The following is a 124,291-nucleotide window of genomic DNA, read 5'->3' as shown; positions in this document are numbered from 1 at the left end:
TTGCAGATTTTGAAGAACAACCAGAAGCTCATGTCGTTTTAACAGAGAGGGGACTTTGGAGTAGATGGGTCCCCTGGAAAGGCAGGGATAGGCCTCTGGTAGGAAGCTTTGGAGTCGTTAGGGCAATGGGACCATTTGTTCACACAAACATCCCTGAGTCTCTAATGTGTTTCTGAGTTTCCTAGCAGAAACCCAGGCTGGATGGATGGTGAGGCAGCAGATGGTGCAGTCAGCCTCAAAGATCTTAATGAGACTCCCACTTCCACCGCACACTGACGTGAGACCACCTGGGCAAGTAGCTGGGACTGACGTGGGGTCTCAAGAAACTTATTCAATTGTTGCAGAGAACTAATTTGCTCATCTGTAAAATGGGCATGAGACAAAGCTATTTTCTAGACTCTACGGTCATTATGAGGACTGAGAGAGAGAGCATAATGGTTTACAATGAAGGCGCATTTATATAAGATAAAAAATAGGATGCAGGTACTGCTACAGTATGACTAAAGTGATTTGTTGTCATTTCCTCTGCTTAAAGCACTTGATACATAACTATCTCTGTCTAACTCCATTCCACAGTAAGAGACGCTTGGTTTCATTTTTCCTTGAGGCCAGACCTGTAATACCAGCACTTTAGGAGGGCAAGCTGAGAGGATCACTTGAGGACAGGAGTTCATGGCCAGCCTGGGCAACATAGCAAGACCTTTTTCTAAAAAGAAAAAGGCAACCGGGCGCAGTGGCCACGCCTGTAATCCCAGCACTTTGGGAGGCTGAGGTGGGTGGATCATGAGGTCAGGAGATTGAGACCATCCTGGCTAACACAGTGAAAACCCGTCTGTACTACAAATACAAAAAATTAGCCAGGCGTGCTGGTGGGCACCTGTAGTCCCAGCTACTTGGGAGGTTGAGGTGGGAGAATGGCGTGAACCTGGGGGGCGGAGCTTGCAGTGAGCCGAGACCGCGCCACTGCACTCCAGTCTGGGCAACAGAGCAAGACTCTGTCTCAAAAATAAATAAGTAAATAAATAAATAAAAACAAGAAAAAAAAAAGAAAAAGGCAGAACTAATCCAGTAGCAATAGAAGTTAAGATAGTGGTTACCTTGGGGACTGGGTGGGGAGCGAAAAGCTGCTGGTGCTGACAGTGTTCTATTTGTTTTTTTCTTTTTTTGAGACGGAGTCTTGCTCTGTCGCCCAGGCTGGAGTGCAGTGGCCGGATCTCAGCTCACTGCAAGCTCCGCCTCCCGGGTTTACGCCATTCTCCTGCCTCAGCCTCCCGAGTAGCTGGGACGACAGGCGCCCGCCACCTCGCCCGGCTAGTTTTTTGTATTTTTTAGTAGAGACGGAGTTTCACCGTGTTAGCCAGGATGGTCTCCATCTCCTGACCTCGTGATCCGCCCCTCTCGGCTTCCCAAAGTGCTGGGATTACAGGCTTGAGCTACCGCGCCCGGCCGACAGTGTTCTATTTCTTGTTCTGGTTGGTGGGTTGGGTGAGTGTGGATTGAGTGAGTTGAGTGAGAGTGCTTACAGTTTGAAGATTCACTGGCTCTGCACTCATGGTTTACACATTTTTCGATGTCTATGTTCTACTTCAATAAAAAAGTTTTAAAAAATGAGGGTGTTACAGCCAGATTTCCTTGGTTCAAATTCCAGCTTACTAGCTATGTGACCTTAATCAAACAATCTAACTTGTCCTGCTGTTAGGAAGGTCAGATGGGTTAAATCCTTAGAATAGTGTGTGGAATAACATAGTGACTAGGATTAGCTATTAATTCGATGATGTTGGTGGTGGTGGTGGTGGTGGTGGTGGTGGTGGTGGTGATGCAAGATTCTGAAATACAGAAGGTCCACTCCTGTTGATAATTATTATTATTATTATTATTATTACAACGTCATCATGGGTTATCTGAAATCAAGATAAAAATGCCTGTGAGGGTGTGTGTGAGGCTTATAGTTTAGAGAACAGGCAAGGGCATGAGGCAAACCTGTGACCTCAACCTGGGCAGCTCTTTCTCATCTCTTTTATTTACTTATTTATTTATTCATTTATTTATTTAGAGACAGAGTCTCGCTCTGTCGCCCAGGCTGGAATGCAGTGGCACGATCTCGGTTCACTGCAACCTCTGCCTTCCAGGTTCAAGTGATTCTCCTGCCTCAACTTCCTGAGTAACTGGGACTACAGGCGCGTGCCACCACACCCAGCTAATTTTTTGTATTTTTAGTAGAGATAGGGTTTCACTGTGTTAGCCAGGATGGTCTCGATCTCCTGAGCTCTTTCTCATCTCTCAGCCACACTTTCCACATCCGTGAAAAGGGTAATCATACTGAGCTCACCCGGGGATGGGGTGAAATACTACAGATAGTGCTTTTCTCACAAGGACAAGCACATAGGCACATAGTAAGCGTTCTTGGAGGGCCTACTACTGGGAACATCACTTTTATAAACCATTAATTCCCACCTTGACACTGGAGGAGTCAACTCTTTGCCAGGGGACATCCTAAGAGAACCATCATTTGCATACTTGCTAATTGGTCTTCCCTGTCACAAACATAAGCCAGGGATATAACGGCATTAGAACGGAAATCCCAGGCCTGGGCTAATGAGGCCTGGAACTCTTTAACATGGGAAAGGGGGCTGGGCATGATGGCTCACGCCCATAATCCCAGCACTTTGGGAGGCCAAGGCAGGAGGATTGCTTGAGCTCAGGAGTTTGAGGCCACCCTGGGAAACATAGCAAGGCCCCATGTCTACTAAAAAAATAAAAACAGCCGGGCATGGTGGCTCACGCCTGTAATCCTACCACTTTGGGAGGCCAAGGTGGGCAGATCACGATGTCAGGAGATTGAGACGATCCTGGCTAACATGGTGAAACCCGGTCTCTACTAAAAATACAAAAAATTAGCCGGGCATGATGGCAGGCACCTGTAGTCCCAGCTACTTGGGAGGCTGAGGCAGGAGAATGGCGTGAACCCGGGAGGCAGAGCTTGCAGTGAGCCAAGATAGCGCCACTGCACTCCAGCCTGGGCAACAGAGCGAGACTCCTTCTGAAATAAATAAATAAATACATACATAAAATAAAATAAAAATAAAGAAATTAGCCAGGCATGGTGGTGTACACCTGTGGTTCCAGCTACTTAGGAGGCTAGGGTGGGAGGATTGCCTGGGAGGTTGAGGCTGCAGTGAGCAATGATTGTGCCACCGCACTCCAGTCTGGGCAACAGAGCAAGACCATGCCAAAAAAAAAAAAAAAAAAAAATTGGGAAAGATGGGGAGGAGTAAGATTACATCTTGATTTTTCCCTAACCTTTCATTGAATTAAGCATTTCCTTCCGTGGTGAATGTTGCTGGGAACAAACCTCATTAGCAGCACCTGTTACTTTGTTACCAACGGAAATAACAGATATTTTCATATTACACTACAGCTGTTGCAGATATCTTGAGATATTGTTTTTGCTCATCATTACCTCAGAATTACAGTAATTAGACCCAACTCTGGATCTTGTTATTTAATGTGCCAATAAAACATATCATGTAATATCACAAATATTTTCATAAACCCTATTTTGATATAATTTATTTCCATTGCTCTCTGTATTTTATTTTGTGCACTTAAAAAAATCTATTCTGAGAAGTCCATAGGCTTCATCAGATACCAAAGAGGTCCATGGCACAAAAAGGCTAAGGATGCTGGGGTCTAACCCAGAGTCGGTTAGCTGCCAAAAGTGAGGTCCTGTAAATATTCAAATACAAAGAAATGTGTTTCTACAATTTTCCATGATGCAATCTCTCCCCACCTTCCTTTCAGGCTGGATACTTTTATGGGCAGAACCTGGTCATTTTCCTAAGAAGACAAAGGCTTTGTGTATAAAAGACGGCAGAGCCCAGTATGGCTATGGGCCAGAGGTCAGATTCCAAAGTCAGGCAAATAAGGTGGGTCTCTATACTCAGTGGAAATGTGGGGATGGGGAGGGGCGAGGCCCAGGTGAGCTCCATGAAGAAGGGTTGGGGTAGGAAAAGGTAGGTTGTCCTTGACAGTGCTCTTCGTGTCGTTGTTCATTTCAATACGTGTGGTCACCTACTGGGTGCTGAGGCCTGGGCATATAAAGGACACTACAGTAGTCTAGCTCTCCTTCTCCACCTGGGGCCCAGAGATGCAGGGAGAGGGAGAAGAAGGCTTCAGGCTCTGGAGTCAGACTTACTGGCTTAGAATCCTAGCTCCCAGCTGGGCACAGTGGCTCACGCCTGTAATCCCAGCACTTTGGGAGGCTGAGGCGGGCAGATCACGAGGTCAAGAGATCGAGACCATTCTGGCCAACATGGTGAAACCCCGTCTCCACTATAAAGTACAAAAATTAGCTGGGCATGGTGGAGCTCGCCTGTAGTCCCAGCTACTCGGGAGGCTGAGGCAGGAGAATTGCTTGAACCCAGGAGGCAGAGGTTGCAGTGAGCCGAGATCGTGCCACTGCACTCCAGCCTGGTGACAGAGCGAGACTCCGTCTCAAATAAATAAATAAATAAATAAAAAGAATCCCAGCTCCCTTACTTGTTGGCTCTGTGAGTTCACTTGTTTGTTTCTTCATCCATAAAAATAGAAGGGAGAAAAAGTACCTACCTGGTAGGTTTTAGGACTTCTCAGAGCTAATCTATGCAGTGAAGTGGCCGGGAGGCTCAGTGCACATGCAGTAGACATCAGTGGCCATCATGATTCACCCACAGCTGCAAGTCATCCCCGGGACTGGGAAGTCCCCAGAATTCAAAGTCCCTGTGCCTAGCAAAACTTCCCTGTCCTAAGTTCTCCTCTCTCAAAAGGTTGCTTTTCCTATAGTGCATAGATGGTAATGGATTATCCCACAAATGACTATCTACTGAAGGTATTCAGCCTGGCTTGCCCTTTCAGGAAGCAAGTTGAGGTTTCTCCAGAAAGCCGCTCAGAGGTAGTGTCTCTCTAAGCATTTCGACGAAGGCCCAGTGAATGTGCCCCATCCAAGCACTGACTCTCTCACTTCTCTTTTTGAGCCTGTGCAGAAGCCATGTTCATTGCCAACTGCTGCTGGTAGAGACTGGTGATCGAATACCAAAGTGGACTTTTCCGTAAATGCTTGTCATGTGCCTGTGTTAGACTATGCACACTACATTTTCATAGCCCTAAGTTGTTTCATTAATAGGCCTGAATTAGTTCTATAATATTGGGGAATGAAGAATGAATGATCCTATTTCTTTTTTCTCAATTTGTCTATCTCATTTTCCACTGTATCCCTTAGCTAGAATGGTGCTTGGCACAAGTAGATGCTCCGTAGGTTTATTTTAATTTATGTTATTATTTGATTTGATTTGATTTGATTTTTGAGACAGAGTCTCACTCTGTTGCCCAGGATGGAGTGCAGTGGACACGATCTTGACTCATTGCAACCTCCAGTTCCCAGGTGAAAGTGATTCTCCTGCCTCAGCCCCCTGAGTAGGTGGGACTACAGGCATGCACCACCACACCTGGCTAATTTTTGTATTTTTAATAGAGATGGGGTTTTGTCACATTGGCCAGGCTGGTCTCAAACTCCTGACCCCAAGTGATCCACCTGCCTTGGCCTCTCAAAGTGCTGGGATTATAGGCGTGAACCATCATACCTGGCCTTCAGTAACTACATTTTAATTCATTATTCAAATAGATGATAAATCAACATAATTTTAAAAAGACAAATATAAAAAGATATCAGTAAAAATATTCTCTCTCCAGGCATTTAACCCCATCCACCCAGTTACTAACCGCATTTCATTCCCATAATAACCACTGTTAGTTGTTCCTTGAATATCCTTCCTGGGTTTCTTTATGTACATCCAAATAAGTATGTATTTCTTTTTCCCCCTCCCCTCCCCTCCCCTTCCCTTCCCTTTCTTTCTTCTCTTTCCTTTCCTTTCCTTTTCTGACAGAGCCTTGCTCTGTTGGCCAGGCTGGAGTGCAGTGGTGCAACCACAGTTCACTGCACCCTCAACTTCCTGGGCTCAAGCAATCCTCCCACACCTCAGCCTCTTGAGTATCTGATACTAAAGGTATTGGGATTATAGGCATGAGCTACTGTGCCCAGCCAAGTATGTATATTCTTATTTTCCTCACCTTCTTACATAAAAGGTAGAGTACTATACAGTATTCTGCACCTTGCCTTGTAAAAAAATTCAACAGTATATCTTGGCACTCCTTCCATAAGACTAAAGAGAGGGGTGCCATTCTTATTTTCACAGCTGCATATTATTCCATTGTATGAATACATCATAATTTTTGTAAGCAGTCCTCTATTGATGATCATTTGAGTTGTTTCCATTTTTTTTAATTCCTGAAAATGCAGCAATGGATAACCTTATATGGATTTGATTAAGTGTAAGAATAAATACATCCATGAAACACATTCTCAAAAGTGGAATCGCTGAATCAAAGGGTATTTGCAGTTGTCATTTTAACAGATGATGCCAAATTGCTTTCTTTAAGGGTTGTATTGACGTATGGCTCAGTAAATATTGAATACATGGATGAATAATATTTTCAAGTTCAGTCATTTTGAGGCCCCCAGCATGCAAGAAAAACCAGGGGAGAGGGCTATTGCTGGTCCAGAAAAGTCACCAATGTTATTGTGATGCTTTTGGCCCCTCAAAGCCACTGAGTGACTTCGTCTTGCCATCTTTCCAACATGGCTGCTGGTTGGGGAGGGCAGTGTCCAGAGAGGTCCCCCTCAGCCCTTCTCCCACCCAACACAGGCTGTTCTATTTTATCCATAGGACAATGTCCAGGTACTGGGAACTTTCCAAGGGCCTATAAAAAGATCTAAGATCTGGAAGAAACAAACAAACAACCAGTATTGGCTCCAAAATTCAAAAGGAGAAAAATGCAAAATCACAATGAATAAATGGATAAGTAAATGTCTATACTATGTAATATTGCATCAGCTTCATTTAGCATTCATAAAGGTTTCATCACATCTGAAAATGGTTTGGAGGCCAGATTATCTTAGCTCACAAAAATCCCCAAGTATGCAAGAAAACTGCCAAGAAATCATTACCAATTGTAAATGAAATGAATTCCTCAAGGCCAAATCATTTCAGAAGCAAATTCATAAGAATTATCCTTTCCAAAAAGCTTAAAGCAAAAGACATATTTTTTTTTTTTTTTGTAAAATGTGGCCACGCCATTTAAAAATTATATATATTTGATAGTAGTGAGATGGGGACTCCAAAGGTGAGAGTGCCCTGGACCTACCATGGCCTTAAAAACATTGCCAGCCTCATCTGAGCCATAAAGCACCCATCTGGGGTGCTCTGGGCCTCTAGTCTCTGCTCCTGACAGCCCAGAGCGGAAAACCACCCCTTAGATCAAAGAGGCTGCTTTGTCAGTGTACCTCTCAGTTTCAGCAGCAAGAACAAGACACAAGTTAATTTCGCTATAGATAATCCGGCCTCACTAGTGAGTATTTCTGAGTCCCATGTAAAAATGAAATTCTTCAGAGTTGCTTACTGTTTGCTCATGACAGCTGGAGAAGGGACAAGTTTTGGGATCAGTTTAGGGACCATAGGGAAGACAAGGGACTAAGGACCACGATTTTGAGAACTCTCGTTCTACAGCCTTTTGGAGGCCAGATGGCCACTGTGGGGCCCAGTTGCAGAGACCTGGTACACCTAGCTGCTTGGGCAGCTGGGGCCCCTGGGCTTGTCTCTTAATTAACCCTGTCTCCCTTCCCCTCTCTTTACAGCTGGGAAAACGGAGGTCCTCTGTAGATTCCTAATGATTTTGAGCCCTTACCATGTGCCAAGTACTTCACATACACACATATATGATTTCCTTTCATCTTTATAGCAGGTATACAAGGTAGTATTACTGTCCCCATTTTTTCCCGTTATAAAGACAGGGACACTGAAACTCAAGAATGGAAATGGTCTGTCCAAGACAAGGAGTAAGTCCATGGCAGGGCCAAGACGAGAACCTGGTACCCCATCCTCCTCCCCCATACATGCTGCATCCTCCGCCCATGTCATTGCTCCAGCCATTTTCCCTGCTACCCAAACTCTTTAAATACTTTAAAAATGCATTAATTCAAAATCAATAGTCAATGTATTTAAACTTCCAAATAAGAAACACATTTAAAAACATTCCTCCCACTCCAGTATCTATTTCTTCTGGGTCTTTTCTGTGCCTGTCATCATCATGTATCCTGACTGCCTTCTTCCTGCTTCCCTATTCATTGCTTTGCTCACATAAGTACACTCTAAACTCCTTTCGTAGACCCCTTTGCCCAACCAGAAGGATGCCTGAACTTCCACCATAAGAACAGCATCTCTTTAGGCTTTCAGTTAAAATGCTTGATCTCAAAGTGGGTTTTAGTCCCTGTTGCTTGTGTGGGAAGGGTGGAAGTGTCCAAGATCAGATTTGGCTGAGTGATGGGGGCACTGGGAAGGGGAGAGCCTGAGGGCCTCTAGGAAGCAGGAAGGTGAAGGTAGAGGGGACTATGCTGTGCTGGGCTGGGTGCCAGGCCCTGGGAACAGGGCGGTAACAGGAAGGACACAGGGCCTCTGCAGCTGCAGCTCATTGCCTCCTCAGGGTCCAGTGCTCCCCTGCTCCTGGGGCAGTGTGACTCTCCCTAACTCCCATGCTGGCTTTGACTGCCTAGCACCGAGCCCCTGCCAACCCTCTATCCTCTATCAGCTCCCAGAGACACCCAGGCCTCTATCAGTCCGAGCCTCAGTACCCTGGCCCCAGGGCTGGGAGACTGGCCAGCACCTCAGATTTGTTCCCTCTCAGAAAAAGAGCCAGGAGGTATGCAGATTTGCTTGACAATTTGGTAGGGAAATGAGGCCTACTGGAAGCCAGAGTCCACGGTTCAGGAGGGTCTGAGAGCCTTGGGCTCCTTTGCTGGGGCTGTTCTCTCTGAGGCTCTCCCACTTGACAAAACTGAGAGTTTCCTGCAGTGGGGGCCAGGCCTAGTCCTGTGGTGAGTTCTCAGCACCACCCATCACCAGCCAGAGGCAAAGAGCAGGGGCCAGGGTTGTTTGTTAAATGAATTAGTTACCAAACTGAGACTTGTTGTACATCAGGGACTGTATCGAGTGTTTTGCATTTACTGGCTCATTTAAGTCCCTAGCAGCTCTGGGGGTAGATGTTATTATGCCCCATTGTACATTTGAGGAAGCTGAGGCACAGAGAGGCTGGGAGATTGGCCCAAGCTCCCACCGCTCCTTATTTATTTATTTATTTATTTACTTATTTATTTAGAGACAGGGTCTCACTTTGTCACCCATGCTGGAGTGCAGTGGTGCAATCTCAGCTTGCTGCAGCCTTGACTTCCTGGGCTCAAGCAATCTTCCTGCCTCAGACCCCCAAGTAGCTGGGACTATAGGCATATACCACTATGCCCAGCTAATTTTTTGGTAGAGATGGGGTTTTGCCATGTTGCCCAGGCTGGTCTCGCACTCCTGAGCTCAAGTGATCCACCTGCTTCAGCCTCCCAAAGTACTAGGATTACAGGTGTAAGCCATCAGGCCCAGCCCCCTTCTTTATTTCAAAACCACTCCCCTGCTACTCTACCACTGCCCCAGTCCCCCCAACAACTTCCCACCAGTGCAGTAGGCTTGGTGCAGGGTGCCCCCTTTCAGAGCTTTGCGGATATACCTGGAAAGCCCACTCGCTGGTCTGGGGTCTCCCTGTGGCAGCTGTGTGCTCTGGTCAAAGCATCATCTGCTCTGAGGTTGGCCTTGCTCTTCTCTGGCCTGCCCCTAGCCCTCCAATGCTCGGCCCATTCACAGCTCCAGTCCCCCAACCTTCTTCACCCACCCCACCCACTCCTCATCAGGCCAACTTCCTTCACAAGGCCCTACCAGGATAGCATTGTCCAACCCCCAAGGAACAGAGCCATCTCTGCTTCTACCTCAGGGACACAGGCCTCCATTTGTGCCCTGGATGGGGGTGGTGATTAGGACTGCTTCTCCATCAGGGCCCAGGGTCATATGATGCAAAAGTGTCACCTCAAAGGGGTCATGCTTGCACCAACTGCAGTGGGCAGCCAAGCCTGTAGATGGAGTGGAGCCCTGAGGGGAGGGGGCAGCTTGGTTGTGATGGCTGCAACAATCCAGAGGGCTTTGAGCATGGGGACTGAAAAGAGCACAGCCTCCACCGGCCTGCAGAGTTGTGGGAAGAATGACTGCAGGCCCTCACAGCTGTGTCTCACGCCACTGTTGCGTTTCAGAGCAGGCAGGGGCAGGCCTTTGGAGATCACTTAGCCATCCATCTCCTTGCTGTGCAGGTGGAAAACTGCAGCCCAGAGAGGGCGGGGACATGCCCGGGGGCACACAGCATACAGGTGATAAGGCTGTTTTCCTCTCTGGGCCTCCTGCAGATCTGTGCACTCCTCCAACGGGAGGTCAGCATCTCGGCCAGCTCCGTCTCCCTGGGGTCTGGCAGTTACAAAGGCAGTGTGCAGTGAGTGCTTCTTCAGAGGCCTCTGGGCACATGCTATCAACTCTGGGGAGACTGACCTAGAATGAGTCTCTGGCTCTGTATTCCCCTAGGGTTTTCCCAGAGGCTGGCCATGTAGGAGCAAGTTTACTGCCCAAATTTCCCCTTTTCAATAAACACCGGCTACTTCCTCCTGGGTGGCTGCTTCCTTCTGGTCACTGGGTTCCTGGAAGGCTCAAGGAAGCAGGGGCTTACATGGGCATGCAGGGCAGACCCTTCAACACCTCTCATGCCTGTACTAGATGCAGGGGAGGTACACAGGCTGTACAAAGCTGGCCCTGACCACAGGACATTGCTGTTTAATATAAGAGACCTCAGGAACTGCGAAAGTCAACAAATCATTTACAAAGGTTCTAGGGAACTAGGAACCACCAGAGACAACCCCAACATTTCCATGGAGGCGGCCCTTGGGAAGAACTGAAGCTATATTTATTTACATAAACTATAAACATTGTCCAAATTGAAAATGGAGGTACTAAGAGAGATGAGATAAAGCCCCATTGCCTAGTTCTCCTCAGCTCATGGCCCTAGGAATGAGGGGAGAAGGGTTTGTTCATGAAATAAAAAGCATTCCAGCAGGGCCTTGAGAGAGTCAGTGGGGAAGAGGGGCCTGGGGGAGGTCTAGAGAGTCAAGAGGGTTTTCGGATTGATTCTGGAGGCTCTAGGGATCCTTGGAAGGCTTGGGCCACTTCCCAAGCCTGGCCGGGTAGACAGAGACTCAGGGCCCTCCAGGGGACCCTCCTGAGACATTGCTGTTGGCCTTGAGGCTTCCACACTTTACAATTCTCACTGGGGACTCAGGCCTGTGTCTGTGCAGGCTCCTCAGAGGGCCATATTCTGAACCTGGTGAGACCGAGGCAGGGGCCAGGCCCCTAGTATACTAAAAGGCTCAGTGCCTGGGCCTGGCAGCTTGAGGGGCCTGTGAAATGTTTGTGGCCTAAGAAAAATGTATCGGCTCTAAAACCCAAGAAAAACAGCAAAATTAGAATTAATGAACATCTAATTAAATATCTACACACGTAACATGTCACCTTTATAGCCATCATAAAAATGTCATAACAGAGCTGGGCACCATGGGCTCATGCCTTAATCCCAGCACTCTGGGAGGCCAAGGTGGGAGGATCACTTGAGACCAGGAGTTTGAGACCAGCCTGGGCAACATGGCAAAGACCTATCTCTACAAAAAATACAAAAATTAGCTGACCATGGTGCTGCGCTGTGGTTCCAGCTACTTAGGAGGCTGAAGTGGGAGGATAGCTTGAGCCCAGGAGGGGGAGGTTACAGTGAGCCGAGGTAGCGTCACCGCACTCCAGCCTGTGTGACACAATGAGACCCATCTCAAAAAAAAAAAAAAAAAAAAAGGGTCATTACATTTGAGAATAATTTCTAGGTTAGGTTTCTCTCACTTGGCCAAAATTCCCACATAGACGTGATGATTGCCCAGAAATCAGCCAATTAAAAATAAAAATGAAAACTCATAATTAGATAATATCAAGAGCACAATTATGGATATTCCTGAAAACATTTTTATAGCAAAAATTATGTGTATGTTTACTACGGGATGTAGGGTATTTTAATATATTTGATATGATGTAAGGTGTGGCCTCCGGAAGGAAGAGAGCAGTGGCCTACAAGCATTTTATTTATTTTATTTATTTATTTATTTTGAGACAGAGCCTCCCTCTGTTGCCAGGCTGGAGTGCAGGGGCACGATCTTGGTTCACTGCAACCTCCTCCTCCCAGACTCAAGCGATTCTCCTGCCTCGGCCTCCCGAGTAGCCGGGATTACAGGTGCCTGCCACCGCACCTAGCTAATTTTCCTATTTTTAGTAGAGATTGGGTTTCAACATGTTGGCCAGGCTGGTCTCAAACTCCTGACCTTGTGATCTGCCCTCCTTGGCCTCCCAAAGTACTGGGATTACAGGCGTGAGCCACCACGCCCAGCCCTGCAAGCACTTTAAAATGGCCCCAGCTCGTCTGTGCTGGGTGACCAGGGAAGGACTAGGGGCTCAGGTGTAGGGGATCCAGGCTGAAGTCTAGCTTGCCCATTGAGGGGCACAGACAGCAGGTACGGTTCTGTATGCCAGGCCCTGGCGGATACAGCATTGAATAAACCAATTATTCTCCTGCCCTCGTGGAGATTATACTCTAGTAAGGCAGGGAGGTGACACACAAGAAAGCAGATAAAAGTAATGCGTGCTATGTTGTATAAATGCCGTGATGACATGTAAATGATTACCACTTAAAACAGCACCCTTGTCCCGTTCCATCTGCCTAGCCCTGGCCAGCCAGCCCAGAATCTCAGTACAGGAGCGGGGCTCGTGCCTCCTTTCTTGGGCCTAGCAAACATTGGTCCCCATAAGACACCTCACGGATCTTGGTACTGTCCTCTGGGACCACAGGTCATGTCACCCCCACTTCCTCATAACTTACTGATAGAGCTAGAAGAGATGGGCTACACCCTCCCCTGTCCCGTTGCCTCCCCATACTACAGCAATACAGACCTGGTTCTCCCAGCTCTTCCCTTTCCCACAGTATTTCAAGATCAGACCCCACCATGACTGCCTACCCCACAAGCCAACTAGTCACAGCCCCTTTTACATACATGGTGAAGCCCAAATTGAACTTGGACCCCTCACTCCTGAGAGCAGCCCACTCCATTCCTGCAGCACCGCAGTCTCTGGCCTTCCTTGTCTGGGCCCCGTCTGACTGTTGGATTCCTCCTCTCCGAATCTGCTGACTAATGAGGAAGACATTGGTGTTAACTGTATGATGATAATAATAACAGCTGATACGTGCTGAGTGCTTACTATGTGTGAGGCACCATGCTAAGCACTTTCATATGCATTTCTCACATAACCCTTCCAATAACAACAGCATGAGATAGCTACTTGTATTTATCAACCCCATTTTATAAATGAAGAGACTGAGGCCCAGAGAGGTTAAATCACTTGCCCAAGGTCATGCCTCTGGTAAGTGGCAGAGTTATGAGACACATCCGGTCAGTGGGAAGTCAGAGTCCAGTCCTTAACACTGTGCTGACCGTGCTCAAAGACAGGTGGAGAGGGCTAAGGTGGGAGCACCCTTGCTGTGGCCACCCCAGCCAGACCTCTGACGGGCCCCAGGAAAGGAACACTTGTGTGGTGCCACTGTAGGGCCTGCAGAGAGTCGGTGGGCTGGGTAAGGACCCAGAGCCTGCCCTTCCTACCTGGGTGGCTCTAAACAGGCAGTATAATTTGTGTCCCTGTCTAGCTCAGAAAGGTCAGTTTTCCTCCCGGGTCTTTCAGTGTGTCTGTATAAAACACGCAAATCTATAAGGGTGAGATATTTGGTTTGGACCTTCGCAAATATAGCTATACACTTCCTTTTTCCTTTGAATAAAGTGAGCTCTTGTATTCACTATTCTCTCTCCCTGGAATGCTTCACCCATATTTCTGGTTGCCCCTGTCCCTCCCATCATCTAGGTCTGTGCTCCGCGTCACAGGATCAGACCAGCCTCCTTGCCTGTCCTGGGGGAGCAGCCTGCTACCTGCCCCCTCACCTCATCCTCTCACTTTGCTTTTTATTTATTTTATTTTTTATTCTTGTGGGAATAGGTGTTTATATTTATGGATTACATGAGATGTTTTAACACAGGCATGCAAGGCATAATAATCATATCAGGGTAAGTAAGGTATCCATCACCTCAAGCATTTATCCTTTGTGTTACAAACAATCCAATTATACTTTTTTTTCTTTTTAGACAGAGTTTTGCTCTTGTTGCCCAGGCTGGAGTGCAATGGTATGATATTGGCTCACTGCAACCTCCGCCTCCTGGATTCAAGAGATTCTCCTGCCTCAGCCTCCCAAGTAGCTGGGATTACAGGCATGGGCCACCATGCCCAGCTAATTTTGTATTTTTAGTAGGGACGGGGTTTCTTCATGTTGGTCAGGCTGGTCTTGAACTCCCAACCTCAGGTGATCCGCCCACCTCGGCCTCCCAAACTGCTGGGATTACAGGCATGAACCACGGTGCCTGTATTATATACTCTTTTGGTTATTTTTAAACGTACAATTATATTATTTTTGACTATAGTCACCCTGTTTTGCTAGCAAATACTTAGTCTTATTCATTCTTTCTCTTTGCTTTATTACAAAGCAATAGATTTGCCTTCTCAGGTTGTGAGTGTTCAAATAAGTTAATCTATAAAGCACTGATAAATACTAGGTGCTATTTTAAGTGATAATATTTACATGTCATCACGGCATTTATACAACGTAGCACACATTACTTTTATCTGCTTTCTTGTGTATCACCTCCTTGCCTTACTAGAATATAATCTTCAGGAGGGCAGGAGAATGATTGGTTTGTTCACTGCTATATCCGCCAGGGCCTGGCATACAGAACTGTACCTGGCATTCAGAAGGCGCTCAATAAATATATGTTGAATTCAATGAACGAACTGAGGTCTGGAGAGGCAGGAAACGCTTTGGCTTTCATGAATTCTGCAAATATTTACTGAGCACCCACTCAGCACCAGGCAATAGGCTGTCTCATTTTTACAATATTAGCTTGAGACTCTGGCAGGAGGGAGATTTAAAAATCAAGTTTTTAGAAAAAGGTACAGAGTGTGAAATGCAGTTTTAAGTGGACACTCCGTTGGGTTTTGAGAGATGCACACTCCCATGTACTTACACTGCCGTAAAGAAATAGACCATTGCTTCACCCCGCAGGGCGAGGACTTGGAGCACAGGTAGCACGAAGGCAACCGACTCGCAGGGATGCTGGACGCAGGACCCTGTTTCCGGGGGCTGCGGAGGCAAAGGCTGGCGGGCGGGCGGGGGCGGGACTACAAGTCCCAGGCTGCTTTGCGCACCCGCGGGCCTTGCGGAGCGATGGGGCGGCGCGGAGGGGTAGGGGGCGCAGCGGCGGTGGCGCCAAGGCGCGGGGCGCGGGCGCGGGCTCCTACTGTTGGCGCGCTGTAGCTATGCCGGGGGCTGGATCCCGGGCAGAGGAGGGCGGCGGCGGCGAGGGCGCGGCTCAGGGGGCGGCAGCTGAGCCCGGGGCGGGTCCCGCGCGGGAGCCAGCGCGGCTGTGCGGCTATCTGCAGAAGCTGTCGGGCAAAGGCCCGCTGCGCGGCTACCGCAGCCGCTGGTTCGTGTTCGACGCGCGTCCGCTGCTACCTCTACTATTTCAAGAGTCCGCAGGACGCGCTGCCCCTCGGCCACCTGGACATCGCGGACGCCTGCTTCAGCTACCAGGGCCCCGACGAGGCGGCGGAGCCGGGCGCGGAGCCGCCCGCGCACTTCCAGGTGCACAGCGCAGGAGCCGTCACGGTGCTCAAGGTGGGACCGCGCGCCCCAAAGCCGCCCTCGCGCTTCCGCAGGCGCCCCCTGCCTCGACCACGGGCCTGCGCCATCCACCCTCCTTCCTCCAAGGCCTCCTCGCCCCTGTCCACGTCGGCCTGCCTTTCCCTGCTTCTCCACATCCCGCCCTCGTTCCTATCTTCACCCCTCTACCTGGGCTTCGGCCAGTCTGGCTGGGGCTACCCAGCCCCACCTCCTTCCTCAGACACCTTAACCCATTATCCCCTCTGCGCCTAACCTCGGGCCCCTCTCTGGTGTCTCCCGACCCCCACCATCCCGTGGATGTCCCGTGCAGCCTTCCCAGGCCTGTAAGCGTAGGCTTCTACCCTCGGGGCCTCCTTTAGAACTCTGCCGGCGGGGCGCTGTGGCTCACGTCTGTAATCCCAGCACTTTGGGAGGCCGAGGCGGGTGGATCACGAGGTCAGGAGATCGAGACCATCCTGGCTAACACGGTGAAACCCCCGTCTCTACTAAAAATACAAAAAATTAGCCGGGCGTGGTGGCGGCCGCCTGTAGTCCCAGCTACTTGGGCGACTGAGGCGGGAGAATGGCGTGAACCCGGGAGGCGGAGCTTGCAGTGAGCCGAGATGCGCCACTGCACTCCAGCCTGGGGGACAGAGCGACTCTGGCTCAAATGAAAAAAGAAAGAACTCTGCCTATAACCTTGGTACCTCAGTGAACCGCTCTGTGCTGCAGCGGCCTCCTCTGTAAAATGGGGTAGCAGTAGTATCTACCTCATGGGGTGTTGGGATTAAATGAATTATACTCTAAACTGCTTAGTAAATGTTAGTGCTTTTATTTATTTGTTTATTCTTTTTGAGACAGGATCTCGTTCTGTTGTCCAGGCTAGAGTGCAGGGGTGCGATCTCGGCTCACTGCAGCCTCTATGCCTGGGCTCAAGCGATCCTCCCACCTCAGCCTCCCAAGTAGCAGGGACCACAGGCGCAGGCCCCCACGCCTGGCTAATTAATTTTTTTTTTTTTTTTTTTTTTTTTAAGAAACGCGGTCTTACTATGTTGCCCGGGCTAGTATCGAACTCCTGGGCTGAAACCATCCTCCCCATCCAGCTTCCCAAAGTGCTGGGATGCCAGGCGTGAGCCAGAGTGCATTCAGCACTGTAGACAGAAAGAGTCAGAGATGGCAGGGCCCTTAGAGACAGTCCACTACATTTCCCTCCAGAGTGGACAGGAATGCTTCAGCTAAGGTGACACAACAAGTAGGTGGCAGAGCCTGTTTTCTTGCTCCTTGCTTTGTCCAGGAGAGGTGGGAGGGGGTCGCTTCAGCCAGTTATGACTTGCTCCTTTGAGGCTCCTTTAATTCTCCAGTGGACAGACACAATGAGAGATACAGTGTAGAAGCAGGAGAGTAGAGTCAGGAGTCCTGGTGCTGAAAGGCCTCCCCTGTCCTTGGGAGTCCTGGGGGACTAGACTCTCACCTCCTAGGAGCCTACCTGCTTTGAGCACCTGGAGGGATCTGGGCCCAGGCCTGGAGCTGGGTATCCTTTCTCCAGGCTTTGCTGCCTGCCTAGTTCCTATGAGTCTCCACCCTCACTCTCACTCTTACCTATTCCCAAGTTGGGCTTTCTCCAGGACAACAGGGTTGGGCTGGGATGTATGAAAGCGCTCTCAGAGTTGGCCGCGTGGAGAACAGAGTAGGCAAGCGCCTGGCCTTATAAGCTGAGGACTGTTCCTCAGACCCCAGAGCTGCTAACAGCTGGAGCTGCTCCCTGGAGATGTTCTTAGAGCTTTGTTGATTCAGCTTTTACCAGTTCAAGTAGGATCTGATTCCCATGTTCTCTTGGGCTCCCCTGTCCTGTCTGTAAGTGTGTGCAGACAGCCTGTTCCCCAAAGAAAACCAACTCGGGTTGCAGTCCTACTCAGGATTACTTAGAGAGTGCCTGTATAATCTTGGGAATGACCCTAGTGGGAGACCTTTGCCAAAGGCAGAGGCTCTTCCTCAGTGTGCATACGGGCTGTCCCTGTGTCGAATTAATTTCCTGTGGAATGTTTGTTAAAGAAACTAGAGCATCATGTTTCACATTTTTCCCAGATGACTGTAGAGCCCTCTATCAGTTTTTTTTTCATTAAAATAATCTGAATCTCCTGTAATCCCAGCACTTTGGGAGGCCAAGGTGGGTGGATCACAAGGTCAGGAGATTGAGACCTGGCTAACATGGTGACACCCCATCTCTATTAAATATACAAAAAATTAGCCGGGTGTGGTGGCGGGCACCTGTAGTCACAGCTACTCGAGAGGCTGAGGCAAGAGAATGGCGTGAACCCGTGAGGCGGAGCTTGCAGTGAGCAGAGATCGCACCACTGCACTCCAGACTGGGTGACAGAGCAGACTCCGTCTCAAAAGTAAATAAATAAATAAAAAATAATCTGAATCTACATAAGCAGGGTTACAAGGTGCATGCATTGTCAGAAGTGTGGCTTTAAATTTGGATGGACTTGAACTTGAAGCAGGAGTCTGCTGCTCACACATATTGGACAAATTACACCACTTCTCTGCTCCAGTTTCCTCTTTGGTCTAGTGGGAATCATACCTTCCTCATTAGGTGGCTATGAGGATTCTGGAGAATGTTATGGAAAGTGGCTGGCACATTTTCCGTAGTGGTATGGAAAATAGTAGGCACTACATGGCATATGAAATATCAAGCTGTGTCTTTGGCCAAATATGTAGTGTATTCATGTAATGGAATATTATGCAGTAGTAAACAAAGGAACTAGAGCTATAGGTGTCAACGTGGATTACTCTCACAAACAATAAAATTGAACAAGAAGTAAGTTACAGACTGATTGTGTTCAGAATGATACCACTTATAGAAAGGTTAGGAAGATCATGTGAAACAGTACTACAGATCATAAGGATGTATGCTCTTTTGCGAGGAGAATAGCTTCATGGGGCTGATGAGCCCTGGTTTCCAGGTGGTGGTTGCCTCTGATGGGAAGAGGGAGGATGTGATTGGGAATGGGTGCCTCAGGGCTTCTCCTGTTGTTTTGCAGTGTTTTATTTCTTGGACTGGGTCATTGTTTGTCATGTTATGCTATCCATCTTTTTGTAGGTTCAGAATATTTCTTTTTTTAAAGAAAGGAAATACGTTTTCCTTTGGGTTACTTACAATGGAGGAGTATTTTGACATGTAAAATTAAATTGGTCACAGAGTAAGATAGTACCAAGTGTTAGCTATATACAACAATGGGAATGGAAACCAGGCAAGGCTTTCTGGAAGAAGGGAGGAGAAGGCCGGGCGCGGTGGCTCATGCCTGTAATCCCAGCACTTTGGGAGGCCGAGGCGAGTGGATCACTTGAGGTCAGGAGTTCGAGACCAGCCTGGCCAATATGGTGAAACCCTGTCTCTACTAAAAATACAAAAATTGGCTGGGCATAGTGGCACACGTCTATAGTCCCAGCCGTTCGCGAGGCTGAGGCAGGAGAATCGCATGAACCCGGGAGGTGGAAGTTGCAGTGAGCCGAGATCACACCACTGCACTCCAGCCTGAGCGACAGAGTGAGACTCCATCTCAGAAAACAAACAAACAAACACTCCTACTCTAAAACCCTGCCCCCACCCCCTTTTTTTTAGACGGAGTCTTACTTTGTCGTCCAGGCTGGAGTGCAGTGGTACAGTCTGCTAACTGCAACCTCTGGCTCCGGATTCAAGCAGTTCTCCTGCCTCAGCCTCCCGAGCAGCTGGAACTATAGGCGTGCGCCACCACGCCCAGCTAATTTTTGTATTTTTGGTAGAGATGGGGTTTCACCATATTGACCAGACTGGTCTTAAACTTCTGACCTTGTGATCCACCTGCCTCTGCTTCTCAAAGTGCAGGGGTTACAGATGTGAGCCACTGTGCCCGGCCAGGGGTGTGTTTTAAGAAAGTTAAATTTCATTGTACAGTTATTTCTTTTGAGCTGTAAGGAGTAAAAGCTTTATGGTGTTGAGTATGGAAATTACCAATTTATCTTCCTTTTTGTCTTTCAGATGCAAAAACTGATCCCCTTAAGCCTTAATGTTTCACTTCAGGGCTGCCCAGCTATAGAGGAGACCCTGATTTCTAAGGATTTTAAGTTAGGATTTAGTGCTGCTCAGACTTCAGCTAGTTGTGTATAATTTTACAAATACCATTTCTTATCACAGAGGGTTAAAAAGTAAAGAAAAATCAGCAATTTTCTTATTCTATTATCATATGTTTTTTTTATTTAAAAGCATCTTTCAGCCTTCTCTGGAGAAGCTGTGGTTTTGTTGGGCTTTTTCAAAATGTTTTTCTATGTAAGTCTTAATGAAAGCTGATTTAGGAATTTCTTGGTAAACTCCTCTATTCCCAAACTTAGGGATTTGATCTAGTGCTTTATGAGGTAATAGAGGCTAGAGAGGGGATGTGATTTTGCCAACATCATGAAGCTAGACTCAGTCCCTCTCTGAAAGTAGAGGCTCCAGGAACAGTGAATGTCTAAAATGTGGAGTATCTAATTGTATTGTCTGTTCTGACAAGTCTACTTTTTTTTGACTTTGTTGTGGATCAGATAAGGTGTAGCAGTAGTCTTTCCTTTTATTGCATTAGATATCTGTCGTTTTTGGATAGTGAGTATCACAAGGGAACATTTTACTGCCCAGTTCTTTACCAGGATACCTAGTACCTTTTACTGGACATGTCTGGAAACTGCTGCAAGGGTCTAGCAGAAGCTGATGCTTCCTGTGTGCGTCTCTCTGTGTGTAGGGGTGCTGGAGTCTTCTCATGGAGCTTTACTGGAATCTGAGGCACTTAGGGGAAGGAGAGCATGTGACTGACCAAGGGTGAAGCTTAAACAGCCTTGATCTTCCAGATCTCTGCAGTCTTTGGAGCAAGAGAGCGTCATCAGACCGTCAGCAAATGAATTCCTCCCTCTGTAGGTGCTTGGTGCTAAATGGGCATGTGTATTGGTTTCTGAGCCACACGTAACTGAATAGCTGTGTACCCCTATTCTTAACCCACTTTTGTGGGAACGCACATTCCCTGGTGTTGAAATTTCTCTTAATGACAAACATTTGTTGGCTTGGGTAATCATAGTGTGTTCAGTACAAAATAGATGTGGTGAACCAGCCTTCTTTGCTGTATGGTTCTTCTAAGCTGTTCTGCCCTAGGGCATCTGCTCAGTCTTGAAGCATTATTTAACTCTTTAAGTTATGGGGATTTAACTTTTCATGGCTTTCGAATTAGTAAGTTCCTTCAAGGCAAGTCCATTATTGTGCTTGTGATATCACAGTGGCATTCCATCTCCCACTGCCTCTCACACAGTCCTCGTTGCAGGGGAGTCTCCATCCTATTTCCTGCTGACCAGAGGGTAAGCTCCCTAAGGACTGTGTGTATCCTCAACTCCCGCAACAGTATCTGGCACAAAGGAGACATGCTATACACGAGTGTTTGTGCTCCTGAAAAATTCATATGTTGAAGTGCCAACTCCCAATGTGCTAATATTTAGAGGTGGGGCCTTTGGAAGGTAATTAAGTCATGAGGGTGGAGCCTTCATGAATGGGATTAGTGCCTTTATAAAAAGAGACCCTGGAGAGATGATCTCCCTCTCCACCTATGAGGATACAGCAAAAAGGCATTCCTTTGCCTGGCGGAAGAGGGCCCCCGCCAGGAACTGAATTGACCAGCACCTTGATTTTGGAAATTTCTGCTGTTTAAGCCACTTAGTCTGTGGTGTTTTTGTTATAACAGCCTGAACTGACTAAGGTAAGGTGCCCAGGTAGACATCTGTTGAATGAATGAAAAGAACATAATCATCCAGTAAGCACTGGTTTTCGTGTGAGCCCTGACCCTTTAGAAGTGATCAGCCAGAACTCATGTCGTGGAGGTGGCAACCATTCAGTGAATGCCCACTGAGTCTAACAGACATCAGGAATCCAAAAGGGGGTTATGACTCACCCTTCCCCAGAGGAGAGAGCTTACAGTCAGTTCCGTATTTTCGGGTCTCATGTGTTTCATGCCCATGGTCAGGACTCTGAGGACACTGTTATAGCAGAGGCAAACCTTTTATGTAAAGGGCCACATACTATTTTAGGTTTTGCGCATTCTGCCATATCTGTCACTATGCTGTTGTAGTACAGAAACAACCATAGAAGTATAGCTGTGTTTTAACTTTTAGTTATGGACTCTGAAATTTGGATTTCATATAATTTTCACGTTTCGCAAATGATCTTTTGATTTTTTTCAACCATTTAAAAATGTTAGCTGGGCACAGTGGCTCACTCCTGTAATCCTAGCACTTTGGGAGGCCGAGATGGGAGTATCACTTGAGCCCAATAGTCCAAGACCAGCCTGGGCAACAAAGTGAGACCCTATCTCTACAGAAATTTAAAAACCAGCCAGGTATGGCTGAACGCGGTGGCTCACGCCTGTAATCCCAGCACTTTTGGGAGGCCGAGGCGGGTGGATCACTTGAGGTCAGGAGTTCAAGACCAGCCTGACCAGCATGGTGAAACCCTGTCTCTACTAAAAATACAAAATTAGCTGGGTATGGTGGTGGTTGCCTGTAATACCAGCTGCTTGGGAGGCTGAGGCAGGAGAATTGCTTGAACCCAGGAGACGGAGGTTGCAGTGAGCTGAGGTGGCGCCATTGCTCTGCAGCCTGGGCAACAAGAGCGAAACTCTGTCTCAAAACAAAAAACAAATAGCCAGGCATGATGGCACATGTCTTTAGTCCCAGCTACTTGGGAGGCTGAGGCAGGAGGACTGCTTGATCCCAGGAGGTAGAGATTGCACTGAGTTGTGTTTGCTCCACTGTACCCCAGCCTGGGTGACAGAGGGAGACCCTGTTTCAAAAAAATAAAATAGCAAAATAAAAATGTTAAAACTGTTCTTGCCTTGTAGATTGTACAGAAATAGGCAGAGGCTGGAAATGACCCCAGGCTGTAGTTGACTGACTTGTGTTCTAGGAAGGCCTCAGAAGCTTCCCACTCATTCACTCACTGTGTGTGCTTAGGCACTGGGGATACGACTGGACAAGACAAACAGTCCCTGGCCTCCTGGAGCTTTCAGTAGGTGGCGGGGGTGGGGGGGGGGGGGAGGGACAGACGTTAATAAAATATAACAAACACCAACCAGTGCTAGGAAGTTTGAAAGGAATATATGCAATGCATGTATAGTTCAGGATCTTGATCTGGTTTATGGGTGGGGCAGGGCTAGGAAAGACTTTCCTGAAGAAGCAACATTTGAACTGAGACACAAAGGATGAGTTGGTGTTGACTGGAGGTGGGGTGGGGAGTGGAGAGGAAATGGCATAAGCTGATGCCCTTAGGTGGGGGTGCTGGTTGCATGTGGGACTCAAGGAGTGCCCGGTGGCAGCTAGGAGTGGAGGGGACATAGCCTTTGGAAGAGGCAGGCCTTGGGCCAGGGCACGATTTTGTCTTCGTCTTAAGAGCTAGAGTCAGTGAAGAGTTTTAAGCAGGGTTTGACAAATAGGTTTTTTTTTTTTTTTCTTTCTTCTGCTCCCAGAAAGATTGTTTTAGGCCATTTGTGCTGCTGTGAAAAAATGCCATAGACAGGGTAGCTTATAAACAATAGAAATTTATTTCTGATAGTTCTGGAGGCTGGGAAGCACCAGCAGATATGGTGTCTGGTGAGGGCTCACTCTGCTTTAGAGGTAGTGCCTTCTAGTGGTGTCCTCATAGCAGAAGGGGACAGGCAGGTTCCCGCTGGGGACTCCATCTATGTGTGTTTGTATATATGTATGTATGAATGTATCTTTCTAAATGTATTTTTCTCCTTAAATTCCTTTTACCACTCTGGCCTCTTTCATAAGGACCCTGATCTCATTCCAGAGGGCTCTGCCCTCATGACTTAAATGACTTCCCACAAGGCTTCCTTCTTAAAGATACTATCATCTTGGGGACTGGGTCTCAACACATGAATTTGGCGGGGACACAGACATTCGGACTGTGGCACTGATGGTTTGGTCATGCCTAGTATTTTTATGTAACTAAGAGGATTATCATGTTTGGGTACGAAGGGTTGATGTATTTAACCCATCGAAGGTTGTAGCAGCCCATCGAAGGTTGATGCAAACAGATTTAAAAGTAGATAAATGCAAAGCTGAACCTATCTTGAGCAGTTGCTTCTTAATTGTTTCTGAGCGGTGGGTGTTGTGATGGGTGAAGCTTGCTTTGGCAGGCGTGTGTGTGGCTAGGGCCGGCCCACCCTGGTGGACTTCCTTTCCTGAAGCATTCCTAATGGCCCCTGGCATTGACTTCTGTCCTGCTGCACTTGCTTTGCTCATATGCACATTACCAGTTTCCTTAATCTGTGGAAATGACGATTTCTTGAGAAATGGAAGGAGGGTTCAGATGTGTTTGGGGTAGAGGTGTACCAGCTCCCACCTCACGTCTGAGGGGGGTGAACCAGTCTCCTTGCTCAGTTGCTTTTACCTTTGATCCACTGAGGTGCAGACTTCCCACCTCTAGTCAGAACAAAATACAAACAGTAACACCCCCTTCCTCTAAAGAAAGAAAAAGACCCTGCCGTTGTAGAAGTGACTGTCAGATTGGGAGAGGGAGAGGCATTTTCATTAGCAATTTTCGGTTCTGGTATTTATGTAGTGGGGTCTTAATGACACTCGATCAGGTGTACCCATAACCTGTCAGGCCAGCCCTCAGCTGAGTATTGTTTGCTTTCACAGAGTGAATGCAATGTGGAAATGGTAAACTGGATAGTGGTGACTAGTTAGTGGCTTCTGACTAGTATTCTGTGAAATACTCTGCCTGGAGTGCTCAGTTCAGTAAACATCTTAAGCACTCAGATATGTGAGGGCTTGTGAGTGGCAAGACGCTGAGAGGATCCCTGGGGATACTGCGGCTTTGGGGATTGTCCAGCAGGCAGTAGCTTACCAGCCAGCACAGGAGGCCCTCAGTCGGCTAGAGATTCAGGATGGTTTTGCTCCCTGATCTAGACTCTGAGTGTCTGCTGTTGTGTCCTACTAATGCATCACCTCCTGGGAGATTTTGTCAGTGCATTTCACTACTGTGCCTTTCATGCTTAGAGGATGCCAACACCTGTTAGATGCTTGTTGGCTAAATGCATGCTTTAAGCCCTCATATCATCTGTGTGTGTGTGTGTGTGTGTGTGTGTGTGTGTGTGTAGTGTGCTTTCATTCCATAGTCAAACGGACTTTTGCAGTGTCCATTTACTCAGCAAATATTTTTGAGCATCTGTCATATTCTAAGCACTATGCTTCTTGCTGCAAATACAGCAGTGAAAATTTTCTGTTGATTTAAGAAACTGTAGTGTTAACTTTAAAAATAGCTTAGCATCTGATGTAATCAAAGAATTGTAAGAGTTTTGAAAAAAACATTGAAGAGGACCATGTTTGTCTGTAGTATTCAGCACTGGGAGATTAATATCACATGTCTGCAAGTTTTTTGATTCTGAGAGGTCTGGCACTTCTCCATAGGAAATGAAGGGGAGGGGGCATCCATATGTAAAATACTAATCTGGATATGGCCCAGGGCCAGAAATCTGTGATTTGTGTAACAATTTTGGTGAACATTGCAGAATTGGAGAGTTCTGTATAACTGATTATCAAGAAAAACTCCCTGAAGAAGGTGGGAAAGGGAGTTAGTAAATGTTGGTGTGATTGTGTAGCTGCTCAAAGACTTAATTCCTCTTTGATCAGCAACATGTGTTCCCAGTAAGCTGGGAATCACCATCTTCTAATGAGTTTGCATGCTTGGCCATTTTCTTAGCCTTTGCAGAGACTGCCTGGGAGAACTGGAATCCAGTGTGAGAAGTGGGGATTTGGTAGCTGAGATCCTGTGTGCTTCTTCTTTCTGCCCCTTTCCTAGGCCAGTGCTACTGTACTAGCAGACTTTCCTTGAGCAGACTGCCTCTGGGCTGGGACTTGTGTCGCTGACTGTCAGATGGCAGGCTTGGCCGTGGCCTGGAGGTGGGCAGGCCAATGTTATCAGAGATGTTGATCTTGGATTACAGGAATTATTTCTAGGCAGCAAGCCCAGTATTCATTTTCCTCTCCAGCTCTCTGGTGTTCAGGAGAGGCTGTGCTTGCAGAGAAGGTGGCCAACTTTCTAAATGGATGCAGCCAACTGGCCATTCACCAAACAGACTTTGTTGAGCAGGAGTCAAGCTTTGCCTCTGGCCTCAGGGAGCTTTTGTGTCTATTTTGGGTGTGGTTAGGGCATTGTCAATAGGTGGCTCTGTGAGCTGGAGGAAGGCATCCATTGTTTTTGCTCAAGAGTCATTATCCCAAAGTTAGAACTGGAGAGACCCTCAGAGATCAGCCCCCTTCCCATGCATGATACAGAGAGGAAACTTGAGTCCCACAGCTAGCTACCCTACCACTGAAACCTTCTCCAAACACATGAACAGTATTTTACCATTTAAACCCAGCAGTTTGATGATACTGGCTTTATATATCTATCTTAATCCATTAGTGGAAAATTGGGCTTATTCTTTTTTTAGTAGTTGTATACGGAGACTCAAATTGTACCTTTAACCATTTTGTGTTGGGGCACAGATTTAGGAAGTTTAGTCACATGGAGGTTGGAAATTAACAGCACAGGTTATAAACTCCCAGTGGGGGTTGACTTGATAGGAGGCATCAGTGATGTTTTCCTGGCAGAGACTGAGGCCTGGTGCATCCCTTTTCAGAGGGCTTCTCTTTGGAGGCGGCTTTAGTTTTCTCTTTGGTTTGTCAAAGGAAAACAGGCAGTTGGCAGATGGCTGTATCTTTTCATTCTGCTCTGTAAGGCATACCCTCTGGCCTTAGAAGTGAACCACTTTTTATACTGTTTACACAACTCTCTTGTGTATATTGTCCTAGAGGTAACATGCTGATAAGACTTTTTTTTGTTTCTGTCTTTTAAAGGCAAATAGCTCCCTCAGAACTGCAGTTCTCAAGTTTTGTATGGAAAAGACTCCTCCTCCTTTCTGTTAAAATGCAGATTCTGGGGTTCCTCCCCTTTGGTTGGCAGGCCACAGTGGGCCTCAGGAATCTGCATTTCTCTCCAGCATCCCAGCCCTTCTGCTGCAGATCTCTGTGGCTTCCCTGTGAAACACTGCTGCCCTCTCGATGATAAATGTCCTCTTTGGCTGTGAAGAAAAGACTGACCCTGTATGATGGTGGCTTTCTAAGTGAACTAGAAATAACTAAACTGCGTGGGTGGAGACCAGTGAAGTGTGAGCCCTCCATCCTCAGGTTGAGTCTCTGTGGTTTATAACTGCATATCTTCTTTGCATTCTGAGTTTCTATGCTCCAGAGGAATGACTTTTGGCCCAATTCTCCATTAGCCCTAAGGTTTCTGTCTTCTGTGCTGATCGTAGTGGCTGGCAGACCCTGCATGCTAGGGTTCCTCCCTGAGCATTCAGAGGGAGGCTCCTGGAGGGAACTTGGCATCTTTGGGTATTTCTGGGAGGGTGAATTGCAATGATTACCACCACCAAAGAACTGGTAATTACTTTCAGATCCTCTAGCTTTTCACCAGAGAGAAGTGGATAACAATGATGTAGGACGACCATCTGATACTCCTAAGACACCAGCTCCACCTTAAAACACTGTTAGAAATCACTGTGGTTCCCAAACATGCCTGTAAATTCACTGAAAGACTAGGCGGGTTCCTGGTACTGGGCTCTCCTGCCTCCCAAATGTCTGAAGGGTGGAGCCTGGGAACCTATCCTATCTCCATTTCCTAAAACTTCTTGTTAAGTCAGTCATTCTTTTGCCCTAGTTTTAGTTGAAAAACATCAAGCAGAATAATGTGGTATTGCATCGTGTGTGGAAGCCACTGTGGGCGGAGGTGGAGCAAGACTATCCAATAGGCCACAGGCTGTGGCTGCAGGAGTTGTTATTTATCGTGAGCTCATCCCTGGCTCTCTCACATTGTGCAATGGCAGAGCTGAGAGAGAACCATAGGAATGTAGCCCTGTGGTCACTTGGAGGCCTCGTGTTCCCTTTCTCTCTGAAACAGAAAGCATTTTGACAGGCTTCTACATTTCCTGTAGAGACGAGCATGTCCGGAGAGTGGCCTTGTCCTTGCCCTTGTCTTGATGAAATCTGTGGCTCAGCCCAGCCGGGTGGCCTGGGCTGTGAGAGGCTTTGATGTGGCCAAATCCCTCACAAGCCCAGTTGTTTTCATTGCCCACTTTCCTGTGAACTCACATTTGCTCTTCTTTGTTCTAGTTGTAGGCCCTCTTCTTCTAGTCCATTACCCTTAGTTGCTAATTTCTGTTAAATGGTATTTGCTTAAAAAGGTACTTGCTGAATATGGGTTTAAGAAATGGCTTTTCTCTCAAGGTGTTTGCTTTTTAAAAGGGGTGCTTGAGTGTTAGAGATGGCAGAACTCCTCAGACCAACACCTGCCAGAATGGATGAGGAATGTGGCATCTTCCCAGGGAATGGCTGCCTACCTCAACACAGACTATTCAAGGAAATTGATTATGGGTTCTAGGTGTGTGCTCAGCCTTTGAAAGGAGTTAGATTAGAACTATTTTAATAAGATACGATTATTTTTTAAGACATATGGATGCTAATTTTAAGATAGCAATTTTAAAAGATACATAAGGTTTATTATGTTCACTAGAGGAATGGAGGTTTGTGACCTTGCATTCCGTTTTCCAAGGAGCCAGGAGATCCAGTATTTGCCTTCTCAGTCTCTGTTGCTGGGCTGAAACAGAAGATTTCAAAACCTTCCTGGGGGAAAAATACATTTTTTTTCCCCATTGGTGCTGGTCCAGATCCCTTGAGATTGTTTCCAGGCTCATGATTTTGAAACACTCAGGAAAAAATTTGGAACCTGAAGTTATTTATCAGATTCAGGGTTATAGTCTGTTTTCTATTTGAATTTTGTTTTGTATTATCAGGCTGCTTACAATATTCTTGTGCTTTTTATTGCTTATGGAAGAAATTACTTTAGACATTTCTTAGAGATCCAGATATCCTTCCTTGGATTTAAGAAACAAAAATTCCTTCATTATGAGCAGCCATTGCATTCTTTTGAGAAATGGATACTCAAAACTATCCATGTAATTTAAATTGCTTTCTATAAGGTATGCAGACTTGACTCATTCTGTATATATATTTTCCTTCCTTGGCTCCTTCGTGGTTGTTGGTTATGTTGTTCTTTTGGCTTATAAACATGGTGGGACCTGATCCATTGGGAAGGAACCCAGAGTTCATAACCCTAAGTGGGTGATTGAGGTGGTGTGCATCATAGAGAGCATGCTGGAGTTATGATCATTTGGTTGTATAAGGGATATTGGCTGGCCTTGTAGATGAGATGTTTGAGCTGGGTCTTGAGAGTAGAAATTTGTTAGGGAGGTGTTAGTGCAGTAGGAGCAGAGATTGTGAAGGCTTTTGTGGGCCTTTTGTGTGGGAGAAAGGTTATAGTTCTATGTGTGGGGCAGTGCGTGCCAGATTTCTTGACACTTGGAAGCCATGAGAGAGTTTTAAGCATGCAACATATATGACTTCATTGGCTAGGTGTCAGAAGAGTGTTTGGAGAGGGGAGACTGAGACAGCAAGTCCAGTTAGGAAGCTGTTGCGGAGGCCCAGGGGTAGATGAATCTGGAGACCCAGGGGTCCCGGGGTACATGATGCTGAGACTGTCAGGACGCATGAATCTGAGAGACTGACAAGGGAGTCCTTAGGAGTAGGAGACCTGGCGATTCTATTATATCAGGATGGAGAAGTTTCTGTCCTCTCCATATTTGCTTGTGTGTGGTCTTGTTATTGCTCACAGCAGTCTAGTTTTGAGAAATGCTGTTAGAGCAGAATTGTGATTAAGAGTGGAAGCATGTTGGCCATTGTAGACTGATGGTCATGCCCTCTCCCAGTGACACTATGCCTAGCCCTCTAGATTGGATGTCCAGAGGACCTTCTCTACTGATGTGGGGACCAGCATCTGATATAGTTTTATTTGTCCCTGAAGCCAACCCAGAGGTTTTTATTTGAACTTTGCTATTGATTGAGGCCATCAGCATTTCAATATTTGAGAAAAACCGTAGAGGAACTTGTGATTCCTGCTGAAATGCTGAGAGGATTGATTTTGTCTTGGACATGCTCTCTCATCCTTCCCCTTGATAGCAAGTAATGCAGACTAGGTTTAAATTTTGACTGTGCCAAGTGACTGTGAGATTTTGGGTAAACATGATAATACAGATAGTTGATACACAATGGTACTTTGTGTCAAATACTCTTCTGAGCTTAACACATGTTAGGTGGGTTATCGTGGGTAAACATGATAATATAGATAATTGATACCTAATGAGTACTTGGTGTCAAACACCCTTTTGAGCTTAACACATGTTAACTCGTTCATCTTCAATACTGTGAAGTAGGTTCCTGTTATTATTATTTCAGTTTTACCAGCAAGGAATCTGAGGCCTAGACAATTTGTGTAACTTACCTAACATAGCTAGCCAGTAGCAGAGCTGGGATTTGAACCTTGGCAGTTAGGTTCCAGGGTCCATGGGCAAGCAGATGATACTGTTTGGGGAGAGATAGTTACGAGGGTTAAATGACAGTGTGTATAAAGCGAAAACATAGTGTCTGGCACACAGTAATTGTTTTATGGATGGTGTCTAATATAATATACAAATATAGATTATGGAAGAGTCTATATAATTTTAATATAGTTTTATAAAGAAAATTGATTTTCTACCAATTGGCTAGAAAATTGGTATAAAATATATGGGTAGAGAATTTTCTATACATTTATGGGTAGAAAAATGTTTGGAAATACCAAAGTATTGATGGTGGTTATTTCTGGTGATGCAACTATGTTCATTTTATTTTCTTCTTTGCTTTCCTGTATTTTCCAAATTCTCCTCAGCAGATGTAGATTGTTATTATTTGAAATAGAAGTCTAAAATATGTTTTTTTTTTTTTAAACTAAAGATTAATAGGAACTCACCAGACAAACAGGACTTCCCACAATCCAGGAAGAGTGAAGAGCCCTGCAAAGTTATGGTGGTGTGAAACTCTACACCACGCTTAGTGACTTTGAAGTTGTTTGGTCTTTTTTCAGTTCGTCTTTGTCTATTAATTTATTTGTAGTGTTTTAGACACATATTTGCTTTGCTTTGCTTTCTTTGTGGGTTTAGAAAGCCCTTTACCTTCCAAGAAAATAGAAATGTTAGGACAGCAGTTTCTTGTGCTGCTGGGGAGAATCATCAGCCCTCTTATAGTCAGTGACTCCCTGCTGCCTGGAGCTGGCTTCCAGGGTTGCCCATGGGAGAAGCAGCTCCCGGGCTTACGGTTTGAAGTGTCTGTCCTTCTAGCTTTCAGTTTTGGGCTCGGTCTTGAAAGAGTGTTTTGTTTTCCTCGTCTACTGCATCATGGTGCACATGGCATTCATTTTCTGTGTAGAGTCTTGTGGCTGCTGTTTATATTTCAGTTTTAGCTAAACCTTCCCATGTGAATTTCTGCTATGCCGCATTGCTTGATTTAAGTCCTATCTTCCCTTCCATACTTTATAATTGGTGGAAATCTATACAATTGTTGTAAGAGGTAGAGGGCTGTTGTAAGAGGGCTGTTGTAAGAGGTAGAAAGAGATAGAAACTTAATTTTAATTATACAGGCTTTTTCTTCTACTGATCTAATGATTTTTATTAAATTTACTTCTTAAATTCATTCATTTAATGGTTTTTATTAAATACATTAGTTTGTTAAATCTTGAATTAAATTTGAAATTATTTTCTCTGATGATAGGTTTCTTACCCAGGGCATCACTTATTTTTTTCCAGATATTTGGCCAGTTGTCCTAATGCCATTATATATATTATATATATAAATTATATATATATATTTGGAGACAGGGTCTCACTCTGTCGCCCGGCCTGTAGTACAGTGGTACAGTTATGGCTCACTGCAGCTTCAACCTCCTGGGCTCAAGAAATTCTCCTACCTCAGCCTTCTGAGTAGCTGGGACTGCAGGCATGCACCACCACACCTGGCTAATTTTTGTACTTTTTGTAGAGAGGGGATTTCACCATGTTGGCCAGGCTGGTCTCAAACTCCTGGGTTCAAATGATCTGCCTGCCTCTGCCTCCCAAAGTGCTGGGATTACAGGTGTCAGCCACTGTGCCTGGCCTATTATTATTATATTTTTAAGAGACAGGGTCTTGTTTTTGAGATGGAGTTTCGCTCTTCTTGCCCAGGTTAGAGTGCAGTGCCACGATCTTAGCTCCCTGCAATCTCTGCCTCCCAGGTTTAAATGATTCTCCTGCCTCAGCCTCCCAAGTAGCTGGGATTATAGGAGTGTGCCACCACACCTGGTAAATTTATATTTTTAATAGAGGTGAGGTTTTACCATATTGCCCAGGCTGATCTCGAACTCCTGGGCTCAAGCAATCTGCCTACCTCTGCCTCCCAAAGTGCTGGGATTACAGGCATGAGCCACTGTGCCTGGCCTATTATTATTATATTTTAAAGAGACAGGGTCTTCTGTTTTCATTTTTGAGACAGAATTTCACTCTTGTTGCCCAGGCTGGAGTGCAGTGGCACGATCTCGACTCACTGCAACCTCTGCTTCCTGGGTTTAAACGATTCTTCTGCCTTGGCCTCCCGAGTAGCTGCAATTACAGGAGTGCGCCACCACACCTGGCTAATTTTGGTATTTTTAATAGAGATGAGGTTTCGCCATGTTGGCCAGGCTGGTCCCGAACTCCAGACTTAAGGTGATCTGCCTGCCTCAGCCTCCCAAAATGCTGGGATTACAGGAGTGAGCCACGGTGCCTGGTTAACCAAGAGATTGGTCTTGCTCTGTCGCCCAGGCTGGGTACAGATCTTGGTTCACTGCAAACTCTGTATCCTGGGCTCAAGGGATCCTCTAACCTTAGCCTCTTGAGTAGCTGGTGCTCACAAGCACATGCCACTGTGCCTGGCTAATTTTTTTTTTTGAGAGATGTGGTTTCACCATGTTGCTCAGGCTGGTCTCAAACTCCTGAGCCCAGGCGATTCACCCACCTGGGCCTCCCAAAGGGCTAGGATTACTGGCATGAGCCACTGCGCCTGGCCTCTAGATTTCTTAATTGAATACCTAGGCATTTTATGTTGATTATAATTATGAACTTGTTTCCCACTGTTTATTGTTGGCATAAAGGAAAATGTTTGCTTGCGGTGAATATCTCAGAGGTAGGAATTAACCAGATCTCATCCAGTTCTGTATTCTTAGTGCTAACTACTGGACTTGGCCCAAGTTAGGCTCTTAATAAACATTTGTCAAGCAAATGAACACTTTATGTACATGGTGTTGTCCCTTTTTCCTCTTTTGAACTACTTTAGCTACATTTCTAGGAATGGAATTGTGGGTCGAAGAATGTGAATATTATTATAGCTTCTAAAATGTGGTAAATTTTGATAGGTGGACATTGTTTACCAAAGGGAATAAAAGCTTGGATAAACTTGTTTAGTGGAGATAATGAGGCCCGACTCCCTGTAGATGCTGCTGGATTGCTACTCCAGCCCCTCTCCTCACAATCATGCACTTCCCACTGGGAGTGGACCCTTAATATTTGTGTATTGAAATCAGTTAACTTGTAATCAAACAACTTTATTGTGGGACTTGTCTAAGCATCAAATTGAGAGCCGGTGGGAGGCTGAGGGGAGTCTCTGGGGCCCAAGAGAAGAAACAGGTGGCCAGGGCCTGTCTCACACATGAGTGGGTTTCTGGGTTTTGTGCTATGAGAGACCTGGGGACAGCAGGTTGTGGGAGCAGCTGGGGCATCACATGGTACTTCTCAGCCAGCTGTCAAGGACTGCATTCCCACCTCAAGCAGAACGCAGATGGCTTGCTTTTATTCTCCTAGCTGGTGCCTCATGTCTTGGCACCCAAAGGCAGCAGATGGCTGCCATGTAGAATTGTGACCACCCAATCCTTGTCTGCCCCTCTTCCTGAGTGGAAGAAACCCAGGATGTTCATGCAGCCATGTAGGAGACAACTACAATGGCTTTCCAAGATGTTCGGCTTTGTCTCATATTGGGATTGGTGCCATATTTGACCTGGGATTTCAGCAGTGTTGAGAGGAAGTAGCAACAATTGAACATGAGCGGATGAGTCAGATATTTGAGTGTTTATATTCAGGACACTGTGCAAGGCATCTTGGATCATATTGAGACCAGCAGGTCTGGCCTCTGCCTTTAAGGAACTTAGGTTAGTGAGGAACATGCAGGGAGTGCCCTCATCTCCATGGGAGGGTTACCTGGGCTACAAGATTCTCCAGCCTCCCCATTCAGAGAATGGAGACAGAATGTACCCCCAAATCAGGGAAACCTGCTCTGAAGAGGTGGCCTTTGCATTGGACCTTGAAGGGTGAGTAGGAAGGAGCTGAGGAGACTGGTGTTAGGGGAGACAAAATGCACACCCAGGTCAGGGAAACCTGCTCTGAAGAGGTGGCCTTTGCATTGGACCTTGAAGGGTGAGTAGGAAGGATCTGGAGAGATTGGTGTTAGGGGAGACTCGGGAGCTGGCCTGGGTGAGGCATCAGACAGCACACGCTAGCACCTGGCTTCTTGCTGGGTGCTTGCCTAGAATCAGCTCTGGAGCTCTGCTTTGTCACTGTTTCTTCTAGCATGAGTGGAATGCCTGTCTGACTCTCCAGAACTTGGGACCACAGCATTTTAAATGGTCATTCTGAGGGGTGGGGGACAGATGGTGATCCTTCCTGGTCCTCACTCTTCTGGTGGGCATGTCTTTGGTGAATGCTGTGTGGTCCTGGTGGTAAGCTTCTGCGCTAACTGGCTCATTGTTACCAGCTGAGCTGAGGCTCAGCGGAGGGAACTCCTGGTGATAGACCCAGCAAGGCGTTGGCTGTGCAGCCAGATCACTCGAAGGTCCTACTCGCCCCACTTTGGGAGCACTGAATAAAGGCACTAAAGCTGTGAGCCAGACCAGCATATGCCTTGGGTTCCTAAAGAATGTTGGCCTCTCCTTGGACATTAATGGACCATGGAGTGGTTGGAGATATGGAGGTGCCTGTTTAAAGAGAGAAGTTATCTTGAGTCATAAAGTGCTGTAGAAGAGCAATGGTGTTGGCTGCCCCAAGCCCCCATGGGGACCCCATGCCCTTGGCTTACGTTATAATCCTGAGGTGCTGTTTCTTGCCAAGCCAGATCTCCCACCAACTTTGGCTCTCAAAATGGAATATATTTGCCATTGTGGTGTAGACCAGCTCTGTTGAGTAAAGATAAGATGTGAGCCACATACATACTTTTAAATTTTCAAGTAGTCACATTAAACCGGTAAAATTAATTTTAATACTATTGTATTTAATTCAGTGCATCCAAAAGATTTTATCATGTGGCGCTGGCCTCCTCTCATGTGCTCAGTAGTCACTGTCTGGCTAGTGGCTATTGTGTTGGACAGGGCAGATCTGAACCAATTTATTGGGACTGGGGCGATAAAGAGGCTGGTTTGTGATTATACATTTAATTAGGCCTGAGCCGAATCTCCATTTAGTCCTTCGCTGAAAGATATCAGATGGAAAACCCAGAGGCTTTTTGGATTTCTGCTGATTTTGCTGTATTGTACTTTTAGTGGTGCTCAGTCTTAGAACCCGTGTTTCTGTCTTTGGGTTTCGGCTCTCTTCAGAAAAGGCCCTTTGGGGCTTTTATGTCAAAGCACATGCCCCAGAGACATTTCAGACAGCCTGGCCCCCAGCCTTTTACTAGCTAATTGGGGATTGAAGTAAAAAGTCTTCTAGTGATCTCTAGATTTTTTTTTTTGAGACAGAGTCTCACTGTCGCCCAGGTTGGAGTGCAGTGGCACCGTGTCAGCTCACTGCAGCCTCCATCTCGGGTTCAAGCAGTTCTCCTGCCTCAGCTTCCCAAGTATTACAGGTGCCCACAACCACGCCTGGCTAATTTAAAAAAAATATTTTTAGTAGAGACAGGGTTTTCACCATGTTGGCTAGGCTGGTCTCAAACTCCTGACCTCAGGTTATCTGCCTGCCTCGGCCTCCCGAAGTGCTGGGATTACAGGTGTGAGCCACCACACCTGCCTGTCTAGATTTTTTTTTTTTGAAAGGAAACAAACCCAGTTAATCAGTATCTAGATTAACTGCCTTATTGACCAGATTTTGCCCACCTTATTGACCGAATTTCTACAGTATGATAAAATAGCAGTCGTTGAAAGCATGTGATCTCAAAGTTTTGCCCCGGAAATTTAGTGAGAGATGACTCAGAGGTTACTAATTGTTTCCCAGTTAGATTTAATACTCAGAGATTTAAAGGGAAAAGGATTTCTTGTAAAAAGCAGATTTTTCATGGTGCCTGCATTGTCAGAGGCAGCTGGAGAGGTTGGTTCAGATCTGTCCTAGTGAGTGTGTGCCAGCTTCTCTGAGCAGCCTGTGGCTCCTGAGCATAAATAGAAACACAGCTGTGTGTGCAGGCTGAACAAGAGGAAGTAGAGCAAGTGTCTGGACGCCTCCCTGGCTGGAGCAGAAGGCTCCCAGGGTGCTTAGCTCATCCGTGGCATGGGGATGGAAGGGCCAGGTAGTCAGGGAGCTGGTGGGAGGACCAGACACATACATTCCCCCCACCCAAACACACAGTTGCCTCTAAGGGTGGGGGGTTTGGCAGACTGGGCTCACAGTATTGACTCCGTGTATGACCTAGACAAGTCACTTCCCTTTCTGGGCCTCTATCCACTCATCTGCAAAAAAAAAGGGGAGGACTGGGTGGGCTTTGGGCTCTGAATTTGGCTGTGGTTGTGTGTCTCAGTTCCTGACTTGCCTGGTGACTCTCCTCTCCCCTCCTGTGGAAATGCTTGTGCGCTCTTTGCTCTGCCCCAGGGCCAGGCTGAGCTCCTGTGTCTACCCTGCAACCAGCCTGCCGCCAAAACTCCAGGCTGCAATTCATGGATCTCTCAAGTGGGCTCATGGCCTCTGGCCTGAGCTAATCTCCTCCTTTATGCAAACTGTGCACCTGCCTTTCCCTCACCACCATTTTCACCAGCAGTACCTTTGTCTAATAATCTGATATGTGTCCTTCCCCAGTGCCCTGCTAAATTCCCCATTCCATCTCTTTAGGAAGGCACACAAGTCCCTTCAGGGCCAGGTCCTTGCCGCTCACTGACCTCACCTCACTCCTGCTCTCTGACCTTTTCACTTTTGTAGACACTCCTCTCTCTTCCTGGAATCTATTTTCCTCTGGCCACTGCCTGCTTCCCATTTAAGACCAAGCTCTCCTGTATCATTTTCTGATTATTCATTCATTCACTATTCCTACATATATGTATTCAGTAAATACTGACCTACTGTGTGCCTGGCATTGAGCTAGATGCTAGAGAAATGGAGACAACTTGGAGTTTGTTTCTTGGAGAAGATAGACATTAAACCAATACTTTGAAGCTTTTAAACCTGCATGTGGCAGGTGTCCTGAACTTTGAGTACCTTGTCCTTTGCTGCACCTCCCTCCTTGGCTCTTTGTCCTTCCCCAGTGCTCTCCAGTCACGCCAGCCCTGCCTCACCTGCTCTGCTTTCTGTCATAGCACTTAATGCAGCATGGAAATTACTGGGTGTTTTTTCCTGTCTTTCTCACTAGGCCAAGCCCCAGGTCTGGGTATCTGATAGGTGCTTGGCAAATGTTGGTTAAATGAATGGATGAAATGGCAACTTGGCTGATAGTTGGAAGAACTTTCTGTAAAATACCCAAATATCCTGTAATGAAGGCTTTTCTTTATCTGAGGCCAGGTATGCAAGTATCACTAAAAAGACTCAAGTTGTAGCCACAGCACCCAGAGGTTATCCTTTGTATCCTTTGCTTATAAGTAGTAGTAGTTTGTTTTAGGCCTGTCTCTTGCTGTCATGCCTGCAGAGCCATTTTCTTCACTGCCTCTGATCTTGGGAACCACTGTGTCTGATGTCTGCACATGTCACTGGATGCCAGTGTTGATGAAGTTCCCATAATTGTGTCATGGCAGCCTTCCTTTTTCTTGGGACTCCTTTGCAGGGGGCAGCCTGGAGACCTTAATCCATACCTGCAGTCTAGTTTGTTTATAGTTAGGTTCATTTTTCTGGGTCCTCTCCCCCATCTTGGTTGATTTTTTTAAATAATATTCACTCTTTGTGTATATAATTCTATGATTTTGGACAAATGCATAGAATCATGACTTTACCACCAGAACCATGATACAGAACAGTTCTGTCACCCACAAATTCTTGTGCTGCCCCTTTGTAGTCAGCTGCTCCCCTCCCTGCCAAGCCCTGGCAACCACCGATTTGTTTTCTGTTCTGACAATTTTGCCTTTTCAGGGTGTTACATAAATGACATCATGTAGTATATAGCCGTTTGGATCAGGCTTCTTTCGCTTAGCAATATGCATTTAATATTTATCCATGTTGTAGGAATCAATAGTGTGCTCCTTTTTATTGCTAAATAGTATTTTATTGTATGGATGTGTACCACAGTTTTTTTTTTAATCCTTTCACCAGGTGAAGTTCTCATTTTTTGGCAATTATGAATAAAACATCTGTACATACTTACATACAGGTCTTTGTGTGAATATGTTTTCATTCCTTTTGGGTGAATATGTAGGGATGGGCTTGCCAGGTCACTTGGTAAGTGTATGTTTAACTTTATAAGGAATTGCCAAACTGTTTTCTAAAGTAGCTGCACCAAGTTGCATTCTACCAGCAGCTTGTGAAAGTTCTAGCTGCTCTTCACCCTTGTCAGCACTTGGCATTGTCAACGTTTTGAAATATTAGCCATTCTGATAGGAGTGCCAGCTAGTTTTTAATCTGCAGTTTTCTTTGTATACTCTCAGATGCTGATGGAGTTTAAATATCGTTATTTGATGTGATTTGGCAAGGCCGTCATTCATGCCTATGTAAGATTTTATTTCTGAAGATGGAATTTATAGTTGCTCAGAGCAAAAGAGCAGCAGTATTATCACACCTTCCTAAACAGTTTTGAGGAAAATGTTATGCTGCATTATTCTTTAATTTTAGAATTTAAAAAGACTTCTTATTAACTGGGTTCAATTCTTCATGTCACAATTGCTGTTTGCTTGACCAACTCATCATGAGCAAAAGCTACTAATCTTGTAGCTGAAGTTTCCTTGATCCGTTCATCTTAACTCTCATGGCAAGCTGAACAGTCTGTACTCATGAGACATAATATTTTTTAAGCTCTTCATATTATTGGTGGCCATAACATGTTTTTCCCCTCCCTCTTTCTAGGCTCCCAATCGTCAACTCATGACTTACTGGTTACAGGAGCTTCAGCAGAAGAGATGGGAATATTGTAACAGTCTCGACATGGTCAAGTGGGACAGCAGGACCTCTCCAACTCCCGGGGATTTTCCTAAGGGTCTTGTAGCCAGAGATAACACCGGTAAGGCAAAAATAAAGGGGAGCTGGGTCAGTTATTTGTGTGAGCCATTCGATACCACATATGAACTTAGCAGCGAATGAAAATGATTTTAGAAAGAAAATAATAGTGATGCTACCTTATGAGTGGACAGCGTTCCACAGTTACCCAGCGCCTCCATGTACGAAGCTTATGCAAGCCCAGTGATGGCTTTGGAATCAGGCAAGGCCAGTGCCAAGCATATGGAAGAGATGATACGACTAAGGTCAGCATGTAGTAAGTTGTGGTGCTGTAAGTCTAGTTCTGACTGCAGGGCCAGCCTTTCTAGCACACCTGATGATGGAGCACTCGTGCCTAAATAGTCATGCTTGGGCAGACTTGCCAAGATTAACAGGTGTTTGTATACACTAGGAAGGTATTCGCAAAACATTCCACTTATAATTCTCTAGTGTTTCTTAGGAAGACTTTAACCTTCAAACATCGATTTAATTCTGTCCTGGATTCATGGCATTTCTATAACTCAGGGTAATCCCTGGCCATTTGCAGCATGGAGATAACCTCTAGAAAGAACAGGACAACAATTATTTGCTGCCCATCCTACCCCGCCTGCAAAGACTATGGAGATGGTACTATTTTTGGCCCCCGCTCTCCATACAGGGCAAAGAACACATCCAGAAAAACAAACAAATAAACACAAAAGCCTCCTAAGCTCAGAAGTAAGGTCTAAAAAGCCCAGGCCATCGTACTAGTATTTTTGGAAGACACATGGAGCATACATTAAAAGAAGTAGACAACAGTGAGGACTAGTTCTAACAGTTTCATAAAGAGATGTTGTCTGCACTTAATAAAACCCATGGGACCCTTTGCTCAGCAGAACACAGGGCTGCATCCGAGTTGCCTGTCCCACCAAGGATGGTGTTGGCACATGTGTGGCTGATTTACTCCAGAAACAAATGCGTTCTTAGACAAATTTTTCATCTCCAAATTTGCCAGTCTTGTTTTTACTTGTCCCAGTATTTTTCATTAGGTTAATCCTCTTATCAGTGAGAAATTACTATATATGCTTTGTACCTGTTGATATATTTTCTGTGAGAGTTTTTGAGTCACTTTCCCGACTGACTTAGCACTCTGACTATTCCAAGTTCTGAGGTCATGCCTTTATTTTCAACTTTTTGCCCCCTTATGTTTAGTTCAGGGTCAAGTCACTGGTAACTGAGTTGTTTTGAAAGCCACTCTTATAGTGCTTCTCATCAAAAGGAGCTCCTAACTGAGTGTCTGAGTCACTTGGAACATTTGGAAATCCTATGGGAACAGGCTGAGCATAGCCACTGCCTTTGGCACAGGAGGTGCTTGATTTGCCTCAGTTCCTTTGTTCCGAGGACACCAAGTGCTTCTTTCTAGCAAAGACTCAGGGATATTAAACCAAAAGGAGGATAAAGAAGTAATGCTTATCCCTCTAGTCTCTTTATAACAGCTGTCCTTCCTCCTTCTAAGCCAAAATGCTGTGATTGGAGAGCTAGAGAAAACATCTGAAGCCCATATTTGTTTCTCCTCCTTTGATTTGGGGACTCCAGGTATCGAATTTAGCATTTGAGTAAATGCCCTCTGACATTTACTCATTCATTCAGCAGAGTTGGCACTCAAGATGAACTTTGTCCATCTCCTCACAGAATTTCTAGTCAAGCAGGGTGGTTGTGCAGATAAAAAATGAGAGAAATGTGAAATGTGAGGGAAGGGTGCATGCTGGTACCATGGGCTGTAAGTGGGCTGTGCATAGCTTCTGGCAGTTAGGGCCTCTCTGAGGAAGTGCATCTAAGCCAAGGCCTGGAGGATGGCTAGGAATTAGCTAGGTAGAGAAGCGGGGAGGCAGATGACAGGGCTGGACTGCGGTGCCTTCCCAGAGCTGCAGTCAGGATGGCTATCGGCTGGAAGCAGTTGTGGGGTGGAAGTTGAACCTGGGGGCACACCCAGGACCCAGAGCCAGAGCTGGGGGAGAGCCTAGACTGCTGGCCTTGGGATTTTGGACTTTATCCTAAGAGCAATGGAGTGCCTTTGAAGATTTTATTGATATAAATGACTGTAACTTTAGACTTCTATTAATTTTTAGATAGCTTCTGAGAACAAGGAATGAAACTTTGGGCCCCAGAGCAGTATGTGAGACTATAATAGTTCAGGAAGTCAAAAAATCTAAAGCAGGAAGTCAAAAAGAAAAGCTTGTATTTTAGACCCTTTTGTTTCATCATCAGAGATCAAATCCGGTTCAAAGATAAATTGTGTTGTGTTATATGGCAGTGCTCTGTGAAGTTTCTAAAGCCATGCTTGTAGTTATCTGCTCAGCTTAGCCTACTCTAGCAAGAATTAAAGAAGAGTGTTTTTATAACTGATTTGCATTAAAAATAAAATTTTTCCTAGTATTGTCTCGTGGTCACCCAGTTGTTTGGAACATTTTGGTTTGTAGTCTAATGGGCTTCACCCATCAGGACCCTCCTAGCACCTAAAGTCAATATGGGGAAAAATATAGGGGATTAACATTTTCCACTGATAGCTAGTTGTGTATCTTAGAAGGCAGCTCTACCTCGTGGAAGAAGCCCTGTGGGCCTGTGAGTCTTGGAGATATTTACTAGTTGTCAGACTCTAAGTAAGTCATTTATCCTGTAGTACAGGGGTAGGAAACTGTGGCTCTGGGAATTGAAGTTTGTTCACCCTCCTTTGTAGTTGTTATAAGGATCAAATGGGAAACTGCATTGTTAAGTGTAAAGAGCCATATGTATGTGTATATACACATATATTATATATTGTATACATATGTATGAGATGATATCATTTTGAAAGGGTTAGCATTATGTTCAGCTGTAATTAACAAGAAACCTTCCTAATAAGGACTTACACATAGGGAGTAATTTGTCTCACATGATAAGCAGTTTATGGCTGGCATAGCTACTCACTAGTGCCGCTGAGGGGCCCAAGCTGTCTCTGACTCTGTTTTCCATTGCTAGAGTGTATTAGCTTTCCTGCTTATGCTAGCTGCCCCTGGGGGTGGCACTTACATCAAAAAGCAGAATGCTTTCCCAGAAACCTGTGGCTTATGCATCGTTAGCTGGAACTGTCACATGGCCATTCCTAGCTGGAAGGAGTCTGGGAAGCCAAGTATTTTAGCTGAGCACATGGCCACGATCAAAACCAAGGTTTATAAGTAAGGAAAAGCTGGATTGAATATTCATTAAGGAGCCAGCACTGTCACATAGTTGCTTACATTAATTTTTTTTCTAGAATCTGTGTTGAGTAAGAGACTTTCCTGTGTGTGATTGGAACTTGCAGCTTTATTATTAGTCAATATCTGTTCTGTCTGCCTTCTATTTTGTAGCGTGTCCTCTGAAGGCATGCCGTGCCTCAAATACCATTCCACATTGTCTTCTGTGTTTGGATAGATAAAAGACCTAGTTTCAACACAAAAGAATAATTTGCATAAAGATACAATCGGGTCCACAAACCTTTATAGCTGTTGAGAATGAGGTAACTAGAACCCAAAGGAGGTGCCCATAAATGACTAATAGCCTCATTACAGGATGTATGTCTAGCACATTCTGTTTACTTCATTCCCCACATAAACTAATAAGAATACAAGCCGGGGTAACAAGATCCTGCTTTTTTAAAAAAACTTCTTGAAAGTTCATGAGTACTAAAGCATTCATGGTCATAGCAGGCTCAAATGCCCAAGTGCCTGTTTGAATATGGATGGTATTTCTTGCAGAACATTGTATTGTGAAGACAGTTTGAAGGATGACCACACATTTCCTCCCCTGAAGCAGCTGCGTCAGGTAGTTGAACTGTTACACTATTTTTTTTTTTTTTTTGCTTGCTCTGCCGCCCAGGCTGGAATGCAGTAGCCGGATCTCAGCTCACTGCAAGCTCCGCCTCCCAGGTTTACACCATTCTCCTGCCTCAGCCTCCCGAGTAGCTGGGACTACAGGCGCCCGCCTCGTCGCCCGGCTATTTTTTTTTTTTTTTGTATTTTTTAGTAGAGACGGGGTTTCACCATATTAGCCAGGATGGTCTCGATCTCCTGACCTCGTGATCCGCCCGTCTCGGCCTCCCAAAGTGCTGGGATTACAGGCTTGAGCCACCGCCCCCGGCCTGAACTGTTACACTCTTAACAGCTTGTGTGCAAGGGGATGGCGTGGGAGGAGTAGCTGTAACTTTCAGTCCTCAAGCAGCCTGAGCAGTGCTCTCGGTGCAGGGTGCAGGGTGTAGAGGGCTGCCAGAAGGAAAGCTATTAGGTGGAATGCAGGCCCTGCGTTGGCAGTGCCACAGGAATTACACATCAACCTTTAATGTCATGATTCCATACAGAGATCAAGGAAGCTGTGCTTTCGTGTAATCCTGTTATGCCCAGACCGTTTATTCCCCAAAGAAGACCACCAGAGTCCAGAGTCAAAGCCAAGCGGCAAGGATCTTTACTGCAAGTTCGAACTTGGTCCCTCCGTTCCATAACATACAAGAGGGCCCCGAACAATGCATGTGCCCGCTTTTTATAGCCCGATGTATACAGGATATGTAAGGTTACAGAGGAACAAAGGAATTCTTTTGGTCGCAGCATCGCAATTGGTTAATATTTTAAGTTATACATTTAACAGTTTTTTATTTGTTCCCGCGCATTTAGTAAAACTACAAACGGTTGTGACCTTATCGGGGGCTCTCTAGGTGGTGTTTCTGAGATATATGGGGGGATGTGTTTGTGTTGGGCTCAGGAAGTTGGGACAAATAGAGGAATGTGTTTGTACTGGGCCCAGGACTGAGATATATGGCAGACACCGGTAATTAGAACAGAACAGAGCAGGACAGGGACTTTCACAACGCTTGTCCTTACAACGTCTGGAATCTATAGATAACCTAATCGGTTAGGTCCGGGGTCGATCTTTAACTAGGCTCAGGGCGCCGCCCGGGCTGTTTGCCTGTGGACTTCATTTCTGCCTTTTAGGCTTTTCATTTGATCTCTTTCAATCCTTGTAAAATGCAAAATGCCATCCGTTCTTGTGAAGTATCGGTAGTTATCAGCATTGTATCTGAGAGACAGCATGGAGAGAGCTTATGGGACCTTGAGCACATCATGATTTCCCCATCTGTGAAGCAAGATGCTCTCTGAACCAGGTTCCTTCTGGTTTGAAGGTTCTGTGAAAGTCAAGTTGTGAAAGAATGTGACTGTGGGAGGGAGGATGTGAGGGAGATGCTGAGTGGGGTTAGATTGCAGTTCTGTCTGGGAGGAGCCTGCTGGATAGGGTCGGAAAGGAGACTATCTGGAACAAGCTTGGAGTTTGGTGTCAGCAGGGACATCTTCAGCCTAGATTTGGTGGGACTTAATGCAGGTGAATACAGGGGTTGATGTGGCTGTGAATGGGGGCAGGGGCGGTGGCTGAGTCAGGTTGCAGGAAAACAGGGAGGAATGGGAAAGGAAAAGAGGGAAACCCCCACCCCAATTCAGGGAATCTGTCAGAGGCAAGGTGGCAGGAGAAAGGAAAGTCAGGAAGGATGATGAGTATAAATCCATTCAAGAACTGCAGAAGCCTTTGCTGCCTTCTGCCCGATTGTTTAAACCCACAGAAGGCGTTTTCTCCCATGCCATGTTAGCAAGTTCCTGTCTCTTATGGATTAATTTGGTCATTTAACCAATATTTATTCAGTCACTCCTCTATGCTAGGTGTTGGATATGCAGCTGTTCGCAAATCAGATAGAGGTTCACTTCTCACAGAGTTGTGTCCTTGATGGGGGTAGGAGACAGGCAGATGAATAATTAACCAGACACATGGACTGGCCTATGCTGGGGCCTGTCAGGACCCAGTGGTTTGCCGCCTCTTTTTTTTGGTGCTTAGATGCACGCTGTGTTCTCATTTGGAAGATATTTCTGTTCCTCCTGACTGGTCCTTCACAATCTGTATTAAAACTCACATTGGTAAATAAAAAAAAAATTTTCAGGTTAAGCCCACCCTGTCTTTTGACTTTTCATTAAGATGCATATGGGGACAACCCTTTCCCAGTGTTCTTTTCTCCTTTCTTGGATGCAGCTACAGGCCTGGGTTGAGTTTTATGAGAATTCTCCCGCTGTACACAGTTCTGTGCTCTGCAGAAGTTGCTGGCGGAGCACCTAGGCCTAACTGAGACAGCAGGAGAGGAGAGGGAATACTCACTGAGGCAGTCCAGATGTAGGCAGGAGCCGCCCCTGTGCAGGGAGTCCCATTAGGAGGAGACGTTGAGCATCATGTTTTAGAATGCAGCAAGTGGGAAGGGCTTTTGGAGACCAGGGAGGCTGGAGACCAGGGAGGAGAAGCCAGCAGCTCCAGGGAGGCTGAGACTGCCCGGGGTCACACTGGATTTAGAGGCGGTGCTAGAATCAGAACCTAGGAAATGGGAACAATGCAGTCGGAAACTCCCTCAGAGTTTTCATTTAGGCATTTGAAAATGTTTAAAAAGGACAGAAGTCTAAACACCAAAAACCGTCAGGCACAGACTTTCTTTCCCCACTGAAGCTGTAAGACAAAAGACATGTTCATGAACACCAGTCCAGCCTCTTAAAATCTTCGAGGAAATGTTGCCATGTCCTAGTTTGTGTTTTCCCTTAATGTCCTCCTTGAGATGGTTCCCTGCATGCTAATGTTAGGACATGTATTGAGGAGAAGCCAGCAGCTCTGCTTTCATTAAGTACATCTCACATGGTCTCTTAAAAACCAAAAACCAGACAAAAATAACAGTTACAGCAAAAATGTATTAAGCTGGAAAAGAGCTGCTTTTTCAAGTCAGATAATTACTTTTAGAAATTGTCCTCCAACATGTTCCTCCCTGGTCTCTCGTCCCTTTTCTCCACCCCTCCCTGGGGCCTCTGAGTTCCTCAGGAAGTATTTCCAGTATGGGCTGTGGGTTGCTGCAAGGCCTGGGGTTTTCTTGGTAATAGGCACTTTGCCACATAAGCATTTGACAGTCCAATCTCTCAGAGAGGCCGTTCATCACCTTGCTACTAACCCACACAGGAAGAAGAGGCCAGACTCAGCCTGTAGTAGAAATCCATACAGTTTGTTGTGTTTATTTCCTGATTTGGCTTAGAATTGTGGTGATTGTTGTAAGACCAGCCTTTGAAGTAAAGGAGTTTGTGCTGCGCCCATACTCCATGTACCTGTAAACTGACACACGCGCTCACCAACATTGAGTACCCCCCACCCCCCCACTCCAGGTACTGTGCCCTCCTCTGGTAGGTACACTCATCTCTACCTGCCTTGCGATATTTGTATACTGCAGGGGCAGGTGTCCAGGTTCTGGCTCTGGCTCTGGGCTCTAGTGTCCTGATGGAGAAAGTAGGTAAGGAGACTAGACTGGATTAGTGGGGTTTGAACTTTTTTTTTCTTTTGTTTGCTGGAACCTCTTTTCCAAATGAAATCTTGAAGGGAACCCCAGTATATAAAAGGTGAAGAGAGGAACTGCTGAGGATGAAACTGAGCATGGGGCCCCCATCCTCTTCTCCCTCTGGAAGTCCCCCAGGCATCTCCTGGAACCCTAAGACTCAGAGGAAGGGTCTGGATCCCAAGGACTCAATGTATTTATTCTGTGGTGACTTGGAGCTTGACATGTTACTGTTTTACTTTTGTCTGTCTCCTGGACGTGTTCTCCTTTATGGGGAAAGCTCTGTCTCATCGGTTGTTGTGCCCTCGGTGCCTAGTGGTTAATACATGATAGTAAAACCAAGAACTGGCAATCTGTGGTTATTTGTAACTTCTTGCCTCTTGACTCAAGAGGCTGCAGTGAGCCGCGATCACACCACTGCACTCCAGGCCTCAGTGACAGAGTGAGATCCAGTCTCAAAAAAGTAAAAAAAAAAAAATAAAGTGTGGACTCTATTACCAAGCCTGTAATTCTTCTGTTCCCAGCACACCGTCTTGCTTTTCCTAGTCAGAACCCTACTGTAAGCCATGCATTGACTCTTCTGGCCAGAGCCAAATTACCCTGATAGATACACAGCAGTTGTTTACTCATGCCACGCCCAAGATACTTTCCCAGTGTGTTTTTGAAGCCCTTCCCACACTGACTGGTCAAGTCAGAACCTGCCTACACAGTGCAGGCTCATCATGCGACATTCAGTACGTTGCTCTCCAAGCCCGAGTAGCCCAGGAACGCCTGCTCTCTGTTTCGTTTACCAGTGCTCAGTGACCTTTAGCAGAGACCTGTTCTTGCTGACTCTGGTTTTGTGCTCCTCTGATTAGAAACGAATTTTTCTTGGCTGGGTACAGTGGCTTACACCTGTAATCCCAGCACTTTGGGACGCCAAGGTGGAAGAATTGCTTGAACCCAGGCATTCAAGACTAGCCTGGGCAACATGGCAAACCCTGTCTCTACAAAAAAACAAACAAACAAAAAAACCCCAAAAATTAGCTGGACATGGTGCGTGCCTGTAGTCCCAGCTACTTGGGAGGCTGAGGCAAGAGGATCTCACAAGCCTGGGAGGTTGAGGCTGCAGTGAGTCGTGTTCACTGAGATCCTATCTCAAAAGAGAAAAGAATTTTTCTTGAATATTGGTGGTCAGCAGTCAATTCTGATTTCACAGAAAGAGATGGTTGATTTTGTTGATACAGAGATACTTTAAAAAGAAGTGTAGATCAAATTGATTAAAGTAATATTGAATTCTGTTTACAAGCATGTCCTATTCTCAGAGAGATTATGCCATTTGGCATGGGAGAATTCTACCACTGAAACACCAGTGCAGATTATGTCATTTGGAAGAATACAAAGTATTTGTAGTTAGAAATGTTTTTATCAGCACAGTGGCTCGTGTCTATAATCCCAGCACTTTGGGAGGCGGAAGCAGGTAGGTCACCTGAGGTCAGGAGTTCGTGACCAGCCTGGCCAACGTGATGAAACCTCGTCTCTACTAAAAATACAAAAATTAGCTGGGCGTGGTGCCGGGTGCCTGTAATCCCAGCTACCTGGGAGACTGAGGCAGGAGAATCACTTGAACCCGTGAGGAGGAGGTTGCAGTGAGCCAAGACTGCGCCATTGGATTCCATCCTGGGCAACAAGAGCGAAACACTCCATCCTGGGCAACAAGAGCCAAACTCCGTCTTGGGAGAAAAAAAAAGAAAATTTTTTATCAAAAAAAATTTTTTTAAGTAACTTTTTATTATGGGAAATTTTAAACATATACAAAGAATAACATAATATTACCTCCAGGTTTATTAGGTAGTTGCAGCAATAATTACCCCTTTTGTTTCATTGATATCCTGCTTTGTTATTTTGAAGCAAATAACATGTTACCTGAAGCAAATATTACTATGTATTTGTTAAGTAACAAAATACTGCTATTTTGAAGTAAATCCTGACCACCATATGATTTCCACCTTAACTATTTCAAAAGTTTACATTTTAAAGATGTGTTGTGAAGTTTCATCATGGCTTAGCATCAGTGTGTTTGCTTGTGAATTTACTGAACTGCTATTCTGTGATGTGCAAACTTTATTTTTTCATTATCATTCTTTGCAAGTATTAGCAAATACGTTTATATTTGTATTTCTCCCACTTTCTTAGAGAAAAGATACCCTTGTATAATCTTTTTTTGGGGGGGGGTTTGTTTGTTTTTCTTTGTTTTGTTTTTCTTTTTTTTTTCTCTTTTTTTTGTTTTTTTCTCTTTATTTCTATTTTTCTTTTTTTCTTTTTATTTATTTTTTCTTTTTTTTGTCTTTTTTGTATTTTTTTGTTTTTTGTTTTTTTATTTTATTTTTTTCTTTATTTTTATTTTATTTTTTTTCCTTTTTTTGTTTTTTTTCAATTTTTTTAGTTTTTTTGTTTTGTTTTGTTTTTCTTTTCTTTTGTTTTTTTTTTGTTTTTTTTTTTATTTCATTCTTTTTTTTTTTTAGTTTTTTATTTTTTTTTTGTTTCCCTTGTATAATCTGATCTGCACTTTGCTTTTCTTATATAACAGTTTATCCTGGAAATTGTTTCTTATCAGTACAGGTGATTGGACTTTGATGACGGGTTTATGGTGAGGGTTATTGGTCTACAGTACTGGAGGAAAATTCTAGCCTTTGCTTTCTCTGGGCCAACACTGTTAATACCTGGTGGTTTGAGGTATGTCACAGCCTTCCTTTGAGAAACATGGAGCTATTTAGATGAAAATGGTTTCAGAACACCAGAGTTAGCCACAGATTATGTTTTTATATAGTATACATTAAAAATATACTATTACATAGTTTAATTTTTTATATAGTATATCAAGTCAGTGTTTTATGTGGGATGTCAAGTTTTGTGTGGAAGCTTTGAGTAACTGACATTTGTTTACCTTTTTCTTTTCAGATTTAATTTACCCACACCCAAATGCTTCTGCAGAAAAAGCCAGAAATGTCCTAGCTGTGGAGACTGTGCCTGGAGAGCTGGTGGGAGAACAAGCTGCAAATCAGCCCGCCCCAGGGCATCCAAATTCCATTAATTTTTACTCTTTGAAACAGTGGGGCAGTGAGCTCAAGTGAGTCTTTGGAAAGCAGCATATGAAATTGAAAATGGATTGTTTCTGATAATGTATAATTTTATAAATGAGGTTATAAAACTATCTTACACTTACAAAGGCCTTTATTGTTTACATCATACTTTCCCATAGATCATTGTGGTTTTAGCTTGTATTACATGCTTATTCTGTGTCTGACACTATGCCAAACATTTTCACACTTACAGTTTAATTTAATTGCTCAACTCTGTGAAATAGGTCATATGGCTGACATTTTACAGAGACTGAAACTGGCTGAAGGAGAGTATGTGTCTGAGGTCACAATTCTTCCAGGCTGCAGAGCTGGGGCTTCTTGTGCCTAGGGCCTAGTCCCCTCTCCAAGACACTGGGTTGGCCAGGTCCTGTGCTCTGGATTTCCATTCCCTGTTTGTGCATGGTCTAGTGAGAGTGGAGGTGGGTTGGTTTTTATTTGTTTGTTTGGTTTTTATGAGATGAGGTCTTGCTGTGTTGGCCAGGCTGGTTTCAAGTCCTGGGCTCAAGTGATCCTCCTGCCTCAGCCTCTTGAGTAGTTGGGACTACAGGCAGGTGCAACTATGGTCGACTTGTTTTTTAAATAAGAACTTCATTGAGATACAAGTCCCACACTGTACAATTCATCTATTTAAAATGTACAATTCAATGATTTTTGGTATATTCACAGAGTTGTGCTACCATCACCATAATCAATTTTTAAATATTTTCATCGATCCAAAAAGAAACTCATTACATTAGCAATTCCTTCTCATTTCCCCCAACCCCTTCTCCTCTGTCAACCCTCAACCGTAGGCAACTCCTATCTGTATGAATTTTTATTTTTGGTGGGATTTTTGTTTTGTTTTGTTTTGTTTTGTTTTGTTTTGTTTTGTTTTGTTTTAGACAAGGTCTTGCTCTGTTACCTAGGCTGGCGTGCAGTTGCATGATCATGGCTCACTGCAGCCTTGAACTCCTGAGCTCAAGCATTCCTCCTACCTCAGCTTCCAAAGTAGCTGGGACTACAGGCGTACACCACCACGCCCGGCTAATATTTTAATATATATTTTTTTTTTTTTGTAGAGACAGGGTTCTCTCTATCTTGCACAGGCTGGTCTCAACTTCTGGGCTCAAGCAATCCTACCTTGGCTTCCCAAAGTGCTGGGATTACATGAGCCACTGTCCCTGGCTTATGATTTTGTTTATTGTGGACATTTCATATAAATGGCACTGTATATACCTTGTGTCTGGCTTCTTTTGCTTAGCATAATATTTTCAAGATTCATCCATGTTATAGCAAGTATCAGTGCTTCATTTCCTTTTATGGCCAAATAATATTCCCATATATGAATGTGCCATATTTTGTTTATCCATTAGCTGGGTGTGGTGTGGTGGTGCATGCCTGTGGTCCCAACTACTTGGAGGCTGAGGTGGGAAGATCACTTGAGTCCAGGAGGTCGAGACTGCAGTGAGCTGAGTTCGCATCACTGTACTCCAGTCTGGGGCGACAGGGTGAAACCTCGTCTCAAAAAAAATAAAAAATAAAAAAAGAGAAAGATTGTAGAGGCAGTGCGTTGTGGGAGACTTGGAAGTTTCTTGCTGTCCCATAGAGCCTGGGCCAGCGGTCACTGTGCAGTTGGCTGTTCTCTTGCTGTCCCGTAGAGCCCGGGCCAGCAGTCACTGTGCAGTTGGCCAGCTGAGCTCCATAAGAGGTCCCACTGGTTTTTCAGGGTGGGGCTGGGGTGTTCTTAGAAGAACACACTGTTTTAAAAAGTAGCCTCTTTGCTGTAACTGCTTTCTTTTTTGTACGTTCATGGTTGAATTCAGTATGATAAAGTTATTCTCTGTGTGTTTTTAGTTTTTAAGGCATAGGTTTGTGTTGAAGCTGAGTAGGATGTATAGGATATATACAGGTTATATTGGAGCTCAAATGTCAGGGATACTGAGACCTCAGAAGACCAGCACTTGTGAGGGTGGTCACTGTAGTGGGCCCTGCCTTCCTTCCTCATCCTGGCTCATGGCTGCAGTCCCACCTTCTTGGTCCTGCTCTGCTCCCATCCATCTGCTTTCTGCTGTTTTCTCTCTTCAGACAGCTCTGATCATGTCATCTCCCTACATTAGAAGCATCGCTGATAGACCTCAGCCTGCAAGTGCAGCTTCAGACTCTTTGGTCTGATATTTGACGTTCTCAACGATATGACTTTAGTTTCTTCCTTGGGCAGCTGCTTCCCAGTATTAGCACTTCGTGAGCCTCTGTTCTGCCCATTCTGTGCCTTCCTCTTCATCTCAGAACCTCTGCTCACCATGTGCCTGTCTGCTCTGTGCCATCTAATTAAGTCCCAGTCATCTCCCAGCATCCAGGGGATGGGGAGGGATCAGCCGGGAGGCACAGTGGGGCTGCCTTCCCTGGGTACCTGCAACTAGAGAACCACTGGTTTCCTCTGTTTCAAAGTATTGGGCTTCTCAGTAAAGAAAGGGATCTGTGCTCCTAAAAGTGTCAGAAAACCACTGAGAGCTTCCCTTCATTCCACATGTTAAAAGATTGAGGCTTAGAGAGGTAAAGTGACTTGCTCAAGATCACATAGCAAGTGTGTGGCCGAGCTGAAACACACACCCAGGTCTCCTGATTGGGGACCCAGTACTCCTTCCCCCTTTCATCATAAGAATACATTTGGGGGACTATTAGTTTGCCAGAGGTGTGTCATCTGCCCTCAAAGTGAGATAATGGAATGAGGTGGAAACAGACCTGTAATGCTGGGTGCGTTCCATGTCCTTGAGCATAGGAACATGGATGATGATTGAGTGCCTCCTGCCTGGAAAGTGAATGCCTGTCACTTCTACCTGTCACAGCTGACAGATCACATTCAGCGTGAAACATCACTAGGAGTTATCTTCTATCAGCTCTGCCTTTGCCGTGTAACACAGTGATTAAGAACCAGGCTGCGTGAGTTCAACTCCCAGCTATGCCACGTAGTAGCTGGATAACTTGGGCAAGTTACTTAATATTCTGTGCCTCCGTTTCTCACTTGTAATATGAAGATAATAATCATACATCATGAGATTGGTAGCATGATGATGAGTTCATATGTGTACACTGCTTAAAATAGTGCCTGGCACTTAGGAAGTACTAGTCAAGGGTTAGTTGTTGCTGTTGCTGGTGGAGGCACAGCTCATGACAAAGCCTTTCTTCACAGAGGTTTTTGGGACCACTTTCTGTAGACACTAATGCTTAATGACTGGCATATGAATCTTAAGTGTTTATGGTTTTTTGTTTTTCTTTTGTTTGTTTTTGCTTATGGCATGCTTTATGAAGTTTTAAATAAAATGCCTTAGGTGCATAGACAGACTTTAATGACCCTAAAATAGATTCCTGTATTATAAATGAATGGCTCAAAAATTGTATTTTTTAATGCACTCAAAATGCTGTCAACATTATAGTCAAGGCTTAAAAGATAAATGAAGGTTTATTTATTATTTTATCCTATTTATCAGTATAGTTGGAACTCTCTTAACTAGCTCCCCTGATGAACTGACATTTTAAGTTTCCTCGGTAGAGCCATGGTCCTCACTGACTGCATGAGACCAAATGGGCCACTTCAGGGCACCTGTGTCCCTGCTGCCCCCAGCTGAGCTACAGACCTACCAATAATCAGCTGGGTTTGTTCCTCACTGGTTAATGCCTGTTGTACTTATTATTGTAATTACGTAATTTAATGGGATATTTATTAAACCCATGAAATATAAAAAGGAATTGTTGTTTCTAGGAAAAATAAGTTGAATGCTTAGGGAAACTTTGATAAAGGAGAGTCACTAAAAAAATTGCCATGAGAATGTGGGTGACATGATTGTGAAAAATCAGAAAAAAAAACTTGAAAGCCTGTAAGATTTTATGCTTAGATTGTTTCACAACTGTTAGGCCTTGTTCCACTTTCTAATAAGAAACAAAACAAAACTGAAAAAATTAGTTGATGTCTTAATGGATGTGATTTGCCCAAGAAAGATAACAGAGAACTGCAGTTAGTATCCCCAGATTAATTTCTGCCTCCCTCCCTCCCTCCCTCTTTTCTGTTCTGTTCTGTTCTTTTTTCTTTTCTGTTTTCTTTCTTTCTTTCTTTCCTTCCTTCCTTCCTTCCTTCCTTCCTTCCTTCCTTCCTTCCTTCCTTCCTTCCTTCCTTCCTTCTTTCTTTCTTTCTTTCTTTCTTTCTTTCTTTCTTTCTTTCTTTCTTTCTTTCTTTCTTTCTTTTTTCTCTCTCCCTTCCTTCCTTTTCTTTCTTTCTTTTCTTTCTTTCTCTCTCTTTCTCTCTTTCTTTTTCTTTCTCTCTCTCTCACTTTCTCTCTTTCTCCCCTTCCTTCCCTCCTTTCCTTTCCTTTCTTTTCCTTTCTCCTTTTTCTCCTTTTTTCCTTTTTCTCCTTTCTCTCCTCCTTTCCTTTCCCTTTTCTTTTCTTTTTTCATTTTTTGAAACAGGGTCTCTACTTTGTCACCCAGGCTGGAGTGCAGTGGCACGATCTTGGCTTACTGAACTCTTGAACTTCTGGGCTCAAGTGATCCTCACACCTCAGCCCCGCCAAGTAGCTAGAACTTCAGGCGTGTGTCACCACGCCCAGTATCCCCAGATCCCAAGAAGAGGCTTTGGCTGGCGTGTATCAGTAGACTGGCAGATGAGTGCACATTTACATATACCTTTACAGGTGCTTGTGTTTAAGTTCCTTTTATATGGATTCCTGCTTTAACCACATTTTTCATTTAACTTATCAATAGTCCAAATCACACCAGGTGAAGGCACTAGGTCTCTGCTGAAATTCTGGCCAGTCCATGTGTGTATGTGCATGCTCATGGGTAGGAATGCACAAGCATATGTGAGAAAGCGCATGCCTGAGCGCACATGTGAGCGTGCATCGGGAGCCTGTGTAGTGGTTGAGCATGTATTTTCAGTGTATGTAGGAGGTGTGCTTAGGCTGCAGCAGCGCTGACAGCAGTCAGCAAAATTCTGTGGCTTTGTGGCCTGGACTATGCACCCACCTTTGGGTGCTAGGCAGGGCCTGATGTGGACCTCTGGCTCCTGGGGTCCGGCTCTAGTTCTGTTCAAGAGTGGGGTCACATTGTAGATATTTCTGTCAGCCCAGGTTTTGGAATCCCAGTCCTGCTACTTATTGGGTGTGTGATGTTGAGCTAGTGACTTAACTTCTCTGAGCTTTATTTTCTCCATTAGTAAATTGCGTGCACACAATTTACTAATGTGTAAAGCAGGAAGGAAGGCGACTTGCTCTTGGGCCCATGGAGTTTCAGCAGTTGTGGGAAGTTGGCTGGGGTCTGTGTGTGTTTCTGCAGTGGCGCAGTGGCACCTGGTCTTCTCTGATAACTCCCAGGAGCATGAAGTTGTGCTTAGCAGTTGTGTCCCAACAGTCCTTTTTGTCTTGATCCATTCACACGCTCCCGGGGGCCCACGTATCAGAAGGGCTGCCGGTGTATGACACTGTTCTATGGAAATCACTGAGGTCATGAGAGGACCAGTGGCTTTGGCCTGTAGACTCAGAGACCTTTCACCATGACTTAGCATGGGAAGCCGAGGCTCAGAGAACTTTAATGTCTTGTCCAGGGCCACCGAGGGAGCAATTAGGCCGTGTCTCCTGTTGTATTTAGAGTTGGGGGCTGAGGAAGGGCACCTGTCTGCATCCTCTGCCGGTGCTGGGTCCACCTGTTGCAGGGACCCAATTCTAAGGGACTTGAATCAATTCAATCAACTTCCTCAGCCTTTCAGAGGCTTCTTATTACCTTAGGCTGAAGGCTGTGCTACTGAACATGGCCTTCAGGGTCCCATGGGGTCTGACCCCTGTCATTTCCTCTGTTGCAGGCCCACTTGATTCTTTCAGTTCTTCAGATGTCTGTCTTCCCGACAGGCCCTGCCTCAGGCTGTCCCATTGCAGGGAGGGGTCTCTTCTCCAGTTACTTCTGCTCATTCTTCAGAGAAGCCTTCCCTATTCCTCCCACTCCTCACTACTGTGCTTCTCCTTCACAGCCCTTACTGCCACGTGTAGTTTCTGTATTTCTTTGTGTACTTGTCTGTGGTCCAGCTCCCTTGCAAGGCTGGGAGCTCCATGGGGCAGGGACCCTGTTTGTCTTGTCTCTGGTTTACTCCAGTACCTCACACTGCCTGGCACATGGTGGGTGTCCGGCACTGACTTGAGGAAGAGTGATGAGGGAAGGCTCCAGACCCTTCCAGGGGCAGAGTTGCTCTGCAGCTCCTGCTCCCGCTGCTTGGGGGCTTGTCATCCTCTGCCCTTTATACTCGTGGGGGGTCTGCCCACACCCACCTGCCCTTGTGCCACACTCCCTTCCCTAGCAGGACAACAATTCCTCTCAGCACTTTTCTTTCTGTTTGGCCTCCTGGGCAGGATGTTACCTTCTGACACAGCATTGTTCACTTTCTTGACTGGGAATTGACAGAAAATACACATCTTCATATGTAAATGTATACTATTGGTATGTACATAAAACTGAAAGAAAAATTTCACTACTACATATAGTAAAGCTAAGTAGTATTTTCTCTTTTAATACTAAAAAAATGCTTGTCGTGACCCTCAAAATTGATTTCGCGACTCCTTAATTTGATGTCCTGGCCCCCAGTGGGTCATCACCTGCATTTGAGAAGCCCATTCTTCAGGACTGCCTGGCTGTGCAGCTGGCCCTCCCTCCCTCGCCACTGCATCTTCCTCTCCCCTCCACTATGGGATGGGGCTGAAGATGTTCCCTCGGGTAAGAGGCTGTCCCTCCCCACTGTCAGCTGTTTAAGGGGCTTCAGGAAGACAGGCAGGCGAGCCTGTGACTCCTCTGCCACAGGGGCTGTAGGGTGCAGTTCAAGGCCGAACCCAGCATGTCACAGCCTACCTGGGTGCATCAGGAAGAAGTGCTTATTCTTTGCAGTGTGGGTTGTGGGAGAGGCTGGTGATGGTTTTGCTGTGAAGATGAGTTTTGGCTTAAAGGGCTTGAGAGATGGAGAGGGATTGTTCAAAGGGAAATGCAAGTGCCGGGACACCCATGGAGGGGCAAGGAAGTCAGAACGGTGGCATGGGTTCTGGTGCCAGGTGCGTAGGGTGCTAAGGGGGTGAGGATAGAAGAGGAGCTGAGGAGGCCAGGGACTCCCAGGGTGAAGGGGTGGGGGTGTCCACCCTTTGGGCAGTAGGGAACCTGTGGAACTGTACCTGTCTGTACGTTCTACAGTAAGAATATTGTTTCTTAGATGTTTGGTTTCTTTGAGGCTGTGCGTGTTTATTAGGTGTTTGCTCTGATGTCTTAGAATTGGAAGGGTGATGTACTCATCTGTCCAGGTAAATGTCTAGAGTATTTTGGGAAGGGTCTTTCTGATGACACCTTTCCAGGTCCTCAGGACAAAAAGACATCATATCAGAAGTAAATATATTCTGACTTTGGACATTAATGCTCCAAACTTGAATGCCAGCTGAAGCCTAGACCACAACAGAAAGCAACCTATCAAAATCCTTGGTTTGAAGGACAATAGCTTATTGGAGAGTAATTGCATTAATTTACTTTGGCTGCTATAACAAGTGACCATAAAATTGGTGGCTTAAAACAACACATATTTATTCTTTGATCGTTTGGGAGGCCAGAAATTCAAAACCAGCTTCACTAGGCCTACGTTAAGGTGTTGGCAGGACTGCTTTCTTCAGAGGCTCCAGGGCAGAGTTAGTTCCTGGCCTCATGCAGCTTCTGATGGCTGCTGGCGTTCCTTGGCCTATGGCTGCCTTGGTCTAAATCTCTGCTTCCCTGACCACATTGCCGTCTCCTCTTCTGTAGTTGAATCTAGGCCCACTCCCCAGATAACAGTGTTGATCCATTCGTGAAGACTGAGCCTTCATGGCCTAATCACCTCTTAATGGTCCTACCTCTTAATACCATCACAATGACAATTAGATTTCAACATGAATTTTGGAGGAGACATTCAAACCATAGCAAGTGACCTGACTTGCAGGCCTGCCACCTGACAGCTTCCCCGTTTGGCCTGCCTTCTTAGTTGTGTGTTTGTACTTCATTGCAATAAGCATACATGCGTATAAAAAGAAAAATCAGTCATTGCTGAGGGGTGCACAGTTAAAAGTGAAAGTCCTTTTAAGTCCACTTCTCAGGACTTAAAAGGACTTAAAAGTTCATAAGTCACCACTAGGACTGAAGGTACTTATATCTGCACCCTGAACTTTGCTCTGTGTGTATGTGATTTACACAGAGGGATCATACAGTATCCACCATGTCAGTGCATAGCTACCTCAGTGACTTAGAATGTCATGTCTTCCCTCAGACATGGCTTCTCTGTATTTACCGTGTCATGAGGCCCACTTGCACCAGAGCTGTGCTCTCACCAGCAGGTGGGTCAGGAGGAGTCAGCAGTGGTGGGGAGTGTAGGGCTACCTGCCGTGCCCCTTTGAGCTGACACATTATATAGGCACTTACTGGAATGTCCAAACTTATTACCCTTACTAGAGCTCTTGTTCTGACAGAATTCAGTTATAGGAATGTGCCCTAATTTATTTAAGCAGTTTCCTAGCCATGGACATCTGCTTGTTTCTACTTTTCTGTCATTTCAAATAGCATTGTTCTGATATTCTTGTACATATGTCTGTGCCCTTGTGAGAATATATTTGAGGAATTAATTTGTAGAGGAGGAAATATTGAGTCAGCTTTGTTGAGAGGGCTGTTGCCAGTCAGAGGAAACCCCTCTACAGGACCTCCTCCCTGCCCCCCACCTTCATTTCCCTTAACAGGGCCTGTAGTCTGGAGGGAGGGAGGGAGCTGGAAGCCTGCCTCCCTCCTGTGCATAAAGGGAGTGGTAGCCTGCCTCCCTCCTGTGCACAAAGTCCTGGCAAGTGCAAACCTCTGCCTCAGCAGTGTTGTCCCCCTGCTGAAGAGGTTGTGGTGTGGTCTGAAACCTGGCTATGCAGGTGGTTTGTGGAGGGGTTAACTCAGAAGAAATTTGATGGAACATTTCCCAACAATTCTGTCAACTTGTCAATTCTAGCTGGTTATCAGAATTCAAACGAATGTCGAACAAGTTATTACTGTTTTAGTTAGACATTTTAAACTGTGCAGACTTCCACCTGGAAAGAGGTTTTCTTAACAATGATACAGATTGCTGGCGTTTGTTTTAAAAAGCTCAGGCTGACCACTGCCCCTAACAAGGTGCTGTTTTGCTGCTTGGTGGTGCCTCACTTTCTGTTTCAGATCAGAGCAGCTGAGTGTTTATAGGTGGGTACCTGGCACGATGCCTGGGGGAACACAGAAGGCCTCTCAAAGATCTGTCAAATGAGGCTGGGGTCTTTAAACAGCAAATACTGTCATAGAACAGCCTCTAACACCAGTTAAAAACCCTCCATTTAAACCAGCTGTGAACTCCACATGGAGTGCACAGGCAGGACACTTGGTTGCCCCTGAGGCCTTTGTAGGCCAGAGCAGATAGGGTGAGTGTATCTGAGAAGTCTGTACTGTAATGACCCCCTTGTTGCACAGTCCCAGAATTGGGTTTTGCCACGTAAGAGCAAAAACAGGAATTGCCTGTATATTGTTTCAGCTTCAAGAGGCTTTCACTTTGAGCCTGATTCCATTTCTCTGTTACCCAGGACTTGACAAGTAGCACCACGCCTCCAGCAAGGCTGTCCCTCAGCTGCAGGTGAGAGCACAGCAGTGTACGACTCAGGCTTGCAACAGGCTGGAAACCCAAAACCGCTGTGGGAGGAAGGAGGGTGTGTGGCAGTTCTAAGTCATTGAAATTACTGTTCTCTCTCTCCAGGCCCTGTGGGGGTGTTCCTGCTCTTATTTCTCTTTCCTACATTCACCCTTTAGGAACCAGAGCTGAGGAGCACAGTTTGACAGCTAGGGCAAATGGCAAGGAGAATTTAACTCCTAAAATTGACAGTGGTGGTAATCACATGCCACCTGAGAGAAGGCTCCCGTGGGATCCTTGCCATAGGCAGGGCCACTGAAACGTCATGGTGCACTGGGTCCAGTGGTGCCAGTGCTCTTTGAAGTGATGAACCAGTCATGTCAAAAAAAATGAACAGAAGTATAGGCAGCATTTGTGAGAGTTTTCTTTTTGAGCAGCTATTTAGAAATGGTTTTCTCTACAATTTTATAATTTTTATAAAATCAGACTTTATACGGTATCTTGCTCATTGGGTTACCATGGGGAATTGACTAGAATCCTTCTATGCAGTTGTCTGTGAAGATGTGTGGCACAATGCCAGGCTCTAGAAGAGACAAGAAATAAATAGCATGTGCAAGATGCTGTATGTTGTTTACCAGCTCCCTCTTGGTCCTAAGTAAATAAACTACGAGAAGGGGAGTATCAGTTCTAAACAGGCATAATTGCTGGTTCCTGATGACTGTTAAAGCAGTTAGCCAAAGGCCATGCATCCATAAGCTATGATAACGTGATGAGAACATAAGCGTGTTATATAATTTCTCTGTATTCTTCTGAATGTTTAAAGTACAAATAAAAGGGAAAAAGATATGCTTTAAAAAACACATTGAGAAATGACTGTTTGAATGAGAGTATCATCTGTCTGATTCAAACTAGAGATAAAGCTGTCTTTTCCCCCCTTGCCTTTAATCCACCTCAGAAAACAGCAAATGATACATTTTTTCCTCTTCCTTATTTATTTGCATGTTTATTTTAATAACTTTATTGAGTTATAATTTACCTCCAATAAGTTCACCTATTTTAGGTGAATAGGCTGATGAATTTAAGAAATTATACACAGCAATGTAAATACCTCCATGATAAAGAAAAATAGAACATCTCTACACCTTTAAAAATTCCTTCACGCTCCTTTGCGGTTGATCCCTTCCCTTAATACCCAGCCCTGGGCAACCTCTGATCAGCTTTCTGTCACTATAGCTTTGACTTTTAAAAATTTTTATGTAAATGGAATCATACTCTGTGTAGTCTCCTGTGTTTCTTCTTTCACTTAATATAATGTTTTGGAGACTTACCTATATTGTTTGGTGGTTTCATATTTCATTCCTTTTATTGCTTTAGGGATAAGTATGGATCTATTAAGTAAGAGAATATAAGCATTTACGTGTGTGTGCATATAAGTAAGGTGGTTCATGTGAGCATGTCCTCCTCACCACTCTACTTACCAACTGCACAAATGAATTAAGATGTCTCTTCATAGTGAACACATGCCTCTTACCTTTTGACAGTTTAACTATAAAAATTTGACTGTTCCTTTATTTCTTTTGCAAATTAGGGTTATACTTAAAACTTTAAACATTATTTGTATTAGGCAATTTGATTATGATATGCCTTAATACAGTTTTCTTCATGATTTTTATGCTTGATGTTTATTGAGCTTCTTCTATCTGTGGATTGATAGTTTACATCAGATTTAGAAAAAATTTTGGTCATTAAATCTTCACATACTTTTATTCCATCTCCTCCCCTTCTCGTCTCCTTCAGTGACCAGCTCATTGGTCCATCCATCCTTCTTTGTTTCATTTGTCATTCTTCTGTTTCATTTTAGGTCATATTTCTGTTTCATTTTAGGTCATTTCTATTGCAGGGTCATCAAATTTTCTAGGCTTTCCTTCCACAATGCCTAGTCTGCTCTTGTTCCCATTTGACATGTTTCTCATCGTAGGCATTGTAGTTTTATTTTTGGAAATTTGATTTAAATCTTTTTTTTTTTTTTAATTTTCTATGTCTCTAAGATGTTCATTCTTTTTTTCTAGCTTCTAGAACATAAAGAATACAGTTACAACTTTTAGAGTCCCTGTCTGCTAATCTTATCATTTGTAGTTTCTGGCCTGTTTCTGTTGATTGATTTTTTTCCTCATTATGACTTGTACTTCCCACTTCATGCATGCCTGGTCATTTTTAAAATTGGATACCAAATATTGTGAATTTTACCTTTTTGTGTGCTGGATTTTTTTTGTATTGCTCTAAATATTCTTGGGCTTTGTTCTTGGGTGTATTAAATGACTCTGAAACAGTTTGATCCATTTGAAGTTTGCTTTTAAGCTTTGCTTGGTAGGATGAGCACAGGCTTTAGGAATACCATTGGTAGCCTTTCTCAGTATTCTTTCTGATGCCCTGTGAATTATGAGGTTTTCCTGTGTGAGCCTCAGAGATGGTTTCCTTTGCTTCTCTCAGTTGGTTCTCTCCCTGTCCTCAGATAGCTTTCTTACATCGAAGCCGCAATCAGTACTCAGTTGAAGACTTGAGGGACCATCTAAGGTCTCTGCGACACTCCCTCTGTGCAGCTCTCTTCTCTCTAGTACTCTGCTCTATGAGCTGCAACTGCCTTGAGAGTCTCCACTCTATCTTCTCAGCTCAGAGAGATGCTGGGCTCCTCCTGGGTGTCCCCTGCCTGCACCCTGGCCTGGAAACTGTCTCCAGGCAGTAAGGTGAGCTTACCTCATTGGCTTTCCCTCTCTCAGGATCACTGTCCTGTGCTGCCTGATGGCCAATGTCTGAAAACCATGGTTTCCTATATTTTTAATTTTTTTTTTTCAGTTCTTTAGTTTTCACCAGGGAGGGTAAATCTAGTCCTTGTTATTCCATCTTCACTGGAAGCAGAAATCTCAACCTACTTTTTAAAACTTTTAATGAAATATTTTTAGCACACAGGCAAGTATATTGATTACTCAGATAGCCATGATTCATTTTTAGAGTTTTGTCTTATTTCTACTGCATTTTTAAAAACAGAACATTACTAAGAGCCTCTCTCTATTTTTTTATTTTTTTTTTATTTTTTTTTGGGAGACAGAATCTTGCTCTATCTCCCAGGCTGGAGTACAGTGGTGCAATCTCAGCTCACTGTAACCTTCGCCTCCCAGGTTCAAGTGATTCTTGTGTCTCAGCCTCTTGAGTAGCCGGGACTACAGGTGTGTGCCACCACACCCAGCTAATTTTTGTATTTTTAGTAGAGACAGAGTTTCGCCATGTTGGCCAGGCTGGTCTTGAACTCCTGACCTCAGGTGATATGCCCGCCTTGGTGTCCCAAAGTATGGGATTACAGGCATTAGCCACGGCACCAGGCTAAATGCTCTCTTCTTGATCCTGTTCTTTACCTTTACAGAGGTTGCCAATATTCTGTATTTGGTAATTGTAATTTGTGTGTGGATTTTAAAAAACAGTTTTACTACATATATATGTATCCATAAGTAGTCTCTATTAATAGTATAATCTGAAGATATAAAACAGTATCATGCTATACCTATAATTCTTCCATTTTCTTTTTCATTCAGTGTTTAAAAAATGTTTATCCCTATGATACATATAGCTTTGGCTGAAATGTACATTCCACAAGTATAAGAATCTTGCTATGTTTTGTTCACTGGGATATTCCAAGCATCTAGAATAGTGCCTGGCATGTTGTAGGCTCAAGCAATAATTGCTGGATGAATGAATTAATTTTAAGTGCTGTAGTACTTGACTATATGAATATGCCACAGTTTATTCTCCTGTTCATGAATGTTTAGGTTGTTGTACCTTTTTATTTTTTTTGTAATATGAACAGTGCTGCAGTGAATGTTTTTGTTTGTGTCTCCTTGTGCACATATGTAAGAATTTCTTTTAGCAAATACTGGAAGTTAGGGGTAGGCACCTCTTCAACTTAACAGTACCTTGCTGAGTTCCTCTGCGTGGTAATAGTATCAATTTATAATCCTACCAGCAATATATGAGAATCCCCATTTCGGTTGGGTGAGGTGGCTCACGCCTGTAATCCCAGCACTTTGGGAGGCCGAGGTGGCCAGATCACCTGAGGTCAAGAGTTCGAGACCAGCCTGGCCAATATGGTGAAACCTTGTCTCTACTAAAAAAAAAAAAAAAAAAAAATTAGCTGGGCATGGTGGTGCATGTCTGTAATCCCAGCTACTCAGGGAGGCTGAGGCAGGAGAATTGCTTGAATCCAGGAGGCAGAGGTTGCAGTGAGCCAAGACTGTACCACTGTACTCCAGCCTGGGTGACAGAGGGAGACTCCATCTCAAAAAAAAAAAAAAAGGAATCCCCATTTCTCTATCCTCACCAACATTTGATATCATCAGATATCTTAATTTTTGCCAATCTTATATACGTGAGGTTACATTTTGTTTTGTTTTTACTTTTACTTTTTGTTTTTGTTAATAACACATATTGTTTTTCCCAATAGAAATTCGATGTCTTCTTTCCGTCCTGGGAGAGGACATAATGATAGTCGGAGGACTGTGTTTTATACCAATGAAGAGTGGGAACTTTTAGACCCAACCTCTAAGGACCTAGAGGAGTCCGTAGTACAGGAAGAAAAGAAGAAGCTTACCCCTGAAGGAAACAAAGGTATCAGCGTACTTCCTGTTGTCTGTCATTCTGTGTACTGCTATCTGTTAACCACCAGTGATGTGGGAGACACTTTATTAGCAGGTATTTCGAGAAGCATAAGGACCAAGACCAATGGGGGCTTGCATTCTCTTTGTTGGACTTAAAACATAAAGGCTTAAAAAGTTATTTAATAAATGTTATAAGAAATAAATGACTGTCTAGTCCAATGGCTCAATTTTTTGGGGGATATAGCACACTTGGAAGTCATGATCCTCTTTATGGAAATATTGATTTTAAAAAACTTTATAGACATTTGAAATGTACACAAAAGAAGAGAATATAATCTCATGAATTCTGGTGTACCCATCATCCAGCTTCTACAATGTGAACTATGGTCTCTCTTCTTCCTTCTCTGTCTCTAAGCTCCTGCTCCTCCCTGCACTGTCAGCTGGATTATTATTATAGGCATTAATCCATTGCATCTGCAAATGCTTTAGTATGTATCTGTAAGAGATAATGACTCTTTTAAAAAAATTATAACTGGCTAGGCATGGTGGCTCACACCTGTAATCCCAGCACTTTGGGAGGCTAAGGCGGGCGGATCACGAAGTTAGGATATCGAGACCATCCTGGTTGACACCGTGAAACCCTGTCTCTACTAAAAATACAAAAAATTAGCTGGGCATGGTGGCGGACGCCTGTAGTCCCAACTACTCGGGAGGCTGAGGCAGGCGAATGGCATGAACCCGGGAAGCGGAGCTTGAAGTGAGCCAAGATTGCGCCACTGCACTCCAGCCTGGGTGACAGACCGAGAATCCATCTCAAAAAAAAAAATTATAACCGCAACTTCTTTATTATATTTACAGTTACAATAAATCCTTAATATTATTTAATTTCTTAATTGTTCCTTAAGTGTCTGTTTACAGCCGGTTTGTTCAAATGAAGATTCAAACAAGACCCACACATTGTATTTAATTGATGTCTTCTTAGTTCTCTTTTAGTCTAAACAGCTCTCTGGGTTTTTTTTCCCTTCCCCTTCCCTTGCCACATTCGTTGAGGAAACCAGGTCTTTGCGCTGAGAAGTCTCCCACGTCTGGGTTTGCTGATTGTATTTCTGTGGGGTCATTTAACGTGCTCCTGTCCCATGTAATTCCTGTATACTGGTAGTTAGGGCCAGAGGCCTGCCCAGATTCAGGGTTGACTTCTGATTCGACAGGAATGTTGTTTTGGTGGGGAGATGCTGCGTGCTTCCTGTCGCATCACATCTGAAGCCACATCATCTGTTTCTCTCTTTTGATGTTAAGATTGATCAAAGTTTAGGGTTGTAATCCTGATCCATTCATAAAATTCTCCATCAGCCTTTTGCCTGATGCTTTTAACAGCCATTTACAATCCTAGATTTATTTATGCATTTATTTAATTTATTGAGACAGAGTCTCGCTCTGTCATGCAGGGTGGAGTGCAGTGGTGTGATCCTGGCTCATTGCAACCTCTGCCTCCCAGGTTCAAGAGATTCTGCCTCAGCCTCCTGAGTAACTGGGATTACAGGCGCCCACCACAATGCCTGGCTAATTTTTGTATTTTCAGTAGAGATGGTGTTTCATCATGTTGGCCAGGCTGTCCTTGAACTCCTGACCTCAGGTGATTTGTCCACCTTGGTCTCCCAAAGTACTAGGATTACAGGCGTGAGCCACTGTGCCCGGCCACAGTCCTAGATTTGTTAATTCATTAAGAGAATATTGATGTTTTAAACATAAAATAACAATAAATAATTTTGAAATTCCACCTTATGCCTGATTCTAGCATGGGGCAGCAGGAATAGGGTACAGGATTTGAGGAAACCTTTATTGGAAGAGTAAGCACTTAGGAAAGGAAATATTTTTTCTGTCTCCTAGAAAAGGACTGTCATGATTTGCTGTGAGAGGGAGCTTACCTGTGCTCCATAGGATCCTGGTGTAGAACCCACTGGTCCAGTGTGACATGGTGTAGAATGTGGCCACACTGAATGTGCTGAATTACCTAATGCATGGCAAGGCCAGTGGGAGTGCCAAGGAGAGGGGCTCAGTATGAGCTGATATATAATGCTACCTGGAGGAAAAGAGATTAAAACTGGGGATTTGGGTTATTGAAAATAAGTACTGTTGGCTGTGACTTCCAGTAGAGACTGAGGGTGAAATGGAAGGATGAATATGAGCAGGACTGGGGAGGAGGAATCGGAAGCACTTAGTGAGTCGGGACAGGAGGAGAAACTCCCTGCACCATGGAGAGTGTTTTTTTGATGGATGACAGCCTTCTTAGCCCTCTGCCCAGCCCTTCATCCCCTTTGAGGGGAGTTTACGTGATAGACAGGGAGAGACAAAGATGTCACTAGACTTTGATCTTACACTCTTCATGGGTATTTCCTGAAACAGCTCCAAGAATCAGCCCTCCAACTTGTCCATGTTATTCACAAAAAGTGAACTACCCTTCCTTTATTTTCCCCTATCTTTAAGTAAACTTTTTGTTGATGTATAACATACAGGAAAGTCCCCAAATCAGAAATATATAGCTCAGTGAGTTGTCACAAAGTGAATACACCCATGTAACCAGCACTCACTTTAAGAAAGACGACTATGCCAACACCCCAGGACCCAGCTGCCATCCCCGTGCCCTTTCCAGTCACTACTCTGCCCCAGGGAACCACTGTGCTGATTCCTAACAGTGTAGGTTGGTTCTGCCTGTTTTCTAACTTTATATAAATCACACTTACATAGTATATACTCCCTTGTGTCTCCTCTTTGTAATTTGAATATATATATATTTGAATCTATCTACACTGATACTTATTTAGATCCTATAGTATTTTTTTTTCTTTTTTAGTGATGGAGTCTCTGTGTTGCCCAGGCTGGCCTTGAACTCCTGGGCCTAAGCTGCCCCCCTGCCTCAGCCTCCAATAGCTGGGACCACCGGTACATGTCCCTGTGCCTGGCCTGACAGTATTTCTGAATACTCATTTGTTTTTTTTTGTTTTTTTTTTTTTGTTTTTGTTTTTGTTTTTTGAGACAGAGATTCGCTCTTGTTGCCCAGGCTAGAGTGCAATGATGTGATCTCGGCTCACTGCAACCTCTGCCTCCCGGATTCAAGTGATTCTCCTGCCTCAGCCTCCTGAGTAACTGGGATTACAGGCATGCACCACCACGCCCAGCTAATTTTGTAATTTTAGTAGAGACAAGGTTTCTCCATGTTGGTCAGGCTGGTCTCCAATGCCCAACCTCAGATGATCTGCCCACCTTGGCCTCTGAAAATGCTGGGATTACAGATATGAGCCACCATGCCTGACCCCAAATACCCATTTTTTAAGAAGAGGAATATAGTCATGCTTTAAAACATGCATGTCTTAGTTTGTTTTATATTGTTATAACAATACCATAGACTGGGTAATTTATAATGAACAGAAATTTTTTTGGCTCATGGTTCTGGGGCTAGAAGTCCAAAAGCATGGCACTGGCATCTGGGGAGGGCCTTTGTTCTGTGTAGTCCCTTGGCGGAAGGCAAGAGAGGGCAAGAGTGAGGGAGAGCCAAGGTACCAAACTTGTTTTTATTGCAAACCTGCTCTGGTGATAACTAACCCACCCTGGTGATAACTAACCTACCCTGGTGATAACAACATTAATCCATTCACAGGGGCAGAGTCCTCATGACCTAATCACCTGTTATTAGGCCCCACTTCCCAATACTGTTACATTGAGGATTAAATTTCTAACACATACACTTTGGGGGACACATTCAAAGCATAACGATGTTTGTACGTTTAAAAAAAAACATACATTTGAGTGTTCTTGGTTTTTTGCTAAGGACAAATTAGCAAAAATAGGATGCTTAATATGTCTTAGTTTTCCATGAAAAATGATCCTGTGATAGAGTCTTCCAAGGAAGGGTCCAGTGGGGGGAAATCAATCATCTCTGGTTGAATGAAGCATGTTGGTTACTATCTAGAATGCAGTGGGGGCAGAGTCATCAATCTCCTGTAGTTCTCAAGGTGGTGAATGCCAAACTCCCTGGAGGATGATTTGTGAGGATGCTTTATTTTGTTATAGTTTCCAAAAGGAAGATGTGGCTTGCGTTTAAAATACAAGTTTTGGCCGGGCGTGGTGGCTCACGCCTATAATTCCATCACTTTGGGAGGGCGAGGCGGGTGGATCCAAGGTCAGGAATTCAAGACCATCCTGGCTAACACAGTGAAACCCCATCTCTATTGAAAATGCAAAACATTATCCAGGCGTGGTGGCGGGCACCTGTAGTCCCAGTTACTGTGCAGGCTGAGGCAGGAGAATGGTGTGAACCCGGGAGGCGGAGCTTACAGTGAGCTGACATTGCGCCACTGCACTCTAGCCTGGGCAACAGAATGAGGCTCCGTCTCAAAAAAAAAAATAAATAAATATTATAATAATAAAATACAAGTTTTATTTTTATGTAGGAGTAACTGGCTCAGGATTCCCCTTTGATTTTGGACGTAACCCCTACAAAGGAAAACGCCCTTTGAAAGACATAATTGGGTCGTACAAAAATCGTCACAGCAGTGGTGACCCTTCAAGTGAAGGCACATCAGGCAGCGGCAGCATCAGCATCAGGAAGCCGGGCTCCGAAATGCAACTGCAGATCCAGAGCCAGCAGGAAGAGCTGGAACGGTTAAAGAAAGACCTATGCAGTCAGAAGGTAACTTCTGGTTTCTGTCTTACCCCACATCAGCAGGCCAAGGACAGGAGGAATAAAGCCCAATTTATGTTTCCCTGAGTCTGGGGACAGCTTTGTTTCCCAGAAGTTGCTTTTCCTCTGGAGGTTTCATATGCCATGGCCGTCATCTAGGAGCGGCTGCTGTGCTTGATCATTGGTTCAGAGGTGTTTGCATTTGCAAGAGAGTGAAGATCTCTCACAGGAGGACAGAGGAGGTTGCTGTCTGCACCCACCGCCCAGTCCTGCCCCTGAGGTTGAATCTCCCTGAACACAGTTTCAGCCCAGAGTTCTTTAACAGTCGTTAAAAAGAGTTTCTGCATCCTATTCAACAACGGTTTCCTGAGCTAATCAGATCGAATTACATTTAATTGTTCAGTAGTTCAGTGACTCTTAGAGCACAGATTTTTTAATACCCATGAACATTTACTGGACACCATTGCTAATTACAGTACACATGTCCATTATTTCCTGTTTCCTATTACTGTTCTCTACAGACAGTCTTTATGGAATAAATATTGTTTTCCTCTATTTTTGAGATCCTTCAAGAGGAAGTTCAGTATTAAAATGTTCCCAGTAAAGTTTCTACATTTCCTCAAATTCTGTCGATTGCTCTATGTAATGTTGTCACGATTTCTGCTTTTCCTCCCCTCCTCACCCTTCACTCCATTCTCCTTTTGGCTCCCAGGAGCTTGTTCGACTGCTCCAGCAGACAGTCCGGTCATCCCAGTATGACAAGTATTTCACAAGCAGCCGGCTCTGCGAGGGGGTCCCAAAAGACACGCTCGAGCTTCTGCACCAAAAGGATGATCAGATTCTGGGCCTTACCAGCCAGCTGGAGAGGTTCAGCCTGGAGAAGGAGAGCCTTCAGCAGGAAGTGAGGACGCTAAAGAGCAAAGTGGGCGAGCTCAACGAGCAGCTGGGGATGCTCATGGAGACTATTCAAGCCAAGGACGAGGTCATCATCAAGCTCAGCGAGGGCGAGGGCAGCGGGCCTCCTCCCACTGTGGTGCCCAGCTCCCCTTCAGCTGCGCCTGTTGCCAGGGACCAGCTGGAACTGGACAGGCTCAAAGTAAGAGCAGGGCAGGGGCTCTGGTGATTGGCATGAGAGACCACCGATGTCACCCTAGAGGCCTGGCCTCCATGAGCTGATTTGGTGTGATGGACAGCTACACACCTTTTTTTTTTTTTTTTTTTTTCCACAAGTGTAACAGGACTTACCATCAAATAATTGTTAATCATCTGTGGAGCTTCCTTGGAAAAGGAAACTCTTGCTGTTATTTGGAACAGTTTCAAATCCTTCCCCTCCCTTGCTTTCAAGCAACTGAGACTTACCTTTCTATATATACCACCCTTAGTACTTCATTATCCCATGTATCATTACTTCATTATCCCGTGTATCATACAGAGGCTGTTTCTTACCCCTCCTGTGTACATGAAAGCACACACAAACTTAATTTGTACAGTTTGCTGCAGGACCTAGTGGATGCCTGCTTTGGGAGCATTGTTCCTAACAGTATAGGATTCGCTGGGGAAGCGGACTCCAGCTTCCAAGTAGGCCTGGGAAGAGGGCCTGTTCAGAGTCAGTGCCCCCAACACCCAAGATGGGAGGGTACTGACACTTAGTAGGAAGGACAGCTTTCCTCCCCATGTCCCTCTCTGGGCTAGCCCTCAGGGTGGGAGGCTATTTCCTGAACGGAAGTGACCCTCCAAGTCATGCCTTGGGTGGTGACCAACTGATGTGGTAGGAGGAACACACAGCATTTGTGAGAGGCGGGGGCAGCCTGCATTTCTCTTCTTGCCCATAGAGAAGCCTCCTGTTTCAGAGGGGAAGCCACAAGGAGGATCATAACATTCTTGCTGCCACCAGTTCTTGAGACTTTGTTAGAGTGGTTTTAGGTGGACACGTGGCGCCCAGGACGTGGGGCATCAAGTATAGCCCGTTTGACCCCAGCAGACCCCAAACATGTCTAGCTACTCGTCTCAGCCCCAAGGCGTCCCTTACCTGGCCACCCTCATCTTGCAAATAATGTGTTTTCAAGGGTGTTTGGCTCCGGATGGAGCTTGTCCTTGGAGGGCAGAGGTTTGTTACTGTCCAGGTTGTTACTGAGCATTTGCTTCATGCCTAGCAGTACCTTTCAGGTACTGCCAGTGCATTGAGTGAGGGAATGATGGGCATGCTGGGGACCCTGAAGATAATTCCAAGACAGAAGTAAAAACACTGGAATCATGGCAGCAGGGCTAGAATATGTACATGCTCCCCAGAGTGACCACTTCTCACTGATAACACCCATTGGATATGTGAGGCCCAGAGGATTTATGAATGAGAAAATCCAAAACAACAATAAAACCTCTGGTCTCAATACTTTACACTTGTATGTACTATTAAAAAAAAAAAAAAGCTGGCGGTGCATGATGGCTCACGCCTGTGATAGCAGCACTTTGGGTGACTGAGGTGGGCACATTGCTTGAGCCCAGGAGTTTGAGACCAGTGTAGGCAACATAGTGAAACCCCCATCTCTACAAAAAAAAAAAAAAAAAAAAAAAGGCCAGGCATGGTGGCTTGTACTTGTAGTCCCAACTACTCAAGAGGTTAAAGTGGGAGGATTGCTTGAGCCCTGGAGAGCAGAGCAAGGCTGCAGTGAGCTGAGATCCTACCACCGCACTCCAGCCTGGATGACAAAGTGAGACCCCGTTGCAAGAAAAAAATAGCCTTTGTGTTTTTTTTTGTTTGTTTTTTGTTTTTTGTTTTTTTAAATAAGAGGTATTAGTTAGCGTTGCCAATGGAAGTTGGGTTTTTTAATGTACACAATATTGAATATACATGACCCTAAATATATACCCATCAATAATACAGATCTTGGGATTACTTAATGAGAGCAGAAATGTTTATTTTTATGTATTTTTTTTGAGACAGTGTTTTACTCTGTTGCAGGCTGGAGTGCAGTAGTGCAATCTCAGCTCACTGCAGCCTTAACCTCCCTGGCTCAAGAAATCCTCTGGCCTCAGCCTCCTGAGTAGCTGGGTGGGACTAGAGGCATACATCACCACACCCAGCTAATTTTTATATTTTTAGTAGAGACAGAGTTTCGCCGCGTTGCCCGGGCTGGTCTTGAACTCCCGAGCTCAAGTGATCCTCCTGAGATTACAGGCATGAGCCATGGCACCCAGCAGACAGGTGAAGGTTTTATTTTGCAAGTGTGTCTATTTCTGTAGTGTGTAGAATAGTACTATAGTGGTGGGTTTCCAGGGCGTGCGTGACACTCGGCAGTGGGGGAGACATGTGGAGCAGGTTTTCTGGGGGAGCAAGCCGGGGTTGTGTGGAGAGTAGGCTTCCTGGCTGTCGCGACTATGTAGCTCCTTCTGTAGGCAGCTGATGGAGCTGATCGGGATACAATGCTGATCAGAACCCTTTTCTTTCTGCAGCATAATGGGTGGAGTGGTTTTGAATCAGCCATGAAGTTTTTTTCCTCCAACATTTCTCAACAAGTTTAACAATTTTTAACAACTTAAGCCTGTGACCCCAAAATATCACAACCGTGAGGTGATGTAGTGACAGTTGATGAAGAGGCAAAGTGGTTGTTAGGTGGATTCCGGGCAAGACAATTGAGGCCTGCCTGGGTACATAACCTCATGCTGTCTGACCTTGCTCTGTTATTGCCAGTGCTGGGGGTCTCTCTGCAATGCAGAAGGTGTTCACACCTCATATGGGTCTCCTCTGCAGTGGCACTGGGAGAACTGGAAAGGCTCCAGGGAGAAAGAGGGAGCGCACTGACAGAAGTGGGTGTTCTGATGTGCGTTCCATCATAGCCCTTCAGCTCTAGACAGGGTATGGTTGAAGAAGAAATATTGATTCCTACTTCTGATTCCAAATTTAAAATGTCTAAGTGGAAAAAGATACATATTTAAGATATGTTTATTTAAAGCATATTTTATATATTTTTAATTTTAAATATGTTTATGTATCTTTTTTGTTATTGCCGTTCTTGACCAGTTTTCATGCTTTGTTGTCAGTGGATGCTGCCTATAAAGATTTCTGCCATTTGGAATTTGCTAACTTTTCTTGGTGTGGTCTAATGCTTTTTGTTTCTGTAGTATTCTGAGGCAGGAATAAACATTGGTCCTAGGATTTTGCCACCCTAATGATTTAGGTCATTCTTTTTCTATGTTTCCTTCCAATCCTTTTCTGTGTTTCCATCCTTCTTCCATTTGTGAAGTATGTGGACTTTCGGATTGTTCCATTCAGCATTGTGGCCCCAGCACTTCCACATTGCTTTCATTAACGATTTCAGTGTTGTCCATCCTTTGTGTTATCATTTACTTCATCCTTGTCTTTCTTCCTGCGTTTGCTGTTCCATGAATACCTCCATGCCTACAGCTTCTTCTTCTTCCAGCTCATCTATGCATCCAGCTTTGTGCCTACTGTTTTATTCTGCATGGGTACACAGGCACTGCACTCCTGGGCCTCACAGTTTAGTTTAGAGGCACAAACAGAAAAGCAGAATGACAACTGGAGCAAGCACCAGGAAGGAAGGGGATGTGGAACAGCGTGGGGTGATGCTTTACATGACCTCTGGAGCCAGCCCTGGTTGGATTTCAAAGTCAGATCACCACTTAGGATCTCTGACTTGGGCAGGTGAATTCATGTCTCTGCTTTAGTGTGTTTGTGAAATAGTGCTTATTTTCATCATAGGTATTGTAAGGGTTACAGGCGGTAATCCACGTAAAGCCCTCCCTCACACAGTGCCTGGCTCCTCATAGGTTCTTCACTATTGAGTGTTGTTATTGCTGTGGTCATCATCATCATTCTAGAGAAAGTAGCTGTAATATAAATGATCAGGACTTAGATTGTAACACAAATTTTAAGTTAAAGACATACATGACAGCTGATGTTACTTGCTTTCACTGACCCACCTTGTATCACTCAGTCTCTATCCATCACTGTTGCATGTTTTCTTCAGTTGCCCTCCAGCCAGCTTTCCTTTGGCTGACCTGCCTTTTAGTAATATGTTTGCTTAATCTTTCCAAATATGAGACCTTTGGCCAGGTGCAGTAGTTCATACCTGTAATCCCAGTGCTTTGGGAGACCGAGGCAAGAGGATCACTTGAGGCCAAGAGTTTGAGACCAGCCTGGGCAACATAGTGAGATCTCATCTCTACAAAAAAAAAAAAAAAATTAGCTGGGTGTGGTGGCCATGCCTGTGGTCCTAGCTACTCAGGAGGCTGAGGTGGGAGGATCACTTATGCCCAGGAGTTTGAGACTGCAGTGAGCTATGACCACACTAGTGCACTCCAGCCTGGGCAACAGAGTTAGACCTTGTCTCCCCCGCCCCCCCCCTCTTTTTTTTTTGATACAGAGTCTCACTATTTCACCCAGGTTGGAGTGCAGTGGCATGATCTTGGCTCACTGCAGCCTCTGCCTCCTGGGGTCAAGTGATTCTCATGCCTCAGAAAGGGTAATTGGGACTAGAGGTGTGCACTACCACACCTGGCCAATTTTTGTGTGTGTGTGTATTTTTAGTAGAGACAGGATTTTGCCATGTTAGCCAGGCTGGTCTCAAACTCAAGTGATCCTCCTGCGTTGGCCTCCCAAAGTGCTGGGATTATAGGCATAAGTCACCATGCCCAGCCAACCTTGTTTCTTTTAAAAAAAAAAAAAAAAAAAAAAAGCTTTTAAGACACCAGTAGAAAGGAGATTCAGGTGAGAAAAGGAAGTCCAATATTCAACATTTCAAGTACTTGTCGTGACGTGGTTTTGCTCAGGCTGAGTATGATGCCTATCGAAGTTCTTGTGGGCGTCAGGGGCCTGAGAACATGGAGCTAAGAGCCCACTGGTCTGGCTCTCAGAAGTCTGATTTGCAGCCTAGACAGTAAATGGGCAGCTTTCTATGGCTCAATTCTTCACCTCAAAAATAAAGATGGTGAGAATGGCTGCCTAAGAGTTGTGAGTTTTAAACAAGATTAGGAATCTCACATGCCTAGCACGGGGCACCTGTAACCCATTGCAAGTGCTCCATAAATGTTAGTGATTAAAGGGAACATTGAACCATTTTCAGTTCTGCATTTTATGGGGGAAATGGTATAATCCCGTGGTGGTTTCTTGTTTGACGATGAGGAATTTCTGTAGCCACATCTCTGGGGAGCAGCAGCAGTCTCCTGCCTGTGGCATCACCAGAGTCTGTCTTGACTACCCTGGCCTGCCCTTTGAGCTGTCTTGAACATAATTTCTTCTGTGATTGGGAGATCAGGAACCTCACACACCAGCCTGTCAGATTATCAAAGAGAAACAAGTAGAAGCGGGGTGGGATGGGGAGAAGAGACACATTTATAAAAGACTGAATTTGTAAAGAACATTTTAGAAGTCACTGCCTCAGAGGTGATTTGGATTAGTATCCTTAGCAGCGTCTTCAGTTCATTGTTTTTATTAGGAAAGTCTAAGGAAGTTTTCTGAGCTTCATTTTCAGTGTTTTACATGAAAACACTTCACCTCCTTTTTGGTTTGCTTTTTGTTGCTGTTGGCTCCTTTCAGCTTTCTTGCTTGGAGTTTCAAGGGCTGAAGCCAACATGACATGTGCCCCGCCCCAACCTGCTCTCACAGTTGGACTTGGCAGAACTTGTCACCAGCTTGTTATGTTCTTTTATAGACAGAAAGCAAATAGACAAAGGTTAACAATTGGCTAATTTAAATGAAGGCTATATTGTGTTAATTGTACTTTTCTTTCAACTTTTCTGTAAGTTTGAAATTTTTCAATGTTGAAGAATATGTTCTCTTATGTGCCTTATACATTGTAGGTCGTAGAATTTGTTATTGAGTGATTTTTAGTTATGGACTGTATATGTATATAACCTTTTTTTTATATAAACTGGATAAGTGAAGATGAGAACCTTCAGAAAATATGTTGTTCCTCTAGTTTAAAAAAAAAGTAAGATATTGCTTTTTTTTTTAACCACCTCAATGAATATGGAATATGGATAAAATATTTGCATAGATTTAGGAATATGTCATATTTATTTCTCCTGTCATCAGTTGAGAAAAACTACCACAATTAAATAAAAATATCTTCTCCATCTCCATTACGGCCATCATGCCTGCCTGCCTTCTACTACTGTAAATGGCCAAAAAGGTTAATCGGAAAGTGCCTTTTAACAACTTCTAGTTCTTTAGAACTTACTCTAACTTAGCAGGGCCATTTGATTGGTGAGGCAGCAAGATACTGACTACATAGGGTAATTAATTAGTCAATATTCAACCAATGTGAATTCAGGGATTTTTTTTTTTTTTCTAACAGGATAATCTACAGGGGTACAAAACCCAAAACAAATTTCTAAATAAGGAGATTTTGGAACTCTCAGCTCTACGAAGAAATGCAGAAAGGAGAGAGAGGGATCTGATGGCAAAGGTGGGTCAGGATAGATGGATTCTATTACCTGGTGGGAGGTGAGGTTAGGAAACCATTAAAAATAAACATGCTTTACAAACTGGTTCAACTCCCAGGCTTGGAAAGATGTGGTTACTGATAACAAAATATGTTTAAAATATATATAGTACATAGAGATATATAGTTAGTCTTATTTTATCTCTGATGAAGACAAAGATAAATGCCCTGAGATGTGAGTTTTTCACATAAACTGGGTAAGAATGAGAAGCTACAGAAAATGTGTTCAGTTTCTCTAGTTAAAGAAAAAGAACGTAAGGTATTGCTTTCTTTGTGTGTTACCTTTGTTCATAAGCATTTTTAATGGACTTTGAAGAAAACAAACTAAATATATAATTATAAGGTCCCCTAAATTAAGATTATTTGGGTTTTGATTTATGCTGTTCAGTTTGTATTTATGGAGATGGTGAGGTGAATGCCTCCTCTGTGAACCCAGTAGGGTTGTTGTGAAAGTCCGATATGATTATGGCTGGAAGGGACTTTGCACAAAGTGTAATGGGACCACAAACATTTCGGCTATCATCAAATGAGTTGTAGTCAAATGACACTTGTCAACAGCTGTTATATACCTGATATACTTTTTTGAACAGAACTTGAAGCATCTTCCCAGACCTTATTCCTGCGTGTTTTCCAGGGTATATTTGATTTGTCTGATAAGGTGGCAGATGGGAGCTAGTCCTGGACCACAGTGTCCTTAAATAGAATGGGTATAGCATGGAGTGGCCACTCATGGGCCATATGCCAAATGGCACCGAGCTGGACCTCAGTAATTGGCACGTAGCCCGGTTTCCGCTGTCCAGAGGTGATGCATTTGTTGGCATCCAGAGGTCTGATTATCAGCACTCCTCTATAAGGAAGAGAGGAGCCCACTGCAGGCCATTTTAAACATGACAGGTGGTCTGTGGCATAAATTAATTTATTGTCTTTGATACAGTCTGTCTCTGGCTCACTTCCTAATAGTTTTGGGTTTGTTGTTCACTGGTTATTTGAGTATCTAAATATTGCTCTTCCTGTGTCTCTGTCTGGATGGAGGTAACCACCACATTCTCTGCAGTATTCTAGCCTGGAAGCCAAGCTCTGCCAGATAGAAAGTAAATACCTGATATTACTCCAAGAAATGAAGACACCAGTGTGCTCAGAAGACCAGGGGCCCACCCGGGAGGTCATAGCCCAGTTGCTGGAGGATGCTCTGCAGGTTGAGAGCCAAGAGCAGCCAGAGCAAGCATTTGTTAAACCTCATCTTGTCAGGTAAAGGTGCTAGTGACTGTTGGGGGTAGTGCACCCCATTTCTGAAGTCCCTTTTTCAACAGCAGGAACCATTCGCAGAAAGCCGTACACAACTGTGTGTCTCATTTGGTGCTCATGACAAACGCTGTCAGGTCAGCAGAACAGGTAATGTCTTCATTCTCCCCTAGTAATCAAGTCATAGAGCAGGGACTTACCACAGGTTTTCTGATTGCAAGACCTATTTCTCGTGTAAGTAAGGGAGCCTTCCTTCTGATCCTTCCTTACTTCAGGAGGAGCCGGTCTTCCAAGGAATAGGAACCATCTGCTAAAACAGCCCTACCCACAGGTGGTTCAAAACAAAGGGAGCCCTTAAGTGGGGAACTGAGCTTACACACACACACACATACACACACACCCCATATATTTTTGGGGAAATCACTGAATCTGGAAGCCCATGATGGATCTTGGATTAAGAACCCTCTCATAACCTGTTTTCTAAAAAAAATTAGACTCATGAAATACTTGAGCCAGGAGAAATCTGCAGATTCACGCAGTTCAGCTTCCTCTTGTTTCCACGACTCAGGACCAGCCCTGTGTCTAGGCTTTGTTCACTGCAGTCTCCTTGCTTCCCCTGCCCCACCCCTGCAGGCGCAGGTGAAGCCTTGCTTCAGTTTGATGTGACTTTTCCCTTCTCTGAGCTTACAGCACCAGCCTGCATTGTTTGGGCTACTCAGATAACAGAAATATGCTCAGAAAGTACCCAACACCATCTTTACTAAACACTTTTATGGATGTCTCCCATGTGCCAGGAACTGTGCTAAGGGTTTTATGTGCAGAGTGGTACTTAATGCTCAGTGAGGTGGGTGTTTTTATTCTCACTTTACAAGTGAAGAAGCTGGGTATGGAGGTGATATAACTTGCCCAGAGTCACCCACCCTGTGAGTGGTGAGGACAGGCCCTCAGCCTGGATGGTCGGGTTCCCAGGTGCTGGAGCGCCACCTGTACGCTGGGCTTTGCCCATCATGGTGGCTGTTAACTTCTATGAGCTTTTGGAGCGCTTCTGAAGGTGCTGTGTATTCTTCCCATGTAAAAGTGTTTTGTGCTCTTACTACTTATATTGTGTGTTCAAATTTTATATGTAAGTAGAATAACTATGTATATTGTTTTATTTTCAACTTTTTCTTATGGAAAATTTAAAACACACAAAGAAGTAGACAGAATTATGTAACATATACCCCTGTGTGCAACTAACTTGAGCACTTGTTAATGTTTTGCCAATATTATTTCGTCTTACCTCCTTACTCCCCAGTTTTTTTTCTGGAATATTTTAAAGCAAATGCCAGACATCATGTCATTCCACCTGTAAACACTTCAGTATGTATTTCTGACTGGATACGTACTAATCCCAGATACGTATCATTTTGAAACTTATTTCCTTCAACATTATTTTCTGAAATTATCCAGGTTAATACAAGTTAACTCCCGAGCTTTTTTTTTTTTAAGAGATGGGGTCTCACTCTGTTGCTCTGGCTGGCCTGGACCTCCTGGGCTCAAGCAGTTCTCCTACATCAGCCTCCTAAACAGCTGGGACTACAGACACACACGACTGAGCATGTTTACCTTCTTTGTAGAAGATCATTGTATGAATCTACCATGGTGTCTTGTCTTTATTCCTTCCCCTCATGGAGGACATTTAGATCTTTCCATTTTTCCTTGTTACAGTGATGCAAGGACTATCATGGTCCATATTCCCATGTGCCCATATGAGAGAGTTTCTCTAGGGTGCAGACTGGAAGTGGAATTCCTGGTGTGTAGAAAATACATACCTTTAACTCTGCTAGATCTGATTTTCAAAGTGCTTGGGTAAGTTTGCGCTCAGCAGTAGTGTGTGAAAGGCCTTTGTAGTAGTTTTCTTTTACTGGTACAACAAATTGTAAACATAGTGGCTTAAAACAACACAACACAAATTTGTCACTTAATAGTTCTGAAGGTCAGTAGCCCAATATGGGTCTCATTGGATTAAAATCCAGGTTTAATTGAGGGCTGCATTTTTTCTGAAGGTTCTGGGATAGTTAATTTCCTTGTTCATTTAAGTTGTTGGTGGAATATAGTTCCTTGCAATCAGTTATAGGACTAGGTCGCTGTTTTCTTGCTGGTTGTCAGCTGTGGTTGGCGGCTTCTAGAGCCCCCTGCGTTCTTCAGCTCGGGGCCCCTTTTCCCATCTTTGGGGCAGCAGCAGGTCCAGCGCCTCTCACGCCTCCCATCTCTCCTGCCTGACGTTTCTCTGACTGACTCTTCCACTTTGAAGGGCTCATGAGGATATTTGGGCCCACCCAGATATCCCAGATAATCTCCTTGTTTTAAATTCTGCATTAACATTCCATTAACAACATTCCTATTGCCATGTAACGTAAAACAGCCACAGGTTCCAGGAACTGGGACGTGAACATCTTTTTCCCTAATAGCTTATAAATACATTCTTCATTTTTTTATATTTTAAAATGATATTTTTAAGCATAAAGTTATACATATGTAGTATATATATGATAAAGAAACATATACACGCATAAATGTAGCCAAATTTATCAGTCTTGTTTTTGTGTTGTTGCCTGCGTTTTCTTCCATGCTTTTCATATTTTCAGTGTTAAACTATTTGGAATTGGTTTTTTCCCTGTATGGTATCAAGTAGAGATCTAATTTAATTTTTCCATATAGATAGTCATTCTAGCTTTATATACTGAGAAGTTGATTATATCCTCACTGATCTGAAATGCTTCTCATAGTTCAAAGTACCACATGTGCATAATTTGGTTTCTAGACTCTCTATTTCCGTTGCGTTGGTTTTTGTTGCTAAAACTTTGTCATTTTAATTTTTCCTTTTTTTTATCAACAGTGAATATGATATTTATGGGTTCAGGACTGTACCTGAGGATGACGAGGAAGAGAAGTTGGTCGCCAAGGTCCGCGCGTTGGATCTGAAGACTCTCTACCTCACAGAAAACCAGGAAGTCTCCACTGGGGTCAAGTGGGAAAACTATTTTGCCAGTACAGTGAACAGGGAGATGATGTGCTCTCCAGAATTAAAAAACCTTGTCCGTGCGGGCATTCCCCACGAGCACCGTTCCAAGGTATGGAAGTGGTGTGTGGATCGTCACACCAGGAAGTTCAAGGACAGCACGGAGCCTGGCCACTTCCAGACCTTGCTGCAGAAGGCGCTGGAGAAACAGAACCCGGCCTCCAAGCAGATTGAGCTGGACTTGCTGCGAACTCTGCCCAACAACAAACATTACTCCTGCCCCACCTCAGAAGGCATACAGAAGCTACGCAACGTCCTCCTCGCCTTCTCCTGGCGGAATCCAGACATCGGCTACTGCCAAGGCCTAAACAGGTGGGGGCACAGCACAAAATGTTCCCATTTGCCATTAGGCAACTTGTAGGCACCGGTGCTGCCTGGCAGCTCCCTCCCTTCCTGGTTGGCCAAGAAAAGTCAATATTTTAAGAGAAAAAAGTAGTTGCAACAAGCCAGTTTTCATGACACAGTGTCCCCAGTTCTAGAAGAACTGAGAGAAACAAACATGCTTTCAGAAAGTGTTAAGAACACAAGAGTTTAATTCATTTGAAACTACTGGAGTCTCATTTTTTGCTATTCTCATCACACTTGGGTTTTGATCAGAAGTTTGATTTTATTAGTTTGTAATGCATGGAGTGGAAATTGGTGGTCACCCCTTGTTTATGCAGTATACAGGATCTTTTTGTGAATCAAGAAGTTGCCCCAGACAATTATTCAGCTGATTGAAACTTAGCCCTTCATGGACTTAAACTTGTTTCCTTTTAAACTAGAACCTTTAACAGGTCTTGCATACTTCCCTACTTCCATAGGCAGAGGACGCTGAAAAGCCTCTCACATTTTCTTGGTGATCCAGGCTCATCCTTCTGAGCTGTGTAGGGATGGGATAAGACCTCAGGAGGACTGAGGTTTGCTCCCCACGAAGCTCTTCCTGTCACTGGACTTTGCACTGACTGCTTCTTACATGGCTCGCGCACTTTCTGCTTACTGCTGTCCTTGCAGTTGTCCATTTATATTTCTGTGTTATGAAAGTAGGTAATCAAGTTTGTAAAAAAAAAAAAAAAAAAAAAAGGATAAAGGTCCAGTGCAGTGGCTCACACCTGTAATCCCAACACTTTGGGAGGCCAAGGTGGAAAGATTGCTTGAGTCCAGGAGTTTGAAACCAGCCTGGGCAACATGGTGAAACCCCGTCCCTACAAAAAATACAAAAAAAATTGGCTGGGTGCGGTGGGTCACACCTGTAATCCCGGCACTTTGGGAGGTCGAGGCAGGTAGATCACCTGACGTCAGGAGTTCAAGACCAGCCTGGCCAACATGGTGAGACCCTATCTCTACTAAAAATACAAAAATTAGCCAGATGGTGGCACATGCCTGTAATCCCACCTACTTGGGAGCCTGAGGTAGGAGATTCGCTTGAACCTGGGAGGCAGATGTTGCAGTGAGCCAAGATCATGCCACTGCACTCTAGCCTGAACAACAGAGGGAGACTCTGTCAAAAAAAAAAAAATTAGCTGGGCATGGTGGCATGCGCCTCTAATCCCAGCTACTTGGAAGGTTGAGGTGGGAGGATCGCTTGAGCCCAGGAGGTTGAGGCTGCAGTGAGCTGTGATCATACCACTATACTGCAGCCTGGGCAACAGAGTGAGACCCTGTCTCAAAAAAAAAAAAAAAAAAGATACGGATAAAGTGAGAATGAAAAAGCTCTGCATGTGTGCCTTAGGAATTCTGTAAGCTGTGCATGAGCTGGAGTTCTGAGTACTGACATTTGTTCTGGCTACTCACAGGCCCTTTTGCTTCTGCTCCATGCCAGGTATTGACCTCCAGGTAAGGGTTTTCTGTTTGTGTCTGAAATGAGAGTACTGCAGGAAGAAAGGGTTTTAAGCTGGAATGTTATTTGGTTAAGACCTGAAACCAAATGGTTTTCAATAAGTCATTGTCTCTGTGGTGGTGAGGATAGGGCAGCCTCTCTGTGTACCCTCAGAAGGTGAAACGGACTATAGCTACTCCTAGACACTCTCCATTTTTAAAAAGCCTGTAAGTAACATCCTGCCTAATAAAGCAGTTTTGTTTTGCTTAAAGCCACCATTCACATTGTATACTCAATCTAAAAATTCCTGGAAGCTGGAAACCCCTGAAATTAAGCATCCTGGTAAGGACTTGAGTGTGCCTGTTTGGGGTACAGTAATGCTCCATTTATTTGGCATTGTCATGGAATCAGTTTTTTCCTACATAAATGATACTTACAGATAATTGAAGCTTTCTCTCTACACCTCCACCCTCATCACCATTAAAACCTCTGAGCTGTAATTCTTTGGGATTTTTTTCTTCTAAGTATTTGGTACGTGTCCATGCCTTCTGAGCACCCAGAACTTGAGTAGGACAACTGTAGCCTTGTCTAGATGATGGTGATTCAGGCCTATCATCTGGAATACTGGTGAATTTAAGTGATGTCCTCAAAGGCTCTGCCACTTTCAGACTCTCTACCCTTTCTCCTGGCACCATCAAGTCCTGTGGATTTGGTGTCTCTGCTTGCGTGTCTTGTTTTTCTCTCCTCTGTCTCTGCCAGTGGTCACCATTCTCCTTTCCATCCCATCCCTGCATACTTGAGACATCCTCTTCCCAGACTTTTTTTCCATTTAATTTGAGATGAGTTCATTATAGTTTTATCTAAGGAACAAATTTCTGAGAAATGGCTTCAGGGGTTTTCCCATGAGTGTTGCTCATAAGCTTCGTATGATGGGCAGAAGTTTTGGGTTTCAGCTGAGTAGAGGGAGGCCTATCTCTCACCTCTTCCTTTCCATCCTGCTGCTCCAGATTCCCACTTGGAGCCATACCAGGGCTGTTGATTAGTGACAGCATGTAAATAGCTGACCCGTTTCCGTTATGAACAACAAAGCAACTGAGACACATGGTCCTCCTCCCCTGCTGTGCATGCAGTGGACACAGCACCGTTAGCTCCTCTGGGGTGCCCTTGTCTGCAGCCCATTTTATTCCTTCATCCTGGAAGCAAGATGGTATTGGGAAAGCTGTTTTAAACCGTCCTGTCTTCTTTGTTACTTACATTCACATCTGGATTTTTTGTGTATGAAAGGGTTATCTGGAACTTCTTGATGAACTCAAAGAATCAGCTGCATTTGCAAAAGTGTTATAATGAAAACTTTTTTTTTAATGAGGCTGGTTGATCATTGGGAAACAATTTCACCTTTGAACAAAAACCAAATGAAAGTGGGGAAAAGTAGCTTTGCTTCTCAAATTTTAGGAAATGTGCCTTCCCCGGCCCCCCCACCCTTTTTTTTTTAATGAGACAAGGTCTCGTTCTGTTGCACAGGCTGAAGTGCAGTAGTGTGATCATCACTCACTGTAGCCTTCACCTCCTGGGCTCAAGTGATCTTCCTGCCTCAGACTCCTGGGTAGCTAGGATTATAGGTGTGCGTCACTACTCTTGGCTGATTTTTGTTTTTTGTTTTTTTAGAAAAGGGGTCTTGCTATGTTGCCCAGGCTGGTCTTAAACTCCTGGCCTCAAGTGATCTTCCTGTCTTGGCTGCCCAGAGTGCTGGGATAATAGGTGTGAGCCATTAAGCCAGGTCCTTATTATTCTTTATTGGAGAACTAGAAATAGTTTTGGCCGTGGGAGAAAAAGTGGCTTAAAGCAGATGGTCTCTGTGGAGACTGTGGTAGCAGCTGCCTGTGCCTGGGCTCTCATCTTGTCCTCCCTTTACTTGTAGGTTGGTGGCAGTGGCCCTCCTGTACCTGGAACAAGAAGATGCTTTCTGGTGTCTCGTTACCATAGTGGAAGTTTTCATGCCCCGAGACTATTATACAAAGACTCTTTTAGGATCCCAGGTAGTTCTGAAAATTCTGTGTTTCAGTCGTCACTTTTAGAATTGCAGCTGAAATGTGACCTGAATTAAACCTGTGGTCGGGGTCGGGGGTTGCTTTGTGTACGTGACTTCAGAGACTGATTCCTGAAGACAGCAGGCCACATCTCAGAGGCTGTCCCCAGTCATGGCCTGCTGTTTGTGACTGAGGCCGAGTTGGGTTCATTCAGCCCCCTGCGAACCAGCAGAGACAGACCCGTCCTGCAGGCCTAACATTGTGTTCACTGCTCTGCGCTCTCTTCCCCGGACACAGGCCTACCAGCGGGCTGAGTCATAATCCAGGCGTGCTTGGGTGACTGGTGTGTTAGCTCAGGCTCTCAAGAAACAGATGTCGGGCTGGGTTGAGACAAACCAGAGACTTTGGCGTGGGGGAGCCCCTGTGGAGGACAAGGGACAGAGAAGCTCCAGTCCCAGGAAGGGAGGAGGATGGGGAGAAGAGTCCCAGACCCTGTGCAGTGACCACCATGAAGTCCTGAGGAAGTCTGGGCAGGGCCAGTGGGGAGCCCTCAAGCCAAGGGCAGTGACCAAGGTACCCACCTACACAGATGGGCTGCATTCGTGCCCCTGCCGCACCCATGCCCTGCTGCTGGAAATGAATGTGGTGATGCACTAGAGGGGCAGCAGCAGAGCCTGCAGTCACCTCCCACAGTGGGGGTCTGAGTGGCGCATTTCGTGCCGTCCACACCTGGAGTCTGATGCCAGGGGCCAGGGCAGGGTGATAAGGGCTGGGAGAGCCCAGTGTTTCTATCTTTGCTTGGGACGGTCCTGGCCCTGGACCAGATCCTTGACCCTTGCATCATCCCTAGGCTGAGCTGGGGCTGCTGCCGACACTGGCTTCCCCATAAGCCGGCCCTTTGCATGTGGCCCAGCCTCAGGCAGCTTCTATCTTAGCCACTGTGCCCGTGTGTGCCTACTCTGTCTCTTGTCTCTTCTCCAGGTCTGTGCCCCCACCTGGCCTACCTGCTCACAGCCTCTCCTTGCCCTTCTCCTACATCACTCAGTGTCACAAGGCCTGGCCCCGCAGGCCAGCGAGAGGTGCTGGCAGGAGACTGAAGGGTGACAGGAGGGACTGAAGGGGTTTTCCCTCTCCCCATCTCGGGCACTGTCTCTGAAGGTGGCTTTGTCTCCTCTGTGCCCAGCTCCTGTTTGGTGTTTCCTCTGTACCAACAGCTGACCCTACTGGCTCCCTTCATTGCTCCCCACAGGGTGGCTTTCTGCCCTTGCTATAACTCTGGGCTGCCTCGCCGTCAGCTGTTTGGCTTCTCAGCTTTTCTCTCAACGGTGTGGCCAGCCCCTGGATGACATTCACTCAGTGACATATTTAGAGGGATTTCCATTTTCCTGGCTGGACCCTGAGCGAGTGTTCTTTGCATTTGCATTTCTGCCTTTGGAGGGAGGGTCATCATCATTGCCTCCTATTTCCGCCTGTGCTCCTCACCTCTCTAGCTCCCCAGGCTGGAAACTCAAGCCATCCTGGACTCCTGCCTCCTTCCCCTGTATCCCTGTCGTCACCATTTCTAGTGCTGCCACCTGCCTGGAAGCTTACATCTGTGTCCCTTTTTGTCCGTCTCACCACAGTGGGACCACCGTCCCCTCTCCATCACTGCAGTTGCCTCTTTCCTTTCTTCCTGCTGCCACTCGCCCACTCTTCCAGTTTAACCTCTGTCTCACTCAGGCATTCAGTCTCGTCCCTCTGCTGCTGTTGTCTGGGGCTCCTCAGGGTAAAGATGCCTTCGAATGCTGCCAGGGCCCTCCTTCCTGCCCGCTGATGGGACATATGTTCTCTGGGCATGCCCATCCCCTGGGTACTTTCCTACGTAATCCCTCTACTGGAACAACATCCCGTTGCTCATCTCCCTGGGAAGCTCCTGTGCAGCCTTAGCACACAGACCATCTCCTCTGTGAGTGGTCCTCCCTGCCCCAAGGCAGGCACGAGGCCCTGCTGCTATTCCCGCTGCTCCGGTGCAGGCCTCTGGGACAGCAGCCACCTGATTGGATCATCCTTGTGTGCCTGCTTGTCCTCCAGCTAGTCAGTGGTACCTGAGGGCCATGGCCCTATCTTTCCTTTTTCTTTCTTTTTCCTTTTCCTCTATGCCTGGCACCCCACGCAGTAAATGTTTGAACTTAATGAGCTAGTCTTTGACCAGGGAAGGGGAGCTGGCCTTTACTGAGCCCTGGCCCCGTGCCAGCAGCTGTACAACTGCACAGAGCCCTGCACGCTTGAGCATCAGTCTTCCTATTTGACTTGGGAGAAAACTGGGAGCCGAAGACACTAATAAGCAATTTGCCTGAGGTGCCACTGCTGAGGGGCTGAGCTGGGGTTTGAACTCAGGCCTCTGCAGCTCTGGGCCTAAGCTTGCCCGTCTCTGGCCAGTGCCTAGAACATCACAGGAAGGTGGCAAGAGAGTCAGAGCTCTGGCCTTCCCAGAGGGTGGACTTTAGCCACAGCTGCCCCCTTAAGGTCCCTGTCCCAGTTTCGCAGATGTCAGTGGATCCCAGGAGAAGCTCATCTGGTCTCCCTGTGATCACTTCACTTGCTAATTACCCAAGAAATGTATTGTTCTGTTGCATTGGTGTGTAGGAAATAAATAGCAACAGGAAGATGCAGTAGTCAGTCGGGTGGGATTAGAGAGTCAGTAAAGAAAGTTTTGTGTGTTCGTGGGCACCTGAAAGCTAATAGCTTTCAAAGATTCAAATTTAAAATATCAGGTGACTCAGTGTTTCAGAGTAAGAAAAATGAAGCACTGATCTTTCTTAATTCCATTGAAGTGTGGCCAAGCACCTTGGTTAGGAACTTGGGTGGAGGGTCACATGTAGTAGGTCACAACCCAGGCCCTACCTCCTGTGAGCTGTGGAGCTTGGACACATCACTTAACAGCTCTGTGCCTCAGTTTCCACATATGTAAGATGAGAGTAATACCCCCTCACACAGATTATTCGAGGTTGAATTCAGATGATGCATTAAAAAAAGTTGAATGTAGGCCGGGCGCGGTGGCTCAAGCCTGTAATCCCAGCACTTTGGGAGGCCGAGACGGGTGGATCACGAGGTTGGGAGATCGAGACCATCCTGGCTAACACGGTGAAACCCCGTATCTACTAAGAAATACAAAAAAAAAGCTAGCCGGGTGAGGTGGCAGGCGCCTGTAGTCCCAGCTACGTGGGAGGCTGAGGCAGGAGAATGGTGTGAACCCGGGCGGCGGAGCTTGCAGTGAGCCAAGATCGCGCCACTGCACTCCAGCCTGGGCGACAGAGCAAGACTGTCTCAAAAAAAAAAAAAAAGGCCGGGCGCGGTGGCTCAAGCCTGTAATCCCAGCACTTTGGGAGGCCGAGACGGGCGGATCACGAGGTCAGGAGATCAAGACCATCCTGGCTAACCCGGTGAAACCCCGTCTCTACTAAAAAATACAAAAAACTAGCCGGGCGAGGTGGCGGGCGCCTGTAGTCCCAGCTACTCGGGAGGCTGAGGCAGGAGAATGGCGTAAACCCGGGAGGCGGAGCTTGCAGTGAGCTGAGATCCGGCCACTGCAGTCAGCCCGGGAGACAGAGCGAGACTCCGTCTAAAAAAAAAAAAAGTTGAATGTAATGCTCAGAACATTGTAAAAACTCAATAAAAGTTGGTAGTATTATTATAGGGAAAGACTTATTTTAAATTTCTGGATTTAAGATAAAATTTGCATCACATTGTCACATAAACATAAATGTAAATTCTAAGGAGACTTATCCCTACCACCCGCCCCCCCGACTATACAAGTAATAGATGCTCACTAAAGAGAAGTCAGGCAATGTAGAAAGATGTTAGGAGGAAAATGAAAATTACCTGTTATCCTACCAACTGGAGAACCATGGTTAGCATTTTGATGTATTTCCTTTTGCTTTTTTTCCCCTAGTTCATATAGGTATCCAAATTGAGAGCACACTGTATCCTGGCTGGTTCACATTATAGCATGAGCATTTTCCCATGTTATTTTATACTGTGTACCCATCCTATTTGGTGGCCTAATATTCCATCAGGTGGGTGCTAGAACATGTTTAATTATCTTCTTGCTTATCGATGGCCATTGTGTAAGGTGGCTCTTAAAATGCGGATAGCTTTGTGTGTGCTGTCGACCCTCAGCACTGGGCTTTGCCAATCACTGTCAAACTGCCTCCTGCCAGAATCAAGTGCCTGAGCCCCGTGTCCACTGCTACTGCAGTCCACATGCTTGTCAGCTTTTCCATTCATTCCATCCTTTGAGTGCATGTTCTGTGCCAGGACCTTGCTAGGTGCTGAGGACAGAGATGAATGACACAGTCATTCCATGTCCTCCAGAGCTCAGTGGAGAAGGAAACTTGAACAGAGGCCAGAGCAAGCGTTCCCTGGCAGCCTGCTCCACACCAGCCCTCCGCCAAGCAGCCGGGCAGCCTGAAGAGTGAGGCACAGTCTGCCTCCTAGTTCGGAGAAGAGATGTGTACAAGGATCTCCTCCCACGTCAGGGCCAGCTGATATGCCCCTCCCTCTCGGACGTCTTCAGCTGGATCCTCCAGGCTGAATGAATCACGTCATCGTCAGCTGGTCTTAACAGTGAGCTGTCCGTCTCCCTTGCCACTTTACACCTCCCTAAAGGCAGCTCCTGACTGGGCATGAAGTATGGGAAAGTACGTACAGTTGACCCTTGAATAACGTGGGTTTGAACTGCATGGGTCCACTTACGTGTGGATTTTTTCAACCAAACAGACTGAAAATACAGTATTCACAGGATGTGAAACCCTCTCATATGGAGGGCTAGCTTTTTGTGTATACACCAAGGGATGACTATCGTTTTTTACACTATGGATAGAGAAATTGTTTTAGTAGGTTGGTACTAGGTTTTTATTTTTATCTTTTTCCCATCAAATCCAATTGATTAGAATTAAAAGCATCAAAGTGTAGTCCGCTGTGTGAGGTTAAGTATTGTTTTGTGAAACATTTATTTCTGTTTTGTACACATGCGCACTGGTTCACGTGGACTGGGTGATGGTTGAAGATGCATGTTTTTTTGTGAGTCATAGACAAAGGCTAAGAAAGCCCCTGGCTGACAGGATAGTGTCTTGACTCCTCAGTGTGATTCAGGGGTGTCTGTGACCAGCTTCTGCCTGGCTGTGCTGCCTCACCTCCCAGCCCTCCTGCCTGGAAGCCTGAACTCTGGCTGTAGGAACGGTTTCTCCTCAGGGCTTGGCCGGGCCCTGTCCGTGGTTCCACAGGGCTGTATGAACACATCATTACCAGGGCCTGGCCATGGTTAGGTTGGTCCATGTGTCTGGCCTTCCCCTCTCATCTTTTAACTCCTTGAGGTCAGGGTTGAACCTTATTCTTGCTCTGCCCAGCGCTGGGCCCATGCCTGACACAGAGTGGCGGTAACCAGGTATTGCTTGTCTGTCGTGCGATGGGTAGTTTATATAAGCCTCATTTAATCCTCACAGTAGTCCAGTAAGAGAGAGGTAATTAACTATTTTCCAGATGAGGCACAGAGCCAATTAGGCCATAATTTGCTAAAAGCCACCCAGCTAGTAAGTGGTAGAGCTGAGATTCAGACTCAGGTCCATGTGATGCTAGAGTCCTTGCCACCCCCACTGCACAAAGAGCCCAGCAAATGTTTGTTGAACAGATGTGGTGATGCTGCTTCCTCTTTGACTCAAGACTCCCATCTGCCCAGGATTCCAGTTTTTGGCCCTTTGTGTCAACGTCTCCTGTAGTTACATGTGGATTGGCAAGGCTGACTGTCCCACCTGCTCCTTGCAGTGGCCTATTTCCCGGGGCATTTTCAGTGCAAGAGTTGGTTTCAGGTCACAGACACCCCCACTCCCATGCCCTGTGGAAAGCATGTGTTTAGCAGACACTGAGTGTGTACCTGCAGCACACAAGGTCAGCGCTGCTGGAACATGGTAGTCTGGCTCCGTGATGGACCCCATGGCGCATTTGGAACAGTTGTGCTGCTGTCACGTGGGATCCACCCCCAGGCTCTCAGGTTGTGTGTCTGTTTGTCTGCTTACCCGGTGACCTGGCAGGCCCCATACACTTCTCCCCTTTGTTCCCTCTCCAGGTGGACCAGCGGGTGTTCAGAGACCTCATGAGTGAGAAGCTGCCTCGGTTGCATGGCCACTTTGAACAGTACAAAGTTGACTACACCCTCATCACTTTCAACTGGTTTCTGGTGGTGTTTGTTGATAGTGTCGTTAGTGACATCCTCTTTAAAATATGGGACTCTTTCCTTTATGAAGGACCAAAGGTGGGTTAGCTCAGCTCAGCTATTTTCAGATATACATGCTTGACAACCGTCAGCAGCGTTGGTGGCGGTAGAGTAGCCGTCTTGCCTGGAACTTGTGAGGATTACCACGGTGCCCACGGGATCTCAGCATGGCCTGACTAGAGCTGGGTCCAGGGTATCAGTAAACCACAGTCATTTGTTCATGTATCAGAAACATTCAACCCACATCAAGCCCTGTGATAGGCGCTGGGAGCTGTGACTTACAGTTGGAGCCTGAGCCTCACCATCTGTCAAATGTCTGGTAGTGTTACCCCATCATATGGAGGAGGAGATGGAGGCCCAGAGATCTAATAAGCAGGGGATTAGGGGGACTAATGAGGGGGACTAACGAGGGGGAGCCAACTTCAGAGCCTTACTGCCCATGAGCCTCCCACCCACTCTGTTGTATGTTTTTTTAAAAATCAGTTTTTGAATAAGGAATACATTTACATATTAAACCCTAATTGTATAAACAGGTGTATGTAATGGAGTAGAGGCCCCCTTAGTCTTCTAGTTACTCTTCTCAATTTATTCTGTACCTTAGCTGGGCACAGTGGCATGTGCCAATTGTCTCAGCTATTTGGGAGGCTGAGGTAGGAGGATCATTTGAGCCCAGGAGTTAAAGTCTAGCCTGGGCAACATAGCAAGACCCGGAAAACAAACTAAGAGAAAGTACAGGTTGGCACAGGCCCTTAGATATGGGAAAAGCAATTTGTTCCAAAACTGCTTGAACTTGCAAGACTACCAGGAGTCCATTCCCTCTAACCTCTAATGTACCCCGAACACAAATTTAAAAAAAAAAAAACAGCCTCCCAAATAGCTGAGACAATTGGCACATGTAATCCCAGAACTTTGGGAGGCAAGGCAGGCGGATCATGAGGTCAGGAGATGGAGACCGTCATGACTAACATGATAATACCCCGCCTCTACTCAAAATACAAAAATAGCCGGGTGTGGTGGCAGGCGCCTGTAGTCGCAGCTACTCAGGAGGCTGAGGCAGGAGGATCACTTGAACCTGGGAGGCAGAGGTTGCAGTGAGCCGAGATTGCACCGCTGCATTCCAGCCTGGGTGGCAGAGCAAGACTCTATCTCAAAAAAAATAAATTAAAAAAATAAAATTTAAAAAAATCTCCTTCCCTATCTTCAAAAGTACACTAGTTGGGATGGAAACAGCCTCTGTAGGTGGGACTTTCTAAGAGTTTCAGAATCAGAAAACTTTGGTTTTGGTTTTATTTTAAAATGATTCCTTATGCTTGTTCCTTATGCTTTATTGACTAGAAGTGTTCTCTGAATATGAAAGGATTCCACAAAGATCTCCTATAAGGAGATTTTTGGTTTGGGCTGATGTGTTGTTGAAAACCACCAGAGTTTATTTTCCTATAATAAAGGAGTCTTGTCCTAGCCAGAGAAGATTGCCCCTCAGGTCAATTGTCTTTCCCCAGGTTGGAGACCATGCAAGCCATGTCCCCCTGTCCGCAGTGGGGCCAGCACCCCCCTAGACTCCAGCCTTGTGCCTGGACCCACAGGGTTTTTCCGCTAACAGATTTCTCTGTTTATTCCACAGGTTATTTTCCGTTTTGCTCTGGCACTTTTTAAGTACAAGGAAGAGGAGATTTTGAAATTGCAAGATTCCATGTCTATATTTAAGTATCTCCGCTACTTCACTCGCACTATCCTTGATGCTAGGTGAGTCCTGGGGAGTTCTCAGATGTCAAGGAGAGCAGGAAGCCTGGCCCCTGCCTCCTTGAGAGTAGCCTGTCCTTGCTGTCTTCCAACTTGGAGCCATCCCAGCTGTACAGTGTGGGAGGGGGCATTGCTTTCCAGGGAAAGGAAAGAGTAAGGGGTGTGAGCACAAGTAGCCTTATGTAGGAGGAACTGAGATGAGGATTCTGTCCTTTATCCTACAAACACAGATCCCGACAACCAACAGCAATAGTTTCATTTGTCTAGAAAGCATTTACTGAGTACCTGCTGCGTGGTAGGGCCTGTGCTGCACACTGAGGATGACGGATGGAGAGTAAGGCCTGTCCTAGAAGACCTTGCTGGGGACACCGTTGCGCATCATTTGATCCGTGCTGTGGTAGAGGGAGCCCAGGCCGGAGAAAGGCTGAGTAAGCTGGCCAAGGGGCAGCAAGGAAACAGTATGGGGGCAGGGGTCCTTCAGGAGCGGTGGCGCAGAACTGTGGGGCAAGTGTGTTTGGGGAAGTGTGGAGGCAGCTCAGCCCGGCTGGTGCCAATGTGGCTGGGCCGTAGCAGAGCTGGGCTGTCAGGGTGTTTGCAGACTTTGCTCAGGACTTGAGGCTTCATCCTGAGCGCTAGGAAGTATTGCAGGGTTAGGCAAGAGACAAACAGGTCAGATTGGGGCAGGACTGGTGACTGTTAGAGGGCTCTAGGGAGAGAGGTGGTGACCTGGGGAGAGGTGGTCCCACAAGTGGAGAAGGAGGGTGGATTGAAGAGAGGGAGGGAGGAATTTTGACTTGGAGGACCCCTGAGTTTCTGGCCTGGGAGGCCAAGTGTTCAGGAATCCTCCCTGGCCACACAGTCATTGCCTGTTCTGGGCCACCTTTGTCTGTATGTCCCCTGGACCACAGCTGTTGGCTGCTCTGACCCTGACAGCTGATTCAGACAATGGGAGCTGAGGTGCTGGCTGAGGCCATGCCAGGCCTCCTGGAGGTCGTTGCTATTTTCAGGGTCTTTTATTGGGAGTGGGTTTGTAAGTTTCAGGCTTACTAATAGCACCAACAACAGTGCCCTGATTTCTGCCAAATGAGAAAGGATATTGGAATCATATTTGCTCAATCAAGTTTGATTCTGGGCCGGGCGCGGTGGCTCAAGCCTGTAATCCCAGCACTTTGGGAGGCCGAGACGGGCGGATCACGAGGTCAGGAGATCGAGACCATCCTGGCTAACATGGTGAAACCCCGTCTCTACTAAAAATAGAAAAAAACTAGCCGGGCGACGTGGCGTGCGCCTGTAGTCCCAGCTACTCCGGAGGCTGAGGCAGGAGAATGGTGTGAACCCGGGAGGCGGAGCTTGCAGTGAGCTGAGATCTGGCCACTGCACTCCAGCCTGGGCCGCAGACTCCGCCTCAAAAAAAAAAAAAAAAAAAAAAAAAAAAGTTTGATTCTGAGTCCTGGGGTGAGCCTTGAGAGTTTCTGTTCATCTTGTGTTGGGTCAGGATTCCTCAGAGTGACACGGAGTGAGCTCATCCATGCCGACAGCTAGGGCTGTGTCGGGAGCGCCGCTGCCCTCAGTTCTGTACTGGGTCCCAGGCACTGCCAGGAGGAGCAGAGGCGAGTGTGCGTGGCTCTGGCGAGTGCCCGCCCCTTCCCTGGCACCAACACTGCTAGACCTTGCATGGTCCTGCAGCGCCTCCTTGTGAGCGGCTCGCAGTACAGTCTCCCCTGCAGCTTGCTTTAGAAAGCTGGGTCGCCAGACCAGCAGGTGCTTTAAGGAGTGCCAGGCCACAGTGACAGGCTCCCCAGTGTTACGAAGACTGCAGGGGCCCATAACCCACTATGGGCTGCAGCCTCAGTGTTTTAGTGAGCTCCCCAGACTAGAGGTTGCAAGGAGGCCAGTCCTGCAGCACAGTGAGTGGCCTTCAGAAACACAGGGAGGGAGTTGTGTGGTCAGCTGCATTCAGGAGATGGGGATTAAACAGGATTGAACCAGGCCCTGCAGCAGGACTTCTGGGAGCCTTTCAAGGTGCTGAGCATCGTCTCCCAAATTTAGCTGACCACAGAGCGCCTTCTCATCTCCCAGAGGAATCTTCCAGGCCTGAGGCAGAGGTGGGGTCTGGCTTCCCGGGTGCCAGCGTGGGCTCAGAGGCCTCTGTCAGCTCCTGACTGAGGAGCAAATGAAGAATTACACTTCGGGCTCACGTTCTGCAGCACAGGAGGGGTGGGCGCCCTAGGTTTGGGGTTTGTGGGGGCTGTGGGCTGACAGCTATGGGGGAGAAAGTACTGGTGAGTGGGGACCCCGTGCCCCGTTCACATGAAGCCTCCTCCCGCCTGGTGGGGCTGGCAGCCCAGTCCGCAGAGCCAGGCAGGAGGTGGAACCTGAGAAATCCACATGCGGGGACCCCTGTGCTCAGGTATTCCCTGTTCTCTGGTGCTCCCATGTTCTAGAACACACGCTGGGGAATTCGGAATTTAAATAAAGCTGGCCTTTCTGACCTTGAGCCTCTGGACGAGAGTTAAGCATGTCCAGGGTTTGGAAACACAGAAGGCTGCGCCCTTGTGTGCGCCGTGGGTTGACAGGAACCCAGGCGGCTGACGGCAGCAGGAGCAAATGGCCTGCTCCACTGGGACAGGCAGGGGCATTTCTGTTTCATCACAGCTTTTCCTGGGGCTGGTGAGTCTGTTGCGCCTTTGGTTGACAGGAAAGGAACGAGCCCCTGTTTCTGGATGCAGAGCGTCTGAGGCCTGGCAGAATCCAGAGAGGGGAAGATGGTGGCCCCGTGTTGGAGGAACTGGCTTACTTTATGATCTCCAGAGACCAGCGTGGCTGACCCCTTAGTGCTACAAATCCATAGCCAGGCCTCAGGACAGCTTTTGGTTTTTTTCTATTAAGCCACTGACCAGTGGTTAGGAGCAAGTGATCACAACCTTAACATTTTTATTGTAAATTGGAGCCTTGACCTGGGGATAATGTGAAACCCACGAGCTGCACGTTTCTCTGTAGACTGCATCTGGACACTTGTCACATTGCCAACTGGCTCTGACAGTCATTGCCGGGACTGCCTGGGCCTGTGTTCATTCCCAGTCAATCAGTCCTGGGACACAGACGTCCCAGACTCATGCCTGGTGCCTGCCTGAGGAGGCATACACACCTGCACCCGTCATCACCATGCAAGCTCTCTTCGCTGAGAAGCACTCTTCTCAGCGCTTATGTGTGGGAACTCGAGTAATCCCACACCCTAGGAGGTAGCACTACTGTTATCCCCAGTGTGCAGATGAGGAATCAGAGGCCGGAAAAGGGGGTGACTTCAGTCACACAGCAAGCATGTGGCAGAGCTGGAGTCCAGGCCATCATTCTGAACCTGCCCCTGGCTGGGCCATTGTTCCTTGTCACCTCTCTGCAGAAGGTGGGCCTCATCCCCTACGTCAGACCCCTAGCCTGGCCAGCACTCTTCCCACCCTGTGTCAGGCCACCTACTGTGCCTGTGAGGGCTGTGTGTGAGCACTCATGTGAGCATTGCTGATTCTCTTGTCTCTCCCCTGCATCTTGCCAGGAAGCTGATCAGTATCTCCTTTGGGGACCTGAACCCCTTCCCCCTACGCCAGATCCGGAACCGACGCGCCTACCACTTGGAGAAGGTCCGGCTGGAGCTGACCGAGCTGGAGGCCATCCGTGAGGATTTCCTGCGTGAGCGGGACACCAGCCCTGACAAGGGTGAGCTGGTCAGCGATGAGGAGGAGGATACCTGAGTGGGTCCCGGGACGCTGCTCTTCCTGCCTTCACAACCAAAGTGTGCCCAAAGGGTGAAAGCACGCTTAAAAGCCAGAATGTAACGTGTGTGGCCTCTGGGAATCTGCTGGGCAGATGTCCAAAGCCAGACTGCACTTCCTCATTTCCCACTGTGCGGGGGCAGGGGTGGGAGGTCTCATCTGTTTACAGCCATTTCCATGCCATGCTTTTGGTTACACGTATCTCAGTCATGCTTTCTGCCTGATTGGTGGATCCTCAGGCTTACCAGTGGCTATTTGCAAGAGCCTGTTTCCAGCCTCCGTCAGCCTGTCGGTGCTCTGACCCCGAAACCTTGCTTTGCTGGGCGTCTCCCTATGTTCTCTCTCCTGTACATAGTGGGCAGTGGTGTGTGGTTTTGAATGGCAGTGCTGTGAAGGATGCCCACTGTGCTTCAGGCACCTGTAGGCCAGAGGGTTGCTGCCTCAGCATAAGGTTGGTATGAAAAGGGACTGCCTTAGAAAAGCAGACACAGTCCCTTGTTCAGAAATGGCCACTGTAGAAAGCCTGTGAACCTCCCACCAGTGGCTTTAAGCTGCCAGCCATGCCCCATTTCTAGAATAGCCTTTGCTCTTCCACATGCAACCCTTCCAATAGTGGCTCCCAGCCTGCATGGGGAGGGCCTGGCTGCCCAGACACCCACCCTCACTTCTCATGGCCAGCCTGCATTTGCAGATCACTGGGCTGCTCCGTCCCCAGCTTGTCGCGTGCCTGGCGTGGCTTGGTGAGATTCTGTGGAATGCCCTTCTTGACTTGTGGGAATCATTCACAAAGTACGACGGTTCGGGATTCCAAGTCAACGGTGGACTGGCATATTGCAAAGCAGACCCACCCCTGGGCTGGCCTTGGTCGAGGGGATGGAGGAATCTTTTCGGTGGCGCTTTGCAGGGCAGTGGTGCAGCTGCAGCATGAATGCTCTTGGACAGTTGAAAACCTTGGCTTCCTTGGAGATGGCCAGTGCTCCTGGTGTCTCCTCCACCTGACTGGGTTGTGCAGGAGGCCGGCTGCCAGTGTCTGGGGCTGGGAAACGTTTTTGCTTGGGGCCCAGGCTTGGGTGAGCTCTCCCAGGTGTGTGCCCACCCCACCACTGCCTGGAAGCATCCTTGTTCTCTGCCATGACACAGGGTCACTGATGCCTCTGACACGGCAGTTTCTGGGAACTCACAGGACTGCCTTTCTAAAGGCTGGGGAGAGGCTTTGAGCAAGGAGTTCATTTTTGCTTAATCCCTCTAGACCATCCCTGATGCGTAGATGTGAAAGGATGTTTTCTCCCACAGTGTTATGAAAATACAAGAAAAACGGTCTCAGTGGAATGTTTCATATTACCTGAAAAAAAACTGGAAATCATCCTTTGTTGATATGAACACACTGAGACTAAGAATTGAAGCAATGCAGTTTTAAGAAGTACTTTTTTCCTGTTATTTTTTGCTGTCAACTTTCTAGCAGTGCCACGGCGAAGCTGGCATTTCCGCACGCTAGACTGAGCTCCGGCTTCATGTCTTTAGTGGAGCTGGTTAACGTTTCACTGGGTAGAGGGGCTGGCCTCTCTATATTTAGCCAAAAGCCTTTGCTTCTTTTCAGGCATCAAAAATAGGTTTTGCCATTGTCTTTGTCTTTGAGAGCAGCAGTTTGAGGTCTGACTCCTTCAGGAAGTTGTCCTGTGAGCTGGGCATTGCAGTCTGCTCGAATCAAATGTTGGAACCTCCCACCCCCTCAGCCCATCGGGAAACAACAGCTGTCAGCCTTGGGGGCGGCTGCTGAGGAGGTGCAGCAGGAATGGGGCTGGGCCGGTGGGCCAGGACCAGCTGCCCTCAGGTTTTACTTTCCAAGCTGATGGCCCCTAGAACATGCCAGCACACACTGCCATGTCCTGGGGCTAAGATGCTGCCTTTAGGGACAGGCTCGTGTTGTCCAGTTTGCCCTGAGAGATGCACCTGACCTGGGTCCCGTCATGGCTGCAACCCACGGTGGTATGTTCGTGTTTCCAGACTGTTGTCAGCAGCTGCCGGGCAGTGTGTGTGTGAGAGCAGGAGAGTTCCTGGAGGAAAGGGATTGGGGACACTTTTTCAGAGGTTCTCCTGCCTAGAATCAAGTGATGTGTGTCCAGAAGGCAAGAGAGGACAGCTCTGCCTGGTTCTAGTTTGGGAACAGGATGGAGCCAACTCCTCCTTCCAGGACTGTGGCCTCCACTCTTTCATGCTAACACTTCCCCGCTTCATGTCACTGAGGAAAGAGCTGCTCTGTCCCCTCCAGTGCCCTGAAGGTCCCTGGCCTCCACTGGCTGCCATGGCAGGGGGCCTTCTGGCAGGGGCTGCCCCACACTGCTGTTCCTCCTCAGAACCTTCACCCCAACACCCAGCCCATGGCCGCTGCAAGGGGGACTTTGCCAGCTGGGAAACCCAAAGGCCTGTCCAAATACACGCACCAGGACCGAGGGGAGCTCCCTCCCCACACCTGCTGGGAATTGCCAACTTTTATATGGATGGGGTTTTTTTATGGGTTGAACCTCTGTTAATACTTTTGTGTGCTTTCACTACAGTTTATATTTTTATAGGCTATTTTCTCAAGGTGTTTCTAGATTCCACATATCTATTTTATATAACAAGTTCTTATGTTATGTGTGTGACTCCCTTGTATCTGTGCCAGCCTGAGCCTCCGAGTTGCTCTTCCCTCAGGCCCTGACTCTCACTGACTCGCTGATGTGATGTCTGGGCCCACTTCTTACCCCAGGTAGCCCCGGGCGCTGCCTGTAGTCATGCTGACAGCTGTACAGTAGCCGCCAAGACTGCTGATGGCTGGAGACGGTTCTGGTTCCAACTACGGTATATTGATATAGGAAGTATTCTAGACAGATCCTCGGTTGGGTTTTCTAACTACAAGTTTGTATTGCACAGATCCCCACCCGCCATCCTATAGTTTTGTCTTCCTGTGTGTTCCGGGGCTTCTGGGCAGCTGGGCCTGCCCAGGGAAGTCCTTGCAGGTGGGAGGCCATACAGAGACCTAGTGTGTGCTGCTGAGTGTCCCATCGCTGCTGGGCAACTGGAGGACTGCAGGGGGCGCCAGGTGACTCTCTCCTTTTATATCATAGCAGCTCCTGTGCTGACCTTCAAGTTACATTTTGGAACTGTAATACTAAGGAAGAAATAAACTAATTTGTATGATATTCTGCACTGAAATTCCGTTATAGTCACTAGTGATGAGGCTCACCCCAAGGGCTTGGAGGGTGGACCAGGGCTTATTGGTGTTGGGAGGCGAGGAGGGGCTCTCTGACCTTCCAGCCTAGCTGTCCCTGCCCTTGGCTCACCCTGGGGCAGGTGCGTCAGGATGCCTTTGCCAGCAGGGGCAGCCTTGGGAGGCCCCAAGAACCATGGCCAAGCTGCAGGTGTGGGCTGGGGGCACCAAGGTGGGAAGCCAGGAGCTGGAGACTCCCTGTGTCCAGATAACCCCTCACCCAGCCACAAAGAACAGGCACGCCTCCTTCCGCCAGCTGTGCCATGCCCTGCCTGAGTCACAGGCTTGTTTGTCTTCTGCCTGGGCTGACAGCTCAGGCCCAGCTGCCACTGGAGACACCCCCAGCCATCAGTGGAAAACACCCAAGAATGATGAGCCAAAGGGGTTCCCATAGGGGTGTTTCAGGGGTGGCTCCAGCAAGGATTCCCAGACAGGGCAAGCCAAGGCCTGGCAGGCTTTTCCCTTCTGGGAACATGGATTCAGCGAGGCTGGGGGTTCCTGAAGTCACGCAGCACAGCAGCGGCAGCAGAGCTGGGACAGGGACTGGCTCAGTGTGTGGGTCAGGAGCAAGTCGACAGGCCCTGCTCCCCACCCCTTGGAAGGGGCTGCCACCAGAGGCAGTTCTGACTAAGGCCTGGGAAGCCATGACTCAGAGCATGGGCCCCCAGGGTCTCTTTGGGCCAGCCGGGCTGCTGTAGACAGACAGGAAGCACTCCTAACGCTCCTTCACCCTCGGGCAGCGCAGCAGGGCTGGGACTCACGCTAGCTTGCCCAGCAACTTGCTTTCCTGCGTGACCTCTGGCAGGCTGCCCGCTTTGTGCAAAGCCGCCGCTAGGACCTGCTCGGGGCCCTCTACCTCTTCCACCTGCTCAGGGTGGCCTGGAGCTTGGAGGTGGGCAGTCGGAGCCTAGGATGGGCCTGTGTCAGCAGGGCATGTGCCCTTGGGCCAGTTACTTCCTCTCAGAGCCTTGGGCTCCTCCTCTGAGGATGGGGCTTGTTGGTGTAAAATGAGGTGAGCATGTTGAGTTGGGGGAGCAGCAGGACATGCACCTGTAGGGAGCCGCCCTGGCCAAGCTCCCTCCCTCCCTTCCAAGTCCTGGGACAGACACAGTAGGGCACAGCTGGTCAGCCTGCTCTTCTCCTCTCTGCCCACTTTTTGCAGAGAAGTCAACAGATACAACAGGGCCAGGGAGGTGCCCCCAGGGGCCCCAGTCCCCATCACTCGAAGGGGCAGTCCCTGCAAGTGACAAGGTGGGCCCAATCCCTGTGGAACAAGTCTCTGAGGACCACAGAGTGGGGCCTCAGGCGGGCAGCAAGTAAGGGCCAAGCTGTGCCCCTGCCCAGAAGACCTTCCTGCCCCCAGAACCCCACCCTCTGCAGACAGGCCTCCCTGGGCAGCAGCCCCCGGCTTCCAAGGCCTTCTGTGCCTCACCAGACGCCATGCTTTCATGGACCCGACTGCTGCTCTGCCCACTGCAGATCTGCCCCAGAGGAGCACATGAAAAGCCAGCACCTGCCAAGGTGCTGCCGTGGTGGAGTTTTGGGCAGAGGGGTTGGGGGAAGCGTTTCTGACTTTTAAGATTCCCCAAATCCAGGATGAAGTCACACTGTGCTTTGGAATGGTAGATGCTCATTTATGTAAAATCATAAATGTTACACGAACTGTTAGAATAAAAAAATACCTTTTTTGATGGGGAGGAGGTCCCCAGCCTGCCGCTGGGTAGGGAGAGGGGTTTAGCACCATTAGGGCGCGGGGGCGGGAGCTCCGCCACAGCCCTTGGTGGGCACTGAGGTCTGTCGGTTGGTCTGTGCATCCTGGCACAGTCAGCGGCAGGCAACCCACTGATGGCCTCGAGAGGGGGCGCCGTGGCTGGACGGATCATGAGCAGCAGCACTGGGTGCAGACGGTGGGCAGCTGGCAGGGGCCCAGTAGGCGCAGTGTCTCACAAAACCCAAAGGACAGGCCGTCTTGCTCACAGCCTGGAGTGGGGGAGGGGCAGAGGGGCATCAGGACCAGTGGTTTGGGGTACCCACAACCTGGCTCCCCATGCCAACCACCTTAAGGAGGCTCCAGCAGCTCCCCACTGAGCAAAGGGCCCCAGTTTCTGGAGTGGCTCCCGAACCGGAGTTGCAGGTCCCCAGCTGTTGCTGTTTCTGTCCCACCTGCTCATGGCCAACCCCAGGACTCGAGAACGGGTGCTGCTGGGCTGAGGTTTCTGGAGGAAAGGTTCTGAGACCCCACCCTGATGCCTTCACATGCCCATGAAAGAGCCTACCCGGGGCAGTGCCCTACCACCCCATCTCCATCCTTGCTCACCCCTGGTGTTCCCCAACAGATCCTGGTACAGAACTGTGGTCCCGGGGCCTCCTGCCAGCCTGCAGCAGCTTCTGCCATCCACTCCCACCACCACCCCCTGCCCCAGTACATCTGTCCTGCCAGGCCTCCATGACCACCTCCGGCCACGGGGTCTGTACTCAGGCTCGAGTTCTTAGTCATAGGGTCCCATCTCCCAGGCCAACCTCCCACTTCTCAGGTGGGTCACGAAGCCTAGAGTGAGTAGGCCTTACAGGCCATCAGCAGAAACCAGGGACTGAGCCCAGGCCAGCTCCAGGCTGTGCTTGTCAGGGCTGAGGCTTGGCTGGGCCCTCCTGCCCCATGGTTATCAGAGCTATTTTGGGAGGTGGCTTGTTTCCAGCCTCCTGGCCTTGCTCCTGATTCTGCTGCTGGTGCTGCTGACAGACCCAGCTTACTCCAGCAGGAAGAATAGGAGGACAGCAGCTATCCCTGGGCCTGGGACATCCCCCAGGCCCAGCAGAGGGCACGAGGCAGCAGGCAGGCTCCTCCACCCCAGCTCCAGGCAAAGCTCCAGAGCGCACATCTGCAGGCCTGCAACCTGGTCACCTGGGGTGATTTCAGACAAGTTGCTTCACCTCTTGGGCCTTCGTTGCCTCCTCTGTCAACCCCACCTCCACAGCAAATGGATGTGGCCATGCTGTGTCACTGCAGTGACCACACACTCTGGAGTTTCCTGGCTTTCCACATGTCCCACCAACTGTCCCACAGACCAGCAAAACATCCTGGGAATTCCAGGTCTCAAAGTCCAAGATACCTTCCCAGCCGCCCCTCCACTGTTCACTGGTGGCAGAAAACTCCTCACTTAGGACAGCTTCTAGTTCAGCCACCTAACCAGCCCCCGTTGCCCACTCCCTGCAGCTCACTCACACCCGCTCCTGGGAGACCTTGCAAGCCCAGAGCCTCCTGGGCCATCCGTCCTTGGTTCTAGGCCCCCAGGTGCCTCAGTTCCTGTTCTCTGCCCCATCTGGTCCTCATCCCCGGGGATCATAACCACCCTGCTCCCTCTGGCCAGCCCTAACCCTGAAGGTGAGAGACATGGTGCCAGCACCCAGCTTAGGCGACACACAGGAGCACTCTGAGATGCTGGCTAGGTGCATGCTGAGGGCAGGCAGGACAGGGTGGGGGCACTGCCACTGGGCCTTGAGGTAATGCGGTTTGAGGCAGGAAGGCCACCCCTGCCAGAGGCAGGGTAACGAGGCATGGCATAGGCCACTCTGAGCCTGAATGAAGGCTGCCCAGGAGCCAGTGCAATAGAGAAGGCTGTATTGGACAAGGGGAGAAGGCAGACCGGGGAGATTGCAGGGGGCCCCGAATGCCAGCTTGAGGGCCCTGGCTGAGGACTCTGTCCTAGGGGTAGGGAGCAGACAGCCAATAGCACAGGGGCCACAGCTCCTCACGCCACAGCTTCTGGATTCCTTAGACTGGCAGGATTGGCCCCAGGCCCTCTCCCTGACCTTGCAATTGGGGATGACAGTGGCTTTGGCACAGGGGAAAAAGTTGCTTTCCCTGAGTATCCCCTCGATGCCCACGCAGTGCTGGGCCCTTCATGCCTAGACTTCATTTATGCAAGGATGGGGCTTGGTGGCCCCTTTATTCAGCACATGAAGGCCCTGAGAGGGAAATGGAGCCCAAGGCCACACAACTGGTGAGGGGAGCCTAGGTGACACTCCAGGGCCACCACGTTTCCTGCCATCAGCACTGCTGAGAGCAGCTGGGGCTGCAGGAAGGAAGTGTATGAGTGTGTGTGTGTGTGTGTGTGTGTGTGTGTGTGTGTGTGTGTGTGTGTGTGTGTGTTGGAGGCAGCAGCAGGGTTGTGCAGAACCACCTCTAGCTCAGGCCCTTCCACCAGGACCCAGCTGGCCAGGAAACCCCCCCACCACTGGGATTAGCAGAACCCTGGAAGGGAGGCCCTTCCTGCCTCAAACCCCATTACCTCATCAGCAGGACCCTGGTTGTGCGTACCTATAAATCTCAGCTACTCAGGAGGCTGAGGCAGGAGAATCACTGGAACCTGGGAGGTGGAGGCTGCAGTGAGCCGAGATCGCGCCATTGCACTCCAGCCTGGGTGACAGAGTGAGACTCCATCTCAAATAAAAAAAAAAAAAATAAACATCTGTATTAGATAACATGGGTTTCCTAGCTTTGGAAGGTATCTGCCCAGTTCTCCATTTTCGTTTTGTCATCATAATAGCATTTTAAGGAATGCTCAAATGTCTGTATCTCAGATTCCCGATTCTGAGACCCTGAGGACACTGAGTGTCAACGATGGGAAGACCAAGGGGAAAAGGGAGGACTAAGAGACAAAGGGGGAGACTGAGGTGTAGAGAGACCAAGGAATGGCGGGGGAGACCGAGTGGGGAGAGGAAGACCGAGGGGCATGGGTGCGACTGGAGGGCAGGAGGGAGACCGAGGGGTGTGAGGGGAGACTGAGAAGTATGGGAGGAGACGGAGGGGCAGAGGGGAGACCGAGGAGCAGTGGGGAGGACACGGAGGGGCGGAGGGGAGACCGAGGAGCAGTGGGGAGGACACGGAGGGGCGGAGGGGAGACCGAGGAGCAGTGGGGAGGAGACAGACAGAGAGGGGGGACTGAGGAGCATGCGGGGAGACTGAGGGAAATATGGGGAGGAAGAGTTGGAGTTAATGAAATTGCCCTACTTTTTATAACTAGTTCAGGGAAATAAGTCAGGGTGGTGAGGGGCCACTGGACTGGTCTCCAAGACGTAGCAGAAATGCAGGCACAAGACCTGCCGGAGCTGAGCAAGGACACAATCGAGAGGGAGCTGTGTCCACTGGAGGGAGAACGCCAAGAGCTGGAGCACACTGAGCATGCGCCGCAAGCCAGCACCCACCTACCTCATCCATTTACCCTCCCAGTGGGCCTGGGACATGGGGCAGTTGCCAGCCTCATCTCACAGATGGGGAACTGAGGCTCAGAGAAGCCAACTTCCAAACCCGTGGTGGCCCAGCAGTGAGCTGGAAGCTGAAGCCAGCGTCCCTGTCTAGAGACAAAGCCTCTGCTGGCGAGGCTGTGCCTGCCCCACTTCTCACCTCTGCCGCAGGTGACTGTGCACTTGGTCCAGGGCCCACAGTGCCAGGAGAACTCGGGCGGCAGGACCTCGCCGTGGCCGCCTGCCTCCCTGTGGATGGTGTGCTCGTAGCGCACCCCGGGGTTGTTCTCCTGGAACAGCAGCTGGGTGGGCAGGCAGGAGCCTGTGAGCACAAGGTGTCTTCTCCATCCACCCAGTCCTAAAGGAGCCGACCCCAGCCACCTCTGTGAACTGCAGCTACACCACTGGGCCATTTTAAAGATAGGGAAACCAAGGTAGAGGCCACAGCAGGAGGGCCTGGCTCAGAGCCAGGCTCTGTGACTGACCCAGGGCTCACTCCTCCAGGACGAGACCTGCCATGGGGGGTGCTGGGCCTGGGGACTGCGCCTCTGCTCCCCGACCCTGGGCCTCAGGAGGCAGGCACGTGGATCCAGACAGGCTCGTTGGTGGGACCCGGGGACGTGAGGTTCTCCCAGTTGCCCCTGCGTGCGTATGTGAAGGTGGTCCCTGCCACCTGGTAGTCCCCGTTCCACTGGATGGTCCAGCCACCATTGAAGTACTTCTCCGGGTCCTCGCTCCACAGTGCCAGGAAGTTGGCAGCCTTGGCCACCTCCTGGATGCGGATCTCACATGCGCCGGCTGGGATCAGCCCCACGTCCACATACCCTGTCAGCCAAGGGTTGTGCATAGGTTGTGCCCGGGGTGAGAAGGTTGCTTATCCCCCACCCGCTTCCCTCACATCTCTCCCCACTTGCCTCCTCCTGCTGATGCCAAAGATTTTGCCATTAGCTTTAAAGTCTGAGCTCCCAAAATTGCTCAGATGTGTCGTGGGTCACCAAAACCTCACAGAGGTGCCACAGATCCTGACCCCGTGGCCATGCCCCGTCACCCCTCTCTTGAGGACCTAAACTGGTCATCATAAGGCTAGATCCATCCCCTACACTAATTCTCTTTCTAAAAAAACCAAAGTGCCCAGGCCTTTCTCCTGGGACACCCTCCTCATCCCCACACAGCCTGCTTTTATTCGTTCACTTCCGTCACACCCGTCACATGCCAGGCACTACTCTCAGCACTTGTGTAAGTTCATGGGTAATGGCCCTATAGCCTAGGTACTATTGTTATCCCCATTTTACAGATGAGCAGAATGAGGCAGACAGGGATAGTAACGTGCATGAGCGTCCTGCTGGGATATGAGCAGCCCCCAGGGCCAGTGCTTTATCCACCACATTGCACTGGGATGAAATCTAAGCTTCTCAGCCTGGCATTCAAGGCCGCATAGCTGGTCCTGCCTTCTCTTCTTGCCTCCAGGCTCTGGCGCAAGCTCTTCCTCCATTTGGAAGGCCCCTTCCATCACTTCTTCTCTTTTTTTTTTTTTTTTTTTTTTTTTTTTGAGACGGAGTCTTGCTCTGTCCCCCAGGCTGGAGTGCAGTGGCCGGATCTCAGCTCACTGCAAGCTCCGCCTCCCGGGTTTATGCCATTCTCCTGCCTCAGCCTCCCAAGTAGCTGGGACTACAGGCGCCAGCCACCTCGCCCGGCTAGCTTTTTGTATTTTTTAGTAGAGTCGGGGTTTCACCGTGTTAGCCAGGATGGTCTCGAACTCCTGACCTCGTGATCCGCCCGTCTCGGCCTCCCAAAGTGCTGGGATTACAGGCTTGAGCCACCGCGCCCGGCAATCACTTCTGAGTTTTATGATTCAGCTCAACTTCCACCTCCTATAGGAAACTTTCCCTGACTTCCCCAGGCCAGGACCTTCTTCCTCGGTGCTCCCATAGCCCTCTGGGCCTCCCTCCACTGCACTGGTCACACCAGAAGCTTCTGCCCCCTGCAGGACTGAGCGCTTCGCCTGCATGTCCCCATCACCTAGCACACAGTCAGTATTTGAGCAATGCGTGCAAAACAGACCGGAGGTGAGGGCACAGAGCTGGGGGTCTCAGAAGCTTCAGGAGGAGACTACCATTCTTTGAAAGGCCCAGGGGCCACACACAAGCCAGGTTGGCGCTGCCTGGGGTCTCTGGGACAGGAGGACTCCCCATGGGGACAGGTGTCTGCACGTGGACCAGGGGTCCCCTGACTCCTGCAAGAATTCCACCCCAGCAAGGCTTCCCTGCTTAGCCATCTCCAGGCTGGGTGGGGACCACGAGGCCAAGGACAGGGGCCCAGGGGAGATGGGCAAGGGGCCACCAGGTGAAGAGCACATCCCTCCCCGACAGCGGTCCCACCCCATACCCAGGCCCTCGGCCTCTTCGAAGGTCCCAGTCACGGTGTGGCAGGTGGAGCCGTTGCCGTGGCACACACCACAGCAATCCTCCATAGCACCGAAGTCAGTCTCAAAGTCACAGCCCACGTTCTGCAACACACAAGGAGGGGAGGCTTCTGGTGCTGGCGGCCAGCCCTCTGTGGCCCCAGCCCCGGGGGCCAGCCAGGCTCAGGAGGAGAAAGCTGGGAGTGGGGGTCAGGAGGCCTCTCTCTGGTCCTGCCCCACCCCAGCTGTGCCTCTGACCCAGGTGAACTTCTCTACCTCCCTGAGCCTCAGTTTTCTCAGATGTGAGATGGGGAGACCCACCCTTCGCTTAAAGGCATGTCGTGAGCATCACATGAGACAAGAGAAGGAAAAAGTTCTGCAAAGGCCGCGGGCAGGCAGGGGATCTGACGCACCATAGGCTCCTGACCAGCGCGTGCAGGGAATTTCAACGTCAAAGGCACTGGGGGTTGGCACCTCCCTGCTGGTCCTCCTCAGAGCCCAGGCCTTGATACCCCAGAGGCTTAGAGGGCAAGAAGCAGGGACAAGTAGGTGGCTGGGGACATAGGCAAAGAGGAGAGACCATCGTTGTTACTAAAAATAAGAATAGAAATTGTTACCAAATACTGAGCACTATTCTTCGGGGCTCAGAGCCCTTCATGTCACCTGGGCCACCTCATTTAACCCCTTCTGTCAGGGAGCAAACCACTGCCTGGGGTCAGCCAGCCAGCAAGAGGTCAAGTCACTATCTGGGCTTTGGTTTCCTGGCTGGGGCGGTGCTGGTGCAGGCATCCAAGGAGATGCAGGGGGCGAAGCCTGACTGGGAGGGGTCCCCAGTGCCAGGAGGCATAGTAGGGGCTTTGCCTTAGAGGTCATAGAGGGTAGGGGCTGGGAAGTCCAAAGGTAGATCATGAGGAGGGTGGCCTGAGGAGGACCAGGAGGGACCCAGGAGAGAGCCTGGAGCCCACCAGTGGGGCTGGGGACAGCCAGTGCTGGGAGAGCCTCTTCTAACCAGGCACACCTTACAGATGTCGTTGATGCAGAGCTCACTGCTGGCCCAGACCCGGTAGGAGGGGGTGCCATCGACCACAGCGTCCCGCAGCTTCTCGGCAAAGTACTCATTTGAGGGCCGGCAGTGCAGCTTGCAGGGGTTCACTGGGGACCCAAGTAGAAGAGCCATCAGCAGCAGCTGGGGCAGGACTGTGGAGGCCACCAGGAAGAGGAAGACCCCTCTGTGACACACATCCATAGCAGGCTAGAGGCTCCCAAGCAGCACCAAGATGCTGGAGGCTCTGGCTGGGCTGGTAGCTATCTGCAAGGCTGCAGACTGGAGAGCTAGGGGTGAGCAGCAGCCCCAGGGGACATTGGGAGCGGCCCAGGCTTGGGGTGGAGACTGGGCCTCCTGCTTGCATCACAAGGTAACCTTGGACCTACACATCCCCAGCCCTCTGAGCCTCAGTGTCTCCATGGGAGGCAGCACTCACCGTCATTGACCACGGGCACCCATGTGTGCAGCTGGCCCTTGTAGAGCATAACATCAAAGTGGCTGCACTGGACGTGGCGGAAGGAGGGGCGGCCAGCGGGGCAGGCCTGTAGGTTGCAGAGGCGGAAGCGCTTCCGCTCACCCACACAGTATTTGCCTTTGTATTTGGGCCTGTGGGGAGGACCGGGGTGCACCCCAGTGAGGGACTGGTGAATACTATTGCATGGCCACAGCCCAGAGCGAGTGGCTTCCTCCTGCACCCACACCCCGAGATCCCTGCTGCCCAGCTTTGTGCACGCTGCTCTCCTCCCTTGGGCTGCCCACCCTCTGGCCCAGACACACCCTCCCTGTTTGTAAGGACCTGTGGGGAGGTGGCAGTAGGAAGCCTGAGCTCTGCCCCCAACCTGCTGTGTGATCGGGGACAAATCTTCAGCCACCCTCTGGTCCTCAGTTTCCTCCTGTATAAAGTGAGGTTGGGGCTGCCTCTGCAGAAAGCTGTTGAGAAGCTGGGACAAGCTGTAGGCATGACTGGCACTGGCTGGAGGGACTGCTCCAAGTCTCTGACCCATGACACCAGCATCCTAACGAGCCCTTGTGTCCTCAGCCTCCCCCCTGGTGGCAGTACCCCAGCCCGAGTCTAAAGGAAGCGCCCAGGACCCCAGCCAGCTGAGAGGTCTGACCGAGCACAGCTCCTGAAACCCTCTGCATCTAAGCCAGGGTCGCTGGCCCCCACCCAGCTCAGACCTAGAGGCCAGGAGGCAGGAGGGCCACAGGCCAGTCTTGGGTAAGCACAGGGTCCTGGGTGGGGCTGCCTGTGAACCCCATGCCTGCCCCGGGTGGCCTCCTGAAGTGAAGATTAGCCAAGTAGTGCCTCAGGTCTACAGTACCACTGGCCTCTGCGTCTCAGCAGATCTTCACACCCCACCGTTTAGATGGGGAAACAGAGGCCCAGAGAGGTGAAGTCACCTCACCTCAGGCCACCCCTTCAGTGCTGGCCCATCTTCCCAGCTGCCCCCAGTCTCATCTCAGACCCTTGTGCCTCTGAGGCCACCAAGCCTTTCCTGCTGAGTGCCCACTACAGACGAGCTGCAAAACTGAGGGCCTGGCCTGCGTAAACTGCATTTGCCCCGACTACAACTTTACTGGATGGGCACTGCTGTTATATAGACGGGGAAACGGAGGCCCAGAGAAGGGGTGAACAGAGGATTCGAACCCAGAGCCATCTAAGGTCCAGGGCCCATGCTCTTCGCCACTGCTCTCTCCTGCCTCCTTCCAGCCAGCAGCTGCTTTGCCATGTGGCCTCTGATGAGTCTCTCCAGTCTCTGGGCCTCAGTGTCCCCCTCTCTGGAAAGGGGTCAGTAGTAGGAACCCTGTCAGCCCCCAGAACACTCCTTGAAAGTGACTCAAGGTGGCCTGGACACTCGGACTAACCATTATGAGGACACTTCTAAGAGCCAGGGGCTGAGACAGAGCCAAGCTCCTGCAATCGGCTGACTGCTTGGGTCCCTCTGTCCCATTGCCCAGGGCACCCTGGGCCCCACACTCACGTAGGCTGCGTGCACTGCCACTCGGCGCTCTGTACACCCATGCCACAGCTCCGCGAGATGGACCAGGCACTCCAGCCAGACCAGCCACCATCCACGGCCTCGGGCCGGAAGCCCACGGGTACGCACTCTCCATTGAGACACCACTACTGTGACAGATGGAGGTAGAGCCACCCCACCCCCCAGCCTATCATTCATCCTCACCCTAGTGAGAACAAGGTGGGTGGGAAGGCTGCGAAAGGCACAGAGGGGAAGGATGGAAGGTGAGAGAGACTCCCTCACAATCATCACAATCATCTGTGACCCAGGCCACAGGGAGGAGCTGAGCAGGGAGTAAAACAGCCCACGTGCTGACTTAGCTGAAGACACCCTGGGGAATCATGGAATCAAGCCCTGGCCCCAAAGCCTCCGCTTTGCAGATGGGGCCTTGGGCTGTAGAGAGTGCGGGGCTCTGCTAGGAGCACAAGCAAGACTATGAGCCGGGGCTGACCCCAGGGCCCGGTCACAGCAGGTCTGTCCTCTCCAACACCCACCGCTGGGACTGGGGACATCCCCTACCTTATTCTCCCCGGGTGCCGTCCACAGCTGCATCCAGCTTGGAGTGACAGGTGGTCCCCAAAGAGCACCAGAGTGTGTGGCAGACATTCTGCGAGGAGGAGGGCATGGGCCATACCCTCAACCCTCCCAGCGCCACCACCCACCCTGCCCCCTCCCTGTCCCCAAGGGTCCCCTGGGCACCCCTCCACATGGCAGGGGCCCACAGACCGCCAGGGGTCCCTTCTTGTGTGTCTGCTCCCACTTTCCTCCCCAGACCATGCACTCCTCAGAGCGATCCCCAGCTGTCCCCACCTCTCCCGGCCCAGCCCCTCCTCTGGAAACACTCCCGTTAGAAGATCACTTCCGGCAATCTTCTCCGGGATAAATAGACCCTCCCCACTGCGGTCCCTTTTCCCTCTTATGAGCCAGCTCCAGAGAGGCTAAGGGACTTGCCCGAAGTGTCACAGTTCACCCATGGTTAACCCAGAAATCAGTTCTGGGTCTGTGGCCGCCCATCCCTGGCCTCTCCCACAGGCCACTTGATGTCTCACAGTATCACTCGGGAGCGCAGCCCAGGCTGGGTGAGGTTACTCCCAGGCTGGCATCCACGGGCTGGTGAGAGCTGTCCCCTGAGCCCTCCTGCTGGGTCCCCACACCCACACCCGCCCCACTCACATCCATGTCCTCGCAGAAGGCAGAGTAGGCCCCATACTGGAGGCGGCACTGGTGGCTCACATCATAGAGGACGCCAGGCGGCACCGAGGGGAAGTCGATGATGTCCTTGGCAGGAGGGTCGTGCAGGCACAGGCCCCACCCACGGCTAGAGATGGGACAGGAGGATGGAGGGGGTGTAGCCTGTGAGACCCATCGGAGAAGCCTCGGTGGGGCCGGGAGAGGAGGAGAGGTGGGAGGGGCACAGAGCCCTACAGCTGTAGGAAACTCCAGCTTCCCCGCTCGGTTCAGCTGATCCTCCAACCACAGCCAGGAGCACAGGCCCTCCCGGCCTCTCTCATCTCACCTCCTGGGCACTCCAGCTGGTTAAACAACCCCAACCCCAATCCCAGCCCTCTGCACACGCTGCCAGGGCCCTTCCCTCAGAAGGCCTCCTGGACCGCCAAGCCCTCATGTGGCGCTGCTCTCTGACCCTGCAGCCTCCGTCCCTGAGCCCAGACCCTGGAGCCAGGCCTGACAACAATCCAGAGAACATCACATCACAGTCGACACAACAGAGCCTCCGATGGCCCCGCCCAGGCAGAGACCTCGGGTCATCTGTGGAAGGGCGAGGTCTGGAAAGCAGCCACCCCCGGGAGAGAGCCCAGGGCAGCCATGCCTGTCCTGTTCCCCCCACCCCGTGACAGGGCTGGCCTCCAGCCTCTGTCATATACCCTATCTACTCCGGCCTTCCTCCAGCCAGCATTCCCTGGCAGCGGTGGTGGGGAAAATGGCAGACACGAGCAGGCGCCATCTGTGTCCACCACACACTTTTGCTGCTGCGGTGTAGCAAAGACAAGACTGCCCAGACACAACACCACGAGGGAGGGAGCACGAAGGTGGGGAGCCTGAGGAGGGCGGCCCAGGCCCGGCTGGCACCCACTTCTGACCCTGCCTCACTCTGTACAGCCCTCGGCCATGCTATTGTTTCCGGGACCAGTGACCAGCCTGCTGCCCCTGCTGGATCTTAGGCGGACACCACTACGGCTTAGCAGCAGGAGTGCCCTAACCAGCATGCTGACCACCCTGCCTATGGCTCACTGCTGTCCTGGAGGAACTGGAGGAAGGTTTGGGGCCTTCTGGGGGCAGCAGTGGCTGGGGAGAATTGAGCCACGCAGACATGCAGGACTGGGGATGACCCAGGTAGCCACGGCTTGGGCAGAAGCAATGGAGGGAGGCAGGACCCATGGGACCTGGGGCCTCTAGCCAGGCAGGGGAGATGGGGAGGCACAAACCCTCCAGTTCTCCAGTCTGGGTGGCCTCAGGGTAGGTGGTGCCAGGCTAGAGGGCCACGATGAGCATACAGTCCTGACTGGGACAGGCGGGGGGTTGGTTGCACAGGGAAGAAGGGCAAAGATGATGGATCCTGGAGTCCAGCAGGGAGAGAAAGAGATACTCCAAGATATGGAGAGGCTGGGAGAACACGAAAGGGTCTGGAAACAGAGCCAAGACCGCTGAAGGCAGGTGTGGAGAGAGGCTGGGAGGGTAGATCAGACCATGGAATCCCAAAACCCAGATTTCAGAGAAGGGGGCCTGGCAGCTGGGAGAACCAGGGTGGGGTGGGTGGTCTGTGTGGTCTCCTAAGTCCCCTGGCCAATGACAGGCCCCTGGCTCTGCCCAGAGGTGCAGGGAAGAAAGCCAAGGTGACCAGACTTCTACTGAGAACCCTGGAATCCTCCTGGAATCACCCAGACTGCCCATGCTGGCTAGAAACAGACCCTCGAACACGGGCGTTGGCAGATGAGCAGCTGCTGGATGCAGTTCTAGTGCCCAAGACGACCACGTGCCAGGCTGGTCCCGGGTACTGGGGGCATACCCTCTCATTTGCTCCTCACAACATCCCGGGCAGACTCTACCATCATCTCTCCTCATACACTCAGGGCCCATACGTCACTTGCCCTGGGTCACACAAGAGGGACATGATGGCCAGGATCTGAAGCCAGGCCCAGGCTGCCTGCACCAGGCTGTGTCTACTCACTAAGCTGCCCCCAGTGCAGGGCTCCTCCCATTCAGCCACAAGCCTGGCCTCAAATACTTCACCCCAAATACAAATTCAAAACCATGGCAGCCAAGGCCTAGTGGGGAGAAAGGAATGTCCCAAGTGCTCCTGCAGCTTGGGGCTCCCTGAGTCTCCCTGGGCCTGCACCCAGGGCAGAGTGTCAGCAGGGGGGTGGTGGGCTCAGCTGGCCCTGGGCTCCCTCCTTCCCGCTAGCATTCCGTGGCTCCAGGAGGTAGACTGGGGGCTCACCCATCCCAGCCAGGGAGTCCTTTGACCCCGTGGCTGAGGGGTCCAATGCGCCTCATCCCGGCACCAACAGTCCCTGGGCTACAGCCCAGCCCTTCTGTTTCCTGGCTGGCCCAGTGCTGACTCGTTGCTCGTGTGGCTCCTGTGGGCCTGCTGCTGGGCAGCTGAAGCCACAACAACCTCTCAGCCCACCCTGGGTGTGTGGGAGAAGTCGGGAGCATGAGGCGACCCTCACAGAATCCACTGCCAGAATCAGGCCCAGGTGCTGTCTTGGGAGTCAGAAACCCAAGTTCTACTCTTTGCCTGGCTGTAGTTGCTGTGTGGCCTTGGGCCTTCACGTCCTCATCTGCAAGAAGCTGATCCCAAGCTACAGGGGTATAAATAGCAGTGTCTTCTTGGGAAAAATCACACAGGCGGCCGGCAGCCAGCCCTTCCTTCCTCTGGCAGGCTCACCGCCAGCTCCTCTGCGCTGCCGACACACCCAGATCCCCAAACCCGTCAGCCCTTCCCCTCCACGCCCCTCCTTAAGCTAATTATAGCGGGGCTGGGCAGTCCCACAAGAGGTCAGAGCAGACAGTAGATGACTCTGGTCAGAAACCTCACTCTCACCTCGAGACTGCAAAGAGCTGCCCACCACTGACAGGAGAGACCTGTGGGCCCACTCCCCTGGCCACCCCTGGGATCTGGTCATGGAGTCACTGAATGGGGGGTCCATGGGGTGAAGTGAAAGACCCCACATGTGACCCAGCCTGTCTCTCTCCCTGTAGAAATGCTGGCTTCGAGGAAAGCAGGGACCAGGGCCTCCCCTTCTCCCACCCAAGTCCAAGTTGACATCAATGAAATGCTGTGACCTCTGCCCAGGGTCCCTTAAAGCACCTGTCAGCCCGGAAAGGATCTTAGAGTTCTTCAGGTCAACCCTCTTGGACAAGCTCCAGATGCTACCCTCCAGCACCCGCTCCCCGCCACCTCCTCAGGGTTTTTCTGCCCCACCCTACACTCGCGTGGCCCCAGCCTCTGCCCAGCCTGCCCTCCACTTGGCACCCTTCTTCCTCGGGGTGGAAGTCAGCCTTTAGAGGGCAGGCTCCTTCTCCGAGTCACTGTTCCTGACCCCAGGAGGGCTTGGTGCCCCTCTCCCCAGTCCTACAGCCTACACTGATGACTGCGTGCCTCAGTGCCAATCATCCCCAACTGTCATCTCTCCGTCTCCCCCTGGTGTGAGGACCTGCAGGACAGTCACCTGGAGGTCTCTCCTTTACCACGGTCCCCACACACAGAGCCTGATGGACATGGAGTCTGTGGACACAGCAAGAACGAGTCTGGATTCAGCCCTGTGGGTCTACCTGGCTGGATAAGCATCTACGCGCAGGAAGCCAAGGGGCTTCAGGACCAGCCAGGATGAGGGGGTTGTCTGTGAGTGCCTCTGAGATGCCCCCAAGTCCTGGAAACACTGCCTGACCATTTGGCACTTCGGTGAATCTCACTCATTCTGTCCCCCAACCAGCTTGGGTGGGGCCCATCCTCTCTCTCCTGTCCCACCCCCAGCAAGGAGACCAAAGGCTGCAGGCTGGGAGACAGACTGCTGCCACCCTCCCCACCTCCGCACACCCTCTTCCGTCCACCTCCTGGGCCTTGGGAGGGCCCTGCTGCCTGACTCCCAGGATGCAAAGGTGAAAGTGTGGAAAGACCTTGGGAAGATGGGGTTCTTCTTCCTCCCAAACACCCCTCCACTGGTGAGGCATGGATTGCTCTGCTTCTGTCTGGCTCACCCCAGTGCCAAGGCTCTGGGAGGCCACGGCTGGCTCTGACTCTCACCCTGTCCTCCCCCCCTCACCCCAGGCCCCGAGCCAAGTCCCTCAAGCATGCCAGCAGCTGAATGAGGACAGAGACTTGTCTGTCTGTCTGTCCTAGAGCCAGGGTGTTGGGCGGCACCCTGGGTGGGGGCAGCTGGGAACAAGCCCTGGGGTGCTGTGGTGGCAGCTACTATTCTGATTTTCTGAAACCATTCTCTCATTCTCTGCCTCTCTCTGGGGACGGAGACACACCCTCCTCTCCACCTTCAGGCCACTTGCCTGGTTCAAGTCCATCCCATCTATCACTTGGTAACAGTGGAAGGAATAGCAGTGAGCGTGTGTGAAATGCTTACTGCGTGGCAGGCGCGGTGGTCAGCACTGCACGTGTTTTCTCACTTATTCCTCATATCACATGCACAAGGCAGTCCCATCATGATGTCCATTTTTTGAGGCTTAAGGGATAATATAACTTGTCTGCCAACACAGGAAGAAGCCTGGGCCACAATCTAGGTTCTTTTTTTTTCCCCAAGACAGTCTTACTCTGTTGCCCAAGCTGAACTGCCGTGGCGTGATCTTGGTTCACTGCAACTTCCACCTCCCAGGTTCAAGCAGTTATCCTGCCTCAGCCTCCCGAGTAGCTGGGATTGTAGGCATGCACCACCATGTCCAGCTAAATTTTGTATTTTTAGTAGAGATGGGGTTTTACCATGTTGGCCAGGCTGGTCTCAAACTCCTGACCTCAGGGGACCCGCATGCCTCAGTCTCCCAAAGTGCTGGGATTACAGGTGTGAGCCACCATGCCGAGCCAGTCTAGGTCCTTAACCACCAAACAAAAGTCTTCTCTGCTTCCAATCCCAATCCCCACCCCAGTAATCCCTCCTCCACTGGAGGCCAGCCTCCTTGCTCTAACATCCCTAATGGACCTGGTCACATCCCTGCTTAAACCCCACAGTGAGTGGACTTCTAGAAAAACATGGCATATTGAGTAGACAGATTTATCGATGCTCCCTTCCAAAACTCCACTCTGATGACAGTAGAGGAAACAAACAAGGCATAAATCCATAAGGGGTGACGATGGATAATGAAGGATGTCAACAAGATTCTGGAAGCTGGGAAGCAGATGGCCGGGCAGTAGCTGACTTGGTAGAGTGATGAAAACTGAGAGCCAAATGCCTGCAGGGAGGAACCACCCAGGAGAAGCCCGGAAAGGCCTGTTTCCAGGGACCCCTCAAGGCCTTAGGGCCAGGAGGGCTGAGGACAGTGGGCTGAAAGTCTGTAAGAACTGATCAGACCCTAGATACCCTCCCAAACCCTGTGTAGCCAAGTGACGGCCACTTGTCCACCCAGCAGAGGGCTGGGAATCACTCCCTGGAGAGGGTGAACCAAGAGGCTCTGGCCCAGCAACACTGGGCATAGATGAAGACCCAAGGCAGAAGGATCTACAGAGAAAAGAGGACAAGGAAAAGTCTACACATCGAAGGGTAAGAAACACACCAAGCCGGAATGCTGCAGCCTGACATACAGTCTCCCAGGAAAAGTCTAGAGGATTCTTCTCTGGGGAAACTGAATCACTCAGAAAAATGACCTCAGATACTGACATTAGAGGATCTCCCCAAAACAGCCCTATCCAAACCAGTCCTTCTGCAGTGACTTGGAAAAGTCCTGCCTAAGTCCACAAACTGCCCAATTGGTGTCTCTGCATCTCCTTGCTATATATGAAATACTGCCAATGCATTTTAAGAAAACTTTTTTTTGAGACAGAGTTTCTGTTGCCCAGGCTGGAGTACAATGGTGCAATCTCGGTTCACTGCAGCCTCCGCCTCCCGGGTTCAAGCGATTCTCCTGCCTCAGCTTTCTGAGCAGCTGCGATTACAGACACCAGTCACCTGCACTTGGCTAATATTTTGTATATTTTTTAGTAGAGATACAGTTTCACCATGTTGGCCAGGCTGGCCTGCCTCAGCCTCCCAAAGTGCTGGGATTACAGGCATGAGCCACCGCAACTGGCCAAGAAAACTGTTAACATGAAACAAATATTTTTTTAAAAATAACCCAAAGGAAAGAAAAACATTTCAGAGAACAGAAGAAAAAAGTCAAATCCATGTAAGTAATAACCTCACAGAGATAAGAGAACCTACTGTACCCATGAAACAAGAATAGGATCAAAAGGTGCACAGGTTGAGCATGTCCAATCCCAAAATCCAAATGCTCCAAAATCCAAAACTTTTGAGCACTAACATGATGCTCAGAGGAAATGCTCTTTGGAGAACTTCAGATTTTGAGCTTTCAGACTGGGGATTCTGATCTGCTAAGTATAATGCAAATACCACTCACCCCCAAAAAATCCAAAATCTAAAACACTTCTGGTCCCAAGTATTTCAGATACAAGACACTTAATGTGTATTTAGTGAATGAAAAAGTTCAAGAAATTAAAAGTACAATGAAAAAATAAAAAATTTAATAGTATTATAAAGTAAAGATGAATCAGATACCTCCTGGAAAATAGAAAGAGATGGCTGGGCACGCTGGCTCATGCCTGTAATCCCAGAGCATTGGGAGGCTGAGGGAGGAGTCCAGGAGTTCAAGTCCAGCCTGAGCAACATGGCAAAACCCCATCTCTAGGAAAAATTAAAAAATTAGCTGAGTGTGGTGGGACACACCTGTAGTCCCAGCTACTTGGGATGCTGAGGCAGGAAGATCATTTGTGGCTGGGAGGTCGAGGCTGCAGTGAGCCATGATTGTGGCACTACACTCCAGCCTGGGCAACAAAGTGAGACCCTGTCTCAAAAAAAAAAAAAAAAAAAAAAAAAAAAGAAAGAAAAAAAGAAAAAGAAAAAAGAATAGAAAATAGAGACGAAAAAGTATAAAATGTTTAAAAATAAGAAAGCAAGAGAATAGCTGCATATGAAGGATTCCAGAAAGAGAAAATGTAAGAAAGTTATCAAATAAATAATATGACAACAGTTCAAGAACTGAAGGGCACAAGTTTCTGGATTAAAACAGTCCAATGAGTGCTACCTCAAATTAAAATAGACCAAGGCATATATTGTAAATTTAAAATCACCAAAAAGAGAGAGAGAGTCCTAAAAGCTTCCAGATTTTTTAAAAGGTCACATTCAAATCAGAATGGGATGGGACCTCTTCAGAGCAATGTTGGAAACTAGAAGACAACAGAAAAATGCCTCCAACATTCTGAAGAAGAGTCACTTTCAACCCAGAAGTCGATATCAAATCAAGATATCAATCAGATGTGAGGGAAGAATAAAGACACTTTGAGACAGGCAAACCGTTTACCTCCATGCACTCTTTCTCAGAAAGCTACTTGAGGATGTGCTCCACCAAAACAAACAAACAAAAAATACCCGCTCCCCGAAAAAGTACCATGGGATCCAAGAAGCAGGAAGACCCTCCATGAATATTTTGGGGCAGGCCTAGAAAGCATCTAGTCTAAACTGGAGGACAGAGGGAAGTTGGGAGGAAGGTCCAGGAAAGAAGGGAACTGCTGTATTATCTGGTAGGGATTACCTTTGGAAAAACTGGATTAAGAGACATCTTATAAAACTGTTAAAGAATCTGGAAGGCCTGGAGAAGCAATGAAAACCAAGCACATAAAAAACTTGTTCTTAAAAAGAAATGCCATCTAGATGGGGTGTGGTGGCTCACACCTGTAATCCCAGCACTTTCAGAGGCCAAGGTGGTGAATCACTTGAAGTCAGGAGTTCAAGACCAGCCTGGCCAACATGGGAACCCTGTCTCTACTAAAAATACAAACATTAGCTGGGTGGGGTGGCAGGTGCCTGTAATCCCAGCTACTTGGGAGGCTGAGGCATGAGAATCACTTGAACCTGGGAGGCAGAGGCTGCAGTGAGCCGAGACTGCACCACTGCACTCTAACTGGGGCAACAGATTAAGACACTAGAAAAAAAAAAAAAAAAAAAGCCATCTTATTACAATACTTAGTTCAGCCATCAAGATTTACAGCCATAATAATGAAAACACAGAATATGGACTTAATCCAAATATGTTAACACTAAATTGGGATGAAAAGTGAGGGGACAAATGTATGTACAGGAAGTGATGCAAGGGTGCTAAATCCCAACCTTTCAGATAATATCAAAACTGGAAAATCAATAAATGAGAGTCTAGCAATGCTTTTTGGAAATAGAAAAGTAAATACAAGAAAAAGCTAGAAGTGTTAAGTTTGAAGGTGGTTGCCTAGAAAAAAGCAATGGAGGGTGGGGAGAAGTGGGGCAGGTGTACAATGCTCTGCTGTTGCCATCTTCTTTTCTTTTTTTGAGGTGGAGTTTTTTTGCTCTTGTTGCCCAGGCTGGAGTACAGTGGTTGCGATCTTGGCTCACTGCAGCCTCTGCCTCCAGGGTTCAAGCAATTCTTCTGCCTCAGGCTCCTGAATAGCTGGGATTACAGGTGTCTGCCACCATGCCCAGCTGATTTTTTGTATTTTTAGTAGAGAGGGGGTTTCGCCATGTTGGCCAGGCTGGTCTCAAACTCCTGATCTCGGGTGATCCACCCACCTTGGCCTCCCAAAGAAATGAGATTACAGGCATGAGCCACTGCACCTAGCCTGCCAGCTTGAATTCTTCATATCTTTGACCTTGCTCCTTGTAAGCGAGGTCTATTTATTTTATTACTATTATTTTGTTGAGACTTCTCAGTTTGCTGTTTTTTTTTTTTTTTTTGCTATAGAAATTTGAAGTTTTTAAGCAATCAAATTTGTTGCCTTTTTATAGCATCTGAGTGTTGTGTTAGAAAATCCTCTGCACCACTCCAAAGAAGTGAAATTTACCTGTTTTTCACTTATAATTAACCTCTTTAATCCAAATATAAAGATGCAAAGTGACGTTTAGCTAGTGAATCTTATCCAGTACCCTGGAAGCATCTTTATCAGTCCAGACTGACCACATGCAAACAGCACCACCTCCATGCCAGCCTGAGAAGTCTGCACTAAGCCCCTGGATACAGAAATCCAGGCCACAACCCCTCCAGTGATCTTCTGGGGGTGACATTTTATTAACAAAGATGGGTTTCCCCACGTGTCCATCTTTACCAGGAATGGAAATTTACACAAAAGAGAAAAGATGCAGGGGAGGGTGGGGATCCACAGCTGGAACTTTCCAGCAGCCCAAGGGTTCATTTACCTCTCTGTTCCTAACACATGTCAACTCTTGACCACAAGAACTGGTACTAGCTTTTCATGAAGAGTCCTAGAGAAGCCGTCTCCTCTGTGTCTGATTCTGGGAGGCTGGTCTTTGCCAGTGTCAACTATCCTACATGAGACAGAGAGGAAGTCACACTTAAGACCAATATATGGCATAATGATCCCACTGAGAAGGGCCCTGGTAGCCGAGGCAGTACCCTAAGACCAGCCTGCCACAGTGAGGCAAGCCTGGAAACAAAGCCAAGTTCAAGGTTGCTCCCCCAAGACATTCCTTTCTCTATTGGCCAAACCACAGGGGTGAGAGAGGTTCAGTTCCACCAGGAAGCATTCTTGGTTAAAAGCTTGAGAACTAATCTGGCTAACTTAAGTAAAGGGCACTTATTGAAAGACTGTCAGGGAACTGACAGAATAGAAGGAAGCTGATGGATCAGGCTTGAGAACAGTTAAGAACCAAGAAACAAAGAGGAAGGCCCCAAGAACCACAACAACAGTCTCTTAACAGAAACGGTTCAGCCTGCCCACCCCACGACCTCTGGTGGTATTACAGCCATCTCTGTTTCCCCGCCTTTCTCACTCAAATTTCCACGTGCAAGGAAAGAGCATTTGGTTGGCTGAGTCTAAGTCACATGCACACTCCCTGGCTGCAGCAGGGTGAGAGAGGATCTGATCTGGCTCCTAGCTTTTGTTACTAAGACCCCACACAAAGGCAGATTCTCCACTCTGGAGACTGAAGGCGTATTAGGCAGAAACAGTGTCACTACTTGTTTTTAGACTCTGAGCAGGAAGGGACTTCTCCCCAAGGAATGCTAAACCTAAGGCATCTGGTGGCCCTTAGCTCATCTAGAGTTGATGAAAAATGATGTGGGTGGGGACAGGGAAAACTGCTTTCCAAAACAGTTCTTTCCATAACTGTTTTGATTGGAAGTTTAGTCCATTAACATTCAAGGTTATTATTGATCAGTAAGGACTTACTCTTGCCATTTTGCTATTTGTTTTCTGGTGGTTGTGGTCTTCTCTTTCTTCTTTCCTTCCTTCCTGTCTTCCTTTTTGTGAAGATGATTTTCTCTAGTGGTATGATTTAACTTCTTGCTTTTGGTTTTTTGTGTATTCATTGAGTGTTGTGTTTTTTTTCTTTTTTGAGGTTCCCACAAGGCTTGCAATACTATCTTATCACCCATTGTTTTAAACTGATAACTTTACACTGCTTGCATAAAGGAACAAACAAATAAACAAGCAAAAAGAAAACTCACCAAAACTCTACACTTTAAATTTGTCGCTCTGCTTTTTAACTTTTTGTTGTTTCTACTTATATCTTATTACACTGTGTCTTGAAAAGTTGTTGTAGTTATTATTTTTGTTTGGTTCATCTTTCAGTTTTTGTTGTTTTTTTGAGACAGAGTCTCGCTCTGTCACTTAGGCTGGAGTGCAGTGGTACCATCTTGGCTCCCTGCAACCTCCACCTCCTGGGTTCAAGCGATTCTCCTGCCTCAGCCTGCCAGGTAGCTGGGACTACAGACACATGCCACGATGCCCAGCTAATTTTTTATTTTTAGTAGAGATGGGGTTTCACTGTATTAACCAAGATGGTCTCAATCACCTGACCTCGTGATCTGCCCGCCTTGGCCTCCCAAAGTGCTGGGATTACCGGCATGAGCCACTGTGCCTAGCTGGTCTCATCTTTTAGTCTTTCTACTTAAGATCAGAGTTGTGAACAGTGTAGCCCCCGCTGGCAAGGGGGGCGCGTCGGGGAGCGGACGCCGCATCCCCTTTCTGCCGCAGGGACCTCTCATCAGACCGCCTGAGGGAAGCGGCGCCCGGAGACTCGCCCTGGCCCGGTCCAAGTTCTACCCAGGAAGCCGGACTCTATGGGGCGGGACCCTGGGGGAGCCTGAGTCGAGCCCGGAGCCAGCCCCGAACCCCTGAACCTCCAGCCAGGGGCGCCCCGGGAGCAGCCAGTCCGTGGGCGCGCCGCCTGCCCGCCGATCAGCCATGAGCGAGACTGTCATCTGTTCCAGCCGGGCCACTGTGATGCTTTATGATGACGGCAACAAAGCGATGGCTCCCTGCTGGCACAGGTCCCCAGGCCTTCAGCCGCGTCCAGATCTACCACAACCCCACGGCCAATTCCTTTCGCCTCGTAGGCCGGAAGATGCAGCCCGACCAGCAGGTGGTCATCAACTGTTCCATCGTCCGGGGCGTCAAGTATAATCAGGCCACCCCCAACTTCCATCAGTGGCGCGACGCCCGCCAGGTATGGGGCCTCAACTTTGGCAGCAAGGAGGATGCGGCCCAGTTTGCCGCCGGCATGGCCAGTGCCCTAGAGGCGTTGGAAGGAGGTGGGCCCCCTTCACCCCCAGCACCTCCCACCTGGTCCGTCCGGAACAGTCCCTCTCCGGAGGAGGTGGAGCAGCAGAAAAGGCAGCAGTCCGGCCCGTCGGAGCACCTAGAGCGCCGGGTCTCCAATGCAGGAGGCCCACCTGTTCTCCCAGCTGGGGGTCCACCCCCACCACCAGGACCTCCCCCTCCTCCAGGTCCTCTCCCACCCCCAGGTTTGTCCTCCTCGGGGGTCCCAGCTGCAGCACATGGAGCAGGGGGAGAACCACCCCCTGCACCCCCTCTTCCGGCAGCACAGGGTCCTGGTGGTGGGGGTGGTGGGGGAGCTGGGGCCCCAGGCCTGGCCGCAGCTATTGCTGGAGCCAAACTCAGGAAAGTCAGCAAGCAGGAGGAGGCCTCAGGGGGGTCTACAGCTCCCAAAGCTGAGAGTGGTCGAAGCGGAAGTGGGGGACTCATGGAAGAGATGAACGCCATGCTGGCCGGGAGAAGGAAAGCCACACAGGTTGGGGAGAAAACCCCCAAGGATGAATCTGCTAATCAGGAGGAGCCAGAGGCCAGAGTCCCGGCCCAGAGTGAATCTGTACGGAGACCCTGGGAGAAGAACAGCACAACCTTGCCAAGGATGAAGTCATCTTCTTCGGTGACCACTTCCCAGACCCACCCCTGCACGTCCAGCTCCAGCGATGACTCGGACCTACAGAGGGTGAAACAGGAGCTTCTGGAAGAGGTGAAGAAGGAATTGCAGAAAGTGAAAGAGGAAATCACTGGAGCCTTTGTCCAGGAGCTGAGGAAGCAGGGTTCTCCCTGACCACAGGGACGGACCCAGAAGACCCGCTTCTCCTTTCCGCACACCCCGCCTGTCACCCTGCTTTCCCTGCCTCTACTTGACTTGGAATTGGCTGAAGACTACACAGGAATGCATCGTTCCCACTCCCCATCCCACTTGGAAAACTTCAAGGGGGCGTGGCTTCCCTGCTAACACCCATACTGGCTGCTGATTGGCTGGGGAGGCCCCCGCCCTTTTCTCCCTTTGGTCCTTCCCCTCTGCCATCCCCTTGGGGCCGGTCCCTCTGCTGGGGATGCACCAATGAACCCCACAGGAAGGGGGAAGGAAGGAGGGAATTTCACATTCCCTTGTTCCAGATTCACTTTAACGCTTAATGCCTTCAAAGTTTTGTTTTTTTAAGAAAAAAAAATATATATATATATTTGGGATTTGGGGGAAAAGGGAAATTTTTTTTTCTCTTTGGTTTTGATAAAATGGGGTGTGGGAGTTTTTAAGTGCTATAGCCCCAGGCTTGCCCCATTTGAGGCAGCTATTTAAGGGGAGGAGATGTCTCACCGGGCTGGGGGTGCCTCCCCCCACCCCAGGGACTCCCCTTCTCTCTGGCTCCTCCCCCTTTTCTATGAGGAATTAAGATGCTGTAACTTTTTGGAACCTCAGTTTTTTGATTTTTTATTTGGGTAGGTTTTGGGGTCCAGGTCATATTTTTACCCCTTGGAGAAAATAAGATGAGGGAGAACGGAAAAGGGGAGGAAACTTCTCCCCTCCCACCTTCACCTTTAGCTTCTTGAAAATGGGCCCCTGCGGAATAAATCTGCCAATTTTTATTAAAAAAAAAAAAAA

The 124,291-nt window shown here is 47.8% G+C and overlaps 2 protein-coding genes, 1 long non-coding RNA gene and 1 pseudogene across 4 annotated transcripts; 2 read left to right on the top strand and 2 right to left on the bottom strand.

Annotated features, from left to right (window-relative positions):
* The first annotated feature begins 15,396 nt into the window (after nucleotides 1-15,396).
* On the top strand, nucleotides 15,397-99,134 carry TBC1D2B (TBC1 domain family member 2B). Its single transcript, XM_010378661.2, is given in 14 exon segments — nucleotides 15,397-15,638; nucleotides 15,640-15,810; nucleotides 39,003-39,156; nucleotides 49,459-49,627; nucleotides 63,779-63,942; nucleotides 68,381-68,619; nucleotides 69,323-69,706; nucleotides 75,924-76,034; nucleotides 77,125-77,318; nucleotides 80,191-80,685; nucleotides 84,090-84,207; nucleotides 90,302-90,487; nucleotides 92,070-92,191; nucleotides 95,739-99,134. Coding segments are annotated over 14 exon segments (2,889 nt in total). The 5' UTR covers nucleotides 15,397-15,452; the 3' UTR covers nucleotides 95,935-99,134.
* Nucleotides 99,135-100,820: 1,686 nt separating this feature from the next.
* On the bottom strand, nucleotides 100,821-103,578 carry LOC115897655. Its single transcript, XR_004057419.1, has 2 exons — nucleotides 103,521-103,578; nucleotides 100,821-101,182 (listed from the first exon to the last, which is right to left on the bottom strand). It is a non-coding gene; the product is annotated as an uncharacterized LOC115897655 (long non-coding RNA).
* An 834-nt stretch (nucleotides 103,579-104,412) lies between these two features.
* LOC104674380 (A disintegrin and metalloproteinase with thrombospondin motifs 7) lies at nucleotides 104,413-112,135 on the bottom strand. Its single transcript, XM_030930835.1, is given in 10 exon segments — nucleotides 104,413-104,816; nucleotides 104,819-105,271; nucleotides 106,832-106,952; nucleotides 107,866-107,999; nucleotides 108,329-108,498; nucleotides 109,875-110,017; nucleotides 110,430-110,442; nucleotides 110,444-110,517; nucleotides 111,084-111,421; nucleotides 112,027-112,135. Coding segments are annotated over 10 exon segments (1,959 nt in total).
* Nucleotides 112,136-122,163: 10,028 nt separating this feature from the next.
* On the top strand, nucleotides 122,164-124,147 carry LOC104659352 (annotated as a pseudogene). Its single transcript, XR_747579.2, has one exon. The product of XR_747579.2 is annotated as a vasodilator-stimulated phosphoprotein pseudogene (transcript).
* Nucleotides 124,148-124,291: the final 144 nt, after the last annotated feature.

Source organism: Rhinopithecus roxellana, chromosome 5, assembly GCF_007565055.1.
Source record: "Rhinopithecus roxellana isolate Shanxi Qingling chromosome 5, ASM756505v1, whole genome shotgun sequence".
Classification (NCBI taxonomy): domain Eukaryota; kingdom Metazoa; phylum Chordata; class Mammalia; order Primates; family Cercopithecidae; genus Rhinopithecus; species Rhinopithecus roxellana.
Note: the sequence above shows the minus strand (reverse complement) of the source record. Positions and strands in the feature narration are given on the sequence as shown.